Source organism: Manis javanica, chromosome 18, assembly GCF_040802235.1.
Source record: "Manis javanica isolate MJ-LG chromosome 18, MJ_LKY, whole genome shotgun sequence".
NCBI lineage: Eukaryota > Metazoa > Chordata > Mammalia > Pholidota > Manidae > Manis > Manis javanica.
Window position 1 is genome coordinate 15619710 of NC_133173.1, and position 128652 is coordinate 15748361.

The 128652-nt window shown below is 44.0% G+C and overlaps 1 protein-coding gene across 1 annotated transcript; it reads right to left on the minus strand.

Moving 5' to 3' along the window:
• Positions 1 to 38543: 38543 nt before the first annotated feature.
• CHSY1 (chondroitin sulfate synthase 1) lies at positions 38544 to 110641 on the minus strand. Its single transcript, XM_037000650.2, has 3 exons — positions 110322 to 110641; positions 96746 to 97241; positions 38544 to 41484 (listed from the first exon to the last, which is right to left on the minus strand). Exons 1-3 carry the CDS (start codon positions 110639 to 110641, stop codon positions 39892 to 39894), a joined length of 2409 nt encoding a protein of 802 aa, XP_036856545.2. The 3' UTR covers positions 38544 to 39891.
• Positions 110642 to 128652: the final 18011 nt, after the last annotated feature.

The window sequence follows — 128652 nt, forward strand, 5'->3', positions numbered from 1 at the left end:
GACCCCCATCCTGGGCTTCCACAGGAAGGTTGCTTCCATTGGCCACATGCAGGAGGACAGCTGGGCCACAGGTCAGCAGTCAGAAAGAGTGGTGGCAGAGGTGGGCTCGGTGGCCCTGTCTGGCTTATGTCCTGGCTGGCTGTCACTACCCCTGCCCACACCTGACCTCAGCCCAAGGAACAAGCCTGGTCCGTTCTGAGTGGTGCTGTGGGGTTGGGAGGGAATGCGGCCTGTGGCGTGTGTGGCATGGGGCTGCACAGAGAGGCTCATACACGCTCACCACCGCTGCTTCCCTGGGCCCAGCTCCGGCTGGGAGGGGCCACCACAGCTGCTCCATGGCACCATGTGACTAAAACATCAAACAAACTTACAGGCTTGTTCACAGAAACAGATGGCTTAGCAGCCAGGAGGAGCAAGGTCCCTCTGAAGCGTGCACGTAGATGGCCTAGGCCCAGTTAGGGAGGCCTGACTTGGCTGCAGCCCCCACCACCCTTCTTCCCCCAACCCACCAGGAGCCTCCCTTCCTTCCCTCCAGCCTTCACTCCACATCCAGGCAGGAGCCCCTGTGCTCATGCCTGTAGCTGTCTGGAGGGTGAAGGGGAGGGTGTGTGCTGGGAGCCGGAGGGGAAGGGCCCGAGGTGCATCCGTCATCGCCTGTTCCAGGAGGCTGACCCTTTCCCTTTCGGTGGTGCCCTGAATGGAGGAGGGTGTTGTGAAGTCCCTCCTGCATCAAGGAACACACCTGCGAGTCTTGACCAAAGCCACATCTGCCCAGCCCCGTCTAAGCACCTCCCACTGAGATAGGAGCTAAGTGATGAGGTCACAGCTTCTGGGGTCGGGGCTAACAGTGGACCCCCACCTTTGCCATCCCTCACCTTGTTCAGTCCTCATAACAGCTCTGAGGCCAAGGATAAGGACACTAAAGCTCAGGGCCACGGTCCAAGTGCCATAGGGGCTGCAGCTCCCAGGACCTAAGGGTAACTGTCCATGCCCCATCAGCTCAAACCTGATCCGTATCACCTGGAGTAAGACTCTGGCCAGCCCCGTATCCCCTTCCCCAGCAAAGCCAGCCCTGGGCCTCTGGGGCAAAGCAGCCAGGCTGGCCCCTGCCCGTCCCTCCCCAGCACCACAGAGGCCCTGGTTGACCAGCAGCAACTCTTCATTTACTTATGCAACGGTTTCTATTTGTTTTCAAAAAAGTCCCTGTTCTCACTGACCTTTCCTCTCCTGACTTCTGACCCTCTTCCACCCCAGCACCATGATCCTAGCACTTGACAGAACCCCAGCATCCCAGGGTCTAGGTCTGGCACAACCACAGCTGCCAGGCGCCTGCAGCATGTCCCACTGTGTCAGGACCTCACGGCCATGCCTCAGTTCCCCAACACCCAGGCCATGAGGTGGGGATGCAGCTCACACGGGGGCAGCTGCAGGCGCCCTCCTGGGGAGCTGCCCAGGGTGCCCAGAGGTGCCTGGGGAGTAAGAAGCGGCCAGCAGGGCCAGGGCTGAAAGGAGTCTTCTCCAGCCCAGATGTTTCTGGAATCCAGCCTTGAAAGGTCCCGTCAGAATCCCTCCTTCAGTGTGGGCCTGCTCAGACTCCCTTTAAGTGAAGCAAGAAAAGAAATCCATTTCCCCAGAGCCTGGGAGGCAGAAGCAGGCCCAGGGTCGCCACATGGAATCCGGGCTGCTTTGTGAGTGTGACCCTCTCTTTCCCAGCTCTCACCTGGGCTTCCTGAGTCCGGGATATCTGTGTGAACGATGGTTATCAGCAAGCATGCCGTGACAGGCAATCAAAGGGTGAGGTGTGGCCCTTCATGCTGAATTATTACCAAATTTACTGATGTTAAATTCAATACCTTTTTAGGTACAGAACTTGATGAGTTTTGACAAATGTACAAAGTCATGTAACCCCCCCCTACCATCTAGATAAGAAAGATTCCCATCACCTCAACAGGCTTCCTGTGTCTCCTTGTGGTCATGATCCTTCCCCCATCCCAGAACCTGGCCACCTGTCATCTCTTCTTTATCTTTGCTGCTTCACCTTTTCCAGGTTGTCATATAATTGAAATCATAAAGTATGTAGCCTTGTGAGTCTAACTTTTAATGTTTTTGAGCTTCATCCATACCGTTGCACACCTCGAGGCTTCATTCTCATTTACCCCTGGGTAGTGTTTCGCTGTACAGATAGGCTACACCTTGTTTATCCACTCACTAGTTGATGGACACTCGGGTTGTTTCCACTTTTTAGCTATTGTGAATGCTGCTTCTGTGAACAATTGCATACTTTGTGCAGAAATAGGCTTTCATCTGTCATGTGAATACGCAGGAGTGGGATTGCTGGTCATATGGTAGGTATATGTGTACCTTTATTAAAAAAAAAAATAGCCACACTGCTTCCTAAAATGGTTTTACCATTTCATGTTCCCACCATAATATGTGCACATTCCAGTTCCTCCATGTCCTCATCAACACTTACTTTTGCCGGTCTTTTTCATTTTAGCTGTTCAACCAGGTTAATCGTGGCATCTTATCATGAATTTAATTTGTATTTCCTTAACGATTAATGATGTTAGCATCTTTCCATGTCCTGATTGGCTGTCTGTATATCTTCTTTAATGAAGTGTGTTCAAGTCATTTGCACCCCACGCCTTAACAGGCTTGTAAAGCTGTCAAAAGGGCTCCCTAGCATTGGGGGAAATTTGCAAAACTCATGTCCTGAACACCGGCCAGGGAGGAGCCCATTCATGAAGCTGTGGGCTCCCGACCAGGGCTGTTTGTGTCTGCATGTCACGCCCTCTTCCAACCCCCAGGCTCACTTCACAGGCTGCTCTAAGGCAACAGGCAGCCTCAGGCCAGCCAAGGGAGGCCTAAACTTGGGCTGCAGCCAGGACATGCCCTGGTCCTGCCCTGCCCTTCTGTGGAACAACCCCAATAGGGGCCCAGGGGGAGAGAAATGCTGAGTTCCCCGCATGGGTAAAATAATGGTACCTGTGAAGATGAATCAGGACATATATGTAAAGCATCCATCAGTGCCAAGCAATCAGCAAGTGCTCGTTAAGTGTCGACTGTTATTATTCTAATCTAGTAATTCAGAATTAGATAAAAATATTCTTTAGCAAGTTAGAGACTAAGGCTGGGAGGAGGTTTTCTGGGTATCACAGGTGCCCCTGGGCCTGTCCATCTCTGCAAAGCTGGGCTGCAGGACACTATCCCCATCCCCCAGCAGGACTCTGAGGGCTTCCGTTGGCATCCTGATGTCACCTGCCCTCTCTCTTCTGCAGGCCTCAAGCAGTCCTGTATCTGACACACAGACACACAGACCTGGCGCCATGCCTCTGTCCCCACCAGAAACACCAGCTGCATCTTCCTTCTAGAAAGAGGTCACCATTGCTCTCATCCCTCCAGCCCCCTGGGCTAAGCTGTCCTGAGCAGTGCCTGTGGGCAATGATTGTGGTGGCAGAGACCAAGGCCCATCTTAGCTGGCACCAGGCAGTGTGATGAGGAATGCACTTGGGAGAGAAGAGACTGAGGCAAGGATACGGGTTTGCTTCTGGGCCAGTGGGGAGGCACTGAAGGTTGAGAACCAGAGGTGACACGATCAGGGGGCAGGGGGCCTGAGGTGGGGTGTGGAAAGAATGTGGGTTCAACTCCTAGTGTGGACCTGGGACACGTCCCCAAAGCCTTGCTCTTCCTCCTCTGTGAGGTGGGACGAAAGCTAACAAGGCTGCCTGCCTCCAAAGAGAGGCAGGAGTCAAGTAGCCCACAGGTGTGATGTGCTGTGTAAACCAGGAACACGGTGCTGAAGGTCCGCACAGTGCGCACAGGCGGGTGTGGGGACCTGGTGGCCCCGAGGCTTCTGCGTGGCTTCCCAAGAAGGGATGCGCTGGGCACTGATCAGGACAGATGCCTGACGTCCTGACACACACAGTGCCCTCTTCGTATGCCTCCCTGCTCCCCACACGTGCCGGATTGCCAGACTTCCCTTTCCAGGTTTCTAGTTCCACAATTTAACACACAGGATAGACCAAGCCAGGCATGCACATGCGCACACACACACACACACACACACACACCCCACCCCCTGCTCCCTCCCCACCACCAGTGGCACAGTGGCTGGATCCTGTGCTTCCACGCTTAGCACACATATGCTCAGTGCACGCGTGTGCGTGTGAATGTTTTCCTAGCATATGTGTTGATCGACTTGCTTTTGTCACTTAACACCAGGACATGCCAGGACCTCATTCCTACCTGTCATCGGAATGTCCTCCGTGGGCAGTGCTGAATGTCACAGGGTCACCGAGCTGCCGAGCAGTGCTGGGTTATCTCGGATCTCACCCAAAACAAAGAAAAGCCAAGAAACAATAGAGGCAGATGTCTAAAGTATGTATATTTCATAAACTGTCCAGAGTTGGCAGGGATGTTTATCCAAGTGATGAGACCAACAGGTCCAGAGGCCATGCCCAGGCCACCCCTCCTGGGGGAGTCAGCCTCCCGGGGCCCTGCCAACTGCCCTCCAAGGAAGCATCTCTGCTCAGAGGAAGCCATCTCTCAGGGACCCGGTGCCCAGCAAGGCGGGTGGCTCCTGCCTCTTCAGAGGTGGCCAGACTCGCTGCTGTCCAGTCCTGAGGACCCACAGGGGGCCCCGGAAGGCAAGGGCACACACAGATCATCACCCAGAACAGCCCTTCTTCAGCTCAAAGAGTGTTAGATCTCCTCCCCAGGGGGCTTTTCTACTTTGGTAATTGCCAGGTACTTGGTGTCCTGCAAATATTCCAGTCCCTGCTGGCCTCCACAATGCCCCTGGCCTGAATGAGTTACTCACGGAGGGCTGCAAACCAGCAACTTTCTCATTCTCTCCTTCCTTCTATATTGCCTGACATTCTTCTGTGGAGAAGAGCTTCTCTGATACCCTGGGATAAACAGGGCTTCTCCTAAAAAGGTGTCATGCTCACCCCCAGGGGTGGGAAATGGGCTTCTCTCTCTCTTCTCCCTCCGTCCCTCCCTCCCTCCCTGCCTCCCTCCTTCCTTCCCCTCCTGTCTTTTCTTTTCTTTTGCTGATGACCACAATAGGCTTGTGGATTTCTGTTATTGTTCTTTGTGATCAGTGAGAGTCATTATGCTTCCTGGTGCTCCGATTGCCCCCAGAAATCTGTGAGCGCCTCCTTACTTTCTAGCACAAGATGTCCCAGGCCCATCTCATGTGGCCCCTGTGTGAGACCCTGAACCAGCGGGTCTCCCGAAGAGCCACAGTGTGGGAATGGGCTTAGAACCCAGGACCTGGCTCTCGCTGTGCTCGCTGAGGAGGTGACCCACTTTCCTGTGACACCACAGAGGGGCTGGCGATCAGCCAGGTCCCCCAGACAGCTGGGCCAGAGTGGGGACTCAGCCCAAGACCCCTGCCTCCCAGCTCAGGCTCTTTGGGTGGGAAGAGGTGTCTAGGTAGGTGGGATAGAGGCATATGTCCTGCAGCGCCTGGTTCTCCCGAGGGAAGCCTCACCAGGGTCGTTTCCATGTACTTGTCCTACCCCTGCAGTCAGGACGTTAAAGCCAGACTATGAGTAATTGCAAGGGTGCTGGAAAAGGCCAGGCACAGAAATAGAGCTGCCCACCCACTAGCTGATGCCTAAAATTCCACCATTCTTTCCTAAATGTCGAGACTTAGGTTCCCATTTAGGTGCCACCACCCTGTGGAGTTCCCTCTAAGTGTCACATGTTCGCAAGAGATACAACTGAGGAGACAGATGTGACCCTGAGGTGCGAGGGCCTGAGGCAGGAGGGGGGTGCCCCTGGACAGGAGCCAGTGGGCTGTCTAGGTCTGGGCACTGCTTCACCAACATGGATCACTGTCTGGCAGCACCCCCACCCTGCCCCCCACTGCCCTAGGAACAACACACATCATGCCCTGCAGCCTCCAAGACCCCCAGGAGGCTCCTGAGGCCAGAGACAGAACCCCCAGCTCTGCCGGGGCGCAGAAGGCCTTTATGGATGCAAGACCTTGGACTCATGATGGTCAATGAGGAAACCCAAGTGTTTTCTTTTCTCTGTCACCCCTGTCGTCTCCAGGGCCTAACAAGATACAAAGGGAACTGTTATTCTTTGACGGAGGTGAGAAGCAGGGAGTACAAACATCAGGCGAGGCCAGAGCAGTGGTAGCACAGGACTGGGGCTGGAAAGAGGTTGCAGCCCTGACTCAGGCTGACATCTGCTTTTGAGAGGGGACCCCGAAAGGCCTCAAAGGGGCTATATCTTTGAGATGGGCTCACCCACCCTTGCATGTTGCCCTCTCACTTATTCCCCCTGGGATCCAAATACCTTTCAAGCCAAGAAGATTCTACCCCATTAACAGAATGAGAAAAAGGTTTGTTTTCAATTCATGGGGAGATATGTCTGTGGCAGGATAATACTTTGACATAGTAACCAAAGGGCTATGTTTTCTCTTGAGGGGGGGTTAGTTGTACTTTATCCTACCCCATCATTGAGCCGAGTGGGCAGAGGGTTATTTTAGATGGGCTGTCCTCAGGATGGGGCCACAAGCCGAGAACAGAGCATGCACATGTGCGCTGTTGACTCCTACTGCAAGCTGCTGAGATCTGGGAAGAGAAAGGACAGTCGGAGCAAGACTTAACCCCGCAAGAGTTAGGCTTCTCATGGAAGTTCTGGTTTGTGTTTTGGTTTTAATCCTGAAAGACCCAGAGAACAAGGGTTAGACCGGAAACAGGAGGGTAAGAAAGAATGCAAAGCCGGCGCTCCCACCCAGAGAAGTTTGTCCGGGAGCGTGGGAAGAGGAGAAGCAGGCGCAGTGGCTGTCAGTGGAGGCCCTTAACGCCAGCCAAGATGGTGAGAGACGGCTCACTGGCCGGAGCCCCCTGGAACCCGGGGGGAGGACAGAAGACAGTCAGGCCTGGTAAGCTTTGTCCCACCTGGTAAGATCTCTCCCTGTGGCAGGTGAGCTACTTATGCTTCAGCATGCGGCCCAGACCACCGCCAGCTCCCCCTCCACGGTCCCCACGTGGCTCTGGTCCTCACAGCCACAGGTGGGGCTTTAGCTCTCACTCTGTGCTCCAAGCCACAGGTCGAAGGGCGGGGCAAGGAGCGCAAAGGCTGACATGTCTTCAAGATACTTCCCAGTCCCTGCTTCACAGCATTGCTGCTTCATCCTCTCTGCCAGAACAAAGTCACTCGGCCCCCACCAGGTGCCAGGGAGGTAGAGCACACATGTGGTCTTACTTTAGGAGGCCATGTGGCAGCTCTGTCAGGAGTTCTGGGAAGCGGTGAGAGGGGTGTGGGGTACACGCCCAGCAGTCTCGGCTGCTGTGTGTACAGGAAGGAGATGCTGGCAGCCGGCCCTGCCCCTGCAAAACAGAGGACAGCACCCCCATTAGGGCTGTGCCCGCCAACATCTCAGCTGCAATGACATCCCGCCACCTCCTCCATTCTCAGCTCTCAGGTTTAGGAGCCAGAGGCCTCCCTGCCCTGAAACCTCTCCTTAGCTGAAGCTGTTTTACAGAATAAAGCTGGTCTGGACCACCAGAGCTGTGCTGCCCCAAACAGTTAGCCACTTCTCATCTGTGGCTGTTGAAATATTTAAATTTTTAAATTAATTAAAATTAAATAAATGTTGATGCTTACCATCACTAATTACCAGGGAAATATAAACCACAGCCACAATCAAAACCTCACATCTCTTAGGGTAGCCATCATCAAAAAAGACAAGAGATGACAAGCGTTGGCATGGGTGTGGAAAAAGGGAATAGTTGTGCACTATTGATGGGAATATAAATTTGTCCAGCCACTATGGATTCAGCAGTTATGTTTCTGGTCATACAGCAAAAGGAAATGAAAGTGCTAACTCAAAAAAATATCTGCACCTCCATGTTCCCAGCAGCATTATTTACAACAGGCACCACGTGGGAGCAAGCTAAGTGTGTCCATGGATGGGTGGATGGATAAAGAAGATGTGGTGCATATTGTGGAGTAAATGGCAGAATTTCCAGAATCTCCTACCTAGCCTTAGTCCATTTACACACCAAGAGATCTGGTCAACCCAGGGCAAGGGGTGAAGAGAAAACGGCCATTCTCTCCTCCCTCCATTCCTGGTACCTAATTGGTCTGGTGCCAGTCAGTCACCATGGACCCTGCCAGGAGGGGAGGGCAAGGGAGAAGAAAGCATGTATCATGGCCAGAAGGGATAGACAAACAGGAGCTTGGCTAGCTATCCCAAGCAAGCTGTAAGAAATAAAAGCCTTTCTCCAACCTGCCCTTTCCCTTGACTTACTTTGGTTGCAGCTGATTTATAAGGAACTCACCCCAGGCTGGGAACACCCTTCCCTCTAGAGCTACACATATCTACAGTAGAATATTATTCAGCCATAAAAAGGAAGGAAATCTTGCCATCTGCAACAACGTAGAGGGAACTTGAGGTCACTTATTAATTTAATTAAAATCAATTTTAATTTTCACTTATACTAAGTGAAATAAGTCAGACAGAGAAAGACAAATAGCATATTATCTCATTTATATGTAGGCTCTAGAAATCAAAACAAAACAAAGTAAAAAACCAAACCCACAGATGCAGAGAACAGATTGGTCGTTGCCAGAGGTGGGGGGTGGAGGATGGGCAAAATGGGTGAAGGGGGTCAAAAGGTAAAACTTCTAGTTGTAAGATGAATTAAGTCCTAGGGATGTATGTACAGCATGGGGACTATAGTTAATACTATATTGCATATTGGAAAGTAGCTAAGGGAGTAGATCTTAAAAGTTCTCATCATAAGAAAACAAAATGTGTAGCTGTGTGAACTGATATAAATGTTAGACACTGTGATGGTCATTTTGCAATGTATTTAAATACTGAATTATTATGTTCTATACCTGAAACTACTATAATGTTATATGTCAATTATAGCTCAATAAAAAAACAAGAAAAAAATAATAAATCTTAAGTCAGCTTCTCTGTCACACTAGCATTTCAACATTTTATGTGTTTGATAGCCACAGGGGACTAGTGGCTACCACACAGCACAGCACAGACATAGAACATTCCATCACAGAAGAAAGTTCTATTGGCAGTGCTGCCCCAGAAAGACGAGGGACCAGAGTCCACAACCTTCCACTTAAGAACCACAGCAATGAGCCCCATTTAGTACTCCTGCGTTTCCCCTCACCACAGTCCCCACTTCTGTGACACCCTGGTCCCATTGCACCAACCAATGGGATGGACACTCTGCCTGAGGACAGGTCCCAAAGGCCAGCCAAATCATGTGTCTCCAGTGTGGGAAGATAGACCAGTAGGGACAAGGAGGAAGACAGGGAACTTAGGCTATGGGGCTGACTGGGCAACTGGAGGCAATCCCCTTTCTGCCCTCAACTGCCTTATCTTTCCACTAACCCATCTACCCACCCACCCATCCATGCACCCATACATCCACTCATCCACCCAACCATCCCTCACCTACCCATTCACTCACCCATCCATCCACTAAACCATCCATCCATCTATCTATCCATCCACCCATCCACTCATACATCCACCCACCCATGCATCCATACAACCATCCACCCACCCACCCACCCACCCATCCTTCTACTCATCCACCCACCCACTTATTCACCACCCACCTATCCATCTAGTCATCTGTCCCACACTCCTGCCCTCCAGGAACTGTGGCTATAAAATCAAATGATCCAGTCTCTCACCTCAATATGAAAACAACAGAATAATAACAACAACAACAGCCACATTAACAACAATTAGGATAGTGGCGTGGTAAGTGCTCTAATGGATGGGGAGTGAATGCCGCGATGGGCACAGGAAACAGTAAATACTGACGAAGGCCAAGGAGCCCTCCCAGGTCCCTCTAAGAGTCTCTGCTCCCCAGTGTGGACTGAGGCTGCAAATCCAACATGCTGGGATTGACCCAATACCCCAAGGAAGGCTTGTGGGAGGCTGAGTGACAACACCCACACACAGGACCTGCTCTGGCCAAACCATCAGCCATGGTGGGACCCGGGTCAGCCTCCCACCTGGCTGCCCTGTGGCTCCCATTTCCAAGCTGCCAAGACTCTGCCCCCAACAAGGTGTGACTTCAACGGCAGAGGAGCCTGGCCGAGCCTGCCCTTGCAGCTGCAGCTGCCCTTCAGAGGAGCTGGGAAGGAGCTCTCGGGGGCCTGGCCATAGTCTCAGCTCTTCTGCTCTCTAGCTGCAGGGCTGCTCAGAGCACTGGAGGCCCCATCTGTGAAATGAAGACCCATTCACCTCTCAGAGTCACGTGAGGATAGAAGATGATGTGGATAAAGGTCCAGCTGGGGGCTGGCATATACTTGGTGCCTAATAAATGCTGCACATGGTCCTACTGTGTGAAAGGTTCCCTTCCCACTTTCAAGTATTCTAATGCTATAAACTAGAGATTTCAGGTGCACAGAATGATGCCTCTAACTCCACAAGCCTAAAGAAAACCACCCCGAACATGGGCTCCAGCCTGTGCTCAACGGAAAGGGGCAACACATCGTAAATCAAAACACCTTTGACCTGCCTGGGAGACCTGCTCCCCCACACACCTGAGGGCGAGCTGGTTGGCTGCATTTCACTGCTGGTTATGAAAACGTTCAAGATCAGATCAGTCTTGGCATCTTTACTAGGTGCTGGGCTATGTTTGAGGACTAGGCAGATAAATCATTCAGACAACGTTTACTTGTGGAGCGCCTACTCTCCCAAGCACTCTGCTGGTCAGTGGATAGACTGGGCCGTCCCTGCCCTCACAGGCCTGGGATTCAAGGTGAGGAGCAGGTAGAAAACAACCAAATCGATATAATGGTTATAAGTCAGTAAGTGTTCACCTGTTGTGAAGCAGATAAACAAAGGCCTGAGATGATAGTAACACTGGGTGATCAAAGGTCTTTTTGACAGCATAACATGTCAACTAAGTTTGAAGGATGGAGAACGAGCCCGTCGTGGAATGAGTACAAAGGAAAACATTTCAGACAGGGAGTAGTATGTGCCAGGGCCCTGAGGCCAGAAAAAAATTGCCATGTTCGCCCCCCTGAAGATGAAGGCAGCTGGAGCACAGGAAGGGAGGCGGGAACAGATGGCGTGAGCCACGTGAGCAGTAGAGGAGAAGGTGGATTTTCTTCCTAGTTAAACGGGAAGCTGTTGGAAGGGTTCAAGCTGATGAGCCATGTGCTCACATTCATATTTGGGGAATACCTCTCCTCTGTTGCTGTGTGGAGAACGGACTAGAAGAAACTAGAATGGAGGCAGAGACGCTGATTGGGAGGCCGCTGGGGCAATCCAGGTGAAAACTGACAGTTGCCTGGGTGAGCGATGGTCCCGGGACAGGGGAAGGGGGAGGAGGTGAGATACACTGTGAACACAGAACCCAGTGCAACCTGCTGCCCAGGCTTGATGTGAGGTTGGAAGAAAACGGGATTCCAGGGTATCTCATCTACTGTGGGCTTTAAACTGGTGGCACCAGGTGCTGAGATGGGGTAAATTTAACAGGGAAAATCTGAGCTTTTTCTTTGGCATATAAAGAGTGAGATGCCTGTCCAACAGCCAAATCCAAGCGGTCAAAGGGTGTTAGGAACTCAGGGGAAGGATTGGATCTAAAGATAGAAGCATGAGGCCATCGAGTCATAGATGAATTTGCCTAGGTGGGGTGGGACCCTCAGACACAGAAGCCAGATCGAGAGGAGCAGAAAGCTGAGAAGACAGAGAAGTGGCCAGAGGAGGAGGAGAAAGTGGTGCTGGGGAGGGCAGGAGAGAAGTGTTTTAAGAAGGAGGAGAAGATCAGCGCTTCGCCTTCTGCTATAAGTCAGCTGGGCATGGAGACCTGCCCGGGGATGGCCCAAGGAAGTCACTGTGACTGGCCAGAGCACGTCCCCCGGGGCTGCGGGACAGGAGGAGATAGGAGTGGAAGGAGCAGTGAGGAAGCAGGGACTGTGTGCAGGGTGACGCCTGGCACGTCTTCGGGCCGTCCTTTACCGTGAGAACACTCTGGCTCGGTTTGGGGGCCTCTCCCACCTTGAGAGTCTTGCATCCCTGACGGAGAATGGAGAGAACTCTCCCAGCCTCCCCTGCAGCCCGGGCACGAGCATGTGACCCGCTCCACCAGACGATGACAGCTCATAGATGTCAGTCTAGAAGGAGGCTCCCAAGGGCAGGGGCGCTGGAGCTCCAAGCGGCGAAGGGGCACTGGTGGTGGCCGCAGAGCCAGAGGCAGTAAGGCTGAGTCCTGGTCAGCGGCAGAGCCTCCCAGGGCCCCCCCTCCTGAGTGTCACGGAGGAGGGCCTTGACCCCTGGCGCCCCCTCTCCAGCCAGCCTCTGAATTCCTTTTAAGAAACTCCTGTTTTGCTTCATCATCATGACTCAGCTTCTGTTGCACAAACCATGAACCATGACTGGTTTAGAAGGATGGAAAGAACAGAAACCAAGAAAGGGCCTGAGAGCCCAGCCGCCCCCAGCGACAGAACAGCCCTGGCCTGCCACCAGCGTCCCCCACCCCGCATGAGACCAAGAATCCCTCCCCATTGTTCCGGTTTTCCCACGGCCAAGTGTACTCCTAACTGAGTCAAAAACCAGGAGCTGGCAGTGGATTGTTGCTGTAGGAATGGGCAGGGGGAGGAGGAAAGGGCGGATGCTGAGAACCCCCGCTTGGCAGGATGGGGTATTGGTGACGTCTGCCGCACCGTGGCCAAACGCCTGGCCAAATAGTCCCCTGTTGCACGGTGGGACACAGACTATATGCAGGTCGAGGTGGTGGAGTTGGAGAAATGTTAGGAAAAATCCAGAATGGGGCTGTAATTGGCTTCTTTGGACCAGATTGAGGCCAGAGACAGCCAGCTGTCGAGCAGTCACAGAAGGGGATGTAACACCCTCCCCCAGGGGCCTGCAGTCTGAAGGGGCTGAAAGTCCCAGAACTTAGTTTTACAGGATTAGACACACACACAGTTTCTTTACCCCAGACTAGGACAAGTTCTGGTCTGCAAATCACAATCGTAGAGGGAGATAAAGTTGAGACACAAGGTCTTTCTCTAGGACCTTCTCTTAAGAATTCCATCTAACAGAGGGGTCCCCAGAAAAGAGCCTATGAAGGGGTGTCTCCTGCTGAGGCCATTGTTTTGAATCACCCCAATGGAGTAACCACTCAGGGTGAGGGTCAAGTGCAGAGGCCGGGAGGTGAATGACTGGAATGCCGTGTGTAATTATGAGACCTCTGGCTATGGTCACTCTCAAATGGGGCTGAGACCACCAGCTCCCCACCCATCCCCCCCAAAACACAAAACACCAATGAAACAAAAAGAAAAACCAATGAAGTTTTTGAGTAAAGTGTGTTACCCCAAATAATCCAAGGCTGGGGGGTACAGCCAATCACTGAAACAATCCCCAAATTCACACCAATAGGAAGCTGTGTGGCCCCCAGGGATGGCATGACTCCTAAGACCTGCCTCATGTGCAGCCATGAAGAATTAGGGACAAGGAGGACTCCTCTGGAGGAAAAAAGAGAGTCCACACAGGGAAGTGGCTACCACAGGCCCTCCAAGAAACAAGCAGGCCAGCTGGTCACCCAAGGAGCAGGACCTCCTGGCACAGCAGGGCGTCAGCTGTGTGCAACAGGGACTGCCACGTGCTGCCCATACCACCGTTTCCTGAATGGAAGCTGTTATTGCAGTCTTCCTACTTCTAACCAGTTGCTGATATGAGTATGTTGAAGCAGATAACTTGTCTTGTTCTGGAGAGAAGAGCCCTTTCTAAATAAAGAGTCAAAGCTTTGCTGGAAGAAAGACCACCTTTGTTCCTTTGCCTCATTCTCCTTCCCTCTCCTCCTGCCTGGAAAGTAGATGTGATGTTGGCAATGTAGCAGCCATATTGTGACTCGGGGGTACGAAGAGATATCATCAACCAGTGTGAGAGAGCCAGAGAGACGAGGGAAGTTAGGAGAAACAGAAGAGATGTGAAATGGTGGTGAGTGGGAGAGCATCTTGCCAAGAAGGTCAGATCGGACTCCACTCTCAAGAAACCAAGGCGGTGCTGGGAGAGGAACACAGGAGGAAGGACAGGGAGAGGTTGGGGGGGCACAGAGTGCAGCCAGGGAAACAAAAGGCCTTGCCAAGCATTTTCTAATACCATCCGTTATCTGAAACAGGAGCAATGCCATCAGTGATATTCACAGTGCAGTGAGCTATACACTTGCAATTCTTCCCGTCTATTTAAGTGCAGTCAAAAAATAAAACTGAAATCTAAGTCAGCATTAAATTTTTACAGTGTTAATAAATATTTCACTCTTGTCTCGGCCAGATAGGCTGACTTTCCTGCGCAGTACAGAGGTCAAGGAGCTGAGTGAGTTCCTGAGCAGGCCTCCCTATTCAGAGGGGAATTGAGGAGATGCTGGTTACTGGGAGGGGGTGGGGTGGGCCCTGGGCTTACGGACTGGCTAGTCCCCACGGGCCCTCTGATGAAATGATAGGCCTGAGGCAGCTAAGCCACAGACCCCTCCGCTGGGCAGGAAAGTGTTGGGGAAGCAGCTTCTCTTAGAGGCCACGCCAGGAGCCTCGCGCAGCGGAGTCTGATGCTGCTGGTACATTGCCTATTCCGACCGCCTCAGGCGGCGGGGTGCACAGAATCGTCGCTCTTGGGCAGATGGTGCCCCTTCACCCAGGACAGTTAGGGGACCTTCAGAGGGCACGTGGGAAGGACGAGGACTAAGGCAGGGAGCCCACATTTCCTAGATGTCTGCCACCACCAGCGGGGGCAGAGAGGGCACAGCGCTGGACACGGTCACAGATGGGATCTCGTTTAATCTTCGCAGCCACCTGTGAAGTGGAGCTTACACCCCTATTTACAGACTAAGCAACTGAGGCTACTAGAAATAAAGCAATTCACCAAAGTTGCCTGGCTGGCAAGCCAGTGGGGCTGGGATGCCAGGTCAGTGCTAGGAGCTGCCACCATGCCCCCAGGTCCAGTTGCTGTCACCTGTGTTTCTTTAAGACAGTACACGTGTGAGCATTTGTCATATTACGATACTGAAGGGCTGTACAGTACAGAGGGTAAATTCAGGCTCCAGAGTCAGACAGCCTGGGCTTGATTCTCAATTCTACTACGCACTGGCTGTGTGACCTGGGGCAAGTTTCTTAACCTCTCTGTGCTCATCTGTAAAATAGGGGTGATTAGGTTTGCATATACCATATAGTTGGACCATGTAAAACATTTAGAAGGGTGGCTGACACATGAGAGGCCCTGTTTATTGTTGGTGGTGATGATGGGAGTGGGGGTGTGACACTGCATAGCTGAGGCAGTCATGGGGGAATGCATCCCGGACCCTGCTGACCCTCACTGCCCTCAAACCCACTTCACTGGCGGCGAGCAGGGCTGCAACAGCCCAGACACTGCCGCCCAAGGAAGTGGTTTGGGTTTTATCTGACGTGTGTTCTGAGTGTTCCCATACGGGTCCTCTCAGGCCCCTGTCCTCACTGAGCCTCCTGCCCTGTTCCCAGAGGGGAAGTGAACCGAGGACAGCATCCTGTTCCGGGCGAGCCCCTGCCGAGGCCTTGGCCTGAACTCTGGGGTGGCCGGAGGAGTGGGCTTAGATGCCCACCAGGCGGCTGCCAGAGGTGCCTTGGCCGAAGGAGGCATGTGGGTCTGTGGCCCCACCAGTGTGGAGACGCTCACTTCTCAGCCCAGAGCTGGGGGTCCCTGGAAAGAACTGGCATCCCTGGGAAGGCCTGGCCAACGGGAGAAGGTTCTGGCGGATGGAGGCAGTGGAGCCTCCGTGCCACTCGTCTGCCCTCTGGGCGTCAGTACTGCCTGGATCTTCTTGTTTCCCTGAGGGCCCTGCTCTGCCTGAGCTGCCGGCCTGAGGGCTGAGACCCTTCGGGGTGGCCCTGGGCCTGGCCAGAATCACCTGCACCTCCGGAGAGGTGCTCAAGGGCACTGGGGGAGCAAGGCCTCCCGAGCCTGGGTGGCATCCCCATGGCCGCTTCCCCCCCCACCTGAAGTGCCAGCTCTGGGAGGAGGGATGGAGTCCGACACAGTAAGGTCCCCAGCACCCCTGCCAGGACCCCAGACCGGGGCCCCGCGCAGCAGCCGCTTAAACTGGCCAGAGACAGTCCCTGAGCAACTTTATCAGTCCAGATAGCCATAAAGCCTTCCTGAGTGCTGCAGCCTGGCCCCACAAAAATAGAGCCACTGATTAGAACCTTCCAGAAACAGTAAGGCCACAGCCCTCTAGGGTACTGGAGAGACATTTCTGGTGAGCTTTCCCCACTCCACTAATCTTTAAAAAATTACGAGAAACTTACTTTGAGTTTTTCAAATCAGCACAGCATCTGTGAAAAGAAATTTGCCACTCTCTGTAAAAGGCCATAAAATATCCATCCTTTTTTTGCCCAGGAATCTCATTTCTGAGAATGTGGCTTAAGGAAATAATCAAAGGAAGATAAAAGTAATAGTTAAAGCTACCCACAACAGGGTTTGATGAAAACATCTAGGCTGACTCTAGAAATGGCTTCGTGTCTGTCCACCACGGGAAGGATGGCTGCATTAGTGCAAGGCTATCAACTCGGTGGCCTGTATAGCTATTTAAAAAATTCTCTGTTTCTCAAGGACAACATATAAGCGACCAAGGGACACAAGACAGCATGTGTGCAAACGGACATGAAGTGTACCTACATGCGACCGTAAGGGGTCGTGGGCTGGGATCCTGGGACTGACGCTGACCCGCCTTCCCCCCACCCTTTTTCCTTTCTTTGGTCCTTTCATTCCTCTTCCTTCCTTTGACTGGGACCACTGGGCTTTCTGCCTGTCCTCAAGGTGCAGAGACAAGAGCCCCCAGTATGGCTCCTCCTGGGCGGCGGAGAGAAAGGAAATGCCCTCACGCTGCTTCCCAGCTTTCCTCCTCACATCCAAATCCTGCTCGTCCTCTGGGCAGCACCCCCGGCACCAGAAGGCACCGTGTGGCAGTGACGTCACAGACCCCAGAGCACTGATGAATTAAGGACAAGTCATATGCTTGGTTGCCCAAGGAATACGGGCCAGTCCCGCTATGGGGAAACGTGTTAGATGGAAAAATACAATTCCAGGCCCAAAGGAGGAGCTGATGCCAGTGCACGAGGGTGGAGAGAGCCACCTGGGGGTGTTCGCAGAGTCAGCCTGAGGGGCTCCAGGGCAGCACAGAGCCCAGGGCCTTCCTGGCAGGTTTGGCAAGGGGCAGTCTGGCCTCAGGAGGGGCAGTCTGGATTAGAACCTGGGCACCAGTCCTTGCTCTTAAGCATGTCACCCAAACGCCTGAACCACTGTCTGCTCCCGTGTAAAGTGGGCATTGAGACCTCAGCCTAGGAAGGCTTCTCAAGCAGGAAATGAAGAAGCGCAAACCTTAAGAGATGATCACACCACGTCACGGACTTCTGTCACCAAAAGACATCAGGAAGAGGGTAAAGACAAAACACAAACTGACAGCATTCACAACATTATAACCAACAAAGAGTTAGTTTTCAAAGTATAGGAAGAATTCCTCTGATCCAACATGGAAAAGATAAGCAATCCAGTGCAAAAATGAGCAAAAGACACAAAGAGGCATTAGCACACAAGAAAACTCAAATTACAAAGAAAGGAAAAATCGCTTAACCTCAAATGTAAAAGATGACTGAGATAAGAACGTGGAGTGAAGAGAATCCTCTGCTTGAGAGGGTGTCACAGACACGCCAGAGACTGTCTGGCAGCTTCTCATGCGGGACATGTACCTGCCCTTTGATGAAGCGAGCCCACCATTAGGGTAAGCCGTGGAGAAAACACACGCACAGTGTCCTAGGGGCCAGGGAATATTCACACCCTGTCATCTCAAACGGAACACTGGCAAGGTGCATATCACCCTCAAACACAGACTAAATGATTTTTTACATGTGATATATTCATTCCATGGAATTCAATACTCACTAAACAGGTAAGTCTCAAAAACAACATTCTGAGCAAAAATGGGGAGAGTCCTTAAAAAGTACATTGTTAATCTGATCTTATTTCTATATACTACAAACTAAGGAAAACGATCCACTGCATTAATTTGAAATGCATACATATGAGGGTGCTAAGACCCTATTGCTGTTTAAGACACACCCCAAATGATGTTTGTACAATATGATCCATTGCACCATTGTTTGTAATAGCACAAGATTGAAGCAACTTGCATCCCTCAGCAGATACTGGTTCAATAGATCAAGGTTCACCATGTTTCCCTGTGCAAAAGTTTATAAACAGCCACCCAAAGCAGACTCTCTTGATGAAAAGATTTCCAGGATATTTTGCCAAGTAGGAGAAATATGACCAAGGTGTAGAGCAGGTTGTATGGCATGCCTTCCTTTTCCTTAGAAAATGAGGAATAAGAAAACATATTATTGGCCTTTGCCTGCTCTTGCTCACACAATCCAGGGTGACCATCTGTTCCCATCCCAGTTTATGCCTGCTGTCCTGGTGTAATTTAATCACACCTTTCCCTGTTGCTAAGGTCCTGATTTGAACAAAAAATTACATGGGTCACCCTAACCCAAATCCATTTCATCTTTGTTCTCAGCACACAGCTCGACTTCATTTCACAGCCTCTCCTGCCTTAGGTTTGGCCATGAGAGTGAGTTCTAGCCTATAAAATATTAAGTGGAAGTTATGTCTTGACTCTTAGGCCTGGCCTGAAAATCTCTGCCGTCTGAGATCTTTCTCCTTGCAGCTGGCTGGGTGTCAATGCCAAGGGCAACCTCAGAACCCCTGAGCCGAACATAACACAGTCCGTGGCAGCCTGGATCCCTGAGTGACTGCATGAAGCACACTGCCCTCCCCCAGTCCCCTGCCTCTGCTGCCACAGATGCTTCGGCCTGTCTTGGCAAGCAGAAATAAATGTCTTTTGTGTTGCAGCCATTAGGATTCGGGGGTCTATTCATTCTATCAATCACTCTAATACAACTAATCTCATATTTAAAAAAACTAAATAAATGTGCAAATACATTTTATACACTTTTCCATTTTTAGGACATATTTTGCAGGGAAAATTTTTTAATATAGAGACCTTTAACCCACAGGATTCCTGTGAGGATTTAAAAAATAATGTATATAAATAATGTATGTAAATTCATCACTGACTGGACTTGAGTTGCTGCTCAAAGATTTGTAGCATCTATTAATTTATCTATTTATCTAAATGTTAAATTAGATGTTAAACTAAATGTTAAATTAGGGTCACTGTCAGGGCTGAGGGCTGGATGTCCCTTCACCGAAGCTGTTCCCTGAATCCGTGCTGGAGGAGGACAGCCCTGCCGGCGGCCCCCCAGCCGACCAGCACATGGCCTGCGGGAAGCCTTGGCAACGTCTCCTGGGGGTTGGGGCTGGAGGGGCTTTGAGGGCCTTTCCTGTCTTGCTCAGGCCACAGATGCCGTTCACCCTGCTCCCCCAGCCACCACTGCCACGCAGGGCCATCCTCGGGGGCCTCACCCAGTAGCTTCTGCAGCCATGGCAAAGACCCAGGCCCTGGGCTGGAGAAAGATGAGCTCTGGGTCATCTACTCCCCACTTATTTTCTTTTAAATTCTAAAGTGCCCTTTCCCCCACCCAATGATTAAAGTAATCAGGAAAACGTATCAAGGCTCAAGGAAGAACATTAAGATGTCTGTAATCGCACCACCAAAAAGCCGATGCAGGCGCGCGTGTATGTGTGGGCGTGTATTAAGCTACACATTACACAAAATTTACCATTTTAACCATTTTTTAAAAATGTTTTATTAAGGTACGATTGATATACACTCTTATGAAGGTTTCACATGAAAAAATAGTGTGGTTACTACATTTACCGATATTATCAAGTCCCCACCCATACCCCAATGCAGTCACTGTCCATCAGTGCAGCAAGATGCTGCAGATCCACTATGTGCCTTCTCTGTGCTACACTGTTCTCCCCGTGATCCCCCACACAATGTCTACTAAACATAATACCTCTCGATCCCCTTCTCCCTCCCTCCCCACCCGCCCTCCCACACCCCTCCCCTTTGGTAACCACTAGTCCCTTCTTGGAGTCTCTGAGTCTGCTGCCATTTTGTTCCTTCAGTTTTGCTTCATTGTTATACTCCACAAATGAGAGAAATCATTTGGCACTTGTCTTTCTCCGCCTGGCTAATTTCACTGAGCATAATGTCCTCCAGCTCCATCCATGTTGTTGCAAATGGTAGGATTTGTTTCTTTCTTATGGCTGAATAGTATTCCATTGGGTATATGTACCACATCTTTATCCATTCATCTACTGATGGACACTTAGGTTGCTTCCATATCTTGGCTATTGTAAATAGTGCTGCAACAAATATAAGGGTGCATATGTCTTTTTGAATCTGAAAAGTTGTATTCTTTGGGTAAATTCCAAGGAGTGGGATTCCCAGGTCAAATGGTATTTCTATTTTTAGTTTTTTGAGGAACCTCTATATTGATTTCCACAATGGTTGAACTAGCTTATATTTGCACCAGCAGTGTAGGAGGGTTCCCCTTTCTCCACATCCTCACCAGCATTTGTTGCTCTTAGTCTTTTCAATGCTGGCCATCCTTACTGGTGTGAGGTGATATCTCATTGTGGTTTTAATTTGCATTTCCCTGATGGTTAGTGATGTGGAGCATCTTTTCATGTGTCTGTTGGCCCATTTTAACCATTTTTAAGTGTGCAGTTCAGTGGCATTACGTACGCTCACACTGTGGGCAGCCATTGCCCTCATCCATCCCTAGAACTTTTTCATTGTCCCAGACTGAAACCCCGTCCCTGTTAACTACTAGCTCCCCATTCCCCCCACCCCCAGCCGCTCGCACCCACTACCCCACCTTCTGTCTCTGTGAGTTTTGTTACTCTAAGTACCTCATGTAAGTGGGATCATATAGGACTTTTTCCTCTTGGGACCGGCTTGTTTCACTCATCATGATGTCCTCACAGTTCATCCATGTTGTATCAGGTGTGAGAATTTCACTCCTTTTTTAAGGTGCGATCATATTCCACCATGTGTAAATACCAAATTTTATTTATCCATTCATCCAAATGTTGGTTTTCATCTGAGTGTTTCCTATGGACCCTTCTCCCCGCTGACACCGACTGGTGCCCGAGGGCTGTTTCCCACTCCCAACTCATACTTTGTTTTGAGACTTTGTTCTCTAAGAGATGCAAGAGGAACAAAGAAAAAGATTCAGATGTATGTGTGTGCGACCAGGTGAGGTAGAGGCTCTCCAAGACTGGGGCTAAGGGAGAAGCCGAGATCAGCTGGAGCTGTCATGGCGACGGGATGGAGGTGGGTGGGGGGACTCTCCCTTGACCTGGCCCTGCAGGTGACCTGCTGCCCCACTGTCCTGGATCTGGGAGACCCGAGGGTGAAGGAAATATGCTGCACCTGACAGGGGACAGGAACTGAACCAGGGAAAGTCTCAGGAACCTTCCTAAGAAAAACAGTAGTGCACACATGACGTCTCTTCAACACTGCTGAGTCTGTCTATTGCCAGCACCCTCTGACCAGCCATAGGTGGGTTAATAGAAAAAGATGGTTAAGGTGGAATCATAAAATAAAATCGCTCTCACAATTAAAAGCTTCTAACTGAAAACTCACTTAGTAACTATACTTTGATGTAGGTTCAAGGCCTTCTATTTGAGAATGAGTCGATCAGAGGATATCCACATCAGCTTTTTTCTTTGCGTAAATCATACCCATAATGCAGATCTATGATCTCTTTTAAAGTAGCACCAGAATTTGAAGACCATGTGAAGCAAGGAAGTTGAGGGCAAGGTCCCTTTGACGGGTTTTCCTGGTCTTTCACAGCAGTCTTGCCCCCACATCTAACGTGACAGCAGTTTTTGTAAAATGACTCATCTTTATTAAGTGCTTCCAAAGCCTTCAACTTACATGTCTTAGAGGCAACAATCTGTTCCGATTACCAGCATATCTCATCTGTTTGCACCACATTTAATTAGATTGCATCCTAGTTTTAAGAGCAATGGTGTAAAGGAGATGAGGAACCAACCCACAGACTCCCCAGGGTGGCTCAGCGGCCCCAGGGAATGGGGAGCGCTGGCTCACAGGGTGAGCAGATTAGCAGGGGTCAGTCACAGCCCACGCACATCTGCATAGGTTGCAAAATTGGCATCTTTCTCAGTATTAGCCATTCATGAATTAATACTTGTAAATTGCTTAAACTAGTCCCTGACTCACACGAAGCCCTCTGCAAGTGTGAGCACACCAATCCCAGGTACCACGTGACATATTAATGTGGAGCACTGAAGAACTTGCTTTACCATAGTGGGGTGCAAGAAGGGCATCTTTGTTTTTCAAATGAAAATTTCTTCACTTAAAACAATATTGTCTTTGAGCAAGTTATATCAGAACACATCCCCACAGTACAAGACCAAAACTGCCTAAGTGTGGGGAGTCAGTCTCAGTGTAACCCAAGCCCCAGAGGGAATCTGTCTGGGAGTGTGTTACTCAGGATGCTGGTCTCACCACTAAGAATGGGCTCAGCACCCATCCCCTTTCCCTCACGGGGTGGCCAGGCCATTTCCCAACATCCCTGACTCACATCACCAACCTCCATCCTGTTCCGACGAGGGACTGAACCACGAAGACCAGTGGCTCCTCCAGGGAATGGCCCAGCCCTTGTCGGCAACCGGGGGTGGCTTCCCCTTCCTGAGCTGGGGGTGGGGAGCCCTGTATGGAGAGCACAGCTGAATAAAGAAAAAACCACACCCTCAAAACCCACAACAAGGAGACACCAGCTCATGTTTTCCGCAAGTCCTCACCTTTTCACATCCTCCCTGCCCAAGTTCCTGGGGACCCTAAGTCCTTGGCTAGAGCTCAGCCTCAGTCCAAGGCTGTCCTGTGGCATGGGTGGGGGACATGGGGGTGCTGGATGTCTCCCTGAAAAGTCCATACCAGCCACCTCAAGAATCATTTTTCTTTTAACGATTCACCCTGTTACACGAGGTACAGACAACAAGTGTATATGTGCTGCAGAAGAACTTAAGGAAGAGGGTAGGTAGGGAGTTGGAAGAGACTGGCCAAGAGTGGAACACCAGGAAAACCATCTCCCCACGCCCTGAGTACTGGTGATCCCTAGAGGAGCAGCCCTTCAGGCCAGACATAAAAGAGAACAGGGCAGGTCTGAGCTGGGTGGAGATGAAAGGCAGGAGGTGGGTGGACACATGGAGGGACAGATGATAGAACTGGGAGGAGGATTTGCATTAGTCAGAAATTTTTTTTTACCAGTGACAGAAACCAAATTCAGACCAGCTGCAAAAAAGGAACCTCTCAGCTTATGTACCAGAAATATCCACGGGAGGGGGATTTCAGTTATGGCTGGATCCAGCAACTCAAACAACATCGTTCTTTTTCTTACTCAGATTCTCTTTTCACTTTCGTTGTCTTGACTCATCTTACATTTCTGTGTTGACCTTTTCTTTCTTCCTGCAGATGGATGTGCTTTCAAGGAAGGAGCCACAAGCAGCCCAGGCTTCTATCATCCCCTCTTGGCGAGCCAAGCAGAAAGAGACATTCTCTAAAGGCCACATAGAGGCCAACTGGCTTGGATCTCATGTCCACCCCTTGGTGGGCCACTGAGATCAGGAAAGCCTGGGTCATATGCCATCAATGTGCCCAGGAAGGGGAGGGCCACTATGACCCACAGTCCCACCAGAACTATTTCAACAGGGGACGGAGAAGGGTGGTTCTCCCGCAGATAAGAAAAAGTCTGCCGCAGCAGTCTGAGTTGTTGGGATGATATAAACAAAGGCCAGAAGATGGACGCATCCACTTGGAGCACAGCACTCCCGCTGTGAGAAGCAGGAAATGATGGCAGGCGGGTCAGGGCCACACCCAGAGGACCCTGGCCACCCACAAAGGGGTCATCTCAGCCTAACGGGCTCCCACTTTGCCCTCCTGCAAAGTCACCTGTGGATACAGTTCAACAACAACAATGGAACTCAGTGTTTTAAAAACAGGCAAAGGACTTGAACAGAGATTTTTCCAAAGAAGAGGTACAAACGGCCAATAAAGCCATGAGAAGATGCTCAGCATCACTGACCATCAGGGACCTGCAAATTAGAACTGCAGTGAGACAGCACCTCACATCCACCTGGATGACCACTGCTGGAAAAAGAAACAGAAAATAACAAGTGTTGGTGAGAACAGGAGACATTGGAACCCTCATGCCCTGTTGGTGGGAATGTAAAATGGTGCAAGCACTGTGGAAACAAGTACAGTGTTTCCTCAAAAATTGGAAGTAGAATTCCCATATGATCCAGCAATTCCACTCATGGGCACACAACCAAAAGAACAGAAAGCAGGGTCTGGAGGAGATGCTTTGACACCCATGCTCACGGCAGCGTGATTCACCATAGCCAAAGCATGGAAGCCACCCAAGTGTCCGGTGACCCAGGAGTGGCTAAGGAAACTGTAGTACATACAAACAATGGAACTCAGGCTCTTTCTAACTCACTCTTCCAGAACCATCCTGACCAAGGTGGCTTGCAACAAACAGGATCATCTGCAGACATAAAAAGAACAGCTTTTTCCACTGGGGAAAACCAGCTGGTGTCTCTGGGGCCTGGCCAGGGATGGAATCCAAGCTTCAAACAACCAGAAGGGACAAAGACATCCATGTTGTCCTGGCCAACACCCACCAGGAGAGAAACATGAAACTCTGACTGGGAGCCTCACGGCTTTGTTTGCTCCGACCCTCTGGCCACGGATCAGCGCTTATCGCTCAAGGGGCCAATCCCGGCAGGCAGAGCGGGGCCCGGGCCATCCTGAGGCCAGTCCACATGGCTGGTCTTGTCCGGAGACCCCACAGTAGCTTCGGAAAGTGGCAGTCCTGTGCCCTCCCTCTGAAGCCAGGCCTTGCCAGGCAAGGGCAAGAAAGAGGCTTGTCACGGGGCCTCCCTCTACAGTCCCAAAGCTTTTCAAGGCTCAGAGCCAGACTCAGAATAATAAAGAGGCGGGGGAGCCTCCACCCCAGGACTGGCTCCTTCCGCCCTCTCCATGGCAGATCCAGCCAGGCGGCAACTGGATTCCACCGGGGAAGGTGAAAAGGGAGGGTCGTCTTCTGCCACATAGAAGGGATCTGTTGGTGGTGCCAGAGGCAAATAGGTTTTTATGTGGGTTCTTGGATCACTTGAAAGAATATCTTCAGAAGGTCAACATCCATGCACTTTGTGCTGACCTTTGGCCTTGGACACTTCCCGAGAGTCACAGCCCCCAAAATACTCCTCCCAGCACAGCACACTGTCAAAATCTCCAAGATTTATCTGCAGATAATCTTAGGTTTCCTTTCTTCCTCCATCTGCATTGCTTTTAGTGAAAACCTTGAACAGTACTGTTATGGGTTGCATTGTGTCCACCCCCAAAATCCATGTTGGAGTCCTAACCCCCAGTACCTCAGAATGTGACCTTATCTGGAAAAGCAGGTGTCATTAGTTAGGTTAGAATAAGATCAACCTGGAGTAGGGTGGCACCTAATCCAATGTGACTGATGTCCTTTTACAAGGGGAAATTTGGACTCAGAGCTATGCACAAAGGGAAAACCATCTGAAGGCACAGGAAGCCAAGGAGAGAGGCCTAGAACAAACAGATCCTTCCCTCTTGGCCCTCAGAAGGAGTCAGCCCTGTAACACCTTGACTTGGAACTTCCAGCCTCCACGACTGTGAGCCACTACATTTCTGTTGTTTAAGCCCCCAAGTCCTTCATACTTGGTTACAGCAGCCCTAGAATTAAATCCAAAGGAAAGCTGGCTCCCTCCGCCACCTGCCCTCTTATTCCCCTGCAGATTAACCCCCATGGACAGTGTGCTGGGGCAGCACTCTAACCCCTCCATTGACCAGACCTTCGTACATCTGGGGTCTGCATTCGAATCAGGTTCACCCATGAGAAGCATTTTCGTGTCATTTGGAAGGTGGGACTGAGGACATATTACAGCATCTCCTGATGCTTCGTGGGTGTGAGAGGTGTGTGTGGCAGCATCAGCTGGGACAGTGATGACTTCAGAATCAAAGCCACAATAGTCTGCCCTCCCACAAATCAGTCCCGCGGTCACTCCTGGCTCCTCTAGCCTTTGGAAAGCAAAACAGACACCAAATCTCCTCTATTCAATGCCTGTCCTGGAAATGCCTTGAGAGGCTTCCATTTCCCACACTGGATCCTGATTAATAGGGATAATTTAGTGAGTCTTATTTCAGACATTTCTGCAGAGAATTTACTTCAATATTGATTGGTTTCCTATTTAAAACTAGAAAATTAACATCTATTCATTGTGAAAATCTGGAAATTAATGTAGCATGTAAAAACAGTTTGTGAGTTCTTGTTGCTATATAGTATTCCTTGTATAAATATATGCTTACCTCTATTTATTCAGTCACTCTGATTGTCAGTGGACCTTCAGGGTGTCTCCAATGTTTGCTCTCATGAACAATGCTATTATGTCCAAAAGAAAGGAATTGCTGTGAACATTTCTGAGGTTTTTCCATTTGAGGTTTTTCTCTGTAAATATATATGGTGCCCTCTAAGCTGGGCTCCTGATGGGCACATGGTTCTGCAACTTGCTTTTTATTCCTATTACTAGGAGAGCAATTTCCCATGTTGGAGAACTGTCTTCAGCAAGGTGAGTTTTAATGGATGTGGAAGATAGTGCCATAGTTCATCTTTTATGTTAACTTGCTTCTTCTGTGAGATGGCTAATAAATAGAAAAGAGGCCATGAACATACATACAGTTTAAGTAATAATTCTAATATGAACATCCAGATAGAGAAACAGAATGTTTACTGCACCCCATAAACCCCTCCCCTGCCAGATTCAACCATGAACCTGTCTTTATGATCATTCTTTTCCATTTTTTTCTCAGTAGTTTTACTATCTTTGGATTCATCTCTGGACAACATTGTTTAGTTTGGCTGGTTTTTGAGTTTTATGTAAATGGAAACATGCAATGATGATTTTGTGCTGATTTCTTTTGTTCGTTTGTGAATTCCATTACTGTTGCACGTAGCAATAACTAGTGAGTTTTCATTGCTATATAGTATTGTTTGTATAAATATATGCTTACCTCTATTTGTTCATCCACTTTATTTGTGGGTGTCTCCAATGTTTGCTATTATAAACAACATTATTATGGGCATTCTTGTCTATGAATGCTAGTGCACATGCCATGAATTTCTGCTCAGTAAATACTTACAAATGGAATTGTTCCTCAAAGTATGTGTGTCATCAACTTGATTAAATAATGCCAAACTTGCTTCCAATGTATCTGTGCCAATATACACACCTGTCAGCAGCAGATGAGTTCTCATTCCTCAACATCCTCACCAATATTACGGATCATCAGACTTGAAAAGTTTTGCTAGTCTAGAGGTATGCAAGAGTATCTCATTGTGGTTTTTGTTTGCATGTTCCTGGTTATTAATAAAATTGAGTATCTTTTCATGATTATTGGCCATTTGGATTTTCTTCATTGCAGAATTCTTGTTAAAATCTGGTGCTTATTTCCCATGGGTCATTTGTCTTATTGGCTAATAGGAGTGCTTTAGATATTCTAAGTCCTTTTGCAACTACATGTGCTGCAAGTATCTTCCAGTCTATGCTTGTCTTTTTGTTCTCTTTATGATACCTTTGGATGAGCATGAATTTATTAGTCTTTGCTTTGATGGTTAGTACATTTTGGGGGTCTTGTTTAAGAAACCCTTCCTAACCCCAAGGTCAAGAAGATAGTCTACTATGTTACTTTCTGAAAGCTTTATTGTCTCGCCTTTCACATTCAAGTCTTTAATTCACCTGTAATGTTTTGTATATGGTATGTAGTAAGGGTTTAATTCTACCCAATTGTCCTGGTACAATTTGTTGAAAAGTCAAATCCTCTCCCAGTGATCCATTACCACCTCTGCAATATCTGGTGTGCACATATGCACAGACCTCTTCTGAGTTCTCTAGTCTGTCCTGCCGATATATTTCTCTGTCTGTCCCATGCTTTATTTGAGCAGTCCCCTATTATACACCAGTGTGGCAAAAATATTTTTAAAAGAAACATTTCCTCCACCCCACTATTTCCTGTTACCCTTATTATTCCGTTATTCAGGCAGCTGGCCTAGGAGATATCCATTTCCTCAGGGGGTGGTCCTTGCTGCAGAACCTACATGATAAACAGTCAAGTTCTTGACTTTTGAATTTCAGAAGGATACAGATAAGTCAGAGCTAGCACTCACACTCACGAAATGAGAGAAAGGTCCCTTGGCGAGGAGGAGAGGCAAGGGGCAGAGCGGGGGGCAGGCTTCCTGTCTCTGAGCCATCTCTCTTGAGCCATTGGGTTCTTGAGACTCTAAGAGCAGAAGGAACTAATGCTCCCATCCTGAGTAGGATTGGGGATATTAGCAAGCCCCCAGATTTACCCCTGTGCCTGCATATGGAGCAGTGCAGCTCCTGAATCTTCCTGAATGTGCCTACTGGCACTGCCAAAACTGAGAAAGTGTGCCCCGTGTAGAGAGGCCTTGCAGAGGAGTCAGAGGACATGATAGTGACTTGTGGGGCTCATGGCCAGAGTCTGGTGACCAGGACATCTCTGCAGACACACCTCTCAGTGAGGCCTCTGGTGCAATGCTGAAGAGAAGTGATGAGAACAGATATCCTGGTCTTGTTTCCCATGATGGGTGAAGGGTTCAATACTTCACCATTAGATGTAATGTCAGAGGTCAGGACTTCTGTATCCACGCTTTACCAGGTTGAAGAAGTTCCCTTCTAGTCCTAGTTTGCTGAGTTAATATCATGGACGAGTACTGAACTTTATCAAATGTTTTTCTGCAGATATGAGATAATTATGTGATTTTCTACATTTTTCCGTTAATATGATCAATTCCATTGACTGATCTTTGAATGTTGTAACAACCCTACATTCCTGCTACAACCGCCACATATTGCTAGGCACAATTTGCTAATATTTTTAGCTGCAGGATTTGTAGTGTTATCCTCTTTTTCATTTCTGATATTGATAATCTGTGTTTTGTCCTTTTTTTTTTCTTGATCAGTCTTACAAGAGTTTGCTAATTTCTGTAATCTTTAAAGCAAACCAACTTTGCAATTTTCAGTATGCCATTAAGCCCATCTAAGTGAATTGTTCATTTCAGATACTGAATTTTTAGAATATCTATAAAGTTTTTTTTCCATTTCCTATTTGTCAGTTAAGATCCCCCCCCTATAGTCACTCCTTGAATATTTTTGTAATAGCTGTTTTAAAGGCCTTGTCTAATAATGTGAATACCTGGTTCACCTCAACATGTTTCTTATTGTCTGAATTTTCTCTTGACAATAGGTTATTTACCCCTGTTTCTTCACATGTCTGCTAGTCAAAAGTTACTAGCCTGGTATGGCAGCCACCCAAACAGCAGAAATTGACAAGAAGAAGCCCCCTAATAAATGCTGGAACTTATTAGAGTTTGGGGCAAAGAGGGTCCAGGATGGGAATAGGGAACCATGATTAAAACCACCTAAGGCACTAAGAAAGGCCTGACTGAGATAGAAATTCTGGCCCTCAGAAATGATCTGTTGTGCAAACACTAGATTGTTATCTTCCTCTGAAGAGTGCTGATTTTTGCGAATTTCTTACTGCTACATTCCTGGCTCATCATCTTGATTTTGTGCAGTCTCGTTTTTCACACTTGTTAGGAGAAGCCTGTTTTGATTTTGCCATTGGTCTCAGGATAAATCCAAGACACAGTCTTTGCTCCTGATATGTGTGGCCTCTGGGGTTTCGGTGGAAATCCCACAGTGTTCGCAAAGCTCCCCTAACTTAGTGGGATTCTAACTTCAAACTCTGATTCCCCTGCAACGGGAAGCAGCTGAAATTTCTGATGCGCTTTTTCAGCCTTCCGGCTTCACTTTCCACTGTATTTCTTGGAGCCTTCCCCATGCAAGCACAGGTCTGGAGTAACTGAGACTGGGAAGGGAGTTGATACACAGATTTAGGTCTTCCCGCTCCCGGTCTGTGGCCTGCTTCTTCAGATTTCCCTCTTCCACTCCCAGCTCTTAGACTCCTCAAGACAATAATAATGGAACTTTCTGAGTCCTATTCCCCCAGTGTTCTGTGGCCTGCAGAGGGCCCTCCAAGAAAGAGCTGGATAAACAATACGCATAGTTACAACATGCGGTTCTCATCTTTCAAGGGTCAAATCTCCTCTAATATCTGCCTGATTTGGGTCACTCTCCAGTGTCTTGAAATAGTTTTTGTGTCTTTTGTTTCTTGGCTACTTGATCCATAATTTTCATCACTATCTATGACAGGGTTAGTCCGATACAAGATACTCCACCTTTACTGGGATCACAACTCTTGTGAATACTGTGCATTTTGAAATAATGTTTTTATTGCATCCAGATTGCATTGCATGTTTAGAATCTTCAAAATCATCAGCCTTTTAAAAAGGCAGAGAAAAATGAAAGGCTGAAATGTGTATGAGTTCTGCCATTCTCCTAAGGTTCGTGAGAACACCCATTTCAGTGGGCTCCCACCTCCTAGTAGTCTGTGAGCACTCTCAGTTGAAGCCTAAATTTACTTGACAAGTAGACACGCTGCTTTTCTCCCCCCAGATGTGGATTTTGGGAAAAGGCTGGTCTAGTGTGAATCTTGGATCTGCCACTTATCTGCTCTGTGACCTCGTGCAAGTCACTTAAGCTCTCTGAGCTTCTATTTTCCCCTTGTAAATTGAGGTCAAGAATACTGATCTCACAGCATGAAGGGAAGAGCAAATAAAGCAATGCATTTAACTTGCCCAATACTTAGTAACTGCTCCATGAGTGTTAGTTTCCTGACTCAAGAGGGCAAGCACGCCAAGTCACTGAAGTAAGCTTCTTGGTCTTCCACTCAAAGCTGTTTGATTCCTTTCACCTAAAAACTGGGTGTCCCAGGCTGTATAGAAATTTTTCATCTTAGTCGTTATTTTTCCTTGGCAAGCAACCCAGTCAAGAGCCTAGAAGTACAGGGAACCTAACGTTGGCTGCACATCAGGACCTGCCAGGCCCCCTGTGAGTCACAAAGGTGAGGGTGTGTCAGTCAAGCAGATGGAGACAAGCCCCCAGCTAGCATGCAGGACCTACAAGGGCAAGTGGAGCCGGGGTGAGAAGGCATGATGAAACTCCACCCGAGGGGCCCAGACAGGCTGGACTGAAAGGGCCCCATTGCCACGGAATCTGCAGGTCTGCCCAGGAGAGGGGAAGCAGGCATCCCAGGCCCAGTGTGCCATGGGATTTTGAGAGGAATTTCCTGTCTCCTCTTGGGTGGGGTGATGTGGTGTTGGGGGCAGGGTTTCTGAGCTCAGATGAAGCTGGAAAGGCTGGCGGAGGCCGGGTCAAGCACAGCCTTAGAGCAATCAGGCCATAATGTCTGGGCTTGAGCAGCGGTCCTGCCTAAGAAGGAGAGTCCAGATAAGGTTTGTCTTTTTTAGGAAGAAGAATTTGATGGCCAAGAAGCAGCTGGACTGGAGGAGCAGGAAATGGGCAGGCCCTGCCCTGGCCTTGCAGCTTTGTGGGGAGATGATGGCAGGGGGAAGGGCTAGCCTGGGGACTTTATCCAGGAGGGATTGTGAGATTCCATGACTCACGGGATATGGGTCTGGAAGTTTGGAGTGACTGAAATTTCTAGGTGGGGAGATGGTGTCGGGGAGGCACATGAACTGAAACAGGGGCAGGAGGACCAGGTCCTGTGACTTCTTTCATGAGTCTTGGGAGGCAACCATAACTGTGCCCATTTCACAGGAGGAGGCCGAGCTCTGGCACTGGTAACTTGGCCAAGGCCACACAGCAGCTGGCCAAGGTCACACAAGGCCTTCAATCTGCTGGTAGACGGGCCCAGGGCCCAGCCCAACATCTGTGGAGTTGCTTCCCAGCACAAACCAATGCTGGCAAACCAAACTCCATGAAGTAAAGGAAAGAAAGCCTGATTTGAAGAATGTGCCACTTCCTGTGGTGTAAATACTCCCACCTCAGCCAGTTTCAGGCTGCCAGGATGAGGTTGCTGAGTGGGGTTTGGGAAGAGCGGTACATAGTCGGCTGTCATAAGCCGGTCCAGCACCCCCAGTGACCCAAATCCAGGTCTGCCTGAGTCTGAGGCCCTTCCTCCCTCCACAATGCCATGCCAAACACCTCACTATGAGCCTGGTTCTTTGTTTTTTATTCACCACCCTTCAGCCCAGACTCTCATGGGGTTACACCACAGATCACTGTATCCAGCGGGTTATAGGGAAATACCCAACAGTGGAGCAGAATCAAACTTCCACAACCCAGCCCCACCCCAGGCCCAGGATGCCACCTTGTAAACTGTTGGGGAGCTTGAGCCACATTCAGGCGGCAGATACCCCGCAGAGCCTCTGCTGAGCGCACACCACTGGTGTCTGGTTTTTGCCTTCACTGTAGAGGTGCACCAAGCAGCACACGGATGTCCACAGGACGGGACACCTGCTGGCCACTCGGAAACCCCGCAGGCGATTTCCTGTCCGGAGTAGGAATTGTTTCTGGTTTCACAGTCTGCAGGTGGATTCAATGTGCACAGCATCTGTCTTCAAAGTCAGCAACTCCGCGTCCTCCAGACAATTCATGGCAAGACCATCTGCAGCATTTTAGTTCCATACCTATGGGAGTCCACGTATGTCACCTTTTCCCTCCAATCTTGAGGTTTGTGGCTATTTTCCTTCTAATTTGGGACTGGCTACGGAGGCAAGAAGAAAGGCAATACACAGAGCTAGGAATTAGGGCAAGTGGCCCCTGCTCTTCTGCGGTTGAGGAGCAGGCGGATTTTGGAGAGAAATGGAGTGACTCTGGTAACTCAGCTCCCAAAGCAATGAGGGGACAGCTGGCTGCTCAGCAGGGACTTTGAGGAGAAGGGCAGTGCCAGGCTCAGCCAGGCCAGGGCAGTGGCACGGGGCTGCAGGGCATGAGCGTCAACAGGAGGGTCCCAGCAGGCGGGAAGCGGAAGCTAAGCGCCCTCCTCACTTGGGAGTGAGCCCCAGCTCCTGGGCAGGCAGAGCGGCCAAGGCCACCCAGTGGCTCCCCTCGGGCCCACGGGACACCAGCTAAGGCTGCACAGGGCTGTCCGATCCCACCACGTTGGCAGGACATAAACGTCACCTCCTCCTGAGGATGAGGCCCAGCCAGGAACTGCACTGACGGATTGCCTCAGAGAAACAGAGCCTGGCCCGTTTTTTGCTGGAAGGCACATCGTTTTAGGAGAAGGGAAAGCCCATCCCAAATCTAATTTTAAAGAAGGCTCATGAATCATAATCCAAACTCGCTCATTAGCCCATGACTGCGGGGTGAGCCACGGCGGACCTGCACTAGACTGTGGAAAAGCCGGAAGGGTACCTGATATCAATGGTGCCCCAGCCCCGAGTTCAAGACCCTGTCTGGATCTCTATTGGGGGCCTGATGGTAGCATGGAAGCCAATGAACAATAAATTATAATCTACATACATTTTTATGTTATATTATTTAAGATATATAAAGAATCCTCAAAACTTCCCTAGAACACAGGTAAGCCATCAGGCGTTTATCTTGAACACCGAAATTAATTCCCATCTGTGTCCCAGCGTACGCTTTCCCACCAGAAAATGTAGACTCCCTTCTGGCTGCACAGAGGGGTGCCAGGTGCCTCTAGCCACACCCTTGCCTCACCCTGCACCCCCACCGCCTGGTGAAGTCTGGGAAGAGCCACTGTTGACCTGGCCACTTCCGCTCCTCACCCCTGCCCTGCAGTCTGTGATGAACGTCTGAGGCCTGGGAGTGAAGAAATGTCCCTTGTTCCTAAACAGGCCAGCTGTCTGGAACTGTCTCCTCACTCCAAGTCATCAGTAAATCTGTCTGCCTTTTTCTCACTTCATAGTGACTCGTTTTGCAGTCAGAGAGTTGGGTTTGTGGAGTTGCCATTTTCATGGGGTGATGTAACCAAGATTCTGTGTGCAATATTCCCATGGTATTTCCTGTAGGTCATTTAGTTGTTCAGCTTTATTTTTAAAGGGTTTTATTAGAACGACTAGTAGGTACAAAATGTCACGTTGACCAAATTACATACCAAATGACTTAGTGTTAGGTCAAGAATGGCCAAATAGCACAGTCCCTTGGCCCTTGAGGTGGATGACCCACTTCTGGAAGTCTGTGTGATGATCTAAGTATGAAAAGGGTTATCTGCAAAAGGCGCTCATTGTGGAGTTAATGAAGCTGACCGGACACACGAGACAGTCAGCAATAGAGAAATTCTCAGCTCTACCAGAGAAGGCGGTCTTTAGAGATGATTTCAATGGATCGCAAAAGTTGTTTACGTGGCATGGGGAGGAAAGGAGGCAGGGAGCAAGCTGCCCAATCAGAGGCACATCGTTACATCAAACTGTATGTCACAAAACCCCATAGGGATGCGCCCCAATAATAGAGGATGGTGTTAAGAGGAAGGGACTGTGGGTCTTTCCTTCTCTACTTCTCAGTGTACATATTCTTGTATTGTGATTACACTGTTATTCAGGACAGAAGAAACAGCTTCATTTAAAAATCCAAAATGCTTCCTTCACAACACAAATCCATGACCAGTTGACAGCGCATTTTTAGAAAACAGTTCATTTCTAGCTTTTGGAGGAACTTTTAAGCATATGAACGAGATTTCCCCTTTAGTTATGTGACAGGAATTAAGCCTCTGCCTAAAGAAAGACCCCAACTTAATTTGGAATTATGAATTTGAAAGTCACTCTAGGTTTAGTTAGACAAGTTTTGTTTTCTGCAGTGGGGGTGTGTATGTAGCCCCAAGCCAGGTATGCGGTAGGCTGTGTGGCCTGACGCGGGCCGGTGAGTTGTGGCACAGCAGCAAGAGGAAAAAGAAGGTGGCTGCGCGGAGGCATCACCAGCTTCACTGTGATGGGCTGCTTAACGGAGAGAAATTCATTACAGATGCGTCGGCTTCATCTAAGTGGATTCCAGAGCTTGCCTGATTGGCCCTATTAAATGATTTGATTGATTTCTTCTCATATTTTCTCATTCAAAATCAGGCAGCACTGACAGCTCTTAACATTTTAAAGGAAATGTAGCTAGGATGTTAAAGGACAAAATTTTCCTTTTGACTGTAGTAGTAAGAAATGAAGACTTTCATAACTGAAATCTAATTAATTGTAAGTTAAATGTATTAAAAAATACTGACAACAAGCATTTAAATGGTTCGACTGCACTGATGACAAGCCAGCCCCTCATCTGGCTGGGCCAAGATGGTTTCCGGTTGAAGATTTTTACACCCTTCCTCACCACACATCCCTGCAATAAAAAAAAAAACAAAAAAAAACCCACCCTGAAGCATAGCAAAACTAACACGAGTTTTTCTTTTTTTAACTGTAAGTCATACAAAATGAGATGCTGTAATTTGATCCACTGCATTGCAACATTTACACTTCCACTGCATTTGTAACAAGTTAGGACTAAGCAGATTTGGCATGAGCAGCCTTGTCCTTCAAGGAACAAGAGGGGACATCCTTCAAGGGCTCGGAAAGCACAATGGGACCCAAGGCAGAGACAGCGCTGTGAAGCCACTTTAACAGACAGACGGCCTCCTGGCCTCCAGTCCCTGTGGCACATAAGCTCCTTTGCAGCAGAGATTACAGCAGTTTATATACAGTAGTGCTGCCTAATCCCCCAGGGCGGGCAGCAGCACAGGTGCAGGGGGGCGGGCACTCATTCTTCTCCATGACAAGGAAGCTCAAGATGAGACCTTGGAGGTCTGGAGCCAGGGGAGAGTCCCTCAGTGGCCGGCAATACATCCAGTGGGCAGGCAGGCTGCAGGTGCACCTTCCAGGAGGATGGACCTTGAGAGGCAAGAGACCCAGCACCAGAGAACATCTCTGAAAGCCCACGCTCCTTAACCTAACCGTGGCCTTAGGAGGTGGGGCGGAGATCGTGGCTCACTGTCACACACATTTTACTCCATAGATGCCCTGGGTAGCAGCTGGAGATGGCTATGAACACCCAAACCTCCAGGTGACCCAAGGGCACAGGGTTGAGATGTAACGTGACTGTCACTTAGGTTGGTCACACATCGTGACAAATGGTGTGAGCTAGCTGAGCCTGCTGGGGACGAAGGTGTGCATGACCTGTGACCTGTGCACCTGCCGTCTGCACAGCAGAGAAAGCCCATGTCTGCCACATCAGAGGGCTTTGTGAAACAGGATGTGGTCAGAAGACTGGGCAGGAAGGAGGCGTGGACAGACTTTGTGCACAGAGAACGAGAACTTAATCTGCTGGGCTGATGGTGTTCAGGGAGACTAGGGAAAGACCAGTGTCAGAGGGTCAGAGCCATTTGGGTCCTAAACGCTGAAGGGCCCCAGCTGTGGGTGCCCCCCAGCAGCACCCTGCCCCGTTCTGCTCTCAGCACTCTGTGAAAGGGAACATTCTCCATGTCTTGCCCACTCTGCAGCCAAGAGGGGTGGTCACATGACCTGTACTTTGTGGCACATGGCCCTGTCTCCACACGATCGTCCTGGAGTGCTATGGTGCGTGTGCACACTGTCACATGCTGGCCCAGAATCGGTGATCCACCTTCCAGAAGTGAGTGCAGCATCTGCCCCATGAGACAAGCCTCCACTCCTGCTGGGGAAGGGCTCTGGCACGGGAAGCCCACCCAGGCACACAGGCCCGTGCGCCCAAGCGAGCATGTGGTGCTCTCATGTGGATAAACGAGCTTTTGAAAAATGCTATCAATATATCTACACACAATTCTTAACCCTTCCCCACCAGGACACACAAACCTGGTGGTTCTTTGCTAGAGGGACTGGAGAGCTAAATGGCTAAAGGCAGCAGGGGGCTCCACAGGCCTTTGTGCCTTATGACCCCCTGTCCTTGTTTCAACCATCTTCATGGATTATTAATTTTTAAATAGTGGTAACAGAAGTTATCTGGCTAGTGGGGTTATGGGACATGCACTTCAATACTTCCCTGTATTTAAAATAAAGTAACAACATGCTAAGAAAAAGTCAAAATAGTAAATGGAACAAAAGTGTAACTAGGAAGCATGCAGATTGAAGGGAAGAAGGAATTATTTCCAGGTCACTAGGTGGGGGGCCCAGGGTCACAGCCTGTGCAGTGGTGGGCAGGCTGGGAGGATCGCACAGCAGAAGTGCGGCACTGGCTGGGACAGGGGGCAGTGAGGGGTAGCTTCGTGCCTGACACGTGCCAGGTGCCACCATGGAGAGACTCAGGCCTGCCGTCCACGGGCTCCAGGGAGGGAGACATTATTACGTGACTATAGAACTAAGTCCAACTGTGTCACATCTACACGGGACGGGCTCCAGATGACACCAGAGTGGGCAGTGGGCAGCAGGGAGGATGAGCCCAGCTGGTCAGGGGAGTGTGTGGAGAAAGAGCCCCCGACAGAGGCCGAGCAGCAGAGAGACGATGCCCCACAAACTCGGAGCGGTTTGGCTGGAGAAGGGTCCTGAGGAGTCAGCCCCCAGAGTCCAGTCTCGGGGCAGGAGGGCACTGGCACTGCTGCTCTGGGGGGTGCTTTCGAGAGAGGGGCCCTGGCAGCTGCCCTAAGGAGCGGCTGGGAGGACAGTGAGCCTGGAGCCAGTGGGCACAGCGGCCAAGCACAGGGCTACTAGGGGAGGGGCCAGGATGAAGGGTCCAACAGCATCTCCAGAGACGAGGGGAGGGCGGCACCTGCACCCACATCAACGCCGACGTCAGGAAGAGGACGGAATTGAGCAAGCACGGGAGTAGGGAAGGAAACGGAGAATTTTAATGAAGTGTTGCCAAGATGCTGCACGGTCATTCAAGCTCAGTAAAGCCGGGGCTCACACCCTATCCCACACCCCTATAGTTCCCTGTCACAACAAATAGGAGAGAATTTACTTTGTCATCAAGCTGTAAACTGTGCTCTTCCTTCCTGAAGAATGAGAAGTCTGCTTTCTTCCAAGAAAAAAACTAAACATTCCCACAAAATAAATGGCAATTAGGCTGAATGAGAGCAAATCCTGCTGTGAGCACAATGTCATCATACAGGGTCTTAACTGTCATCACACAATCAATACCTGTCCTGGGAGTGTAATTCACATCTACAAAGCTTGCTACCTTGGCACCAAAGATCTTACCTTTTTTGATTCTTGGATCGTAGTAGTAACTGTGCACAATCTGGTAGCTGGGTTCATCCTAACACCCCGAGGATGTTCACGCACACAGGGCCACTCCTTGCGGGAGGGCTCTTGCTACAGTGCAGACTCTAATGAGCCCAGGAGGTCCACTACAGGGCCAGGAAGGTGTAGGTGTACCAAGAAGCCCGACAGGGGTTGGACTTGGTTTGAAGACCCTTGTTCTAGAGAACACAGACTCACGGGCTGAAGGAGAGCCCAGAACAAGGTCATTACAGGAAAAAACAGAAGACGCACTTGAAAGTCATTTTCACTTCATTCCCAAACTGCAGACCATGTATTCCCCTCAAATAACTTACAACTTTATGAATCGGAGCTTACGGTTTTTGCTCTCCAAATTCTTTAGCAAAAACAGAAGTAATGAGACAAAATGCTTCTGGAAAGTACAACAGAAAATACTGTTCACTGGTTTATTTTTCCCAATGAGCAATAGACTATTTACAAATTAGCAGATCTCCAACAATGTATACTAAAATGGCAAGTCTATTACTGTTTGAAATCTAAATGAAAAAGAAATTTATTAAGGCACATTTGATCTGTGAGTTTAAAACAAAGTTTCCAGTATAATGACAGGTTCATTTCACTTTTGTCCCCCACACACGTGAGCACCAAAATTGTCAAAGACACTTAATATTTAGTAAAACAGTAAGGAATGTAAAAATTGACAGGGGGGAGAGCGCTTTCAAAAGGAAATCTTTGGAGATCACTTTACTGCAAATAAAACAGACTAAACACAAGCCTGATACACATAAATACTAATAACTAACAGGTACTTGAGAAATGGCAGAGTTCTAAACAATGGATATTAAATAAATTAAAGGTATTTCAGATACAAAGGATAAAACGAAACAGTAACTAAAGAACGAAATAACCATCGCTGCCAACGCAGCACAGACAGGATGAAGGGAATGAAATCAAATACATTTTCCCCAATGTTTTCATCAGGGGGGGTTTGGGTTTTTGTTTTAGTTTGTTCCCATTAGAATTTATTACAATTCTTCTTTGCCATTCTAAACATTAACATTTTACCCCTTAAAGAAGAGGGTCAAGAAGAGATAAATTACCAAATCCTGCTTGGTATTTAATCCCAGGTCCATGCAGGCCACACAAACTGTAAGAGCAGCCATATTTCTCATTGTGCACCTCCTTGCTCGCCTTCTTTCATGAGCCCAAGTTTCAGGGAAAGAAAGAATCAGCTTTGGGAAGCTCTCGTGAAGGTGATGATGATGCAGCTGTTATCACATTTCCTTATTTTACAACTGGAACACAAAATGGCTTAAGAAATAAATCATCGTAAAAAAAGACAAAGGTAGAATCTGTGCAATGTTAACAGTTACAACAAAACATTTACCAGAGTTACAGTGTTTTGTTACAATAATACTTTGCAGGAACGTTCATGTTTTCCATTTTCTGCCATCAGACTACATGTAGCAAAGGGGTCTGAGAAGGAAATGTAAAAAAAAAAAATTTTGTTCATCAGGTACATTTCAACATTTCAAGTCATGATTAAGCAGGTCTGCTACGTTACATGCAGCAAGAAAATGTGTTCAAAGGCAAACATGATCACATTTTTGTTCAAAAAGCTCAATCTTCAAGGAGTCCTTTGTAAGAAAAATCATATGTAAAATATATCCTCATATGGACTTCAAAAACGGATCATACAAAACATTTCTGAAAAATAAATTAGATAATTAAAAAAGTCTTTTCCAGCAGAGCTGGATATTAGGCTGTCCTCACCGAGCCATTATTATTGCTGCTTTTACTGTAACTCGGATCATTTTTTTCTAGCCACATTTCAGCCAACTGCTGTGTGGACCCATATGTTGATGCTTTGGACCCTAAGCACATTTTGTACTGTTTGGGGTCAAGATTGGGATCACAGAAGACAGGGTGGTGGACGTGCACCACTCCCACTTCTTGGCTCCTAAATGTCTTCAAACCTGCCTGGACAACCTTGTTGAAAAGGTCCACATCCTCAAGTCCCCAGCCTTGGATGGAAACATCAAAGCCGCCTACGCGGACGAGATCTCCCTTATAAATACAGGTAATGCCAAACCCATAGTTTCTCCAGAAGCCAGTTTTCTGAGTAAAGGCAAAATGGCTGTCACTGGGAACTTTCCCACTATACACAATCTTTGGATCATACTGGCTAAAAATGATTGGAAAATATATTTGTTGGCCCAGAACTGTATTTGCTCGGCATCGTTGAAGGAATTCTGTAGTAAACACAAGGTCAACGTCACAGAAGAAGAGCAAAGATTCATTGTTAAACTGGGACGATCCTACTTCCAGGGCCAGAGCTCTTGAAAACTCTCCAGACACGGGCAAAATCTGCATGTCAGCTTTAGGGTACTTCATGCGGAAATCCCTCATGAGCTCTACTTGTCTGGCCTTGTCGGGATTGGAGTCAGAATTGAAAAGCAGAACAACAAGCCTGACGTTCTGATTTGGAATGAGACATGTCTTCTCGAAGTTTCCCATAAATCTCACAAACATGTCAAAACGTCCAGACAAAGGAATCAATATATTTATCTTTTTCTCTTTGGGTTCTTTGTGCTCGTTCTTGGACCCAGGGAGCTGAAAGGGAACGAGTTTCTTCAGGGAATTGGAGAGAAAGGACAAGGACCCAGACTCCCGATTGATCTTACTGGCCAATTCTGTCGCGTCCAGTTCCTCGTGCTCCACAAACTGGGTCTTGCTGAAGGTCTGCTGGAGATACGCGTGCCTCCGCACAGGAACCGTCATTTTCTTCCCTTTGTGTTTTTTGTACAGAAGCAGCAGGTCCAGGATGTACTCGGCCCCATACATGGGATTCACACGGCGGTAGCCATACTGGATCTCCTTGAAGTCAATAATGCGCCCTCTGGTCTTGGCATTGGCATTGATCATCTCCATGACCTGCATGACAATGTCATCCAAGGCCTCCCTCTGGGCAGAGTCCATCCCTCTTCGAGGGGGCTGGCCGTCAGCAGCCGAGTACAGATACTTCCCGGTCAGGAACTCCCACTCCAGGATCTCTTCCCGCCGGCGGGGCTGGAACCTCATAAAGGAAGGAGGGATTCCCAGCTGGAGGTCGTCTTTACGGACCTCGGAGTTGCTGTACTTGCTCATGAGCACAATCTCTCGGTGGAGCTGAATGGTGCGGTGGCGGAGCTCAGCTATCTTGCGGCTGAGCATGTAACTGTGGAGCCTGTACTGGTAGGGTGGGTTTTTGTTGGGGTGCAGTGTGATGGCTCGGTGGATTTTACTGTTGTGGAGATCTCTAATGTAGCCCTTTTTGTTCTGTTCGTAGTTCTCATAAAAAAGCTGCTGCATCTGTTAAGAAAAAAAAAAAGATGGCTACTTTACTACTAGGTGACCAAGTGTCCCTCTTACTTCTATTTCCTCACATACCTGAACACTCTAAAATAAAAATCTAAGTATTAGAAATCTTTCTAAATCAGCCACAGCATATCAAAGGCCTTAGGAAAAGCCCAATCTACAGCAATCCAATGCAAGCAGAATTAACAGAGATAAACTAAAGAAAAAAGGCTTCATCAACAACCGGAGCTGGCCAATATTACTCTGCAGAGAATCATGAAAAAGTTTTCCCATAAAGAAAAAGCTTAACCTTGAGATCTCAGTGCAGCAAGTCAGCGTGCCTGGGACAGCATGCCCCCCGGTTCAGCACCAAGCCCATGACAGGGCCTCAAGAGCCAAGGTCCCCCCACTGAAGACGGGCACCCAACGAGGGCTGCTGTCTATCTGGGATGGCAGACCCTGCAGCTAGCTACCCTGTACAGGAACAAACCAAATCTGATGGAGTGAAAGGGGGACCTCCTGGAGTATGACTTAGGCCAGGATTAACACTGCTTCCAGGGAGCACGGGATGGGAAGCCATGCAGGCCTGGCCCTGGAGGGGCTGCCGTGGGAGAACCAAGGGTCTGTAAGGCCTCTGGAAGCGGGCACTCTGAAAATCCCAAAAATGCCTGCTTGTTCCTCGTGTCGCGTGGGCCTTGCCATGGGCCTCACTACACGCAGGAGAGGGTGTGCTTGCTCTGCCCTTGGCCACGAGCAACAGCACAAAGCTGGCAGGGCTGGGCGCAGCGGCGGGTGCTTGAGCTCCTGGGAGCCCTGACGGAGGGCCACACTGTGCTAACGGAGAGCAACCCTAAAATAAACCCCCAGGCCAAGGTTCAGATGAGGAGCACAAGGACCCCGATCACTTAGTTTTTCTTATTTTGCCATTAGATGGGTCACAGCAAACCAAGTTGAATGAACTACATGCCCGAAGTCGTGTCACTGGTGCACCTTCCAGCTGTGCAGACTCCTGGGTGGGTGCACACCGCACGGCTACAGACATGTGTCACCTGAGGGCTGAGGAAGACAGACTGAGGACAGTCCTCTGAAGGTGCAGAAGACGGGAAATAAGTGCAGTCACCCCACCCTCTCGCCCTCAGCCCCGCAGCCTCACCAGGAACTTGAGGGGTCCTGCTTCGGGTCTCCGCAAGGGGGCAGTCTTTACAACCCGCACCTCATGACCAGGTGGGCACCTGACCCACAACCCTCTCCGCACACGGTCATCACCACAAAGAAACCAGCAACAACGTAGCGCTCCGCGACCGAAGATGAGTATAATAATCATTAGCCTGCCATAGGATGGGAGGCTACATTAACGGCTTTGTCAGAGATTTTGTAAGTACTTGTTCTAATGACATATTATTTCCATTTTGTCTGCTTATACTTTTCTAGTTTTTAACCAGGAGCATGATGAACCGTCACTCATTTTTAAAGGACCCTCCACTTCTAAGAACATGAACACACAGAACCACTGATTCATCCTTACAAGTTGCTTTCCAGGACTAGGTCAGAACAGTCTGCAGCAGGTGGTGCTTCTTCTGGCCCCGGGCAGCCAGCGCAGCCACGCCCACCTCCCCAGGTGTTTTACCCCTCAGCCTCCCAACAAGTCTCCTTGCAGAACTCTGTTCTTCTTCCTCCAATTTGGTTCTCAACACAGTAGCAGAAACAGTCATAAAATGTCAAGCGGAGGCTGAGGGCTAAAATATGAGTGTTAGAACCCACAGGATTCTCTCTTCCCAAGTGTCTCCTAAAAGGGACACGGGAACATAAAAGGAATAAACCCATAAGGATAGAGAGAATGGGAGAGGAGACCCAGCAGCCAAGAGAGAGATGCCCCCAGATTTAAGAAAATGGAGAGTGAGGGAAGGTGAAACCGAACAGCCTGCTCTGAAGAGTAAGCCAGGGAAGATACCAGCACTGCAAAGGGGAGGGGCGGCGAGGCCTGGTGCTGAATGCAGGCGCCCTGGAGAACCTGGAAATGTGGAATGCGAAGATCCCCATGTTCCCTTCCATGCAGCCAGGGGACCCCCTGCTGCCCCCTCGCCACACAAAACCACATCACAGGGCTGGGCGAAGGAGGGTGATGGCAGATGCCCAGTATCTTCAAAGACATGTTCAAGTTACTCTGCCATGAGTTATTTTGCCCTCACCAAAATCTATGTAGGATTGCCTACCAATTCCAGCTAAATCAGGACAGATGAGTAGCGAATACTGGAGATTTATTAACATCCTCATTATTTACAGTAGTTATTCCTGGATGTAATTGTCTGCAGGCTATTTTCCCTCACTTCTCTAGGGTTAGTTCACTGATAAGCACATGAACCTGAAGTTCAATTTCTCCAGAAATGAACATCTAAACATCTGGGTAGGGATGAGCTCAAGGCTGAGGCAGGGGAAGTGAAAGGCTAAGCAATGGGACCCCACCCCACCTCACCCCAGTCTTCTCCTCTCAACTGGCTCCTAGGACTCTAAGTCCCCAACTCCCCATCCAAAGTAGGTGACTGAAAGCATCTTTTCTGAATCAATTAAATAGCCCCACAGATATCTTGAATCTGCCAACAAAAAACATTCAAAAAGTTCAAAAACTACAGCAAAGATACTAGTTTAAAAATCTTGCCTGAGCTTTCAGTTAGTTTTTCAATGCTTCTTCAGTCTTAATGACAATCAATAGCCAAGGGCCATCAGGCAGTTGAAAAAGGAATCTAATGGGAAAGGAGACAAAACAAAGAAACAAAAAGGATGGTGGAAAGAGAAACAATGCAGTGAAGAAGAAAAACTCAACAACAAAACAAAAAACAAAACTATAAAATTGAATCCATGCAACAGAAACTGAATACTATGAAAAATAAAAAGAGAAAAAAAACAGCTCTTGACGTTAGCCATACAAGAGCAAAACAAAAAGTTGAATATCCCAGAAAATAGAAAAAAAACAAAAACAAAAACAGACAAGGAACAAGCAAGAAAAGTATTCATTCTAGAAAGAGAATGCACATGGGGGGAGAAAACAATACAAAAAATGGGTCTAGAATTAAAAGACTTTGGTGCTTGGATTAAACCTTAAGTGTAACCAGTACAAAGAGTACAAATTCAGAACACCACAAATAATACAATCTGAAAATTTCCAAAAAGGAGAAAAAAGGCCATATACAAATAATGAGAAACTGGACTGGCAATGAGCATAGGCAATACCACTGGAAAATAAAGAACGATGCCTTCAGAAATGAGAAGAGTGAAAATTACTCTCAACACAGAATTCTCTTCCCAAATTATCCACTAAGTGAGAGGGGAGGACATATTTTCAGATATTCAAAGGCTCAATTTTGCCTTGCATTCATTCTTTCCCAGAAAGCTATTAGACGTCTGCCTGTAGAATGAGGGAATACATCTGGAAAGAAGATGACAGGAAAGAAGAAATCCAGTAAACATGGGGTATAACACAAAGGAAAGGAAAGAGAGCCCCAGAACAGAAAGAAAGTCCCCCAAGAGGAGGCCTATGAACGGACTGTGTCCCAAGACTCATACACTGAAGCCCTAATCCCAGTGTGATGGTATTTGCAGACGGGGCCTTTGAGCGACTGGATTTAGATGAGGTCCTGAGGTTGGGTCCCCAGTGATTAGACTGGGGTCTTTAGAGGGCATGACGGGACCAGAGCGCTCTCTCTCTGCCACAGGAGGACACAGCAAGAAGGCAGACGTCTGTAAACCAGGCAGAGGGCCCTCACCAGAACCTGACCAGGCTGACACCTTGATATTGGACTCCCAGCCTCCAGAACGGTGGGAAATAAATTTCTGCTGCTTCAGCTACCCAGTCTACAGTGCTTCTGTTCAAGCAGCCCGGACAGACTAAGACAAAGGGCTCTGCAGCAGGCTGAGGGGACAAGCACAGATGTTCACTGCCTTCACCTCCAGAGTCTAGCCCAGGCCTGACACATCACAGGATGCTCAACAGATATTTGATGAATTAATGATGAATAGTCAAGGCTTTAAGCTCAGCAAATAATTAAGAAACTACTGAATGATTTCAATGCAGGAAACTTGATGAGGATGAGAGATTACACTGTATTTGGTGACCAACATGCTGGGTTCCTCTGACTAGGGCAGACTTTAAAATGTAAAAATCAGCGGCACATTTTGAAGGAAAAATATATACCCTTCCAGGCAAAGGCTGTACTTGTCATTCGGTTTTTTACTCCCTAGGAGACCAAGTATCTAACTGCACATTTTATTCTTCGCTATCAAAACCCCTCACATGGAGAGTGAGCTCCAAGGGGAACCCTCTGTAGAACACACAGTCTCTACGCACTGATTACTTCTTGGAGACTTGCTGGGACACCACGTCTCCAAACATTTTCAGGAATATATTTCTCAGCATGTTTTAGAGGCTGTCTATGGCTGTTAGCTTCATAGTGACAGAAGTCTAGAAAATCTTTACCTGAAACAGAGTGTGTGTGCTAACGGCATTAATACAAAGAAGAGAAAATTACTAACCGGCTTAGGGAAGCCTTAAGATCTCCTGAACCTATTACAGACTAAGCATTTTAAACTACAGTAGGTTGTTGTAGGCAAACTCCTTTGGCTAAACTCCTAAAGTCTGACTGGAAAGAATACTACATTATATCCTTTTTTGTTGTTAAAAAGAAATCTGCTACAGGCAGAAGTGTTGGGTATGTGTGTGTAATTTCATTAAAATTAAGGAAGGTCTAATCTATCTTACTACACTGATGGACAGTGACTGCAATGGGGTATGGGGGGACTCAATAATAAGGGCGAATGTAATAACCACATTGTTTTTCTTGTGAAACCTTCATAAGAGTAGATATCAATGACACCTTAATTAAAAATAAATAAAATTAAGGCCTAATCTATGCCCAGACTAGCTGGTGGCCCCCAGCCTGTATGACCCCGAAGGATTTACTTAGTATACTCATACTGCTACAAAATAAATGCTTTAGACAAAGAAGCCACCACCTGACAGACTGGATGGACACACACCTGCTATGATCTTAAGAAAAATCTGAGTAAATGCCAGTGAAATAGCTCCCTTTCTAAAAGGGCAAACGTAGAGGACGAAGTACTTCACAGTGAGCAGACAGAATGTAATAGGTAAGGGTGTGCACCTCCACATATGGGTACCCGCAGAGGTGTGAGACGCTGCCCAGGTCGGCTTCCAGTGGTGGTACCTCTGGTCAGTTAGCACGTGTGGCAGCTCCACCCACTCCTGCCGCCCTGCCACAGATTTCTCTATGGAACCTTATCATCACTGCCTTTGGTGTAAAGGACCAAATTTCTTCACCCTTGATATTGTAGGAGAGGAGGAGGGGGAAATTCAGATTTCAGGGAAATAGTTTTTTGAGAGAAACAGATGTCACAAAATCACCTTCAAAATTAAGAATGGGAGTATAATTTAAACCAAAAATTTCAGTAACATACCAGGACAGTGAATGATCCAGAAATCAGCTGTGATTCCTGAAATGCAGGTAGGAGGGAATAACGGACAAGTGAGGCCTGGGTGTCTGGCCAAGTGCAGATTCTGTGTCTTCCGATCCCACCTGCCCGGACCTCCAGGGCCAGCCCAGGGCCTGGAGTGCACAGCACGCCCACCATTAGTCCCCTTTGTCCCCTCTGCGCTGTTATCCCAACTTACCTTCCCATCTGTTCCCTAATCTGATCTTAGCACTTTCCCGTCTCATTTCAGCCTTTGTAGTATTAGGCACTTATATTTGATTTTGGAATCCCTTGCAAAATTCTCTTCAAATTATCTTTGTTTTTAACTTGACTAGTTTCTAGTTTCTTTGGTGCTATTTCAGTTTTTCTTGCCTTTTACTTCTCTGTAAAAAATGCCTGCCTGGCTACATTAAGGCATGCTGGTGGGTGAGATGAAACCTCTCAGGACCTGAATGGAAAACAGTTGGCTCATTACATTGAACACCTCTATCTTCTCTCCACTGTCCCTCTTTCCCTCATACTGTGGCTAATTCATCACTCACAACAATATTCCCCATTAAGCAGGTAAGATGCAGGTTAAGATTTAATTTCTGAACTCCAGGTAATTTCCTGTATTTAACAGGAATGAAGTCTCCATCCTTAAGAATTATAATCATATGACTAAAGTAAGTGTTAAGTAATTTTCTGGTAAGAGAAAACCATTATTTCTCTGAAAGAAAATTCAGAATTAATTATTTTTATAATCAAGGTTAAGAAATAAGGCTACACAGAGACATTTATTGATTTTATGGTACTAACTAGTAAGTTGTAAGACCGTGGACAAGTCACTTGAATTTGTTGGGTCTCAAGTTTACTCATATGTAAAATGACTGTTTTATACTAGAGGTCCCTTCAGGATGGAATTCTAAGATTGCATGTGCTAATTCTAGAACCAGTCACATATAATTCTAAAGCCCTGCCTTGATGTACTTCTACCATCCGTCCTGATGGGGCTGAAGGTGAAGCATGAGAATGTCACAGGATTCCACCTTCACTGAGTCAGACTGTATTTGCAGCGTTAAAGGGAACAACACATCCCCATGATCTGTTTCCATCCTATAAAAACAAACCTTCCGTTCTGCTGTTAAGTAAAAATAGTTAAAGATATGACAGTCATAGTAATTCATTTTAGTAACTCCAAGGGTAACAAATACATAATTTGTTTTAACGAAAACATTTTGAATAATACCAAGTTTAGTAATTAAGAGGGTTTATTATAAAATATTTTGATAATCTATAACTTGGCACATTCTTTGGAAGAATATTATAAAAAATGGAAAATTAAAAGGCACTTCAGAAGAAAACACAAATCAGTTATAATCAGTTTACTCATTGCTTAAAACACATGAAGAAGCCTTTTTAAGACATACAGTACCACTGATGGTTCCATTTAATTTCCAGTGCCCATAAAATAGACTGTACTCTTTTGTGCTAAAAAGCACCCCTATATTCTTGAGCTCCAGCAAAGCCATCTCCCTTCCTGTGAGATGTTTCAGGACTCTGAGTCATCTCATGGTAAATCTGAGAGGGGCTAATAAATACCAAGGTCATGTTATTCCCAGGAACTTCTAACTCAGCTGGGAATAACCATCAACATCCACATCTAATCTTAACAAATACCTTCTACGGTCTTCATTAGCAAATGTCCTTGTCCTCTGCAGTGAATGCCAACATTCTCATTAAGTCATGGTTCTCCCTCTGTTTACATTAATGTCTGTCATTAAATACATATTTCAGCCACATCAACAGACCTATCACTGCTCCAGATGGAAGACTATTTTTAATTCTGATTTATATAGCACTTCAAGTCACTGCAAATAATGTTTTCTTATCTTTTTGTCTTGAAAATTGGTTAAAAAAAATGCATGTTGCCTAAATGTCAAGATAACCTAACTGGTGGTAGTTTCAAAATAATCATACTCACAAGTTTTAAATACTAAAATTAACATTCTCATATACCTTTAGGTAGGGTTTCCAGATAATTTATTGTCTCAAGTGGGTCCTTTTGAAATGAAAAGGACAATCTGTTAATAATTAGGCCAAGACTACCAGCACAAGCTGGGCCTGTTCCTGGCTCTCAGGATATACACTTACCCTGCACTTCCCTATTAGATCTTTCCTAATTAATTCTGTGTTAGCTTTGCCAATTTTCATCCATTAAATTCAAGGAGTAGGTGCTTTGTGTTTTAAAAGATTCCAATCAAAAAATACATTCTTCATGGGAATTAAGCTGGGCAGCTAGTGGTTAAAAAAAAAAGACAACTATACGTTTGTGTCTTGAACAGTGTCAAATTCTGAAACCTAAATACCTTTAAGAGCGGTCTAACGCATTTCAAAATAATTGACACTTGAGCTTGACAAAGTAAAATGAAGACTGTTGGTAGTAATTTAAAACTTCTACATAAGACAATAAGCAAAGTGATCATGCTGAAATCAATGGTTTGCAAGTGAATATTCTGTGGTTTGAACAGTCAAGAGCAACAGTGGAGAGAGCCTTATCTGCAGTCAGAGAACTGTATCTAAATCCCCATCTCTGTCCTTTACTGCAGTCTGATCCTGGGGAGTCACTTAAGTTTTCCAGGCATCGCCCTTTTTTCCAAGAAGAAGCAAACATGGTAGCATTACAAAGCAGAACTATCTTTAAATAAACAAAGTCTTATGAAAATGTGGTACAAACACTCATGTCAGAGTACTGTATCAGGCAGGGAAAATGCAAGAGGTCACATACAAAGTAAGGATAAGCACGCACACAAGATAAAGCACCAGAGTGGACACCATCACAACCCCAGCCTGAGCCTGCTCATGAGGGAAGTCTACGAAGGGCTCCCTCAAGGGCGTCCAAAAACCTGGCTCCCAGCAGGTACTGGTCCAGGCATCCTCACTGCCTCCATTTATACGTCCCCCTTGCGGTTTTCCTTCCTAACTCCAGTCATTGTGTGACCACATGCCAGCTCACACTTGACCAAAGACCTATGTGATAAACTAATTTAAGCTGTAGTCTAGGGGGCTGCCAAAACACAAACCAAAACAAAAATAAAACTAAAAATAAACTTACAAACAGGGGCAATATGGGGGAAGTGTACTAGGTTGGGGAATTGGGAGAACAGGACATACAGAAATTCAGGTCCAGTATGGGCAGACCTTCTGATTTTTAAAAAGAGATGAGAAATCTGGCTATTTAGTGAAAAGACTCCTTTTAAATATTAGCCACCAGTTCAAATTAGAAAAAGGGACAGAAATACAAGCCAAAATAAATCTGTGAGCCAAATATCACCTACAAGTTCACTGCCTTCTAGGATTTTTTTGGTCCATTTCTGATTTGTGTGGAATCTCATTCTATATAGAAAACATTTTATATTATTTTTACTTGCCTCATTAATAAATAATATCTTACCAAAAAAAGAGACAACATCTAAAGATTTAAGCAACCTTTAAATGGTAGAGGCCTGATGCATCAGGACAATCCACTGGCATTGCTGTCACCGATGGGGCAACCAAATCAGGGCAGGGAGGCCAGCGAGGGAGAGGAGACCAAGTCCCGTCCGCTCAAGTCCTGAGGTACAGTCACGACTCTAGAACCCAATGGCATACATCACAGCTTTGTTTCCCACACTAAAGCCTGTGTTTCTGTCGCGTACGCTGTGCTGAGGGCGTCTGCAGTGGGGGACGGGGAAGTCCACGTGTTCTGGATGTCCAGGCTTAATTAACCCTCCAGGGTGAAGACCACCCATGTACGCCTGAGGCAGGATTCTCACTTCACAAGTGTCACACAAAGAAAGGCTTGAGTCCTTACAGTTTTCTTTCCTAAGAAAAACTTTGCTGGAGAGGGGGACAGAGGGAGGAAAGGGGGTGTTTCGCTGGGAGGAATGGGAACTATTAAAGCTTGAAGTTCCATAGTGTCAAATCTGTAGAGAAGTGATACAAGTAAAGGTTTTCAAAACATAGGCAGCCAATCAAGGAACAAAAAAGGCAATACAATGGAGCAAAGATAATCTTTTCAACAAACATGCTAGAACAACTTGATGTTCCCCTGCAAAAAACATGTATATATATCAATCTGGAGATGGACTTTAAATTCTTCACAAAAATTAACCCAGAATGGATCACAGACCTAAATGTGAAACACAAGGCCTTTATAAAACTCCTAGAAGATAACATGAGAGCAAACCTAGATGACCTTGGGTATGGAGATGACTTTTTATATACAACAGCAAAGACATGATCCATGAAAGAAAAAATTAATCAGCTTGACCTCATTAAGATTAAAAACTTCTGCTCTGCAGGAGACAATGTCATGAGAATGAGAACACAAGCCACAGACAGGGAAAAAATACCTGCAAAGACACATTCAATAAAGGACTATTACCCCAAACATACAAAGAACTCTTAAAACTCAACAATAAAACAACCTGATTAAAAAGTGGCCCAAAGACCTTGACAAACACCTCACCACAGAACAGATCGCAGGTAAGCACATGGAAAGATGTTCAGTATCACAGGCCATCAGGTGATGCAAAGTCAAACAACGAGCACCACACACCTGTTAAAGTGGCCCAAAAATCCAACATAAAATGCCAAGTGCTGGTGGGGAGGTGGAGCAGCAGGAACTCATTCATGGCTGGTGAGAAAGCAGAATGGTACAGCCGTAAAAGGCAGCTTGGCAGTTTCTTATAAAACTAAATACACTCTTACTGTAAAATCTAGCAGTTGTGCTCCTTCATATGTACCCAAGTGAACTGAAAACATGTCCACAAAAAAACCTGCACATAGAGGTTTACAGCAACTTCATTCCTAATGGCCCAAACTCGGAATCAACTAAGACATCCTTCAGAAGATGAACTGATAAACTGTGGTACACCCAATGGAAAGTTACATACTGTATAATTCCAACTATATGACTTTCTGGAAAAGACAAAACTGTTGAGACGGTAAAAAAAAAAATCATTGGCTGACAGGAGTTAGGGGAGAAAGGGTTGAGCACAATAGAGTTTTGGGGCAGTGAAACTATTCTGCATGATACCACAGTGGTGGATATGTGACATTACGCATTTGTCAAAACCCACAGAATATGCAACACCAAGAGGGGGCCTGACATACACTGTGGCACTGAGTGATATTACGTGTGTCAGTGCAGGTTCATCAGTCCTGACGGACGTACCAACCACTCGGCAATGTTTATAGTTGGGGGGGAAGATGGAGGGAGGCAGGGATATGGGAACACTGTACATTCTGCTCAGTTTTGCTTTGAACCTAAAACTGCCTTAAAAAATACAGTATATTAATTTTAAAAAAAAACACACAAAGGCAACATATTTGAAAAAAAATCCTCAAGTTATTTATGTTAATTAGATGATAGTGGAAACAGTTCATCTTTTTCTCTGGTTTGTTATTTATAATCAATTCTTTCATTCATTCCTTCATTCATTCATCCATCTACTACTCACTGCTCTCGGCAAAACAGAACCTTGAGAGGAATATATAAATTACTCTAAACTTCAGATCGTTTGTGGAAAGAGGAAAGTGGAAATAAAATGCAAGTGATTAACAATTCAAAGAGAATAAGATTTTTTTTGTTAAAATAGGAATCTAAACTAAAAAGCTTTATGTGAACAGAAAGCATGTTTCGAGCTCATGTACTCATTTGAGCATGTGAAATCATTTTGAGTATGAGACACCATGCTTTTCTCTCTTTCTTCCCACACATGCACACGCTCATTTAATCCTCACACTTTTAAACCCCTTGAGGCCAAAGCCTATTTTTGTTCTGGGTGCCTAACATTAGTAATTGCCCAGTTAAGTACCTGCTGAGTAAATGAATGAACCAATATTATTTCTCCCATTTTATGGATGAGGATAAAAAGACTGATCACTTAGCAATGTAAGTGGTTCCAGACTATTTAAACATCACAGTGAAAGGCAAGCACCACTCTCCACAACAGAACTAACCCCTTAGAAAAGAAAACGCACATTCAGCACACGGCTGCCTGCCCGTGAGAGGCAGCCGGTCCCCACCGTGGCCCTACCGCTCAATATTCTCAGGCAGCCTGGGGGCAGACCAGCAAAGGCAAGACAGATGCACCCTATCAGCCTCTGCCTCCACTTCCCTGACTCCCAGCAAACATGGCGACAAAAGCTACAAGGATAGGACTTCAAAATATCCAAAATAATCTACATCCTCTGGGAAATGCCAAAAGGAAAAGCACCTTACAAGAGGGCAACCAGAAATCTCAAAAATCACATGCATTCTCCCTGTCTGCATCACTGGTCTAAGTGGCCTTGAAGGTAGGCTTCAGCTGTGACTTCTCCAGCCCCACATGTAACAGCAGAGCCTGGCACATAATAAATTTTCCTAATAAACACTTATCCAAAGGATAAAATATTCATAACAGACTTTTAGTGCACTAAACAGATAATCACCCTGAATGTCCAAAACAACCTACTTCCTTTACACAACCATTCGACTAACCCTTCTGTAAGTATTAGGCAACATGTTTGAGCTGATAGCACGTCCTCTGGAGGTGCTTGATAACGCTTATTACCCCCCAATCCCTAACTGCAGTTAAACAACCTATGTGATTTTATAGCACTAATAAGCACTGCCTCCTGGAAGCCCTGCAGGGCACTCACCATGCGTTCCCTCGTTTAATCCCACAGGGAGCCAGTCCTGTTACTTCCCCACGTGTTACAAACCCAGAGACTCCAGTGTACATGGTCAGCAGCTCGCCCCTCAGCTCCGTCCTGGGAGGGGCAGAGTCTTCACAACTAGAGGAGCTCTCCCGGCAGACAGTGCTCTGGGCCTGGGCACATGCGGAGGTGGGGGTGGCAGCCCCCATTCTCCTGGAGCTCCCACCCCGGGGGAGGGACAGGCAGTTGACAGAACAGGTAACTTGTGGGACTGAGCTCTGAAGAGACAGAAAGCAGGGGGGTAGGAGGGGGTGGGGTGCGGTCATCTCACAAGCTTGGGCAGGGAGAGGCCTCTCTGGCAGGGGAGATCTGAGCAGAGACCTGAGGGAAGCCAGTGGCCCACAGGAGGGAAGTGCTCAGAGGGCACTGTAGGTCAACGACTAGAGAATACGCTGTACTCCCTCTAGAGCACCCATTTCTTCAGCAACTATGACTCACCTGCTCTGTGCCAGACCACCCGGCCTGACAGTCGGCCCTGGAGCTCCACCTGCAGCCGCTGCCTCCAGGCAGGGGGGCCGACTCCAAGTATGGGGCTAGAAAATGCGGGGTGTGTGGAGGGAGGGAGGGAATTTTAACAGCATAATCAGGAAGAAAGATTTAAAAGCTAGAAATGACTACTCCAAACTTCCTGAAAAGCACGTAAACTCCACAGGACCAAATGTTGGTCAGAAAAGCCTTAGAGCAAACAAGAGTGGAAAGTTCTCTGCTTAATGTGTGCACAGCACAAACATTCCTGGCACTAAGGATGGTCCAGTGGTAAAGCCAATCTTCCACCAAGATGATGTGAACCTTCAGGAACCTTCCTTTCTAAGAAAGCCACTCTCTTGGCAGGGGTGTGGACGCAGTGTTGCTTTCACTTTGTGAGCTGGTGGGGGCAGAGCCCTGAGATGCACCAAGGGAGGAAGGCCATGCCAGGGGTCCTGTCAGTTGCATTCAACGTGGATTTCCAAGCCCCCTTCTCCACTCATTTCCTCCCTCTCTGTCTGGCAGCCAGCAGCCGCCCGGCCTTGGCCCGGCACCAGAACTGAGTGGGATCCAAACGCCAGCCTGGTTGTCTTTTAAAGTGGAAGTGACTCAGAAGTATTAGCAACTTCCCCCAGTGCCCTCTGGGTGTGCTTACTAAGACTTCCTCCGCAGGGAAGCCACTGCAGTGACTGTAGTTAAGTAATCTTTAAGTTAGAAAACTGGACAGAAAATCACTTGTAACAATAAGAATGGGTACCTTTGTTTTATTATTAACATTTAGTTACCCAGGGACCTCAAGTACTCTAAGCTGAAAGGAAACAATTTAAAAGTTCATTCAAGGTCAGCAGCTTGCCCCTCAGCTCTGTCCTGCATTTTAAATAACTTCTAGATTAATTTTGTAGCCCATACAACTTATCTAGCCATCCATGACACCCATATAGCCCTTATGCGATATAATGAGCTATAAGAAATACTTATTTGGTCATTGAGTTGACCAAATATATACTTCCCAGGTATATTTGGTCTTCATTCACAGTTCCTGAAAACACTTCAGAGCCTTAAAGGTGAAATGGGTGTTTTGTCATGTTAATGAAGACTTTGGACCCCCCACCCAAGGGCAGGGGCTGGAGGCTGAATCAGCCAATAGCCAATGACTTAGTCAGTTGTGACTGCAATGAAGTCCCCACAAAAACCCGGGAAGGGCCTCTCGCTCTCCTGGATCCTTCTCTGTTGCAGAGTTACACTTTGGGAAGCAGAAAGCTGGGGAACTGGAAAGCTCCCACAGGCCACCAGGCCAGGCCCCAAGCTCCGCAGGATAGAAGCTCCATTATTTGGGACCTTGCCCTATCTATCCTTTATGGTATCCTCTGTTAAACTAGTAAACTGGTTTTCCTGAGTTCTGAGAGCAGCTCATGCAAATTAACGGAACCTAAGTGGGAGGTTGTGGGCACCTCCCAAGCTGCCTGGGGCTTGTGACTGGTGTTTGGAGGGCAGTCTTGTAGGACGGCGCCCTTAACTGGGGGATCTGGTGCTGTCTCCAGGCAGACAGCGACAGAGCTGAGTTCAGTCCTCCCCAACACCAGGTGTTCAGGTACTGTCTGGTGGTGAGTGTGGGAAGACCACCCCACACACGCACATGCACATTGGAATCAGGTCTGGGAACCCGAAAGTAGTTACAATGCTGTGTGTACTACTGCTGTGTAATAAGAACACACCTTCTTTCTTATCTAATATTCTTACTGTTAAATAAACTAGTAAGTGCTAGAAAGAGAATGGAGAACGACTTCCAAACACCAAAGGCATTAATTATCCACCCAGAACATCCTACTCCCACTTGGACAAGAACCACAGCACATACATGTCTCTAGGCCCCTGCTCACCCCCACTCTCTAATCTTGCCTCTATTTCTAAATTAAATCACAACCACTGACTCCGTGTGTGAGTGCCCGGGGGAAGGGGAGGCAGCGAGAGCCATGAAGGGTAGGAGTGGGGGTATTGCCACTCATGCCTTTAAAAAGTTCTATTTTCAAGAGTACACTTCTGAAAAGGATGCCGAAAAGGTAAGACCCCATCTACTCTTTGCCCAAAGCTTTTAACAGATTCCACAGTACATGTCTTATAATAAAGACAGACTACAATGAAATAAAGGAGGATTTCATGAAGTGGGGTTGTACACACAGCATTTCATAAGCTATGTAATTCTTCAAATGCACCTTGTAAAAATACTTAACATCATTTATGATTACTACTTTTAAACCTTTTTATTATAAAGTAATAAACACTCATCATGAAATCCTGCAAAGAGGAAGAAGCACTTATAAACCCACTCTGATGATGTTTCAAAGATAATCATTCTGTGCACATATTCACATATAAGGTAACAAAACCAATTACACTCTGTTGACTACATTGTGCATATAAACATGAAGTACGTCATATCTGAGTAATAATTGTACTTCTGACCACCATTATTTTCCTGAAAAAGTTAACAGTAACTGCTAAATAAAATCAAGCCATTCTACTTGGCAATCAGGACTTCAACCAAAGAAAAAGAGACACTACAATTATAAGCTACAAGAAGAGAAAAAATTTCATGCAAGTGAGAAAGCTGAAAGGCTAATAGTAAAAGGAGTAAGTTACACATAACCAAAGGCTAGAAGCACAATTTTTTTTTTTCATTAAAAACCTGTGGGGAGTTGCAGGAGAGTAACAAGAGAAGAGAATGTCACAGATTCAAATTCAAGTTATATATTATTTTGATCCAAGTCAGTCAATATAAATTATGTACAAATATACAAAGTAGATGTATATGTAACATAAGCATTCTCTAAACAATGTTAAGAGTCATAAAACCCCATAAGTATTAATCACACTAGAGGAACTAAAATCTCTTTCCCAGCCTCTTGCTCAGGCATTTTCTCATGTCCCATTCTGATGTTAAGTCCCAGTGTTAGATGGTACCAAGCCACTGCAGAAAGAAAGTTGTTACACAACCCATGTTCACAGGAAGAAGCCAGGAAAACTCAGAGAGGTAAAAGGAAACATGAACTCTTATCCTTACTACCCAGCGATAACCACTGCTACTATCTTAGGTTCCAATTAATGTCAAAATAACAGAAAAGCCACAACACCCAAGTAGTATTACCCATGACTAAGACTGTAAACTCTAGGACAATAAGCCAATGTGAGCCATAAAAGCCGTAATTTAAATGTGAATGCTCGGTTCCTTTTCAAATGGGTTGTGTAATGTGCTGAAATGTTACACTGGGTGTATCCAAGCGGGGCAATTCACAATGAACTATAGGCATATTCCTAGAATACAAAGGAGCAATGCGCGCTTAGTTTTAATTCTTTTAGCTTTTGTTTTACCTTAACAAACTTGGCTTTATTTCTTCCCAAAAAATGCGCCATTAATCCAATTTGAAATTTTTTTCCTCAAATTACTGATAAATTTGACTGCAAGCCCGCTAATTATACTTTTTTAAACATGAGTTTAAGTTTCAATAACTAATAATAAGGCATATCCCTGATCCCCAAATACAAATTTAACCACAAATGCATTCCTAGTCTCAGTGTTATGGTGGGGGTAAAGCTAAAAGTCATGTGACATAAATTTAAAAGAAGACCTTCTAAGGGAAATTTTCCCGTCTGGACTGATTTGCTAGTTTCACACTGTATTTGGAGCATATTCCTAAGTCATTATATCCTATTGTTATAGCCAGAATGATTTCCCAGGAGAAAAAAATTGAGTTGAAGTATCTAGGGACATACCAAAATTATGGCATTTATGTAAAGCTAATAATCTATGAAAGCACCATGCAATACAGCAAACAGAAAACCAAAACTACAAATATAATAAACTTACGACCAGTTCCCAACAGGTAATGATTCTTGCCAACAGAAATAGTCAGAAGCCTAATTCCTATGTGGAGCTCACATTAGGAGCTTTTTAACCAAAAAGTTAATTACATTGAACTGTACAACTGCATTTCTTAAGCACCTGACCTCAGTACACTGCCATGATTTCCAAAAGAGTTGTTCAGATGCCTTACACACGTGCAACCTGAACACAAAAACCCAGTCCACGACAGATGCAAAGATTTCTTTTGGTCACGTGGAGCGAACTGTGAGTGATCACCAGGATCTGTCCTCCCTTCGTCTGTGGTGACAGTGTGGCCTGGCTCTGCCTGCCTCCCATCCAGTTAGGTGACCACACACCCAGCTCTCCCAGGTGGAGCGGGAACGGAAGCGACATGCTCTCTCCTTCCACCCGTGTCTTCTCCAGTCCTGCCTCTCTCTCCTGGGTCTCATCCCCTCCTGCGACTGTAGCCACACAGCTGGGGATGACGTCACAGGCCGCAATGGGGAAGCAAAACAGAAGAAGCCAGGTCCCTGAATGACCTTGAGGAGCACAGCCCCTGCCATCCTGGAAGACCTATCTAGGACTGTTAACTCAAGAAAGAAATTAATTTCTGTGTCTCCCTCCAGGCTACTTCTTAGGTGTCTGCTATAGTGTTTAGCCTTTTTGTAAGTCTTGTATGTTATAAATTTGCCTACTGTATTAGACACAAGCCAAACTGCAATTTAAGTGTTATTACTTTACAGGGCAGCATCTCACAAGAGATAGAGCACAAGTACTATTGTTCTGGCAGCATTTTACATATTATTTCATGTAATCTCATGTCAGCCCTGTGTATTATTTCCATTTTACAGAGGAGAAAAAGAGCTTTGAGAAACTGGCTAAACTGAGAAGAAATCAGAGAGTAGCAGCAGAGCCAAGACCTAAAACACTCACCCTGTGACTAGAGCAGACGTTGGCAAACTTTGCTTATGGGCCAAAATCTGACATCGGCCCGCTACTTGTTAGAAGGTGTACTGGAACACAGACACTCTCATTTGTTTAGCTGTTGTCTATGGCAGCTCTCGTTGGGACAGAGACTTTATGGCCCACAAAGCCCAAGATACTTATTTTCTGGCCTTTAACAGAGAAAGCCCACAGGCACCTGATCTGCAGCCATCATTACACCATCACTGTCTCCACTGCGGCTAAGCCAGGCACATGCAGACTCCGCCTAAACAAAGCACGTTTCTAAAGGTGGTGTCCTCCCCATGCAGTTTACTACCTTCGTGTCCACACCCAAGGTTACCCTGGTCTCCGCTCCCTGCCCCACCCACCACTGTGACCAGTGTCAAGTTCCGTCTCTCTGACATAAAGACACCCCTGTTACACCTATGGGACTCACACCTCTGGCTTCCTAACTTTTCAGTGCTAACAGAACTCCTTCAAAAAAAGTAATGTCAGAAAGAAAATTTTGCATTTAGTTGTTTAAAAATAAACACATTTGATTCAAGCTAAATAAAAAACCTGAAAGTAATAACACCAGAAGCAAAAAACACAATGAATCAAATTCTGCCTGCCTTATACTTTGTGGTATATGTTCATTCTACTTGGGTTTTGTGCATAAAAGGCAGTTTCTAGAAACTAAAAACAGACATAGCACTCCCTAAAATAGAATCCACAAAGACCACGAACAGCAGAGTATGTTCATTTTATCCCTGTTTCTAACCAGCACTACAGCTGCATCAGCAACTGGATATGAGTGAGTCATTAAAGCTCTGGGAAGCATCCTTCTGAATAAGGTACAAGAAAAAATGACTTCATTCACACAAATATTTAGGGACCACCCACTATATATGCCAAGCATAGTTGTACAGTTATCCAATACTCAACAGAACGAAGTATTTTTAAATTTCAAATCCTTATCATTCAGGTGACAATCTAGGTTGAATAAGACAAAACAATGTCATCATTTGTCCTCATTTCATAAGCCAGCTCACGTCTAGAATTTGTTTTTGATTTTCATTGTTGTGAGAGTTTCAAGGGAAAGAATGAAAAGTTTAGACCAAAAAAATAAAAAATAATTTTGTTGGCTATCAACAAAATTATTAGGATTTGCTGTGCTATACCTAACATGACTGGTAAATATTATGCAAGTAAGAGATACAGAAGCCCAAGCTTGCTTTGCTTCTCATGGGTTGTGTGTCCTTAAGCAAGTCTCCATTTAACTGTGAAATAAGGGACTAAACATGAAAGTACCTTCCAGGGCTACAATTTAGGGCAAATTAATAGTATGAATTAGGAGAATCATCTGACAACTATTTCCCCAGAACAATAAAAACAGATTAATGAGGATGCCTGGCTGCTCCCTCCTCCAACCTACACCCCTCAAATGGATCAGTGACCAAGTTCTGGGAAATGCAGCCCCCAAGTCCTTCCACTGTATCCACTCTTCTGCAGCCCACCAGCAAGGCTCTAAGCCCTGACCCTCATCATTTCTCCCCTGGCTGCTGCAGAAATCTCTTCTTTCTTCCAGCCCCCAGCTACCTTCCTCTAAACCTGTTTAGGAGGTCTTTCAAATTTTGAGCTCTGGTCATGTTGTTTACATGCTGGGAATAATTAAATCCACCTGAAAGAAATCCTCCATTTAATTCTGAGGTCCCCTCAACAGGCTAGCCACTTCCACCTGGCCCAGTTCCATGCCAGCTCTGTGCTAGGCTAACAGGTTCCCCCTGCTATACACACCAATCTCCTGGCTTGCTCAGCCTTACGGGGTAAATCCTGTCCACCTGGGACTCAGGGAAGGACTCTCTGACCTCACAGGATCCCTCAAGTTGTACCTGCAGGGGTGTGTGTAACTGTTGGGGAGGAGATGAGGAAAAACTTAGAAGATTAGTCTCCATTAATCCCTCTTACAGAGCAGTGATTCTCCACAAAGGGCTCAGGGCAGAATCACCAGATTCCCCTGGCCAACACCTACCATGTAAAGAATAAAATGAGAATGTTTGGACAAAATAACCTCAGAAAGAGTTGCCTGTTACTCCTGCCTTCCAGGAATATCAACATGAAGGCCCTTTGGCAGGAAGATCACCTCTCAAATCCTACAGAACAAAGTGGAGACAAAAGAATAGACTAGAAAGGACTGCATAAGAAAGATGCCTAAGAATGGGCAGGAGGCTGGTTAGCAATCCCACCTCAGGAGTGAGGCTAACGGATGCATATAATGGTGGAGAAGTGGGGCTCCTTTTTCATCAGGATGCTGGATGGGGAGGGCGCCCAGGCAGGAAGGCGCTAAGTCAGAGCTAAATCCTAGCTAACGGTTGCAGCTGTGAGTCACTGGATGCAGGGTGTACAAGAGCTCAGAAGTACCAGCGGCAGGGAAGAAACGCAGACAGGCGTTCCCTGGCAGCTCCGGAGGCCTGGGGCTGGTAGGAGCTGCCTTTCTCTTTTTATTTGAGTGATATATTTTCAGGGAGACCAGGCTAACCAGATAAAAAGGAAGGAAAGGAAGGTTGTCACCTTCCCCCTTTTCTGAATCGAACCCAAGAGAGAGAACTGCAGGCTGCCTTCATGCCTCCCAGCATGTGGCAGGGAAGTTAGGAGTGACCTCAAGTCAGTAGCAAGCCAGCCAGGGCCCATCACCACAGCTGAGGATAACCCTCAGCCCTCTGCACATTACCTTTCAATCTGAGCAATGCCGTGGGGCAGCCTGCATTCCATGAGCTTCAGCAACTTGAGAGGCTGCTTATGACAAGCTCTTGTCCTACCCATCCTGCTAGGGCAGGAGGAGGCAGCAGGCCTGGAAGGGGCAGTGAGGTCTGAGGCTTATTAGGAGTAAAGTCTGCAGGGGAGGGCCAGGGCACTCGTGACCACTGGCAGCACTCTCTGGCACAGATGGGAAAAGGTGACTCCAGTTTAGGGTGCTGTTTTGTTGTTTGTTTTACTTTGAAAAAGTTGATTTATAAATAGATTTTTGCATGTTTAGGAATCTGGAAAAACAAGATTAAGGGATCTTAAGTTAAGGGATCTTAAGTTAAGACTAAGGGATAATGATTATAAAATGATGATCAGTAATTAAAAAGGATCTATTTAATGGAAATCAACCGAGGAAAAAATAAAGAGAGAAAGTATTGGTGACTTAAACTGTTTCTGCATTTTAAATGGCTTTTTTTTCTACCAGCTATATAATTTTGGGGGAAATACCAAGATCTTTGGACTTATATGTATACCTAGATTCTTTTCAGTTAACATATAAAAATAAAAAGCATATGATAATAGGATTCAGTAACTGCTACTTTCAAGTAAATAAACCAAGAAAATCACCACAGATCAATTTTATCAAGAATTATTTACATCTAAAACCAAGCTTTAAAGTGGTATGTGCTGGATACCAGAAGCCACAAGCCCCTGAAAGAGAAAAGTGAAGGGGTGCAGGATATGTAACAGCAAGAGCAGGCACCCAAAGAGGGTTCAGTAAGGCCTGTCCACAATCCCTATGGCCACACAACACTGCCTCTGGGCCACCCATTCTACAGGTCAAGGCCATACATCCAAGAACACAGGAAAAGCAGAGGACAAGGGACACACTATTTAATTTCAAGACGAAGGTTTCCCACATTTATAGTTACTCAGACTACATCTAAGAAAGTAAACAATTACCAAAAGCCCCCATTACAAAGCTGCTGGGCATAAAAATTACCACAGGTAGAGAGTTAAGAATACCACCATTTGACAGACATCAGAGTAATTAGTTCGGGTACGTATCATCAGTGGATGCTAACATTAGTGGATGGCAGTTGGGGAAGGAATAGGATAGCTCATGGTCTCAAAATTCCTCCTTACAGAATACGTATTAGCTACAAAGGGAAAAATGATTTCACAGTGGCAACTTGACAAGTGATTAGTTAATCCTGCCAGCAGGGGTACACTGACATCATGCGCCTCCTGATAAGACGCACTGAGGAAGACAGTCACTTCACCAGAGATCCAGCAGATACACCCAAACTGAGGGACACCACAAAATAACTGGCCATTACTTTTAGACAGGGTCAAGGTTAACAGCAAAGACAAGGTCAAGGTTAAAGAATACTTAAGGGAAATAGCAACTAATTGCTGTGTGTGAATCTGGACTGGACTGTACCCTTGACAGTTTTTTTTTCTTCTTTTTTTGCTATGAAGGATGGTATCAGAACACTGGTGAAATATAAGTAGTCTGTAGATTAGATAATAGTATTACGTTAATTTCCTGATTTTGATTACTGCACTGTTTATGTAATGAATGTCCTAGTTCTTAGGAGGTATTTAGAGGCAAAAAAAGCCCCTAAATATTATGTCCACAACTTACCTTCAAATGATTCAGGGAAAAAAAATGTATACATTTAGAGAAAAATGATATATGTGGTAAATGTTAACAATCAGGGAACCCGGTAAGTTTGGGAGTGCTATTACTGAAATTGTTCCAAGTTTAGAAAGCATTTCAAAACAAAAAAGGAGAGATTAAAAATGACAGTGATAGTTTTTTGTCATACTACATACTCTATCCATCAACAAATAAATCATGAAATTATAGTAAGAGATGTCTTAAAGGTTCTTTAGCTGTTCAGATTTTCAGAAACAAAGTATGAAGTTTTTGATCTGTAATCTATTTTATTAAACCTAAGGTCTCAATATTTTCTCTCTCAGATCTTTTTTTTTTCCTTATTCTTTTTTTTTTTTTTTAAGTAATCAACATGGCACTGCTTCATTATATTCTTTGAGGTTTCCTGGGCAAAAAACCTGTTACTATTCCTGTCTCTAATTCATCCTTTTCACATGCTGTGCTGTGGGCATGACATCAATTTATTATAACCAATAATTTACAATGCCTCCTAGTCACTAAAATACCACCATACCCACTGATGATTCAGAGGAAAAAAAACTACTAGAAGCAGCATACTCCTCAGTTGTTTAAGAAAAAAGCCTGCTCCTTAATAATAAAGTAGCCATCCATCTTTACAGATTCTACAAAACTTCCCTATAACTAGAGAAAATGCACAGCTTTACCAGATTTAACTACTGAAAAATACATACTCAAACTTTATGGGTATTGCGATAAAACTGTTATGAACCTAACATTTCTATTGATGACTATTAGCCATCCTGACATTCAGACACAAATCCACACATTTTTATTCTGCTCCAAGAGGAGAACTTCAATTTTGAAGATGGTTTAATAATTTGCTCTATGTCCACACCCTGGTATGGTACTGTTTTCTATTTCAAGGACCTATACCTAGTAATATGCTCCACCCTTAAAATAACAGTACTTAAGGGCATTTGGTTTTTGATGAGTGTTACATATGGTTTGCATGGTTAAATGAGAAGTTTAATTTCAAACCCAAACCTAAGTCTGCTCTCCTTTCTCTCCCCCAGGGCAGGCTCTGAGCAAAGAGGTACAATGAGAAAACAGTGAGGCCTCATAGGCACGGTCAGGCCCACATGCCAGGTGTGAGATTAGACAGTGGAAAACAAACACCAATTTCCAGGTGTCTGTTTTTAAAGAGTTCATATGACCTGTTAAAAGAAAGCAACTAAGCCACTGAGACACGGTAGGGGATGGGAGCAGGGTGGGGGACACCCCACTGTACCTTGGACAGGAGGGAGCAGCTCTCCATCAGCGGGGTTACTAATTCACTGGGCTTGGAAGATGGTGGCATGCTAAATGTCATGGGTGCAATTGAGATTTGTTTCCTCTGAAAATGGTTTGGGACAGAAGCATTTATGTGGGCCAACTTCACACAAGTAACACTTCTGAAAATAAACAGTCAAATTATTCAGTGAAAGGATATGGTGTTCCACAGAAAGTTAGTAAACTATGGAAGCTAGAAAAGAGAGTGGTGCCAGACCACATCGATAAAGTAGCTACAGAAAAGCATAAAGGGATAAAAGAGACTATATAATCTATGAGTAAATAAACGTAGTTTTATCATTTCTTGCACATGAGTATTCTAATGGCAGAGAAGAGTGAATAGAAATTCCCCTGGTTTGGAGGGCACAGCCTAAAGCAGTCCTCTGATAAATACTAGATTTTTCTTCTCATATTTAATCTTAAAAATTCATAAAGTTGCACTATACACTATGGTATCCATGTTTATCTCATTGTAGAAATGTCTCTTCCTCTCTCAAACCTGATGTAAAATTAATGTTCTGGGGACCCAAGCCAAGTTCCCCTTTGGTGACTCAGAACCACCCTAGAATATCAGCACACACCTAGATACCCTTTTGGAGAAATCTGGTTCTAAAATTAAAATTTTACTTAAGAGAAACAAGGTCAGACAAAATGAAACAGAACTTAAAGGGGGAAAAATCCTAATGGGATATCTGAAACAAACCTTGTCTAGACCGTTTCTCAGAAACACTCCACTCCTGGCAAATGTTTTTTATATTAACATAGCATTTACAGTTAAAAAAGAGAGAGAGAAAAACCACTGGCTACCTAAAATGGGAATAAAAGGCTTTTCTTCTATACCTCATTTTTGGAAACAAAAAATCTTTGGCTTAAAGAAAAGGAAAGAGTTACACCCATTTAAAACTTCAGAATGGTAAGAATTAGTATCCCCAAGTGCTTTTCAACTTTGCCAACTAACGCCAGTATTTTAAAAATTATTCATTCCAATTTTTAGAGTACAGCTCATGATGCTGGCTGGCTGTCAACAGCTATACACTCTAGTACTTTATATAATATTTCATTTCAATGTTAGCAGAACATATTTCCAATTTATCAAACATTTAAATGACTAATTCATTAGTCTCTAAGAGGAATACAGAAATGGTTAAAACCGAATATACTAGGAAAAAGATGTTAAACATTTGATGGCAGGAGATACCCGAAGGAAACAGATCTGTAAGAGCATACTATCAAAACAGAAATAGTTTTGCTAAATTTACTAATAGTTTTAAAAAATGCCCTTACAAAGGAGGGCTATGTCACTCTATGTGGTCAGTATTACCTAGAATCAAGTAACTAAAATGATAAAAGCCTATTTCAAGATGGATTTGGGTTTCCTCCACTCACCCCGTAATAACCGCTAGTGGGGTCACGCCAGGGCCCATGACGCAATGGGTATCCACGCACAACAGCCTAGCATGGGGTGCTGCAGCCTGAACATCTATACGGGGGTACTGCAGCAACAGGAGATTAATGACATGCAACGGAAATCTATTCAACAAGTCAATATATCTGAGGACAACAGGAGGCAGATTCAACTGTCAAACAAAGGGGAGACAAATTTGGAAAGGGCGATAATGAGAATGAGTCCTTTAGTGCTGAAATGGCATTTTGTGTATCAATATGAACTCATGGACGTGCACATACTTTCCCTGGTTCAGTTCACTGAACAGGCATGGGAATGGCAACACACCAACAACAATGAACACACTACAGCCTGGATACTGGCTTCTACATATTTCTCATTAAAAGGACCAGGGTCTCACGGAGAAATGGATGGTGGACTGCAGAGCCTGGGCAGGAAAAGAAGTAATAGCCAAGATATCTTGTACCAGACAGCTAGAAACTGCTCAAAGGATGTCAAAACGACATAGAAACCAGCAAGAAAGGGCTACCACTGGACAAATTTGGGACAATTTAAACACAGAAAAATCTAACAGTAAAAGATTATAACCCATTGAGTAAAATAGGAATTCAGGAGTCTGTACTCATGCAAACACACACATGAATAAATAAATGGGAAGAACATGTTTTTCCTTACTTTCAGCTAATGAAGTAGAAAGAATGACTGGAATTAGAAAAGCAGCATTTAGCAATCACCATAGTAATTAACTTATTCAGCCAAGAAACATCAATAGTTGCTAATACTAGTGGATGTGAATCTGATGAGGAACAGGATATTTACATGATCTCAAAATACCTCTCCACAATGACAGCTATTATTTACAAAAAGAAAAAGAGTGACTTTACAACAAAGAAACCTGGCAGATACCACTTTAATTAAGTGGTCAGTGTTAGTACCACCAATAATAGGACAAATCAAATCATGTACTGTTTAGAATGAAAGAAGAACATAGCATCACTTCTGTAATATTCCTGCCCAAAATACATACCTTAGATCATGAGGAAACAATAAACAAATTGAAACTGATGAACACTGCACTAGCCTGTAATCACCAAAAGTGTCAAGGTCTAAAAATCAAGGAAAGACTGAGGACCTTTTTCAGACTGAAAGTGACTAAAGAGACATAACAATCTGAGCATTTAAAATGTCATCATTTTAATAAAATTCCAATTCATAGAGATATTAGAAAAATGGCAAAGAGATATACACCTATATGTCACGAAGACTTTACTCTTCTAAGAAAAAAGAGTTAAACTTTCATCACGGATGCTTAAGAGACTAGAAACTGTCAAACAAAGTCAATGCTACATAGAGAAAAAACTGCTAAACAAAAATCCCAAATATAAAGCCAGTTGCTATGCAACAATAATGAGATATGTTTACATGAAGTCAACAAAGGAGAAAAGGCAGTAAAAACTAATCTTTCTATACATTCTACATTAAGTTTCTAAGATAGGCTATAAACAGCCCAGTGAGAAACTGCTCCAGCAGACGGAGGTGTCTGCTTAGAACACGCACCACAACACACTTCGGTGTACTGGGAGGTGGGCATGGCTATAACATTATGAAGATAAGTGTACTAGCATACGATTGATCTGTATTAAAAGACAACTTAAATATCAAGTTCAACATAGAAAATATAAAAAGTGCCTTCAACTTTGCTATTTAGGCTCTTTAAGACTACTCCAAGTTGGTGCTGTTAAAACACTGATCATATTTCTCGAAGTACTCGTCTTCCACTTCTAGTACACTATTCCTCTTCCTACCTACTGACTAACTTTGGTAGAATTTTCTGAATGTTTCTAGTAAAAAGCATGGAAAAGAAAAAGAAAAGCTCAAAAACAAGACCTCTGTTTTTAACCTTGGTACAAGATTTAATTGTAATCACTCATTAAATAGTTAGAAATTAGACAGTACCATTTTTTGGTCAAGTTTTTTAAAACCTGGCCGAAGGAACTTGTTAGTATGGCATACTGCAGCTCTAATTGTGCACAGCACGCAAAGTAAAGCTGCTGAGCAGAAAAGGCCACATCTTGAACATCGTGGTTCTCTTGAAACTATATTCTTCAGTCACTGCAAAGACACTGCATTTGTTAGAAAAACTCACCCTGATGAAGTAACAATCTAGAAGTGATACAGAGATACCTCATGGGTATTCGGAAAGTATGCTTTGAATCTCAGATTCTATTTTCATGAATTTTATAATTAGAAATAGTTTCTGTGAGTTGAGAAATTAGGATCAAAGTTATAATAACAATATCCTAAGAAGACTGCAAAATGGAGCACATGGTAGAAGAAGCTGAGGGCACGGCATCTCAGGGCAGGGGTCCCACAGAGCAGTGATTTCAATGGCGCACCTCACCCCCCTGTGCATGTACCACCTGCTCACCAGGGCCTGCTTGCACCATAAAGACACAGTGATCACGATGTCCCTGCTTAAGGACACACTGGCCCCAGCAAGGTCCGAATTACCCTTACCTCACAGGTTTTTGTATTTCCATCCACCACCTTAAAACAAAGTAACCGAATTTCCAATTGGGTACATCCACTATAACTTTAATAAATTTTTATAATACTTCGTTACATGAATGATGTGCAAAGACCTGAAAATGCTAGGTGAAGACTTTATAACTCACAGAGCAATAATTTAAAAGGTGTTCTGGAGTATACTACCCACATAAGCCTACAACATCAGGAGGAACTTAAGTCTGAAAGGCCTTTACACAATGATAGGGTAAGGTTACAATGCTTAGTACGCACCAGTAAGCCCTTTATGGAGTTCTCATGGCCCTCACATAATTTAAAAATCCAGAGAAAAGTAAACTGTTTCAAAGTAATTTTCAAAGTCAAAACCATTCAACTGTAAACAGATTTAGAGCCAACATTCCTATTATATGCTTTTACATCACTGCTGGGACTCTGAGCCTCAGTTTCCATGTCTGTAAAAGGGAAGGGAACAGCACCCACCTCCTGAAGTTGTTGTGAGGACAGAGTGAATTAGTAGCTATAAAGTTCTAAGAAAAGGGCCAAGTACTTATGTAGGTATTAAAGAAATCTTAATGATTCCTATTATCATAACACAAGCAACACTGGTTTCTGTCAAATTCACTACGTTAATACTTTTTCTAAGATTTCAAGCTTCCTGGAACACCTTTTCCCACACACCTTCTCTACCTGACCGCCTTCAACCCTTACTCCATTTGTATTTGTTCCACCCATCCACTTACGTTATTTACTCAATTATCAGCCATCGACTATTACCAAGCATCAGACTAAGAATTAAAGGCACTGGGGACAAAACTTGGGAGTTCATAGTCTATTCCAATTCTACAATCCTTCACACCAATAACCCAAGAGGAGAGTGAGCAGTTAAGGTGATACTGAAATGCATCCATTTCAAGTTTTTCACATCTTGCCGTCTCTTAAATTGGGATGTGACTTATTACTGGTAAGAAAGCACTGTCATAGTTAACAGGTGGTAGTGTTTTCTTTCTCGATGGTGCAGAAGGTAATAGTATGTCTTACAACAGGTGGCATCTTAGAATCAGTGACACATGGTTAGGTTCCCCTCCCAGAGCCAACTGCTCCGTTCATGTGTTCAGTCCAAAACCTTACACTCTGCTCAATAAATCATAAGTCTAGTTACTTTTCCATAGCTCCTCATATTTTTCAAGTTTTGAGCTCAGAGGAAAAAATACTTTTGTGGTTAAGAGGCAGATTCTGGATCCCTCCTGTCTCAGCAGAAAGAGCTCAGTAAACACCTTCAATAAGACTCCACAACACAGCTTTACAACCTCACTAAAATACACTTTATTCTTCCTTGACTTCTTCCATATAGTTTGTAACTGTCAGACCATGAAGAAAATTCACAGTCCTGTTCTCTTCTATCTCACTGTGGAATGATTGCGATTTGCACAATTCCCTTAGATGAATTAGACAATGAAGGCCGGGCATATGTACCTCCCCCAGAACAAATAAACTGGAAACCTTTAACCTCTTGATGGTAACTACTTTATCTGTTACAGAAAGCTAAGCCTTTCCATACAAAGGCCTATTTATTTACTAGACAGCTAATCAGGTAAAAAGATTTCTTGTTAAAATACTAAAATGGTTCCCATGGAGCAGGCTGCATTGTGGAAGCCCTCAACCCCTGAAATCGAACCTCACCAGTTGGGTCCATCCATCTGTCCTGTCTGAGTTCCCCCCACTGCAGTTACACGGAGCCATAGGCAGTTTTCACAGCAGGTCGGACTGTGCTGTATCCCTTAGCTTCACACTTATTGCTCCTTTTGACAGGCTGCCCTGCCCTTGTAAGGCGGCCCATCCTCTTGGGGGGTCAGCAAGGCTCCAGCTAATGGTCCCACCTGTGAGGACCTTCCCACCCCTCCTCCACGCCATGCAATCAATCAGAATCTGGTTTCCTAGAACACCCTGTTCCTACTCCCTGAGATGCAAGATTACACACGGTCTCTCCCCAAGGGACTATGGGCTCCTTCAAAGTAGGCTTCTTGTCTACTGTCTTTGATACTCTCCCTGGCTAAAAGGAGTGGAATGCTGTTGACTCTTACATTAGCCTGTAATGTTTCCATGAGACAGTAAAAATGCCACCTAAAAAGTCCAGTCTCTACAAGTGCATTCAATTACACCACTGGCACTTTATTTACCCATGTGGGGAGGGGTTGGGGTATAAAGCACAAAACAGCTGGGGGGAAACACTAAAACCAAAATGAGCTGATGAGAGAACTTGCCAGGTTGTCCTATCTGCCTACCCTCAACCTGGCCTCCTACTCCTAAAGCTGCTCTTCTGGCCCCTTCCTGTCTGAATCTACTGCACTCACACATCTGGGAGACACGTCCTCGTGGAGGCCTCCCTGACCTGCAGGCCTACGTCAGGCCTGCCTGCTCTCCATGCTCACAGTTTCTCTGCAGTTTGCCTTCGCAGGACCTCTGATGCTGTCACTCATGACACGGTGCCCTCACACAGATGTACATTCCAGAGGGCCGGGACTTGCCTGTTGCTCATCCCGACTGCCCAGTGCCAGGCACATAGCAGGCACATGAGAATTTGCTAAGTGTCCTTGTTGCTGAGTGCTGAAGGCATCACAGAAATGTATACATCATCTGTCTCTACCAGGGGAGAAATTCCACCATGGCAAAGAGTACCCTGCCATAAAGCACTGCTGAAATGGTATAATTATCTGTTAAATGAACAAATGGTGAACAATTCATGTGCCTCTCTTCAAACTCTAGCTTGCTAATATTCATTTAGGTATGAAACGTGGAATGTGATCAACTGCTGTAAGTTGTTCAGGCTTGTTCTAAAAACTTTTGCCATTACTGTTAAAGTTAAGTGCTCTGTATTAATATTCCAAATGCCTAAGGGATATAACAACCATAAAAAGAACAGGGGTGTGGGATTAAAACCCAGCCTCAGTGAAGATCAATTCAACAATTTTCCATAGCCTCATTATAGTCAAGCATAAACCTGTCCAAGCTTAATGTTATTAAAAGACAAAAATGGAAAGAGTCACTTACCCAAATTATAAACAGAAACAGTACCAAATTAAGAGCACATCAGCTAGGCTAAACCATAAATAAGGTACTAAAAACCTCTTCCTAAACAACAACACAGTACCACTACATACCTACTACAATGGCTAAAATCCACAACACTGACAATACCAAATGCCAAAGAATGAGAGCAACAGGACCTCTTATTCATAGTGGTGAGAACGCAAATTGAACAGCCACTTTGGAAGACAGTCTGGCAGTTTCTTACAAAGCTAAACATAGTCTTACCATCCAATCCAGCAATCACACTTCTAGGTATTTAACCAACTGATTCAAAAACATATGCCCACACAAAATCATACACTCTAATGTTTTATAGCAGCTTTATTCATAAACAGCAAAACCCAGAAGCAATGAAGATGTCCTTCAATAGATGAATTATGGTACATCCAATGTAATATTATTCAACAATAAAAATAAATGAGCTGAACAGTCCCCAGGAATGGGTTGTTTTAATTTGTCTGATTTCTCTCAGACTGTTCAAGTTCAGTTGGACAATATCCACCATGTTATAGATAAGTTTTCACAAATGCCTAAGGTGCCTAACTGGTTTTCTTGGCTTCACTGGAGATGCCTGGTAATTACAGGTATGTTTTGGTTACATAACTGTACTCCTATTATGTTAATGTGTGTGTGCAATTTAATTAGTAGTTTAAAACCTATACATGCTGAAGTTACTCTGCAAGAAGATATGTCAAAGAAATAATCAATCTTCCCAGGTTTTCTTCTGCCTGCTACTTCTATAGCTTTTCTTCTTCCTTCCTAATTATAACCCTTAAGTAGAATTAGTGCCTCATATCGAATTTACTGAGTATCATAATTCTTCCAAGTGGTAAAGAAACCTCAAGACAAATGCTGGGCATAGAAGCCACAGGGCATAAAATATGCAAAGAAGTAAAAAGCTAACCTTTTCAAACAATAAGGCTTCTCTCTCACTTACCAACTTAACATTTCCCTGTATGGCCCCGGAAGATGACTGGTTAGCCAGAGACGGGTAAGATTCCTCAAGGGAGGAACAACCTAAGACAGGCACAGTCGCAGGGGGGCCATCAGGTGAGAAAATGGGGATCAACAGAGGTGAGGCTTAGAACCTCCCCCCCCCTATTCTGAGAGAAATCTGCTGCATCCGTGGATGTTTTATTGCCCTTGTCTAGCTCTTGGATTAACACATAGTCCACAGGCACACACCTGACCATCTACATTTGCTCTCTTACAACACTAAACTGTGTTTTCTACCTTTATCTTGTATCTACCTACCACTTCAGCATTTTATTAAAAATAATAATAATAAAGAGAGAAATGTGGTATCCACATATAAATCAAGTATAAAAATTAAATGAATATTCATATTTGAACTGTTTATAGTTCATAATGCATGATCAAAACCAAAAGCTTCTGTGATGTTCACCTTGTAATGTTCACCACGTAACTTATTCACTATGTAAGAATTTGTTCTCCATGTAAGAACTTGTTCGTTGTGCTTCAGAAGATTGGAGACTGATGACAATTAGGCTTGGGGTGGATTAATGATTGTGCATTGAGCACTGACCCCCCTATGCAGAATTTTATTGTGGTTAACAACCATTTGATCAATAAATATGAGAGATGCCCTCACAAAAAAAAAAAAAAAAAAGTACACACTTCCAATTGTAAAATGAATAAGTAACCAGAATGTAATATATAGGATAAGGAATATAGTCAAAATATTGTAACAACTTGGTATGGTGATAGCTGGTACCTAGAATTATCATGCATATAAATGTTGAATCACTGTGTTGTATACCTGAAACTAATGTAATACTGTGTCAACTACCCTTCAATAAAAAATACTTATCTAAAAAAATAAATAAATAAAATAAAATACATGAGCTATTAAGTGATGAAAAAGCATGGAAAAACCTTAAATGCATATTCCTAAGTGAAGAAGCCAGTCTAAAAAAGCTACATACTGCATGACTCCAAATATGTGACATTCTGGAAAAGGCAAAACTACACAGACAGTAAAAAGTGGTTGCCAAGGGCTTACTTAGAGGGTGTGGGGAGGGAGGGAGCACTGAATTCCCCTATTCAGTGGATTTTTAGGGCAGTGAAGCTGTTCTTTATGATACTGTAATGATGGATACATGACACTACGTATTTGTCAAAACCCATGGAACTTCACAGCACAGAGAGTGACCTTTAATGTGTACAAATGTTTTTTTTTTTTAAGTCATTTAAGAGGTCAAGGGATTCCAGGGTGGAATGCAGCCCATGACAAAACAACTGAACCATTCTACAAACGTAGGAAACAAACCTTTGTAAGGAGAGTCAGAAAGAAGGTCTAAGTTAACTATGGAAATGAGTGGAAATTTTCAGACTAAAGGCAACTGAAGCTTCATAAATGCTGTACTCGATAAAAAAGTTTCTCAAGGAGATACATGTTAAAAATTTTGAAACGTTGATACCTGTACACTGGAAGTGAACAATTCAGTAAAGGGACAGCAGACGGTGACAGCCAGGTTTCTTACTGCTGGGAGTCAGAGGTTATAGTTAAGCAAAGGGAGGTGGCTAGAAGGATGCAGGTGCTATTGATTCCAGCTGGAGACATCAGTATCAGCTCATGTCTAGTTTAATATAGATATAGGAGTCAGCATATAGGCATAGATTTCCTTGCTCTGCTGCTTCAAGAGGCCTAGAAGCAAATGATACTCCAGTAACAACAAGCACACCTAGCGCCCACATCTTAGTTTCTAATACCATTCTCCAATTGAAGGAGACTGGGATTTTTTTCAAGAAATGGCTGATTCTAGGGCTGGGGAAGAAAATTTAAAAGATGAGCCTGCAATATCTTCTAAGGCCAGAAAGTAAGAAAGAGAGGGAGGGAGGGAAGGAGGGATGGACTGCAACTGAAAGAGTTCCCAATGGCCAAAGCTGGAATAATCTCAGCAACCACAGAAAGTAGTCTATAACCCAAAATATAAAACAAATACTCATGAGTCCATACCGATATAAATAATTAAGTAAATGGGAGAGAACAGACAAATCTGTGCAGAACTCTAAATAATATATGTAGCTACTCTGAAGGCAAGGAGGGGAGCAAGTCCTGACTCCTTAACTGTGGGCTGTGCTGAATGACTTCCTCCCATAGACCACAGCAGGGGCAGAGGCAAAGGGTTCTCAGAGGAGAGACCTAATGCTCCCCCAGCCGGGCGGTCAGGTCCACACCAACAGTGGGTAAGGCACGTGCACCGTCCCGCTCTTGACCCGGCGTGATAAGAATGGCGCTCCCCCTTCCCGGCCTTCCTCCCAAATACCCAGAGCCTCAATCTCAGTTTGAGAAGAACATCAGATAAATCCCACAGGAGGGACATTTTACAAAATACCTTACTGGTGCACTCCTCAAAACTCTTCAAGGTCACCAGAAATAAGGTTAAGAAACCGTCAGACCAGAGGAGCCTAAGGTGTATGATGACAGGATAAGTACAGTAGGCAAAAACTGAGGACATCTGAATAAAGTATGGACTTTATCTTCAAAATTTTGTTACAAATTCAAAACTGTCCTAAAGTCAGAAGTTTATTTTAAAGCAAAGCAAATAAATAAAAATCTCTTTCTACTCACCATCCCATAAACCACTCAACTTTAGACTACTGATTCTCAAAGTGCAGTCCCTGAGAGCTTGTTAGCCATGTGAATCCTCAGGCCACCACCCCTGACCTCGTGACTCAGGCCTGGGGATGGCTCAGCCATCTGTATTTTAAAAGCCCCTTGGGTGACTGACACATGCTAATGTTTGCACACACGGTGGCCCTGATTTCTGATAGTTAGAGGAACCAGGAGATGCTCAGGCTGCTGACCTGGGGACCACACTTTGAGAATCACTACCTCAGACTAACCATGTAATAATAACAGCCATTAGTAGGTGCTTACATTGTGCCAGGTACTTCCCACCACACCACATCCCTGTGAGAAAGGTTTTACCCACCCCACGTCAGAGGAAGAGAGTGGTCTCCCTCATGCTGCACAGCTCCACGGAGGGCAGCGGAGCCTCTGTCCCGCCCTCTGGGGGCTGCAGACTGGCAGGCACACTGCATCCTCAGGCTGCTGCTCCAAACTGCTGGAAACTGAGTGGCTTACAACAGCTGGAATTTACTCTTACAGTTCTGGAGGCCGGAAGTCTGAAATGCAGCGGGGCCGGGCTCCCTCCAGGGAAGACTCCGCCCCTCACCTTTCCTGCTTCTGGTGGCAGCCGGCATTCTGGGCACGTGGCTGTACCACTTCGACTGCCTCCTGCCTTCTCCTCTGTGTGTCTGTGTTACTTCCCTTTGTTCTCTTTTAAGAACACCTGTGATGGCATTTAACAGACCCACCCACTTGGATAATTGAGGGTAATCTCATCTCAAAATCCTTAGTTTAAATACTTCTGCAAAGATCCTTTCTCTAAATAAAGTAATATTTATTTACCAATTCAAGGGGTTAAGACTAGATAGCACTGGCTGGCCATTATTCAACCTAATATACATAGTAAGTCAGGATGATAGTCAATGGATTTCCAAGACACAATTATAGCAGAGAATGAAGATTTCTGACCAAGGATCTGAGTTTTTTTCTTATAAGAATGACCACAAATTACCAAACAGACTGTACATATGGAATATTACCATCTTCTAGATGATCTAAAACTTAATTATAATTATACACTAAAAAAACACCTTCACCAAGGCCATAGAATTCAGAGGACTTGTTTCAGACAATCCTGACAAGCATTTTTAAAGAGACTTTTGAGCAATTTCAGGACTAGTTTAAGATTTCTCAAGAAACTGATCCCAGGAATGTTTGCTCTGCTGCTCTCCTTTTACACTGAAAGTTTCCTAAGAGTAGGTCTAGACACTGGAGATCAAACACCTCTTTTGTTTGTTCTTAGGTTTAGGCCACCACTTTACATGCATTTAAAACCACTTTACACTAGCCATTTACATTAGCATGGCAAGAGTCTTAACAAATCAAACTGACAGGGTACTATGAGGTTTAGTTGTTATCAGCTGACTATTTTTTCTTAAACATAAACATACTAAAAAATCCCACCAAAGAAACCTAAGAACCATGAAAATTCTCCCTTTGTTTAAAATTCTCAACAACTGAACTTTACTGGGTTCTTTTCAAATGAATACTGGCAATATTTATGATAAAAAGGTAGAGTACAGCAGTATCATACAGAAAAAGGAAATGTAATTTCATTAGCATTAGAACTGCAGGCTCTGCAGTTAGTTAGACCCCTGGGATTCACATTCTGGGCTGAGCACTTTACCATCTGTACAAGCTTGGATGAGTTAAATTGCCCTGTTCCAAAGAGGAAACTGAGGCTTGGGAGAGGACAGTTTAAATGAGTTTTCTCTTCATATCAAAGGCATTTAAAAGTACCATTTAAGCCTAACCACCCCCCCCAAAAAAACAAATTATTTACTACAAGGCTTAACTGAATCAATGTTCAGTGACTCCTGAAATTAACAGTCATTTCTGCTTCCAAGTTAAGGGCCCACTTGGAAACCTTATTGATCTACCATTACTACTGCAAAATAACTCAGATACCTAGTGATTCGCAAGCTGTCCATCTATTAGGATTCTTATAGGGCAAAGAGTATAACAGAAAGGCTGAGCCTCTGGTATGTTTCTGTATCAATTAGTATAGGATATGAAGTGACTTCAAAATGATGCACACAATTCTACGGAGTGGCCTATCTTCTTAAAAATAAGCAAAGCCATGCAATTTAAATCTAGATAACTGAATGTCAAGTTTCATGATAAACACTACCTCTATAACACAGGGGCACAGGCCCCACAGCTTGCTGCTCCAAGCGAAGAATATTCCAGTTTCTGCCTGGGTGTTCACCCCCAACTGTGTGTGTCCACTGGTCCTCAGGCTGCCCCCTGAGGACGGCTAGTTTCAAGTACTCTTCCAGCACACCAGTCATCAGTAATAAAAAAGCTCCCATTGTTACATCAGCACACCTCCCACCCGGCCCACCTGTATCAGGAAATTCTCTCTTTGGAGAAGGTAATGTTTACTTTTGATCAAAGTCTCCCACATCACCACCTTCCAAGCCAACTATAACAAGTACCCAAATGGTGAATGTTCAAACATTACATGTGAAAACTAAGCAAACATAAACTGAAAGAAAACTCCTCCTATTTCACTGGCCTCCCCAGCTCAGTCTCCTTTGCTGGACAGAACCTGTCTTTGATTTCTAGCCCCTGGAAGCCCCTGGGCTCAGCCCTTTCCTTTGTCTCCACTAAGTCCCTAAGTAATGCCCTCTGTCCTTTGGCTTTAGGTTAAGTCTAGCTGCAGATGACTCACATTTGTATCTCTAGCCTCAATGCCCAGCTTTTCCCATCACCGTAACTCAGGTGCTCCAAATGCTCAGGCAACCTTCCTCTCTCCCACATCTCAACCCTCAAGTTCTCTCAGCTCTCCCTTCCAAATCCACATACAATCAGACACTTCTCACCACTCTGCTGCTGGCACTCTGGGCCCAGCTAGCCCTCCCTTTTCTGAGCTATGGAAGTGCCTGCTGCCCAACCTCCCCCTGCTCCCACTCTTGCTTCCCTGGCATTCCTTCTCCACCCACCAACCAGAAGAGTCCTTTGGAAACATCAGCTCTCTGCATTCCTCTGCCCCAACCCCCCAGGAACTTCCCAGCTCACTTACCACAGAACCCACAGCCCTTACCAAGGATGAGCCTTACAGATCTGGCCCTTCTCCCACCTGCACATCAACCACCCTGCCTCCTTGTTGTCCTAATCCCATGCACATTCCCTGCCTCTGGACCTTTGCATATTCCACTCCCCTTGCTGGGAATTGTCTCCCAAATAGACACTCAACTGACTAGCAATCCGCCAACCCCTCCATCACTCTATCCTGTTATCATGTTTGTGTTTCTTCAGAAGAGGACTTAGTAGCACCTGCCACTGTGTATTTATCTCCTTATTCTCAAATGTCCCCATAGAGATGTAAACACGTCATGAGAGCAGGCTTTGCTGTGCTCATGTCAAAAACAGAGCCTATCGTATAGCAGGCACACAGACTTTTTAAAAATGAATTAACCATTTAAAAAATTTAGGTCTGCTTGCATCATCTGCGATATGTAACTTCCATACCCATTGTGCCCTAATAAAACAACCAAAATGTTAAATTGTTATACAAAACTAAAAAGCAAACAGGCATTCTTCAGGTGGTAAAAAAGAAATAAAAATGTACTCATCTTTGTTTTAAATAAACCACACCATTATAAATAAAAGTTAAGTCTTAGTTGCTAAAAGGAGTGTTCCTGTTGAAGGGGAATATGCACAGATGGTAATGTGCAGAAGGAAAAGTAGCATGCACAGTACTTTTCAAAAGAAAAGTCTCTGAAAACCAGTGCCAGACATCAAGGAAAATGGCATTGTGTTCATTTCTTTATTCCTGGAAGAGTCCACTGAGAGAAAACACAGAAATGAAACACTACAGGGTTAACCATGATGATGTCAGCAAGAGCCCTAGCATAAAATTGCTGAGTGAATGCTGAAAGATCCTTTTGAGCCAGGGAAAAGTTTTGCTGTAATGGTACCGTTACAAATTTCTTACAGTAATAACATGGTATATTATAAGCTTGCTCAAATGATAAGCTCTTTATGAGGGTTAGAAGTCTGCAGCCCTCCCAAACAAAGACCTTTCTGTGTTGCATTTCCTAGAAGTCAACAAGCTAAAAATCACATCCTGCACAGTATCCACTTGGACTCACAGAACCTCTAGTCTTCCATTCCTTCACCCGGGGTCCCCAGGGCACTGAGCAGCCAACACAATACAGTGGCAGAGAGAGCAGCTTCGCCTCTGTGTCCAATTAGATCATCTCTGGGTTCTCACTACTTTTTATTCTGGAAAGTTTCATATTTGCAGCAGAGTTGTAAAGACAGCAGAGAGAATTCCCATCTCTGAACCCTGCTTCCTCTGATGTGAACACTCATGTAACCATGCTGTGCCTGTATCAAAACTAAGAAATTAACATTCATTCAACACTATTCACTACATTATAGGCTTTACTCAGATTTCCTCAGCTTTTCCATTAATGTCCGTTTTCTCTGCCAGTGCAAGACCCACACAGCACGCAGCTATCTTGCCTCTTTGATCTCCTCCAATCGGTGACAGTTCCTAAGGCTCTCCCTGCTCTTTACAACATTGGCACTTTTGAAGGACACTGGTCAGGTATCGTGTAGCATGTCCCTCAACATTGATGTGTCTGCTGTTTCCTCAAGACTAGACTGAAGTCGTGCTCTGGGAGCACAAACATACATAAAGAGCCTTCTAGACCACCACATCCAGGAGTACTCGATAGATATATGACTAAATATTGGTGATGCGAAAGTGGGGTCTGCCAGGTCTTCTATTAAGCTACTGTTGTTCCCATTGCCTATTCCAGTCATTAAAAATTTCCCACTATTAAAGAAAAAAACTTTGCAGAATTTGATTCAAGATGGCGGCGTGAGAGATAAGACAGAGAACTCCTCCCAAAACCACATATAATATGAAAATAAAGTTAATACAACTAATCCTGAAAGAGCAACAGGAAAGAAGGCTGCACCAGACTGCACATACCTAGAGAACAGAGCAGACCTCAAAAAACAGGGTAACGTCCCAAAGCCTTAATCCAGCGTGACCCAAGCCCTTCCCCCACCCCAGCTCACCCATGGGAGGAAGAGAAATAGAGCAGAGAGGGAATGGAAGCCTAGGACTGCTGAACACCCAACCCTGAAGATCTGCTTTGGAAGCACAAACCTACATTGCATGTTGCTCTGGAGATTAGTGGGGTTGGAAAGCTAAGACAGGCAGAATACTTCAGAGACTGAGATTCCAGCCATTTGTGGAGGACAGGGATCCACATCCGGCTGCTCTGGGACAAAGCAAAGGTGGGCAGTCTAAGAGGCTTTCTAGCAGAGAAAGGGCGGCTGAAGAGGCAGGGTCTGCATGGAGCTTGCTGCGCAGGAGAAGGGATAGGTGGACAAGGCTGTCTGGGTGCGCTCTGCCCAGCAGGTCAGGAACTCTGAGGAACTTCAGGCGCTCCACCCCCCTGGCTGGCTACTCAGCTCCGAAGCCCCCCACCGTGACACGCAGCCTGCTGCACCTTTCTCCTGGCCTGCCAGCAGTGGCTCACAAACCAGCAGTCACTGTGTTGGCGTCAGGCCAGCAAGAGGGAGGCCCCACCTATGACAGCTACAGACGCAAAGGATAGAGGCTTACACCTGTGTGCTTGGCCCACTGGCTCTGACACTGGAGACAGGCACTGCAGCTGGGAAGCAGGAAACAGCTCTTCCCTCCTGCCAGGCACCAGCACCGCTCCCCTGTGACCCCCAACCTCACTCCAGGGGCTGAGCAGCTACAGAGACTAGAGCTTCTGGGCACTAGAAACATGAAATATCAAAGGAACCCGGTTCAGACCAAAATCTCACAAACCCCAGAAAAAGGGCCAAATGAAACTTAACTCACCAATCTTCCTGAGAGTTCAAAGAAAATAAAAATCATAAACATGCTCATGGAGGTACAGAAAAATATTCAAGAACTCAGGGATGAATTTAGGACAGAGATTCAATCATTAAGGAATTCCATATCTGAAATGCAACATACAATGGAGGGATTTAAAAGCAGATTAGAGGTAGTACAAGAGAAGATAAATAGAATAGAAATTAGAGAAGAGGAAACCAAAGAAGATGAGGCACAGAGAGAAAAAAGGATCTCTAAGAATGAAAGAATATTGAGAGAACTGTGTGACCAATCCAAACAGAACAATATTCACATTACAGGGATACCAGAAGTAGAGAGAGAAAAAGGGATAGAAAGTATCATTGAGGACATAATTGCTGAAAACTTCCCCTATCTGGGGAAGGAGATAGTCTCTCAGGCTAAGGAGGTGTACAGATCTCCCAATACAAGGGACCCAAGGAAGACAACACCAAGACATATAATAATAAAAATGGCAAAGATCAAGGATAAGGACAGACTTTTAAAAGCAGCTAGAGAGATAAAAAAGATCACACACAAAGGAAAACCCATCAGGCTATCATCAGATTTCTCAAGAAAAACCTTACAGGCTAGAAGGGAGTGGCATGATATATGTAATGCAATGAAACAGAAGGGCCTCAAACCAGGAATACTTTACCTGGCAAGGTTATCATTTAAATTTGAAGGAGGGATTAAACAATTTTCAGGTAAGCAAAAGGTGAGAGAATTTACCTCCCACAAACCACCACTACAGTGCATTTTGAGGGGACTGCTATAGAGGGAAGTATTCCTAAGGCTAAATAGCTGTCACCAGGGGAAATAAAACCACAGCAAAGTAGAACAATTAATTACTAAGTACATGCAAAATAAAATCAACTACTCCCAAAGTCAATTGAGGGATAGACAAAGAGTAAAAAATACGATAATATTAGGAATGGAGGAGGAAGAAAAAGGAGGGAAGACAAAAAACCCTTTAGGTTGTGTTTGTAATAGCATACTAAGTGAGTTAAATTAGACTGTTAGATAGTAAGGAAATTACCCTTAAACTTTTGGTGACCACAAATCTAAAGCCTGCAATGGCAATAAGCACATACCTATCAATAATCACCCTAAATGTAAATGGTCTGAATGCACCAATCAAAAGACACAGAGTCACTGAGTGGATTAAAAAACAAGACCTGTCTACATGCTGCCTTCACCTCAACCCAAAAACATACATAGACTGAAACTAAAGGGATGAAAATAGATATTTCATGCAACTAATAGGGAGAAAAAAGCAGCAGTTGCAGAACTTGTATCAGACAAAACAGACTTCAAAACAAGGAAAGTAACAAGAGACAAAATGGACATCTACACAACACTCTATCCAAAAGCAAAAGGATACACATTCTTCTCCAGTACACATGGAGCATTTTGAAGAACAGATCATATACTAGGGCACAAAAAGAGCCTCAGTAAATTCAAAAACACTGAAATTGTACCAACCAGCCTCTCAGATCACAAAGGTATGAAACTAGAGATAAATTACACAAAGAAAACGAAAGAGCCCACAAACACATAGAGGCTTAATAACATACTCCTAAATAATCAATGGATCAATGACCAAATAAAAACAGATTAAGCAATATATAGAGACAAATGACAACAATAATTCAACACCACAAAATGTGTGGGACATAGCGAAGGTCATGCTAAGAGGAAAGTATATTGCAATACAGGCCTACCTCAGGAAAGAAGAAAAATCCCATATGAACAGTCTAAATGCACAATTAACGAAACTAGAAAAAGAACAAATGAGACCCAAAGTCAGCAGAAGGAGGGACATAATAAAGATTAGAGCAGAAATAAATAAAATTAAGAAGAATAAAACAATAGAAAGAATCAATGAAAGCAAGAGCTGGTTCTTCAAGAAAATAAACAAAATAGATAAACCCCTAGCCAGACTTATCAAGAAAAAAAGAAAGTCAACACACATAAACAGAATCAGAAATGAGAAAGGAAAAATCACTACGGACACCACAGAAATACAAAGAATTATTAGAGAATACTATGAAAAATTATATGCTAACAAACTAGATAACCTAGAGGAAATGGACAACTTTCTAGAAAAACACAACCTTCCAAGGCTGACCCAGAAAGAAACAGAAAACCTGAACAGACCAATCACCAGCAATGAAATTTAACTGGTAATCAAAAAACTACCTAAGAACAAAACTCCTGGACTAGATGGCTTCACCGCTGAATTTTATCAAACATTTGCTGAAGACCTAATACCCATCCTCCTTAAAGTTTTCCAAAAAGTAGAAGAGGGAATATTTCTAAATGCATTCTATGAGGCCAGCATCACTTTAATACCAAAACCAGGCAAAGACACCACAAAAAAAGAAAATTACAGATCAGTATCATCCCTGATGAACACAGATGCAAAAATACTCAACAGAATATTAGCAAACCAAATTCAAAAATACATCAAAAAGATCATCCACCATGATCAAGTAGGATTTATTCCAGGGATGCAAGGATGGTACAACATTCGAAAATCCATCAACGTCATCCACCAGATCAACAAAAAGAAGGACAAAAACCACATGATCATCTCCATAGATGCCAAAAAAGCATTCAACAAAATTCAACATCCATTCATGATAAAAACTCTCAACAAAATGGGTATAGAGAGCAAGTACCTCAACATAATAAAGGCCATATATGACAAACCCACAGCCAAATTCATACTTTCAGCAAGAAGCTGAAAGAAAGCCTTTCCTTTAAGATCAGGAACAAGACAAGAATGCCCACTCTCTCCACTTCCATTCAACATAGTTCTGCAGGTCCTCGCCACAGCATTTAGACAACACAAAGAAATAAAAGGCATCCAGACTGGCAAGGAAGAAGTCAAACTGTCACTATTTGTAGATGACATGATACTGTACATAAAAAAAACCCTAAAGAATCCACTCCACAACTACTAGATCTAATATCTGAATTCAGCAAAGTTGCAGGATACAAACTTAATACACAGAATTCTGTCATATTCCTTACACTAATGATGAACTAGCAGAAAGAGAAATCAGGAAAATAATTCCATTCACAATTGCATCAAAAAGAATAAAATACATACGAATAAAGCTAACCAAGGAAGTGAAAGACCTATACTCTGAAAACTACGGGACACTCATGAGAAAAATTAAAGAAGATACCAATAAATGGAAACACATCCTGTGCTCATGGATAGGAAGAATCAATATTGTCAAAATAGTATCCTGCCTAAAGCAATCTACAGATTCAATGCAATCCCTAACAAAATACCAACAGCATTCTTCAATGAAATAGAATTGTTCTAAAATTCATATGGAACCACAAAAGACCCCGAATAGCCAAAGCAATCCTGAGAAGGAAGAATAAAGCAGGGGGGATTATGCTCCCCGACTTCAAGCTCTACTACAAAGCCACAGTAATCAAGACAATTTGGTACTGGCACAAGAACAGACCCATAGACCAATGGAACAGACCAGAGAGCCCTGATATAAACCCAACCATATATGGTCAATTAATATATGATAAAGGAGCCATGGACATACAATGGGGAAATGGCAGCCTCTTCCAACAGCTGATGTTGGCAAAACTGGACAGCTACATGCAAGAGAATGAAACTGGATTATTGTCTAACCCCACACACAAAAGTAAACTCAAAATGGATTAAAGACCTGAATGTAAGTCATGAAACCATAAAACTCTTAGAAGACAACATATGCAAAAATCTCTTTAATATAAACATGAGCAACTTTCCTGAATGCATCTCCTCAGGCAAGGGAAAAAAAATAAAAAATGAACAAATGGGACTACATCATGCTAAAAAGCTTCTGTACAGCAAAGGACACCATCAGCAGAACAAAAAGACATCCTACAGTATGGGAGAATATGTTTGTAAATGACATATCTGACAAGGGGTTAACATCCAAAATATATAAAGAACTCACACGCCTCAACACCCAAAAAAGCAAATAATCCTATTAAAAAATGGGCAGATGATAGAACAGACACTTCTCCAAAGAAGAAATTCAGATGGTCACCAAGCACATGAAAAGACGTTCCACATCGCTAATTATCAGGGAAATGCAAATTAAAACCACAGTGAGATACCACCTCACACCAGTTAGGGATGGCCAACATAGAAAAGACTAGGAACAACAAATGCTGGTGAGGATGCAGAGAAAGAGGAACCCTCCTACACTGCTGGTGGGAATGTAAGGTAGTTCACCATTGTGGAAAGCAGTATGGAGGTTCCTCAAAAAACTGAAAATAGAAATACCATTTGACCGAGGAATTCCACTCCTAGGAATCTACCCTAAGAATGAACTCTGAGTGAACAGGATTTTAGTGACTGACCTGCCACCTGGAAATAAAGTTTGGGTATGACCCTTTCACCCCTACCAAAAAAAAAAAAAAGAATGCAGCAGCCCAGTTTAAAAAAGACAGATGCACCCCTATGTTTATCACAGCACTATTTACAATAGCCAAGATATGGAAAAAACCTAAGTGTCCATCAGTAAATGAATGGATAAAGATGATGTGAAACATATACACAATGGAATATTATTCAGCCATAAGAAGAAAATAAATCCTACCATTTGCAACAACATGGATGGAGCTAGAGGGTATTATGCTCAGTGAAATAAGCCAGGCAGAGAAAGACAAGTACCAAAGGATTTCACTCATCTGTGAAGCATAAGAACAAAGCAAAAACTGAAGGAACAAAACAGCAGCAGACTCACAGAACCCAAGAATGGACTAACAGTTGTGAAAGGGAAAGGGACTGGGGATGGGGAGATGCAGTGCGAAGGGAGAGAAAAGAGAAATAAGGGGCATTACAATTAGCACACATCATAATGTAGGGGGTGACACAGGGAAGGCAGTATAGCAGAGAGAACAAGTAATGACTCTACAGCATCTTACTACATTGATGGACAGGGACTGTAATGGGGTATGTGGTGGGGACTTGATAATGGGGGGAATTTTGTAACCACAGTGCTGCTCATGTAATTGTATATTAATGATACCAAAAAAAAAAAATTAGCCACTAGGTCCAGCCCACAGGTAAGGGGAAGAAAATTAAGCCCCACTTCCAAGAAGGAGGAGCATTAAAAAAATCTGCAGATGTTAAAACCACCATAGTAATTAATAAATACTTTGTAATTACTTCTTTTTAAACTGAAATCTGTTCAACAAGCAAATCTGAAGTTATGGTTCATGGCAACTCACAAAAGCTGAGGCTTAAAAAAAAAGAAGCTGAGGCTTAAGATTCATAACCAAATCACACAAAGAGACATTTGTGAAATCATAATGTGCAGAGACAAAAAAAAGATATTACAAATATCATTTGATTTTAGCTTTGAAGCATTTGTCAGTTTAATCTCTGGCCAAAAGTTCTTTGTTTTCATCATCACATCGAACAGAGCATCTTCCCACGTCACTTCTCAGCATTTACCCCTGACCAGCACTCTCATCCTCTCTGACTTTTATCTGGCCACACAAATCATTGCAATTAATCTGGCTCAGACAAGGAAAAAAGGTAAAATGTATAAAGCATTTTACCCGCATCTAACACGTATGATGCGGGACACTGTGTGCCATGCTTGGCTTCCCTACTGACCAGACTCTAAGTTACTTACTGGAAAGACCAAGTCAAAACTCCTTTTCTGTGCTCTCTGCTGCACAGCCCAGGGGCTCAATGAGATGATGCCAATTAACCAAAACAAAAAAATCCATTCTCTACCCAGCTCCAAAACATCACTGGATCATAAGAAATGTTGTAAGAGTATAAATGGTACTGATGGTTCTTAAACATGAGCAAGCAGAAAAACGAGGAGAAAAGCCTGTAAGCAGTGTGCCTGCCAACAGTCTGGCTCTGGATTTGGGCCCCAAGTTTGCTCTGTAAACACCTCAAGTGATTCTCATGTAGATGGCTTTTGAGAAAAAGCAACCTGGTATAAGACCTATGGGGTAGTGCTGATACTTAAGTACACACACACACACACAACTCAATTTTCCCACTGGAAAAGGTCCCTGTGTTACTGGAGTTTGCGAAACGATGGTACAACACACGGCCTGACCTTATGCAGCTTTACCTCTGTTCCCTCCTAACCCAGACAACACTGTTAGCGTGAGGCTCATTCTTGCCTTCCCTCCTTCCCAGACAGTCCTACCCGTTCAACAAAGAAATTAAGTATTGGATTAAAAACCTCAAAAAGCTTTGCTGCTGCCATCCTGCTACTTCTTTAAATGGGAAAGGAAACCATCCTAATTGTTCACAGTAGTCCAGAGTCTGGCCCATTATTTAGGTAGTGAGGTACTTTTCATACAGGTCAGTGCATTTTCACTTATCGTTAAGTTCTTAGAGCTCATTTTATTCTTACTACCTCAGAATGGCTTGGGCAACACTTTAAATACTGATAGAAGATTTTAAAGGTAGATAGTTCGTTGTTACAGGAATTGCGATGACATCTGTGATCTCCTTTGTGACTTAGGAAATGCTATACTCAGCTGCATCTTAAGTTTAAAAAATGTTACATTGATCCCATCTCCTGATAATGTGGCTAAGGAGCCCTTTTCTGTCAACTATACACAAATTAAATATACCTAATGATGACCTTTCAGTAAGAAAGGTGATTAATATAATAAAGCCTAGAATATCTTTAACATACTCTCACCAAATCTGAACGTTATGAAGACATTATCAGTTTGTCTTTAGATCCACACCTCCCACCTCACAACCACAAGACTCAGATATGCCAAATGGTAACACCATTTTAGAGATGTTTATGTACCTATAGAAGATTTTGTTTCAAAGCAACTAACCTCTCCACTTTAGGTAAACTCCGATTTGTCCTGTCAGAATAGTTTTCTCTAAATTGCAAAAGGAAAAAATGGGGATTCCGAGACCACAATGTTCCTACAAATCATATTCAAGTATTTGTTTCCAAAGGTCAAAATTTATGAAAAGTCCTCAGGGAATAAATTCTGCATGGCTTAGTCTTCCAGAAACTTGAGGATGCCCAGTAGCCCAAGCACTTCATGAGTGTTTCCTCTGAGCCGAGCACTAGCTATGATATTACACATCATCTCAATTAATCTTTGGAACAATCCTATAAGGAAGATAATTGCTTACCCCAGTGTAAGGAAATTAAGGTCCAGAGAAGCTGGTGAAGAACGGCAAGGGAACTGTGACTCAAGCCCAGGGCTGCTGTGCCCTAAAGAATGTCCTCGCCACTCACTCCCTTGCTACCCTCAATGTATGTGCCCTTTGACTTCATCCTTCATCTCTCTCCCCTGACTCACCCCATTCCACCCTTGCTGTCTTAAAACACATCCCACACACTACTCTTTACTGTCTGTCTCTGCTCCCAGCCCAGGCCCAGCAGAATAGAAGGCAGGGCCTTTCCTTTCTGCACTGTTGTGTCCACAACAACAGTGCTCTGATCATAGCAGATGTTCAAAACTTCTTTGAAAAAGAAATGTATGCGAATATTATAACTGATTGGTTAGAAGTCTTTCTAATTTTTGGGGCACAACTCCCTGACTTAACAAGGATAAGAGGATACTCAAAGTGATCTATTGAATTGTAAAAAGTAAATGTAAGCTGTCATGCTAAGGCCCATAAATAGATGGTTTTAGGTGGCATCGATGAAAATGGCAGAGTAAAGACTTCAAGAAATTCTCTCCTCCACGGGAGCCAAGAGAACACAGGCAAAAATTGTTTGAGGCCACCTTTTTAAGAGCCTGGATACTAGCCAAGGACTTGCAGTAATCTAAGAAGCATTTATGCACCAAAAACAGGGAACTTTTGGTAAGAGTGGTGAACTTTGTGGCATTTTAACCTGTTTTTCTACTCCCTGTTCCCCAGCAATGCGGTAACCATGAAAACCAAGAGTCCACAATCACGGTGAAAATCAGAAGCCTGACAGCCACTGGTGCAGACAGAAAGGGCTGGAGCTCCTTCAAAGCCCCATTCCCAGAGAACTGTTATTATCTGACCTGTCTGGTGGTTCCTGAGAAGACTCCACTTCCAAGGCTATCTTAGTTGACCTGGCTGGGGAGCCCACCTACAGCAAACTGCCTCTCGTGGGTGAGGAGGAGGTATGTGTTAAAAACAGTCACAGGCATTACTGAGATTCACTCTACCTAAGGAGGTGGCAAACACAGGCAAACCAAAATGCTTAAAAAGAAATGATGGGGTATGAGATGTCCATAAGGGACTTTGAAAAGCTTTACTATATTCCTGGGAATATAGCAGAATGTGCACATGCTCAGGGAAGACCTGAGAAGGTCCTAAGCTCTCATCTCTGGATGACCTTGAGGCTCTGCACAAACAGGAAGAGAGGCTAAGGAAGAGCTGAAAACTATGTGGTGGGTGTTAGTGACAAGCACCAACGGGTACAGAGCCCTTCAGCAAGACTGGGAGACTTCTTAGTTCCAGGCATCTAAGGAACTCTCCATTCAAACATGAGCTGACTATTAAGAAACCAGGCAGAGATTTTTAGTGGCCACACACACAAAAAAGAATTCACACTTTACAGAATTAGTTCTAAAAACTCACTAAATAAACAACATCAACAATATCAAACCTTGGGGAGAGGGGAGAATCTGATTTCCAGAGCTGCTACATTATATTATTTAAAATATCCAGTTTCCAACAAGAAATTGTAAGACATGCAAAGAAACTACAGCACATATTGGGGGGGGGGGCACAAGGGGGAGGTGCTGAGGGGCAGCCAATAGATAGAAATTATAAAAAAAGAGCCAAAGAGAAATCCTACAGTTGAAATGTACAATGACTGGAACGAAACACTCATAACAGATTTGAACAGGTAGAAGAAAGAATCAGCCACTCAAAGATAGGTTATCCACAGAGTAGGAAAAACAATAAAGAAAGATAAAGAGAGCCTGAGCATATATATGCAGAATGACAGTCCCAGAAGAACAAGAAAGAGAAAGGGACAGAAAGAGCATTTGAAAAAATGATGGCTGAAAACTTCCCAAATCTGGTGAAAAACAATCCACATACCCAAGAAGTTTAACAAACCCCAAGTATGATAAACTCAAAGACAGCCATGCTGAGACACATCATAATCAAACTGCTTGAAGCCAGAATCTCGAAACAGCAAGAGAAGTAACTCACCTATGAGAGCCTCACTACAATTAACGACTGCTTTCTCATCAGAAACCACAGATACCAGAAAGCTTCCATTCAAAATGCCAAAAGGAAAAGATTGTTAGTCAAGAATTCTGCATCAACAAAACAACCCTTTAAAAGTGAAGGAGAAATTAGGACATTCCCAGATAAACAAAAACTAAGAGAATCTGTCACTAGCAAACTTGCCCTATGAAAAATGTTAAAAGGAGTCTTTCAGACTGAAATGAAAGGACACTAGACAGTAACTTGAATACACATACATAAAGAGCCCAATAAGGGTGACTACATAGGTAAACCACAGAAGACAGTATAAATGTGCTTTTTGCTTGTACTATTTTTTTCTCTAATCTGATTTAAAAGACAGCTTCAGAAAGCAATTAAATTTGTGTTGATATATGTCTATCATATGCATATACAACAATGTATAAAGATATAATTTGTATGACAATAACAGCCCAAAGGAGTGGGGAGCGAATAGAACTTTACAGAAGCCAAGACTCTGTATTAGGTTGGTATTCATCTGAACTAGATTATTATCAATGAAGATGTTAACTGTAATGCTCAGGGCAACTTATAAGGAAATAAGTCAAAAAATAAAGTAAAAGATATAACAATAAATTGAAAACAGAAAATTTCTACTTAATACAAGAGAAGAGGGCACTGGAAGAGAGAGGAACAAAAAAGACATGACATAGAAAACAAATAACAAAATGGCAGATATCCTACCCTATCAGTAATGACATTAAATGTAAATGGATCAAACACTCCAATTAAAAGGCAGGGTTGACAGAATGGATTTAAAAATGATTCAAGTATATGTTACCTACAAAAGACACACTTTAGATTCAAAGACACAAACAGGCAGGGAAAGGATGGGAAAAGATACACTGTGTAAACAGAAACCAAAAGAGAGCTGGAATAAACACTCTAAACAGTCAAAATACACTTTCTTTAAGACAAAGATTATTACTAAAGACAAGATGGAATTTTATAATGATAAAAGGGTTCATCCAACAAGATATAAGGGTCATAAACATATATGGACCTAACAATAGAGCCCCAAAATACATGAAGCAAAAACTAACATAATTGAAGGGAGAAATAGACAACTGAACAATAATATTGGCAACTTCAATATCCCACTTGCAACAATGAATAAAACTAGATGACAAATTAGTAAGAGAAGAGCTGATCAACATATAAACTAACCAGACCTAACAGACATCTTTATAATTCTCCACTCAACAATGGCAGAATACACGATCTTCTCAAGAGCATGTGGAACATTCTCCAGAGCAGACCATATGTTAGGCCATAAAAAGACTCAAGAAACTTAAAATTGAAATAATACAAAGTATGCTCTATAACCACAAAGAATTAGAAACTAGGAACACAACAGCGCTGTTCACAGTCTCACTTTTTCTTATTTTCACTTCCTCTTCGTGCCCTTCCCTCTCACTGCGGATACAGACTTTACAGGGTAGCGCCTGTTTTCGGTGCTAATTAGCCCTTCTAATCTACTAGGAGCTTGGAAACTGAACTATCAAACTTCCAGAAAAAAGGAATAAGGCTCAGTTTAGGACCACAAGGGGCTCTGCCTGGAACAAACTGGCAGCATTCACATTTGGAGCACATATTCTAGCCGTTGGAGCCTCCTTGGCTCCTGGCCAGCTAAGATTAATGGGCAGCCTAACAGAGCGAGGAAGGCACCACTACAATACAAATCAGTTCCACGGCAGCAGTTAAGAACATTATTTCTTCTGTTATTAAAGAAAAAAGAATCCCAGCCTTTTCATGTAAGGACATTCAATCTTCCTTCATAAGCCAGTCAGACTAACAGGAAGACCTTCTCTTTTACATATTTTCCTCTAAACACCAATATCCCTTGATGATATGCCTTCCTATTAAAATAACACCATTGACCTTACCTTTCTCCATACTGTTTTATATTCAAAATCAGTATCAGAGTTTACACTTTAAAATTTTTTCCAACTATTCCATGAAGATACATTTTTGTCTCCTTAACTAGACTCAAGTCCTTGAGGGAGAAAAAGGCCATGCATGTTTCACTCTACTGCAATTTCCTACCAGTTCAGAGGGCAGTTCTGGGCCCACTGATGATGCTTTGACAAATAACTTCCTGGGGACCTCGGAGTGCCACAGCTGCTGTGTCCTGGTATGGTGGTATATCCAAACAAGTTCTAAGTGTGCCAAGGTAACAATCCCTTCAGGTTAGGTTGGAAGAGACAGGGGTGGGGTGGGGAGGACACAGTGGTTTGTTTGTACTGGGGTAAGAGCCCTTTGGGGGCAGTCGCCTCAGTGTTGTGTGCCATGATGGGAAAAAGCCTGCAAAACACTGGGTTAAATGACCGATTGGAAACACTACTAAAAAGAACTGGAATTAGCCTGCATGTCCATATAAAGATAAAGTTCTTTTATGTACCTAATGGAAAATCTTTCAAGACATATTAGTGACAACCAGCATGATATAAATAGCATGTAAAACATGCTACCATTCCCATAAAAGGTAGTATTAATTGTTTATATATGCATATGATATATATGTAAGATGTACCATGGTGGCTGACTCATGAGGGGAACCCAGTGGTAGGAGACAGAGATGGGAAGAGTTCCCTAAACCCTCTGCCCTTTTGAAGTTTGAATCCTGTGTCAGCATCAGCTACTAAAAAGATATTAAATGTTTCAAAGTTGCCAAATCCATCTATGCCTACCTCCCACTTTCATTAATAACGATTATTTTCTACCCAAAACACCTTCATTACTAGTCAAACATTGAGTTAAAATAATAAAAGCAAGATCTTGATGCTAGATTCCCAGCTGTGTTCATTTTGTGAAAATCCACTGAGCTCTATTCTTCTTATCATCTGAGCCTTTTTCCATGGGAGTAGTATACTTCAATGAAAGTTAGAAATAAAATGAATAGGTTACTTGGGTCAGTTTCCTTTCTGTTCTCTCTTACCTGAAGAGTAGTATGATATTTCACCTATTTGCCTAAATACATTATTGTTCCAAACTTTTCAATGTTTCTCAAAAAAATCTTGTGTAACTGGGAGTTAATGACACCAAACCCATGTGACAAGGGGGAACTGGCCCTGCCAGCTCCACCCACCTCCTCTCCACCAACGGCAACACATGTGGCTCTCACCCTGCTGCTAGGGCTTCGCAGCGGGAGGTTTCAGTAAGTCAGGAGGAACACCACGAAAAACTGCCTTACCGCTCACTATACTGCAATCACGTGTTTTCATTACGAAAATGAAGTATTACTTATCAAAAATGCCAAAGTCATAAAAGACAGAGAATCTGTACAAACATTCCAGATTAAAAGAGGCCAAAGAAATGTGACAAGCAAATGCAATACCCGACCCTAGGCTGGAGCTGGTAGTGGAGAAGCAAAAACTGTTTGTTACACAGGCTTGACCGGGTCAACAGAGAAAATGAGAATATAAACGCCAGGTTAAAGTTTCCATGTTAAATTTACTTAAGCTGTACCGTGGGTGTGTAAGAGAATTTCCCTACTAGCCAAAATACACTGGTGTTACTTAAAGTGAGACCCACACTTCAAATTAAGTAAAGTTACCTTAAATGGCAGGGGGATGGATCTACGACTCTCTAGATGGGTGAAAGCGCATATACTCAGGAACACAAACAAATGATAAGGCGAACGGAGTAAAATGTTAACAGGTTAATCTGGGTACAGGGTATATGGATGTTCTCTGGACTACTTGATTGCTGTAACTTTTCTGTGAAATTAAAAATACTTCCAAATAAAGTTTTTAAAAGCCATGTGTTAATAATTAACCACTAATAAAAATCAAAACAAGCATGAATCTGGATTTTGTCTATGACAGTTGTTCCTACAAGCCATTTTAATTATGTAAGTGTAATCCCAAGGCATTATTTCAACTTGAAAAAAAAATTACACCTTCTGGCTAGATTTGTAATGGGGCTAAATAAGCACCTTCCAATATCCAAAGCTTAACATAATTGCCTTGAACATAAGACTTCAACTCTGCAATTTCTCATAATGGCAGCCTTAATGGAGAAACTAGACTTACAGGAAGTTTTAATTAAAAGTTCCACATCCACATGAGGGATTTATCTCACCTAAGTGGTGAATAAAATGACAAATCCTAACAACAACTTAGGTTAGAAGCACTTAAAGCCCTACAAAAAAAAAAAAGGAAAAAGAGAAATCAAAGACCTATTATTAAATGGTAAATGTCACAACAACAGAATTCTTAAAAATGATAAGGACGAAGAACTACATATGAAAGGCAAAACTTTAAGTCTACAGAAAAATATATGAGAAAATTTCTGTGACCCAAAAAAGGGAAGAATTTCTTGAACAAGACACAAAATCATAAACCATACAGGAAAAGAACCACAGAACAGACTACACTTCTTTACTCAATTTGCATATAACAAAACTACCACATTTAAAAGGAACAGACAAGCCACGCTGTGGCAGAGGGTATTCTCCAACAAAAGGAAGGTGTCCGGAGAGCAAACCGGCAGTCCTTAGAAAAGCTACTGATCTGGAAAAGGTCTGTCAGCAGCATTTCAAGACATGAAAAGCAGCAGAGACACGCATCCAAAGCTGATGGTCCAAACTCCTCGGGACACCCCAGGGAGGGGATGCAAGCTGCCCAGGGAGGGAGCTTCCTCCCCACCCCCCACCTCCCTGTAGCTAATAAGGTCATTAGTCAGCCTTAAGTCTGAGAGGCAGCTCCAAGGAGCTAGACAGAATGATTCCCGGCACCCCTGCTTAGGGCCTTAGAAAACTTGGTGATTACATCATAATAGGGGAAAAAAGCCCCAAAACTGTCTCTCAATCCCTACTGCCCCAGGACAATACTTTCTGACTGTATCTTGGCACTAGGCTAAGTCAAAGTTCATTAACTCAAGATACTGGCTCTGTTGTGTCTATCTAGCAGTGTATAAGAGTTAATGGCATGACAACACTTAAGACACATATTTTTAAAACTTCTGTCTCAAAGGTAGACCTATTCTCTACAATTCCATCAGGAAGGCTAGCTTTCCAGAGATCAGGAGCAGCTTAGAGCATTCAAAATACACAAGGCATTACATTTTTAAACATAATGAAACATGCTAAGGTTATAACTACTTAATTAAGGATAGGGAAAAAGTAGAAATACTGCCAGTTGTACTCTGGTTAGAACAGCACAAAACCTCCAAACAGCTTTCCTTGCTGCAAAAATCCAATGACAATAGAGATCCCCCAGATCCAGTGACCAATTGCCCTCGCATGGGGAGAGCAGGGGAGGCTGACACAGAGATTAGAGGGTTCACAGATCACATCTGGCATTTAAAAGATATCTTTTATACTTAGAAACTACATGAAGACTACTTCCTGTACACTTGAAAATGTCCACTTCCCCAAAAGTTCAAACAAAAGAAATGGAGTGATTAGGAAAACATTTAAAAGCAAGGCTGAGGGGAAGGCAAGTACAGGCAAGGATACTATTTTTCACTTAAGCACATAAGTTAGAAAATTAACTCAGATGAACAGCTAACAGTTTACATCAGAAGGTGTGTTTCTTTTTCTTGGGCAAAAGGTCTAGCAATTTCCTCTGCTGTCCTCACAACTATCAGTAGTTTACCCATCTAAACACAACACAACCTAAATAATTTTTTCCACTCTGACTAATATCACATCCTGCAACTGCAGGCAAGAGATGCACATCTGCCAATAAAAACAGAGTAAAGTCAGAAGCTAACTCATTCTCTAGAACTATTAAAGAGACAACATCTACAAGCAGAATTCTTTCAAAAAATTGCATTTATGTGTTAAGAAAACTCAGAAATCGCCTACCACCTATTCTGAATGGGCCAACAATACTGCAAAATTCCAGGTTACAGTAACTGTCTAAAAAAGTGAAGGTTTAAGATAAAGGCCAGAGCCAAATGCTATTGGCTTTTTTTACATCATTATTCATTTTATAAATTCATAACATCTAAGTTTCTATTTTCTAAACTGTGTGTGGGTCCACATGATGAGATGAACAGGGCCTTTGGGAGAGTACGACACATTCTTGCAATCATACCTGTAGAAGCAGTAAGGGTCAGAACAGATGGATTTTCTGGACAATCCTGAAAATACCACTGCACCCTGCAACAAACTATATCTTTTCTTTGGGCCCCCAATGCTATTGTTTAACTAAATGATTAGGACAAAAGTATAGAAGGTATGTTCTAAAAATAGAGAAAAAAGTATTAAGGAAATCACATTTTAAAAACTAAGGCAAAAATAGCAACTGTAAGCCTTAAAGAGGTTATTATCACTAGTTTCCTATGATTGGTTCAGAACTAATGACAAAATTAACAGATTTTTTTTTTCTGTTCTTACCTCATAAGACCAGACACACTGCACCCCTGCAAACCTCCGGACACATCTTCCCACCTCCACATCCTCATGAGTAGTGTACATTTCCCGAAGACACTTTCCAATGTGTGGTACCATCCTGCGGAGGACTTCCCGGCTCATGATCACACCAGGGCCCCCCATGCAGAAGTTCTCACCAGGCTCCAGGGCCAGTTTCCCCATTTCTTCCGTGGTGCCCAGTCCTGTCTGCCCAAGAAAGAGGGGCTCACTGCTATTCAAACTCCTCAGAAAATTCTCCAGACGGTCTCCTTTGATATAAACATCATCGTCTGCTCTCATAAACCATTCATACTTGTCCAAGTAGTGGTCATGCATGTACTTGAGCATCATAAAAGACTTCTTCTGGGGTGGGTAGGAATCGTCCACGCCCCGTAGTGGCACTATCGGAATTGGTATCGATGTGTCCGAACCCTCACTAGAGAAGAATTCGACTTTCCCAGGAATTGTCTTGGACCACGTTCTGGAATAAAATAAGTATCAGTGAGAGAATGGTTTATTTCAAGCTTCTCATTTCCAGAAATTCACTTATCTACTAATGTTGAATCGTTGCATTCAAAAGTATGATAAAAAGCTACTTCATCTGCTTGCTTCCTCTATTGCAAAGTTCAAATTTGTTTTCAAAAGATTCACGAAGTATACAGATATTTCCAGGATAACTATGTTTTTGCCAGGGCACCAAGCTCTAGATATTCAGGTTAATTTTCTGATACTATCAACTCTAACAACTCCCTACCTACAAACTGTCCTACTCCATAAAACAAACAAGAAAAAAAAATCAAATCATTTATGCAACAAATTTTCTTTGAATGCCCACCAAGTGCCAGGTATGTGCTAGGCCAGGGGGATGGAAGGTGAGCAAAACACCAAGTCCAGCTTGTGGAGCTGACATCTGGAGAGACAGACACCAAAAGTAGTCACACAAACATACATATGACGAACTAAGACACGCGCTCTGAAAGGAGGGCCCACGGCCCTAAAGAGCATAAACCAAGGACACAGAGTGGAGAACACTTCTCTGGGACTTGGTGAACAGCCAAGACAGAGAAAGGGGTTGGGGAGGCAGTGAAGCAAACTGCAGGTGGGGCGAGAGAAGGCCAGGGGAGCCCGGCCAACATTCCAAGGGGAACTGCGAAAAATTCAGAAGGAAACACGGTAAACAATCCTGCTACCCAACTACTGACTTAAGGCCATCACGCCACATTTTCCCTTATACTTTCTTTATGCTACATATTAAGAGCTGAAGTGGCCTAGCTACAAAAATGCATTTAAACAGACTACTTATAGGAAAAACGTATCAGAGAAAAAGTGACACAATAAATTCAGCCTTCGTATGATCAAAAAAACCCAGTTCCCAGATCATGTTCTCCCCAGTGTATTTTCACTTTGCTAAACTGTGATACAGTGTTTATTATGGTGGAAAGTGGCTTAAAAGATCAATGAAAACCATACATATCTTTAATGGAAAGTCTTAGGAGACAAATATCTGAAAAGATAGACACACCAGTCTTCTGGTGAAGAGGCACAGATGTAGGGATATGGGAAGGGGTGTGGGGGTTGAATAAAGATAACTTTCACTTTTTATTCTCTGTATATTGAGGGAAATTTTTATGCACACGATACTACTCTTTTGGAAAAAAAATTAATTGTGATAAAACATACATAACTTGAAATTGACCACTGTAGCCATTTTTAAAGTATAACACTCAGGGACATTAAGGGCATTCACATTGTTCTGCAATGATCACCACCATCTGTCTCCAGAACGTTTTTCATTTTGCAGAACTAAATTTCTGCAGCATGCTATTATTTTTATAATTTTGAAAAACATCTACAATGAAGTATTTAAAGAACAATTACTGGCTTTTAATTCTCTTCCTAACTCAAATATAAAGAATACAAATGACTTCTAACTTATTTCACTCAAACAGAGAAAAAATTCCATAGGATTGAACTTTTTACCAAACATGCTTCTCAAAGTGCCAAGGATTACATTTCATTTTTAACCAAATCTAGGATGTACCAGTTTTATGTACCAGTAAAAAAGCAAAAAATATTGCCAGTCATAATCATATGATGCCAACTGTAAATACATCCTGATTTCAGAGATGTTAAAACATGAAAAAAAAATGTACATTTTTAAATTGATGTAAGACAGTACCTGATGTTTTTCTCTTACTGCCTGTGGATTTAAAATGGACCTATAGAGTCCATGCCACTCAGAAAACTGTTTAACAAATTATTCAGCTTATACGCAACCTGATGGGACTATAAATGCTATACTAGGTATTGCACTTCATTTTCACAAAGGATATGCTACCAGAAAAAAAGGATGTAAAGTAAACACAGTAGAAACGGGGTAATTAATTTAAAGAGAAACAAATCCCTGGCATAAAGAAACAAATCCTTTTAAATATGCAAATAAACTGTAACCTACCAGAATGTATGAAAACCTGAACACACCCTTTTGACACAGCAACTGCGGGAGGGGAGATGACTCCTCAACCTAAGGAAGTCCGTGATGACACAGCTGTAGTGAGAAAACCCCACCCAAGTCAAGGAGCCCCTGATTCCTCCCTCTATGTATAAGTGGCTACTGTTTGTCAGTCACAACAATTCTTTGAAAAGTAATTTCAGTGCTTGGCATGGAATAGAGATCAATAAATACTGCTCATTTGTCTGAAATAAGTGACATGAAGATGCCAGGTGTGTGTGTAGTGGGGGGGAGGGGTAGAATGCAAAAGGGCAGAAATAATGTCTCTTAAAAATTTCCAACTGAGGTTTTCATCACTTTCCACAAGCCACACTAACATTTCCTACCATTCCTCATATAAAACGGAACCAACTTAATCAAACCACAACAGGAAAAGAATTATTAAGAGGTAAAATTCTCAGGCATGCTAGAGTTGATATACTATCATTCATGGTACTTCTGAAACATAAAGCTAAGTATTCTGTATTAGCTTACAATTGATTTTAAAGGGATGGTAAACAAAATTAACTTAGATTCTACCCAATTGCTTCTGAACTAAAATGTGATTAACAAAGTAGATCAAGTTCAAAGTAATACTAAAGCAGCCAGCCTCAGAAGCTCTTAAAGTACTAATGCACCATGTTATTATTTAGGACATGGGGTGTGTAAGGCAACGTCTACCTTCACACGAACAGCCCACTAAAAGGACAACACATAGCGTAATGGTTAAGAGCTTGGGCTCTGGAATCAGGTTGCTGGGATGAGAACCCTGGCTCCACTTCAGGGAAGTTACTCTGTGCCTCACTTTCCTAAGCTGTAAACTGGTGATAATAATTGTACCTGCCTTCCAGGGCTGTTATGAGGGTTCAACAGATTATTAGATTAAAAGTGCTTATAAGTCAGCCTCGCATGCAATAAGCATTATATAAACGTGACTTATTAGGGAAGACAGGAGTTTGCAAATAAAATAAGGTAGTGAAAGAGGAAATGAAGGAGATGGGAGAGTGTGGGCTGAACTTGGAACAGCCAGTCACAAGATTACACATTGGAGAGAAGGTTATTACGGAAATGCCGCTTGTCACATCTCTGGCTAAAAACCTAACACACACTATACATTAGAATTCTGTTTTACCATCATTCTGAGATAATGTTAGGGTAGAAGTCTAATAAGACTTCAAAAGTGTTTCCGCTCAAAATCCCAGACCCCTTCATAATTAGACTGAGGATCAAAATCCAGCCTGGCCAGGCTTCCAACGGGCCCCACCAGACAGGGCGCAGGAAAGGCAGTGCCAGCGATACCACTACCACCAATGCGATTAACGCCTAAACTGTCACTTGAAATAGTGTCATTTGTCCAAGAAGAGAACCTAATTAATTTTAAAAACAATCTAACTTCAAAGCACCCTTAAAAGCCTCTAGAGTTTTATGGTAACTCAACCCAATTTTTATCTTCTCCTTTTTAGGTAACCCAGGGCAAAACCTCATATTGCCCTTTTCTTTTCTAAATGACTGGTGGTTCGAAGGAAATCTCTCAATATGAAGTATTTGTAAATCTTCCAATCTTAAGAAATTCTTATCTTTTTTCACTTGGGGACCTATAGCTTAAAGAGCTCCATGAAGTTAAAGAGTTCTGGAACATAAATCATGATTTACTATCCTGGGGGAGTAGGGAGAATACACTAATAATTCCAAGGAAATACTGCTAAAGAAGCAAGCTGGCCTTCCTTCTGAGATAGAAATAGGTCAAGTTCCTTAATTTTCATAAGCAAATGTCAACTTTTGTCATCAACATGTTTGTTACCCAGAGCAAAGAGCTCTCACTTAATTAAAACCACAGAACATTTGCAAAGGCCCTTGCCAGAAAGCTCAATTTTCAGTGGACTGATAACCAAGTCTTACTAAAGCACAGATAAGACAACCGAAATTTGAGAGTGCCAAGAAAGCACTCTTCCATTCCTCCAGGCTTCTTAATGCTATCCCTATACCACGTTAAATCAGAGTTAAGTAATACAGCTGGACAATGGTGGCTTAGCTAAGGAATGCCTTCACTGAGTCAGGACTTAATACAGTAGTCTCCATTTCAATTCAATACCATTTTAAGAAAAACTACATAAAATACATTTCTGTGTAAAACTGCATTTATACCATGACTGTTCTGGGTATATACATTCATAATATGCAGGTAAATTTTAAAAAGCAAACAATAGTGTCTACTTGTGACATGGAATATTAAGGAAACAAAAGTACACATACAAAAATAAATAATGTACAAATTAACCCACAAGTGCTTATTTTTGAATGGAGAAGGGATTTAATTTTCTTTGTGTTTTCTTCATTTTCTAAATTTTCTACAAAAAATGGGTATATTTAGAATTAGAAAAAACAATTTTTATCTGGGGGAAAGCTGTAAGCTGGAAAGGATCCAAAGAAATAAAAAGATTTGACAACAGAACTTTTGTGATGAAAGTATTTTTTTACTCTATCCAATGGAAAAAAAACCTAAAAGAAAAATGGAGTAAGCTTGAGTACTTTCTTTTTACATTTTCTAAACATTAATAGCTATACATTTTTATAACTACAAAGGGGAGATTTTCTGGGAGGTCCCCCAAATCACAATTACATATGTTCTCTGATGGTCACAGGGATAAGTTTGAAAGGACTCATGTGATCAAATCACCTCAGAATTTGGAATCAAGAAAAGGAAAGTACAGTTCTCCCTCTGTAGAACTGACAACAGGAATTGAATGTACATATATATATTCTTCCCTATTTCAGAAAGGATTTAGACAACTTAACCCACTACACAGAGTATGAACTAAATAAGCATGAAAATAAGGCCAAAGAAAAACAAAGAGTAGGAAAATGAGAGCAAGGCGTGGAGGTGGTGCCTGTAACAGGGAGGGCGAAACAGCAGCAGTAGCTGCCCTCACAAATCTACGCCCACTGCAAACAATGGACCAACTAGAGCCCCTGAGGAGATACCAGCTTGGAAACTATCTGTCATCAGGTGGCCTCTGTATCTTCTAACTGTGGGTCCAAACTCAGCTATAAGCCTTTCCAGCAGGCAACCAGCAGAAGTCCAAGACCGTGTCCCACTATTCAGGACTGAGTGAAATAACTATTCTAGATGCTAAGACCTGAAAGTCTGTGGTGGAGAGAGAAGGGCCAAAGGGACTGATATCCCTATCGGAAGCAGTTTGAAGGAGCAGCAACCTTAGCTCATTGTCCCAGAAAAGCACATGGAGGACAGGGCTATGCTGTCAGTCAGATGCACTTGAACCAGATCAGGCCTTGGGAAAACTCAAGAGGTCTTCCATGGCTACCAAGTGATGATTCAAGGCTTCTCCAGGAGCTGAGGGAATGCCCTCCGGTAGGATGCTGCAAGGTTCCTCAGTCCCCTATCGGGCCTGTCTTCCTTTGGGGAGCTCTGCAGCCCTGAGCACTAAGCTGGGTGCTCCCTCCTCCCCCTATGTGGTTTTCCGGATATACGGTTTCCTCTTTTAAAATCTTTAACTGTCTCACTGGCGTATGACCCTATGACGTGAGCAATAGCAAATTCTTTTTGGAAGTAAGTGGGGGAACAGAACACAGATCACAACTGGTGGGAAACTTTTTCAAAAAACAAGTATTATATTCTTTACTGCTAATCCTAAAAAATAGACTTACAGTGAAAGCAAGCATTACAGAGCCTTTTTATTCTCAATAAAGCTCTCGGGGGGTGGATTACAGCTTCCCATCTCAACAATGGCCTGGGCACTAGCCCAGGAGGCAGTTCCAAGGTATTATGAGCTAATAGCAACCTGCCCTTAGAATCCAGGTTCAGAGCAAACAGTGGCAATACTCATCAGTAGAGCCCACAAAAATGCCCTCTTTGAAATGTAAAAATTAAAATTTGGGGTGTTAATGACAGAAGGCAAATTCTTTTCTCATGATACATTTCCACAGCTTCAAGTGTTGGAGAACTACCTTATATAGTTTGTATTTTTTGTTGTTGTACACTTAAAGCATAAACATGCAACTAACTCTTAATCATGCATGAACAAAATTAGTTTTCACATTTAATTCAAAGCAAAAAAAAAAACACCGGTAGTGTTATTTTATGCAAACAATAAAACTACCCCAAACCTATTCTGGCTGACCCCTTTCCAAGCCAGTCTTCCCCTGCTGAGGCACTAAGTCACAACAAGCCCACTTAACAAACAGCCAGCAGGCACCCTTTACTGAGCAGCGGAGTGCAGACACTGTGCTGAGGGCATTAGACACTGGATCTTATGACAACTCTATAAAGCGTGTAAGGTACTGTTACACACATTTTGCAGGTGAGACTGAGGCTCAGAGCCAAGTAAGTAATTTGCCCAAGATCATAGAGCTAATAAATGTCAAAGCCAGAAAACAATCTGACTGCAAAGCCTCCACTGGTCAGGCTGTGGCTTTTCCATCCTGCACACCTGGTTCCCAGGTTATAACCCACATTTCTTTTGCAGTCCCTCTTCCACCGACAAGGCTGAGAAAGCAGTCATCACAGATAAGGAGAGCAGCCTGATACTGACTTCAGCCACTTCCACCCACTCTGCGTCTGCCTGGCAGAGCCCTGCCCATCGAGGACACCGCTTCAGAGTTTGGGCGGGATTTAACTGAAGACCGGAAGACATTCAATCACCAGCTTCTGAAACCACTCTTACATTTGGGTCCTTTTGCTACTCTAAATCCTGCCCAAGCATTTTCCACTGTTAGGGTTGGAAGCACAGCAGAAAGTTTAACACAAATCAGCCTTTGTACCTAAGTTCAACTTACAAAACAATCATTTTAATGGCATTATTATCTACATTTTCAAAAATCTTCAGGTTCTGGGTTTGCAAGCCCAGAGCAGATGTCCAATCAGAGCAGACTACACCTTATTTTTAACCATCCACAAACAAATGTACTTGGCTAGACAAATACCTATAACTATAAATGCTTCAAAAAAGACACTAAATTAAGTGTGTGGGCAGCTTTACTTTTAAATCATTAACTAAAATTCTCACATTCAAATGCTGTCACCTGATTCTCCCAAATATCACCTTAGCAGCATGAAGTTAGAAAAACTGAGGAAAATACAGTTACAGTGACCAAATAAACAAGTTTTCCCCTACATTTCAGGGCACGATTAACTGTCACTTACTGAAATAAGAATGACCCCAGACTCCCACTCCAGGGAGTCAAGGGCCAACATGCCATCTGTGCCCAGCACTTTTGCAGGTACCTACAATTTAACATGCTTAAAACTGCACTCACATTTCCTAAGAGCTGTCATCTCCTCCTGCTTTTTTTTTTAACTGTATCTCTGCATCTTTATTACAAAATAATTGCTCATTGTAGGAAAACTCAAAAATAAGAATATGAAGTCATTCAGCATAGTGGTGTATAGACTTTTACATCTTCTTTTCTATGCTACACAAACACAGATTTTTAAAATGATCTCATACTGAGCATACAATTTTATAGCCTATTCTCACTTAAAACATATAATGAACCTCCCTTCATTTCAATAAATGTATTTCAGCCACATCACTTTTTATAGTTAGAGAAGTAGATCACCAGCTAAATCAGTTGCGGTCCATAGCTCCTAACGCACAACACAAAGATACTTGAAATTTCCACTTCATTCGTTAACATCTCTGAGCACATCTGTAAATTCCTTTGGGAAATTTCTAAAGAAATTCCCAGATCTCACATCTCAGCCCCAAGGAACTGCCCTTTGTCACTGTTCATTCACTTCTTCCTGCTATGCCCCGTTTCCAGGAACCTGCTATCTCTGCTTCAAACCCTTCTAACTCAGCCTTAAAGACCAGTTAGGGGAAGACTAGCGAATAGGACTGTGGGTGAGACCCTTCATGATCCCCTTCATAAGCAGCACAGGCCTATTTCTTCTGTGCCCCTGCAATTATCAGTCCAGGCACCCCAGAGCCCTTAACCATCCAAAATGATCATTGGTTTCCTCACCTAGACAATGAACTCTGCAGGAATAGGATTATAAATCTCTTTTCAACAAAGAGCAGCTTAGTTAATGGTGGGGAAAAGTGAAAATGCCCATTCAGTGAAAACACCATCACATATAATCTTGCCTTCCTATACGAGTAATTCATAAAGTGAAATGGATTATGCTCCAAAAGTTCACTTACAGGTTCATTTGGATTATAGAAAGCTTTCAGTAAATTTTTGCCAGGCTGAATTCTATCTGAGAAAACAACTATTGCTCTAAACTGCTTAAAATAAACATAGTTTACTGAGTTCAAGAAATAAGGAAAGGAGCTCTGAAATTTGCTCATTAAAGTTAGTAAAAGAACTGCCTGTCTTTGAAAGCATTGGGAAGAGGCCATTAACTGGTGTAACATCTTGCGATAAAATTCCTTTACCTAAAGCTGGTGTTTCTCAAACTTTCTTCCCACAATTCCCCACAGACTGATGCTAATCTTTAATGGTACCCTGTATCCCTCCTGCGGCAATGAAGGGAAGGCATCCATCTCTTTCTTCTAAGTAAAGAACAAAACAGTTCTCCATCCTCAACCCAAGGGAGATAAGAATCAAGCCTAATAGAAGGTGTTGGATTAGTTTAGTGTTCTGGGAATAAAAATGGGACTAAAAAGCTAAGTATGTTTGCTTTTTCTTTTTTATCAAACCATTAATTAAAAAAAAGAAAGAAATAGCATCAAAACTCTCCCAGCAAGAACAAGTAAGTATAGCCAAGAAATATTTGAAACAGAAGACTAACAAAAGAGAACTTGTCTACCGGATATTAAAACATTATTCAACTTCCAATAGTTCCAATGGGTGGTACTGGCACAAGAACAGACAGAAAAGATCAATGGAACAAAATGGTAAGTCTAACAGCATACCCAGGAATTTTGAGTATGAGGAAGATGCCATTTCAAGTTGGTAGGGAAACGGGAGCTTATTCAACAGATGGTTCAGAGACAATGTGCTATTTGGGGGGAAAAAATGAGGTTAAGGTAGTTTCTATCTTTTCTAGAATTAGGGGAATAAAAAAAAGTTACATTTAAAAACCTCTCCCAGGAAATAACTTTCTGAGCTGAGCTGAGGGGTAAAGAAAAAAAAATCAGAAAGGAGAACACTGAACTATGTGAATATTTTACTTCTGTACATTAAACATAACTAAGAAAAAATACTAAAAAAAATTGCAGCTCGTAATTAAAGACACAAGGAGCCCAGGGGTTCTGGGTGATCTGCCACTAGTAAGCAGGACAATAAATTACTTTAGAGGAATCATGGTACCATCTTAAAGTGAAATTAGCTAGAATACAAGTAACTTCCTAGATGAGTCAGAACAATTTACTTCATATGTTTATTTGTATAGCCCGTTACCCAGAGCCCTCAAGGAATGTTAGTTTAAGAGGGCTTCAGATTTTAGTTTACACCTTCAACAACGTAATCACCACAGATGTAAATTTTCTCTCAATTCCTTCTTCAATTCATAGCATTTATAAACCTAAGTATACAGCCAAGCCATCTGTGTGTCTAAAAGCCATCTTAAAACTTTTCCTGTGCAGAACTAGATCTCTGCTGATTCACCTCCTTCCACTGAATCTACTCTTCCACTGGTCTCTTCCCACCTCAGTAAATGGCAGAAGCACCCGCCTTGTCTTTCAAAGCAAAGTCATTGTCAATTCCTCTTTGCTTATGCCCCACAAGCATTCCAACCGCACATCTTTAATTCTGGCTGAGGCCCACATTCTGGAACTGTCTATTCTCTTCACCTCCACTGCTACCACACTCATATCGGCCACCCTCATCCCCTCCTGGACCACCTCCTAACATCTCCGTTTCCCTACCATCTATTCTCCACACAATATGCAAAATTAACTTTTTAGAACACAATGCAATCACCTCTCTTTCCCGCCTAAACCTTCCAAAGGCTTTCTTTCTAATTCACTTAGAATACATTTCCAGGAGAACAGACACTGTCAGGCCTCATCTTTATTTCACTGGCCTTTTTCAGGTTCCTTTCCAAGCTGGTTCCTGCCCTATAATTTACCAGCTCTTCCCTCTGCCCCCAACAGGCTCATCAGTGATATCTACACAATTGGTTCCCCACTGTCGGATCTCAGCCCAAACACAAAGTTCCCCAAGCCCTTCCCCAACCACCTAATAGAGGACACCACCCCATCCTTTCCTTACCCTGTTCTATCTTCTTCACAGCACCCAACACGAGCTGAAATGTTCTTTTCAGTGTCTGTCCCTTGCACTAGAACAGAAGCTCAGTGAGAACAACCATCTTCACTATTGTATCCTCAACACTAAGAGCCCAAACTTGGAAGGGCCAGGCATCTATGTTAAACGAAGGGATGAGTCCTCAGTGTATGTGAACATTTTGATGGACCTTTCTAAACTGAACACCTAGGTCACCTCAGGGCCTACAGAATAAGTTAGCCTACGGAATAAGTTAGCCCTGGCTGATGTCTGACCAGTTACCCTTTGAGTTTTGTTGTGCCTGCTTTTAAAAATCTGTCACTTGCCTGCTATCAGCTGTCACTGCACTGCCAACATCTCTCGGTGGCCCCTCTCCCCACTTGAACTGCATGGAAAGTAAAAGTTCATAATGATAAGGCTGTTGGATCTTGAAAGTACACCAACTTTAGTATGGAAAGGCTTATCTCCTCGAGTTTTTCCAAGGCTCTTTTTTTAAGTCCTGTCTGGATCTCAGACAGTTACTAGTCCCTAGACCTAAATTCTGACGTTTTCAATATCCTACCTAGCATAAAAGGACACCATGGTGCTATCTTATCAAAAATGTTGCCACCTCCTTCAACCCATAGACAGAACAATAAGTGTATTTTAAAAAACAAACAACAATGGAGTTTTTTCTGAAGTAAACAATGAATATGCGCTTTAAGTAAGATGTAAAACTGAGCACACCCTTGACACACTAGAGTTCTACCCCATGCTAGAAGATTCAGGCACTGTTACACAGAACTGTGCATGAAATTTCCAGTTTGAGTTGAGTGTGGACTTCTGGCCCAGGCTGAAAAGCACCACAAAGCCATAATCATAAGTTACACCCTGTAAGTCCATCTCAATTTAGGCCTTCCCCAAAATGTTCCTTAAGGCTAAACTCATTTTGTGCCATCTGCAGCAAGCCTAAACACAGGGCTGACAGGCTGAGAAGCAGAGGACCTTGACCAGGAGGAGAAGTCCACTTCCAAGCTCCAAGTAAAATGACTTCTTAGGATCAGAGAGAGAAAAAAGGTATTCAGAAAAGCAAACAGAATGACTGGATGGGATCACTGTTTCCTGGTAAGGGTTTTCCTTTATCAGAAAGGCTTAGTTTTCACAAAAAAGGGAGAACTGGGCCAGAGGGCAAATTATGTTTCTACTTTTCCCTAACTGCCTGAAAGAAATAAGCAGTAAGAAAATCCTACATCCCCAAAAAGAGATGAAGTAGGAGATTTGGAAAGGTGGCCAAAAGTAAGAGCTCCAAGCATGTGCTTGGGAAAAGACCATCCCAAGGTATAAAATGGTCCAGGTTGCATGACATTTTCTGAGTGTTCCACGACCCTTCCTGGTTTGTATATACTGATTTTGTACCCATGAAAATGTTTTTGTTTGCAGGACAAGAAATCACACCATCTAGTATTTGAACAAACTATTTGGGTAATTTTCCCCCACATTGTGATTTCAGAGCTTGTCATCAAACTGCAGTCATGTAGATTTATACTTTCAAAACTATGCTGTGAACAATTTATACAGCTCAATTTTGATGTGGATATTCTCTTATCAAAAAGCACAATCCCCATAAAAGTCCAGGTAACTCATGGTAGGTAGATCTGGGAAAAAAGACTTTAGCTCTGAGGGTTCCCAAATTGCTACCTAAATTTAACACTACTTGCACTCTAAGCTTTTCAGTCACTTAGGACCCCTCCTGGCAGAGCCTGGGCTCTGGACTTCAGCTCCTAATGGAAACACAGGAGTGGGGAATCAATGCACTGAAAAGGCAGACATTAGGGCTTATTCACCTTTTCAATCCTTGACTTCCTCCCTTAGAGGAACAGGGATCCATATATACTCTCCCCCTCACAACGTCTAATGCCTAAAGGTTTACATCGGGACCTGATTTAAAAGCTGAAGTTATAAAGGCGTTGGTCATAAAACTAAGAACTAAAAGCAACCAGTCTGGCCTTACTCAGCACTGACTGTTCTAAAAAAAAGTTAATCCCAGAGGACCTCCCCATATTGGTTTGCTCTGCGGCTGGATGAATCCCAAATCTTACCCGTACAGTAAGCATGTCTGTACTTCACACATATAAGGTTTCCATTCACCCCCCTTCATTGAATCCACACCCCTTCTTCCTTGAATTCACTCTAATACAAATCTGCCATTCCAAAATCATCTCCCTTCTAAAGATTTTAATTCCTTTAATCCTGAGCATGATTCCAGCTACTTTTATGACTCATATGGCCAACTAGAGCCCAAACACTGGATAACACATATTCATAACTAAACTGGACTAGTGGACACCAAATCTACCTCGGTCCAGGAACTGGTTATCTTTCCACTTACTCAACAGACTGGTGCAGTCAACTGTACGCTGGGCACCCCCTTTCAACAATGAAATCTGCAATAGCCAGATTAATTTACAGTGGCTCTAGCTCTGCAAGGGCAAAAGCACGTATTTCAGGGAATGAAGTAACCATCACGGCCAACACAATCACAGGTATCGCGCCGAGGTTTTCCAACGACCTTATGAGGGAGATTCGTTCAGTCGGCCCATTTAACGAAGGAGCGGAGAACTTGGATCAAGAACAGCTAAGGTGCCATGTACAAAGTCAGGGCAAGGACCGCACCCGGAGAGGTCTGTCTGCCCCCAAGGCCCCCGTCTCGAGAGCTGCGGCCATCACACCGCTCTGACCTTTGCTGTCAGTGCCCCGCATCGCCCGAGGGGTAGCCCAATCCCACAGGAACCCTGGGAGCCTCGGGTCTGGGAAGCTGGCAGAGGCATGAGGGGCGCGGGGCCGGCAGGGCCGCCCGCCGGGATGCTGGATGGAGGCGGCGGTGCGGTGGGAGCAGGGGCTCACCTGTAGGCGGCCACGGCGCGGGTTTGCAGGTATTTCTGGGCGGTCATGACTCCCACGAAGAGAAAGTTCCTGTCGCGCGGGCCGAAATCCGGGGCCGGACCGTGCGGCCAGAGCTGCGTCCCGCGCGCATCGCCGCGCGTCCCGCCGGCCTGGAAATTTGCCGCTTGCCCGGGCCGGCAGCCCTCGAGGCTGGCACGGCGCCGCGGGCCCGCTCGCTTCAGCTCGGAGGCGCGGGGCAGGACGAGCCGCGAGGCCAGCACGAAGCCCAGCACGAGCCCGAGCAGCACGCTGAGCCAGGCGCGCCGGCTGCGCGCTGCCATGCCCACGCCGCGCCGCCCGCCGGGCCGCCGCTGCAGCCGCAGGCTCCGTGCGCCCTCAGCCCGCTGCCCCCGCCCGCGGAGGCCAGCCCGCCCTAGCGCCGAGAGACCCGGCCCGGGCAGCGCCGCGGCCGCCGCGGGCCCGCCGCGCCCATCGCGGACCCCAAGCCGCCCGCAGGCTCCGCGCCGGCGCTTTGTTCCGCACGCCCACCCCCACCGCCGCGGCCTGCGCCTTTAAGAGGGGACCATGCCCGGCGCGCGCCGGCGGCGGCTCGGGCGCGAGGCGGCAGCGGTTCCTCCCGCTCGCGCGCGGGGACGCGGGGCCAGCGCGACGGCGGCGGCAGTGGCAGCTGCGTCCGAACCCCCGTCCCGTCCTGCCCGCGAACCCCGGCTAGCTCGGCTTCGCTCGCGCTGCGCCCGCCCCGGTCCTCTTCGTGGCCGGCGCCGCCGCTGCAGCTGCACATCCTCCGGCTTAGCTCGCCATTGCAGCAGGAGCCCCTCACGTCACGAACGGCGCGTTTTTGAAGCAGCCCCGGCGGCGGCGGAGCCTGGCCCCTCTCGGGATCCGTCCGTGCTGCCCGATTGGCGCAAAAGTGAATGGGGGGCGGTTCACGTGGCCAAAGTTTGATCAAAAAAAAAGGAGCCCTCCTGGCGCGCGCGGCGCCCCGCTCTCCCGCCCCGCCCGCGCGGTCTGTGGCGCGGCCGCCGGGGCGGAGAGGGCATGAGGCCGGGCTCGGCGCCGGCGAGGGCCCGCGAGCGGCGCCCGGCAGCTGGTTACCCGCCCGGCGGCCACGCCCCCGCCGGCCCGCGCTCGGACTCCCCGTGGCGGCGCCGGGCACTCGCCCGAGGGCGAACTCTGCGAGGGCCGTGCCCGCCGGGCGGCCGCATCCTGGAAGCGCGAGAATCTTAGGAGGGATTTTTGAAGAAGGGGCTCCTGGGTCCCCAACTCCCCACGAACGGCTCGCTCCTCCTGCAGTGACTGACCTCAGCCAAACCCCAGTGCCCACGCCCTGCTTTCCAGCCAGCGGACCTCACAGTCTACCTTGCCCGCGTCTTCCCAGTTCACACTGTATCTTTGTTCCCGCCGTTCTGTGGGCAGCAGCGAGCGAGCGAGCACGTATAGAATAAACAGTTCAGAAGCCGTTTGAGACGTGCATGCTTAGAGTGAACCGTGAATTCAGTTACCTTGTTCCCTGCCACCAGTTCTAAGCTAAAAAAAAAAAAAAGAGCCATATTAATGTCCCAGCTCCTAACAGTACTAGCATTTAATGAATGTTGGAGAAATAGAAGGTGATGTTACTACTCTGCATGGTGAACGCTGCTTTTACTTACATTCTATGTGGGCAGATAGTCGGCTAGTACCTCTAACCTGAATCTGTCAGTATCTTGATATAGCCCACCCATAAAAGTGCCGTGGATATCTAATGACAGGGTTTGAATAACGATTTCTCTAAGGTGGATTTTCAGTTGTATACATTTTCTCTTTAAAAAAAAAAAAACAGCTAAGGCAACAAAAGCTGAGAACGTGCCCCTATAACAAATGTCTGTGTAAGCATTTGTTACTTAGTCACCACTATATTGGGGTTTTCTAATGAAACTCCTGGAGAGCAAAGTATTTTCCTGAGCCTGGCAGGTTCCCTTTATATAATCAAATGAGCCCAGGAATTAGAGACAGAAAATAAGCAAGCGTGGGGGTAATTCTTGCCTCCTTCTTCATTGTTCATGTAACTGAATGACTGAAATATGCAACTTAAAGCCCCAAATTGTGGGAGATAAAGACGCTGTGTCTGCCACTGAATGGTGGTCACTCTTGTTTATTCTTAGGATGTTACCACTTTCTTTGGCACTTGTGATTTATGGCAAAAATAGTTCATTACCCACATTCCCCCCAGATGCCCTCCCTAAGAAATGATCCACATCTAAAAATAAAATACTCATTATGCAGTGAACACAGGATTCCAGCAGTGGTCTTGGGATAAATACAGAACACAAAACCATGGATTACAGGCTCAAAAACCATCCAAAGGGGTTTCCAGTAAGCCCATAAGCCACAGATGCTGCGTAGTCACCAGATACCCCAAATTCAGCAACATAATTCACAATGATTTCCATAAAGTTCATATCTGGCAAGATAAAGATGTTTGATTTCATGACATACTTGATTTCAATATTTTCTAATCTGCTTTTAAATTATCTGTTTTTCCTCTTTTAGACTAAAATCTGATGACTAGTGCATAAACAAGTGATGGGAATTAGAATTTTGAGGACTCTGAATGTGTTTGTCCTCCTGGATTCCTTGGCTCCCAGTTGTCACTCAGTTCCTGGGTCGGCTGCCACATCTGCTTCACCTGCAGACTCAAAGGATGTGTTTCCTTCATAACATAGAGAAGCTACCTGTTCTCCATGAGGGCTGAGCCTGGAGGTTTAGAGCACTGAAGAGCACCTGGCATAGGCTAAGTGCTCCCAGGAAGCTGAGGAATGCCAGGCCAGGGGAGGGTGGGAGGAGAAGGGGAGAGCTGGAGTCCTGTGGAAGTCAGCCAGGGGCTCTAGGAGGCTCCACACTGGGGCAGGGACTGCTTCCCTGAGTGCAGCCTGGGGAGGAAACAGGGAAGCTCCAGCACAGCTGGAAGAAGCAGCTGCATGGTCAAGGTGAGGCAGTTCTCCCTCCCAGGCCTGGGTCAGGAGGCAGAGCTGTCCTCGGGGAAGATCGCATGGCTGGAGACAAATGCCCAGAACCAAGGACTTCAGGGATAGCCTGTGGGAAAAACGGAAGTTCCTACGGCCAGGATCCTCCCCTGACCCTAAACTACTTGATGATGTAATTGGCCTACTGCTAGGCTACTGCTTCCACACCCTTAGGCAATGAGCTATTACTGATTCAGTCACTATATAAAAAGCTCCACCCAGTGCTCTGAGTGGAGGCAGAGAGGAGGTAGATTATGGACCTGCAGACTGCCGGGTGCGGGTGTGATTCCAGAGCTCAACCTATCTCCGTGAGAATAAAGCTGGGTATAAACCTTTTTACCCCAGGAATGTTCCGTTGCCATTTCTTAGTCTCACTGAATCCATAGTGAATTCACACAGGGCTGAAACCCTCAGGCTAGACCAGCCAGAGACCCAAAGGGCCAGACAGAGCTGGTTAGCCCAGTACAGAGAACTGCCTAGCAACCAGCACCACCAGCTCCCACAAAGCCAATACCAGCAAGGCTCTGGGAGGATGGCATGCATCTGAGACCTCCCGTCTCCCAAGGCACACATGTGCACCCTCTCTAAAACCTCTCCAGGCCAGGGTAGCTCCTAACTTCCTACAGTGTCTCCCTCTCCTTAGTTTATTTCTAAAGGTAAGGAGAAGTCAGGCTGATCAGATGTCCTAGGCATTTTATCTCAGTCAACGGAGTAAAGAACTTTTTTTCTGGATTTAGCTGCACTAGGAGCCCTCTCTGTTAAGTGGAGGAGTCATTGACCAATTTTCTCATTTAAAAAAAGGAGCAGTATTAGCCATAATCAGATAGACTTGTAAGGGAAACCGCAAACTATAGAGTTATTCACTGACGAAGACTCCTAATGGCACAAACGCTACCTGAGATGGGGGCCCAGCCTGAATGGAGCCTGAGTGGAGGACTCTGAGGTTGGTGTCGGCCTGCCTTTTACACTAAGGAAGTCCCACTTACACAGGGAGCGTCCCCACTCAGCATCTCAGTTTCTGTAGCTCTAAAAGGGTCTTTCCACTAGATCGTGTTAAAAGTTCCTGCTCAGTGATTCTAGACTGAGCCAGAAATGTGTTTTTAAAGAAATGCCGCATCATCTAATTTCCTTTCTGTTTTATGTGTGTTCCTCTCTATGACATGTAATTAAAATTCATCTTTACCTACATTACTGAGCATTTTCTCACAAATTGCACCTCTGTTCTCACAAGTGCTGTTACTTTTTTTTCTGTTGCGAACACATCGAACGCCTGTTACAGGTATAACATTTCACATAATTTGCAGTAATTTCTTGGAAACCCTTGGTAAATACCTCAATTGTTCGTTGGCAGCAGGCCTTGAAGAACCGACAGAGTTCCCTGTAAGGGCTTCTTTAAAGACACAGCTCCTGGACTTCTGCCTCGAACAGGGAGCCCTGCCTATAATTTTTAAAACCTTTAGAAATGCTTTTTTAAAGAAAAAGTGAATGTGGTGGAAGGAGTTGTAATAATCCAGCCTTTCAGAAGACCCTGTTCATTGCTGCAAAGAAGAAAATCTATAATGACCATTTGACTAATATTACCACTTAACCTCTATTAACCCAGTAAAACTTTGCTTTATTATGAATGCTGCCATTAAAGTGACATTTAAGGTCCCCATTAGCTAATTAATTTTGCTCATTATTTCCTTTCATTTGCAGCACTTCCAGCCAGATGCAGGAAAGAACAAGTGATTATGGTTTATGTTCAGGCTTCCAGACACTAGTGGATAGGACACTGGTGTGCTAGAATGTTCTTCATGCTTTCTTGCTCTGCTTATTAGCTTTGCCATTTTTTCTGTCAGACATTGAGTCATCACGTGTGTGTGTTTTACACAGGAGCATGTGTATGAGAGAGACAAGAGGAGAAATTTAGTACCACTGTGTGTGCTGGCCAGATGGGATGTAATCTCACTAACTACAAAACGCTGGCTGCCGCCAGCACAGGCACTATTAGGAAATAGCCCGAGTGTTTTCTGGGAAATAACTTCCCAGCAGAGGCTGGGGTCAGTTTGCTTCTTGGTTAAGACTTAATCCTTGGGTAGCAGAGAAATTTGCTTTTCCCATCCATTGCCAAGAAATGCCATTAATCTTTAGAGCAGTGTGAAAGTTTCCACACCTGGGGACTTTGCACAAAGACAAAGCTTCCATTCCACTGGAGGGAAGGCAGGTCTCCCCACCCTACCCCCATCCCCACCCCACCCAGTACCCAAGCTCTGGGCAGCTGGGCAGTGGCATCCCCACCTGAGGGCTGCACACAGTGATGGGCAGCTCTGGGTGCCTGTGGAAATGCTCCCAACATGCCACTCATACTCTCTTTGTTCTACTCCAGGCTTAATGAAGCAAAAAATTGCCTGGGGGAAAAAAGATCAAACCATACGTTTAAGCTATGAATGGTGGCAGCACAAATTCAGATCCACAAATACATAAAGTGCAATGCAAGAACCAGAATACATGAGCACCAGAAAACATAATTAATGACCCCATTTCATTGACCCTCACACTTCCTGTTGTTACGCTCTGCCCAGGCTAGGGTCTTAAACACTTTTATCACCCATCTGATGGGTGATAGGAATTGTTATCCAGATCTGGCATTAAGGCCTCCCCAGGAGTTCAAAATAAAATGGAACACGAAACATTCTGTTCAGGTGTCTGGTGAAAGAGACTCCCAAACATTCTGGGAAGACAGCAAAATCCTGCGGTCCACTTGGAGGGCAGTTTTGTCAAAACTGCAAATTACAAGCCTATTTCCTTTTGACCCAGCAGTTCCACTTCTGAGAGTTTATCCTCCAGTGATACCAGGACAAAATGATACTCGTGGAAGGTAATTAATTATCTGCCACATTTTTTGAGATACTCAGCTATTAGACCCAATTGTCGTTTCAGAGGGGAATGGAGAAATACAGACAGTGCATCTGTCAGAGAGTGAAGTACTCTGCTGGTGTGAAACAGAGGAAGGAAGCACTCTCTCTCTACTGAGATGGCAAAAGTACCACATGGTACAGAATAGAAAGCAGAGAAGATAAGAATTTTGCTAGTGTTTGTAACAGAATATTAGAAGGATGCACAAGAAACAAAAAGCAAACCTTTGGGAGGGCAGTTGAAAGGAGAGATGGGAACAATATTTCCCAACGGATGCTTTTAAATATCCATCTGGTATTTAATTATGTGACTGTATTATTTATCCAAAAAAAGGTGCCAATTTAAAAAATGTACCATTTCAGTGAGATTAGCAGAGCACCGATCACTAAGACCATCAATCCTTGATGACTTTATTTGGTGCAAGCACCCTTGTTTAATTGAAGTGGAGGTGGAGATGAAACCAGGTAGCCATATGGTAAGTACTGTCACCAACCGATTAGCCAATACCCCAGCCCAAAATACCTCAAAGTCTAAGCAAGAATCCCCCAAATATTTTCTTTCAAGTTTTGTCTCTCGCCTCTTAGCAACTGGTTAAATGAAAATTTCACAGATCTAACTGAACTTTTACTTTCTAGTTACTTAATATATAAGTGTTCTTCCGTCACAAAAATATTAAGAACATTCTCAAACCATTAAAATGTCTATACTTCTTTCAGAATCTATTTCTACACTTGTTTTATGCCATTCCCTTCTTGTACTTTATTCTTGGAACTTCCATAATCATAAGGCCTTGGCCGTGTCCTTTTATTGCCCTTAAACTCTCTCAAAAATTTCTTAAAAATATTGTAATAGTAAACACAACAAAAAGGTCAAGGGTAATGCTAGAACTTTGTGACAATGACGCCCTCTTGTGGTATGTAGCTATTCCCAATAGGTGAAGGTCTGTAACCTAGACTCCCAAGAGAGTATTTTCCTTTATGGTTAATAATAGCCTGTTTTTAATTACTGCCTTTACCAGCATTTTACAAGGTGATATCCTGGTCTTGAGTTTGTGGCTAACTGGTGAAACTGTAAAATGAGAGGAGTTACACTAAATGGTCAGCTAGACGCCTTACATCTTGAAACTGAATGAGAGAAGAGGTGGGCCAGAGTCTGTAGGTTTAGCAAGCGCCCCAATGTGGTTCTGATACCCAGATAGTTTTGAGAGCTATGGATCTCTGCTCTTATGGGGGAAATGGGTCAGTTTCCCCAACAGATGGAAAATATCGGCCAGTATAAGCTGATTGTATGTGGTAGTGGAGAACTTTTGGTCCTGCATCTGCCCAGAAATCACACTGAGGAGGTTGTCTACAGGACCTCGAGGCAGAAGTCTGAGGTCCAAATGTTTTCTTTGTGGTTCTTCTCAAAATGCCACTTTTAATCCATTTTGCCCTCACACATCGGTAGCGTGGTCATTCGCACACAGTGTTTGCTTGCCTTGCTGTGTCCCCTCAAGAAAGGCTCCAGTCCCCACCCACACCTGAACTCAAAGGGCACTCTGAAAATGTGCCCTCTTCCTACCAGATGGAAGAGAAGTCTCAAAAATAACATGCTTTTATTGTCACAAACTGGAAGTGGTCTTAAGATACAGCTGGCCCTGGTGCCAGGCAGAATGATTCAACATTCTTTCAATGATATTGAAATGAACAGGAAGAAATGATACTGAACTCATATACTTTGTTTTCTTCTCTACATTTTCTGTTTCATGACATTTTCCAACAAATGTTTTACTTGGTTAAGGGAGAAACAAACATTTGTGCCTTTACAAAATACATTCTATTTCTAAATATTTAGTAATAATAAAGCCAAGTGCTTCCATTATAAGACAGTGAACATCAGAAGCAAGGCTGAGAAGCTGTGCACTCAGGCTTGGGCATGGAGCTTCCCATGACACTTGCCTGAACATATCAGACCCAAACCACCTTTGCTTTCTCCTTTGTCAAATTTTGTGATGTCAAGTGAGTAAAGCAGACAGAGACTCAAAGATCCCACAGACAGTTCTGAATCCACAACAGAACCATCTATGCCATCAGGATCTAGTCAGAGGACAGAAACCTTGCCAGCTATTTGAAGACAGAATATTTTTAAAACACTTTTATTGAGGGCTGATATACAATACACTGCACATGTTTCAAATGCACAATTGGATGAGTTTTGATACATGTATGCAGCTGTAAAACCCCTACCACCACTAGTGAGCCCTCATGAATGGGATTAGTGCCTGTGTAAAAGGAGCCCCACAGGGCCCCCTAGTGTCCTCCCACCATCAGAGGACATGAGAAATCTGAGCCTCAGAGGAGGGTCTTCACCTGACCATGCTGATCCCTTATCTTGGACTTCCAGACTCCAGAACTGAGAGAAATAAATTTGTGCTGTTTATAAACCACCCTTTCTGTAGTATTTGGTTATAGTAACTCAAATAGACTTAAACAACTCTGATCAAGATTGTGGACTTATCTATCACTCCCAAAAGTTACTCCCTCCTTGCCCCCCACATCTTTCTCAGGCAGCCACTGATTTGCCCTGAGTCACTGTAGATTAATGCACATCTTCTAGAGTTTTCTATATATGGAATCATACGGGAGTGTGCATTTTGTTTCTTGCTTCTTCCACACACGTTATTTGGAAATCTATCCATGTTGTAGCACATACCAATAGTTCATTCCATTTTATTGCCAAATAGCATTCCATTCTATGAACACACCAAATTTATCTGCTCGCCTGTTAATGGACATTTGTATTGACTTGGATTTGGGCTATTACATGTAAAGCTGCTATGAACATTCATGCACAAGTCTTTGTATGGACATGTACTTTCATTTCCTTTATGCAAAATTCATTACTGGAATGGCTGGATCATATATGATAGGTGAGGTTTAACATTTTTAAAAACTGCCAATCATTTTCCATTTTATATTCCTACCAGCAAGGAGTGCATGAGAATTTCAGGTCTTCCACATCCTCACCTACACTTGGCATAGTGAGAAGACAGAGCTCCTGGCGTTTTTATAGGTGGTTGAGAGACAAAGGGCTAGGGAGGTACACCTGGTAAGTGGGCCCAAAATGTTTATCTTTGAAGAGACATTAGGTTTCTCATTCTTCCTGGTTATTTACAAGAAATTTACTGCTCTGATTTCCTCCCAGGATAGCAGCTTCCTGGTCTGGGAGCTTATCACTGGGGACTGCCTGCTTTGCTCCCAAGGTGGGCTGAGTTATTGTCTGTTAAAGAGTATGTTAAGAAAGTTACTTTTTAACAAATTGGGTTTTTAAATGCAATCTTATTTTCAAGATGGAATCCTTCCTGTTTGTTTTGGGCTTGCTTGTTTAAACTGCCCAGATGGCAACTCACTGGACTAGGGCCCCAGAAGAAAAGCAGCACCTGAGTAAAGTCAGAAAACCAATCTGGGCCCCCCAGCAGCCAAAGCAAATCCCAGAATGGATTGTCCTGCTTTGTTTCTTCCAGAGGCCCTCCCCCTACTCTGTCTAAGCCCATGGTCCCTGTCTCATTCCCCCCTCTACAGATGGCGACCCTAGCTAGGGAATGGGGGGGATGACCACTCTGGCTGCTTCATGCTGAGAAGGGGCACAGTAAAGGTGCAGCTAGGTCTCCATCACTGGTCAGTCCAGAAGGCCTCGGAAGATGGACACTTCTATCTGGGGTTCCATTTCCATCCCCATTTGCAGTTTTATGGTTTCAAAAGGATTTAGAAAACCATCTCCATATCATAGTAGTCCATGGGACTTCTGGGCCTGACATAGTTCCGACTAGCTTTCAAAGGTCCTGGAGTGAATGAGACATTTTGTGAATAACTTGGAATACACACACAATACCCAATTTTAATAATAGCACAGGTCCCACATGTGCTGCTGTTAAGATGTCTACTGCCATTCTATTTTGTGTAACTGCTTGGCCTTTAGTATTAAAGCCTTTTGAGTAAAATTGGTTAAGGATTTGAGATGCCAAATTACATCTTCTAAACCAAGAGATGGTATAAAAATGGAGGGTAGGAGATCATACCAATGAAAAACACTCATAATCCATTGATATTGGAGGCTTGGGAAGTTTGCAGGGTGTGGGATGTTCTAACCCAACAACATCCTTGCAGCCAAAAAGTTCAGTTACTACACTTATTTAGTTCACTCGTTCTTAACAACCATGCTAGATTATTTACAAAACCTTCACATGACAAAGCCAAGCCTCTCTTTAAGCATTCTTTTCTTTTGAAAGATTTAAGTCAAGCTGTATTGCAGAAGATAAATGTCTTGGAGTCTAGTTTAAAAACTTCCCAATTTTTTATGGTAATAATGAACCCAATAAGTAGAATAGATTTCCAATAAAAGGATTTAGAAAACCAGTTTTATATCGTAGTAGTCTACAGGACTTTTGACCATTTTCCTTCCTTATGGCAAAATAAATTTAGCTGCATGACCTTATTATATTGTATATTTATCTCAGAGGGCCAGGCCTCTTCATCAGAGTTTGTATTGAGGCCAGCCTTGTGTGCGGAAGAAGATACACACTTCTTTTTCAGGGTTTGGGAATCAAATTGCTCCCAATTACTCAAAATGCATGCCAGAGACATGTCTGGCTTTAACCTTGAAGAGGATGCTCCCATCTGGAAGAAAAAGAAAGACAGGTGTGCAACACCCGGTCGGCCTTTTCTGTGAGGTGTTGCCTCGCCTTGGAGCCTGGGTGACAGTGGTCAATCACCTCCTCTGTCGGGCCTACTAGACTTAGCCACTCCTTACCAGCGTGGCCTGTACCTTGCCTTGATTTCCCTCTTGCCTTCCCGCTAAGCAAGAGTAGCCTCAGAGGTCTGGATTTAGTGGGACTTACCAGTGTGCTCCTACTTTACGCCTTTTGGGAGTTCTAATCAAGACCCTAATTTCTTCTGCACAGGCTTTAGCATAGTACACTTGGGATCATTCTTTGAGAGGCCCCTGCCTGTCTGATAAGTGCAGGGACTGTGTGACCTCTTGCTGCCAGAGTGGTGGTCGGTCAGTCACAAGCCTGTTCCACTTTTCTGGGGCTGCAGAAAAGGAAATGCCATACCCCAGGATGACTGCCTCTAAGGAAGAGAGGTCAGTAGAATGGAGCCATTTATGTGTTGGGCTCAGGTACAGCTTGCCTACTTCACAAACCTCATTTACGCTACACAGGAGAAAGTGGCATAGTCCCAAGAGGACTGCTGCGAATGGGGAGCAGGGGTCTTTTTCTAAGGCCAGAGATAAAATTCACACTGACGCTGCCATGGACAGTTATGAAGGAGGGGGTCTATACTCTCAAACACCAGTTCTGCCGCTGCCTGGGAATTATCCTACTAGTCACCCACTGTAAGAGATCTTATCTGTGAGACAAAGAAGTCGGGGGTCATCTGCGGCTCCGGGGGTCATCTGCGGCTCTCGCATAGGCAGCAGCCTAGCCGGAGGCTCACTTAGTGCTATCGGATCAGTCGGCGGGAGCTGAGATCCAGGACTGCTGTCTATTCGTCCCGTCTGCCCTCGGGGTCTGCAAATTAGGAGAGGAAAGAGGGAAATCAGCCCAGCCACTCCCCGACATTCCCGTCCAAGGAGGAGCCGACACCGGGAAACCTTTCCGTGGAGACTTGAGACTGGTGGACGCTAATCATCTTTTAGTGGCTAAACGGGTGCCCAGACACATTTTTATGAGACAAAAAGTACAGCATTTAGTCAAGAATAAGAGCGAAGCGTAGGTCTCCTTGTGGCCGTGAGCATCAGGTTCCGTGAAGTTGATGAAGTTAGGAGAGTTAGGGACCCCCCTGCCTCACTGAGGCCAGGGCAGCCTGAGGAAGCAGGCTGTAGTTCAGAGACAGAGAGAGAGACACCCCTCGTGGACACCCAGGCGGGCTGTCGGGGCCTGATTCCAGACACGTGGGTCTTTGAGAAGCCACTGAAATGCAGCCTCAGCCTAGACCCTCGCAGGTGCCCGCGGCCTTCCTCAGTTCCTCACATCCAAGGAGATGCCTCTGAAGGGGAATCCTGGCCTCCACTCAGGGGACATGCCCGGCTGCCAAGGGAGACGGGGGATCCACTGAGGGAGACGCAGGGGAACTTGTCGCTCTGGACTTTGAGATGGGCAGCTGGGCCTGTCTCATTTAAATGGCTCATGAGCACCTTATTTTGAGTGCCATAGGCGGCTTCCTTCTATAAGGACAGTGAAAGAAAAAGGCAGGCTCAGATGCCAATACTCACCTCCAAAACTATCCTGGACAAGCCCCCAGAAATGATGCCGGGGTTCTTGTTCATGGAGTCGAAGAATGAACTTCACAAACACTCAAAGTAGGAGAGCCAGGCAGAGGCTTTTATTTAGAGAGTAAGCGAGAGGACATGGCTCCTGGCTCACACCAGAAGGAGACAAGAGAGCCCCCATTTTAGCCTTTTAAATAAGTATTTAGTAGAATCTCAGAGTGGTTTTAATTTGCATTTTCCTAATGACTAATTACACTGAGCACCTCTTCATGTGCTTATTAGCCATCCATATGTCTTCTTGGTGAACTGTCTGTTCAAAGGTTTGAGCCATTTAAAAATGGTGTGGTTTATTTTCTTATTCTAGAATTTTGAGAGTTCTTTATAATTCTGAATAAAAGTCCTTTATCATATATGTGATGTGCAAACATATTCTCCCAGTCTGTTAACTGTCTTTTTATCCCCTTAACAGTATCCTTCGAAGTGCACAAATTTATAGATCGTTCGTTTTTGTGTTGTAGCAAAGAAATCTTTGTCTGACTCAAGATTAGCCACCAAGATTTTTCTCATGTTTTCTTCCAAAAGCTCTATGGTTTTAGGGTCTGTATTTAAGTCTATGAGGTATTTTGAGTTAATTTTTGAATGAGATTTGGACCAAACTTCACTTTTCCAGATGTATATATAAAATAAGTTTAGAAATCAGGTAATGTAAGACCTCCAGCTTTGTTCTTTTTTGAAGTTGTTTTGCATATTCTAGGTTCTTTATATTTTATATGAATTTTAGAATCACCTTGTTCGTTTCTAAAAAAATGCCTGCTGGACTTTTGATTGATAGTGCATAGCATCTTTAGATCAATTTGGGGAGAAATATTATCTTAAAAATATGAAATCTTCTGACCCATGAACACAATAAGACTCTCTCTTTATTTACATTTTCTTTTATTTCCCTCAGCAAAGTTTTATAGTTTTCAACATTACAGGTGTTTTACATATTTTGTCAAATATAGGTATTTCTTATTTGTGGTGATACTGAGAACGTCAGTTTAAAATTTCAGTTTCCTGTTGATTATATATAGTATATAGAAATACAATTGACATCTGTATTTTGATTTTATATCCTGAAACCATGCTGAGTTCACTTAAGTGGTTCTAATAACTCTTTGTAGATTCCATCAGATTTTCTACATAGACAATCAGGTCTATGTAGACATCACACATAATGAATTTTACTTCTTCCTTCCCAATCTGAGTACCATACATTTCCTACACTTGTTTTATTGTACTGGCTAGAACGTCCAGTACAAGGTTGAATAGGACTGTCTAATCTTGGAGGAAAGCTAGCAGTCTTTTCCCCTGAAGTGTGGTGTTAGCTGTAGGTTTTTAATAGAGGGCCTTTATCAAGTTTGAAGAAGTTCCTTTCTTTTCCTAGTTTCTTGAGTTTTACTAGAAATTTATGTTAAGTTTTGTTAAGTGCTTTTTCTATGCCTCTTGAGATGATCATCTGGTTTTTCTTGTCTTTAAATATTTGGAATAATACTGATTGATTTTCAAATGTTGACTCAACCTCATAACATCATGAATTCTTCTTTTAATAAATTACAGGATTTTTAAAACCCAGCTTCATAAAATTTTGTTCAGAATTTTTGCATTTATGCTCATGGGGCGTGTCTTGGGGATATTGGTCTGTAGTTTCTTTTTTGTAATGTGTGTGATTTTCACGTCAGCATAATGCTATCCTTGTAGGATGAGTTGTAAAATATTCCCTTCTCTTCCATTTTTTTGGAAGAGTTTGTGTAGAATTTGTGTTATTTCTTCCTTAAATGTTTAGTCGAATTCACCAGCAAAGCCATCTGACCCTGGAGTTGCCTTTGTGGGGAGGCATTAAAATAGAGATTTAATTTCCTTAAAAGATAGAGGGTTATTCAGGTTACCTATTTCTTCTGGAGTGAGTTTTGGCAGTTTGTGTCTTTTAAGGAATTGGTCCATTTCCTCTAAGTTGTCAAATATATTGGCATGAAAGCCATTCATAATATTTCCCTTTTATCCTTTTTAATATCTATAGAATCTATAATGATATTATCTTCCTCACTCATGATATTGGTAATTAGTGTCTTCTCTTTTTTCTCCCTGATTAGTCTGGTTAGAGATATTTCAATTTTATTGTTTTTTTCAAAGAACCAGTTTTTAGTTTTATTGATTTTCTCTATTTTTTTGTTTTATTTTTCATTGATTTCTACTCTAATCATTATTATTTCTTTTGTTCTATTTACTTTGGGTTTAACCTGCTCTTATTTTTCTAGTTATTTAAAAAGGAGAAGAGGTAACTGATTTGAGACCTTTTTCTTTTCTAATACAGATGATTAGCACTATAAATTTTCCACGAGTGCTATGTTACCAGTATCCCACAAATTTTGAATGTTGTTTTCATTTTTATAAAAAGTACTGTCTAATTTCTCCTCTGATTTGTTTTTTGACCCATCAGTTATTGAGATGTGTTATTTAGGTTCCAAATATTTAGGGATGAATTCTCCAGATATCTATATATTAATTTCTAACTTAATTCCATTGCAGTCAGAGAAGATATGTTGTATGACTTAAATCTTCAAACATTTATTGAGATTTATTTTATGGCCAGAACCTTTTCTATTTTGGCAAATGTCCTTGAGAAAGTGTGCACTTGAGCAAATAATGTGTATTCTGCTGATTTGGGGTGGAGTGCTCTAAAGGTGTTAATTAGGTCAAGTTGGTTGATCATGTTGACTAAAATATCCATACTAATTGTACTCATTCTATCAAGAAAGAGGATTATTAGCGCTGACTGCAATAATGAATTTGCCCATTTCTCTTTGCAATTCCATTGGTTTTTCCTGCAAAGCTCTGTTCCTAGGAACATAACATTTAGGATCGCTATGTCCTCTTGATCCCTTTACACTTGCATTGTTTCTGACCATACTGCCATCCTTATTTCTGTTCTTCTATATGTGCTGTTTCCCTTTCTCTCTGGCTGCTTTTAAGATTTTCTTCTTTTACTTTTTATCTTTATCATCTGTTTTTAGCAAATTATTTATGATGAGTGCTGTTATTATTTTCTTCATATTCTTGTTGGTGGCTTCAGAGTTGCCATAAAATTTAGAAAAATTTGGCCATTATTCCTTCATATATATTTCCTGTCCTCCCCTACCCCAGGATTCCAGTCGTTCATGTTCATATGGCTGCTTGAAGTTGTCCCAAGCACTATGCCCTTGACATTATTTTTTAATTCTTTTTGTCTCTCTGGGTTTCATTTTGGATTGTTTTCATGTCCCTGTCCTCAGGTTCACCAGCTTTTCTTTTAGAATGTCTAATTCTACCCAGTGTAGTTTTCATCTCTAGAAGTTCTGTTTGAGTCTTCTTTAAAGTATTTATTTTCCATGTATCTACTTAACTTTTTGGACATATAAAATACAGTAATTGTTTTAAGTGAATTGTGGGTCAGTTTCAAGTATTTTCTCCTCATGACAGGCCTTATTTTCCTGCCTCTTTGCAGGAATCTGCTTAGCATCTTAATCTTAGGATGCCAGAGATTATGAATTTTACTTCATTGGATGCTGGATTCTTTTGTATTCTTTTAAGGCTTGAGTTTTGGTCTGGGAGGCAGTTAGGTTCCTTGGAAGCAGTTTGATTCTTTAGGGTTTTGCTTTTATGCTTTGTTAGGCAGGTCTAGGTCAATACTCAGTCCAGGAATAATTATTCTCTGCTACGGAGACAAAGGCTTCCCCCAGGGCTCTACCCAATGTCCTGTTCATTACTAGATTGTCCAGTTTGGCTGGCGGGAACAGGCACTGTTCTTACCACTGTGTGAGTGCCACATGCCATTCGTTCTAATTCTTTTGGGGAGTTCTTTTCCCAGCTTTGAAGGACTTTCTCTCAGGCGTCTGCTAATCAGTACTTCGCTGATATTTGAGGAGGACCCTCTGCAGATCTCAGGTTCTGTCTAGAGTTCCCTTTTTTTCTGTCCTGCAAACTCTAGCCACCTGGGGCTCCCCCAGCTTTCAGCTCTGTCTCTTCAACTCCAGGAGTCAGCTAGGTCCCACCTGGCTTCACTCTTCCTGAGCTGTGTCCTGGATACTCTCTTAAGCTGGAGCAACCCTATGGCCCCTTCACTTGTTCCCTCTCGCAAGGGTCACTGTCTTGCCTAATCTGATGACCAGTGGGTCGAAACCATTATCTTTTTTGATTTGGTTGTTTCAGGTGGGTGGGTAAAACCAATCACCACTATCCCATCTTGGCTGGAAATGGAAATCCAAAATAAGAGAATTTAATATAAGGAATTGTTAACTAGGCACAAAGTTGTTCATGGGTTAACCAAAAGGTAAAGGAAAACACTAAGATATCATGGAAGAAGCAACTGCAGACGCAGCCACCATTCCCAGGCCTGAAGGAACAATAGGACGAGGTTGAAATTCTTAAAACTTAAAATCTTAGAAGAGGAGTTCCGCTGAGCTGAAACTCAGACCTCTGGGGGTGGGGTGGGGTCCCGGCCAATAGGTGCTGGTCTCTCTGGGTTTGGGGAGAACCAAACCTAGGAGCTGCTGTGATAGGAGGGAATTGCTTCTACTGAGGTTAAGGAGCATAGTTGGGGTAATGCTCACATGAAGAAGAGGGAGACAGGAAAGGAAAGTCCCTTCTTTCCCCTTCAGCCTTGCAGCCTCCCTCTACCCCCCTTCCCTATTGGCAATGACTAACAGTGAGCTGCAGGCAAAGCAGAAATGTGGTTTGCAAATCCAAGTCCAAGCACCACAACTACCACCCACAGAAGGGTGAGACTGAAGCTAAGAGAGGATAATTAATAACCAGCATGCCAGCTACAGGAATAGTGAGTAGACTTCTTAACTCTTGGAAGAGAATGCCAACCCTTCTGCACACTTGTTTAGTTACCAAAGAGTAGGTATCAGCCCTCAATGTTAACATATTATACCTGCACTGCAGGCATTATCAGAATATATAATCAAATTATCTACAAGCCATGACTGACAAAAGCTTGTCTAGATTTTCTACAGAGATACATACCATGACTTGATTTTAACCAAGAAGTTGGAAACAATGTACATATCCAATAATAGGGGAATGGGTAAATTATGGTATATACAAACAGTGCAATGCTATAAATATTATTTTGTATTTTACATTATGCTATGACACATTATTTTTAGTTATGAATTTGCTCACATTATTACCTCTTTTGTTGCTTTTCATCCCATCGTGCTTCTCTAACTTCCAACCAATTGGATTCCCACTCCCAATCATTTTCACTTCTATTTAAGAAAAACTTTTAGAATTTTCCTTGGTGCAGGTTTGCTGATTGTTAACTTCCTCAGTTTTTGTTTGTCTAAAACTGTCTTTATTTTGCTTTCATTACTGAAGATAATTTTTCTGGATAGGGAATTTCAGGATGGCAGTTACTTTCTTTAAAACCACAATAAATATAATTGTGCTGTCTCCTGGTTTCCAGTAGTTGTTCTGATAGAAGTCAGCTATCAATCTAACTGCTCTGCAAGGATAAGCTCCTATAAAGATGTCTTTTTTTCCCCCCTGAGTGATTCTTCAGTTTTTTCTTTGTCTTTAGTTTTCAGTAGTTTTGTTATATTCTGTCTACATGTTTTTATATTGATCCTGATCAGGATCTGTTGGATTTTTGAGTCTGTGCATTGGTGTCTTTTATCAGTTCTGGAAAAAGTCTCTACCATTGTTTCTTTAAATAATACCCCTGTCCATTTTTCTCTCTCCTCTTCTACTCCAACTACTATTTCAAATGTGTTACATGATTCCTCTAAGTCTTCTACGTACACCTGACCCTTAAACAACACAGGTTTGACTTGTGTAGGTCCACTCAAATGAGGATTTTTTTTCAATAAATGTATTGAAAAGATTTTTGGATATTTGCAACAATTTGAAAAGACATCTTTTCTCTAATTTACTGTGTTGTAAGAATACAGTATATAATACATATAACACAAAAAATATTTGTTAAACAGCTATAATATGTTGGCTTCCAGCCAACATTAAGCTTTCAGTGATTAAGTTTTGGGGGAGTCAAAAAGTTATACATGGATTTTCAACTGTATGAAGGGCCAGTGCCCCTATACCCACATCTTTCAAGGTCAACTGTATCTACTGCTACCCTTACCTTGTCTTATGTAATTTTC

What these genes read in the sequence shown, in the direction of transcription:
- CHSY1 (XM_037000650.2), bottom strand. Translation starts at nt 110,641, where the DNA reads ATGGCAGCGCGCAGCCGGCGCGCCTGGCTCAGCGTGCTGCTCGGGCTC. An exon ending in CGCGCCGTGGCCGCCTACAG is followed by an intron (nt 97,242 to 110,321) that starts GTGAGCCCCTGC and finishes ATTTTATTCCAG; the next exon opens with AACGTGGTCCAAGACAATTC. An exon ending in AGTGTGTCTGGTCTTATGAG is followed by an intron (nt 41,485 to 96,745) that starts GTAAGAACAGAA and finishes TTTTCTTAACAG; the next exon opens with ATGCAGCAGCTTTTTTATGA.